Below are 144,179 nucleotides of genomic sequence, written 5' to 3' on the forward strand. Positions count from 1 at the left end.
CAGGGAAACTCCCATGGAAGAGCATCTCGAAGCCTGGGGCAGATAGAGGCCAGAGCTCCTTCACCATAAATAACCAAGGACCGCTGAGGAAGTCTGTTTGGTGGTCCGAATGTCTGCTCTGCTGGAAGGATGGAACATAGGACTCTCTCTCTCTTTTTCGCCTGCTCCCTCTTTTTGTCTCAGCAGTCTATCTGGCATCTTGGTTGGAGAGAGATAAAACAGCGGGAACGGCGGGGAGATTGGGCTAAGACGAGACGCAGCTCAGAGCGGATTGTAGACTTCCTTTGGCCTGCGGGCCCAAACTAAACAGACTGGGCAGCGGTGAGGGAAACCACACTGATCTGACACATGGGATTCTCAGTACAGGTTAATAAGGCTTGGAATTTGTGTTTTAATATCCAATAAAAAGTAAGCTTTTCACTATATACAGTAATGCAGAGCTAATGCAGAATTTGATATAATGTAAGGATCACTGCAGCCACCAAGTTCAAACCTTTTACAAAAAAGTCCCTGAACCTCGACTCTTTAGTTTTATAGATCACCAGTGTCAATGGATTGTATTTATAAACTGGATTGTATTGACATAGAGGCTTGTAATTACTTGTTTCAAAGTTCTTTACAATGTAAGAGGGGGGAACTCATCTCATCCACCAACAATACTACTTACCAAGAGACTTTATCTATATTTTTGGGTAGCTGTTTAGTCACAACCACAAACCAATGCTGGCACTAAGAACGCACTCAACGAGCTGTGTAAGTCCATAAACAAACAAGAAAATTCTCACCCAGCAGGGCGCTCCTAGTGGCCAGGGATTTTAATACAGGGAAATTGAAATCCGTATTATCTCATTTCTACCAGCATGTCACCAGTGCAACTAGAGGCTAAAAAAACTACATCACCTTTACTCCACACACAGAAACACATACAAAGCTCTACCTCACCCTCAATTTGACAAATCTGATCATAACTCTATCCTCCTGATTCCTGCTTACAAGAAAAAACTAAAACAGGAAGTACCAGTGATGCGCCCAAAACAGAAGTGGTCCAATGAAGTGGATGCTAAGCTACAGGACTGTTTCGCACAGATTGTAATATGTTCCAGTATTCCTCTGATGGCATTGAGGAGTTGACCACATGCATCGACGACGTCGTCCTCACAGTGACTGTACATACAGTTGAAGTCGGAAGTTTACGTACACCTAAGCCAAATACATTTAAACTCAGTTTTTCACAATTCCTGACATTTAATCCCAGTAACAAATCCCTGTTTTAGGTCAGTTAGGATCACCACTTGATTTTAAGAATGTGAAATGTCAAAATAATAGTAGAGAGAATGATTTATTTCAGCTTTTATTTCTTTCATCACATTCCCAGTGGGTCATAAGTTTACATACACTCAATTAGTAATTGGTAGAATTGCCTTTAAATTGTTTAACTTGGGTCAAACGTTTCGGGTAGCCTTCCACAAGCTTCCCACAGTAAGTTGAGTGCATTTTGTCCCATTCCTCCTGACAGAGCTGGTGTAATTGATTCAGGTTTGTAGGCCTCCTTGCTCGCACACACTTTTTCAGTTCTGCCCATAAATGTTCTATAGGATTGAGGTCAGGGCTTTGTGACGGCCACTCCAATACCTTGACTTTGTTGTCCTTAAGCCATTTTGCCACAACTTTGGAAGTATGCTTGGGGTCATTGTCCATTTGGAAGACCCATTTCCGACAAAGCTTTAACTTCCTGACTGATGTCTTGAGATGTTGCTTCAATATATCCACATATTTTTCCTACCTCATGATACCATCTATTTTGTGAAGAGCACCAGTCCCTCCTGCAGCAAAGCACATTTACATTTACATTTAAGTCATTTAGCAGACGCTCTTATCCAGAGCGACTTACAAATTGGAACGTTCATACATATTCATCCTGGTCCCCCCGTGGGGAATGAACCCACAACCCTGGCGTTGCAAGCGCCATGCTCTACCAACTGAGCCACACGGGACCAGCACCCCCACAACATGATGCTGCTACTCCCGTGCTTCATGGTTGGGATGGTGTTCTTTGGCTTGCAAGCCTCCCCTTTCTTCCTCCAAACATAACGATGGTCATTATGGCCAAATAGTTCTATTTTTGTTTCATCAGACCAGAGGACATTTATCCAAAAAGTACGATCTTTGTCCCCATGTGCAGCTGCAAACCGTAGGTTTTGGAGCAGTGGCTTCTTCCTCGCTGGGCAGCTTTTCAGGTTATGTTGATATAGGACTCGTTTTACTGTGGATATAGATACTTTTGTACCTGTTTCCTCCAGCATCTTCACAAGGTCCTTTGCTTCTGCACTTTTCACACCAAAGTACGTTCATCTCTAGGAGACAGAACGCGTCTCCTTCCTGAGCGGCACGACAGCTGCGTGGTCGCATGGTGTTTATACTTGCGTACTATTGTTTGTACAGATGAACGTGGTACCTTCAGGCGTTTAGAAATTGGCTCCCAAGGATGAACCAGACTTGTGGAGGCCTACAATTCTTTTTCTGAGGTCTTGGCTGATTTCTTTTGATTTTCCCATGTGTCAAGCAAAGAGCACTGAGTTTGAAGGTAGGCCTTGAAATACATCCACAGGTACACCTCCAATTGACTCAATTATGTCAATTAGCCTATCAGAAGCTTCTAACGCATGATATCATTTTCTGGAATTTTCCAAGCTGTTTAAAGGCACAGTCAACTTAGTGTACGTAAACTTCTGACCCACTGGAATTGTGATAGAGTGAATTATAAGTGAAATAATCTGTCTGTAAACAATTGTTGGAAAAATTACTTGTGTCATGCACACAGTAGATGTCCTAACCAACTTGCCAAAACTATTGTTTGTTAACAAGACATTTGTGGGGTGGTTGAAAAACAAGTTTTAATGACTCCAACCTTAGTGTATGTAAACTTCCGACTTCAATTGTACATATCCCAACCAGAAGCCATGGATTACAGGAAACATCCGCACCGAGCTAAAGGCTAGAGCTGCCGCTTTCAAGGAGTGGGACACTAATCCGTCCTCTTATAAGAAATCCTGCTGCGACCTCCGACAAGCCATCAATCAGGCAAAGCGTCAATACAGGACGAAGATCGAATCCTACTACACCAACTCTGACACTCGTCGGATGTGGCAGGGCTTGTAAACAATCGCGGATTACAAAAGGAAACCCAAAGGGAACCATGAATGAGAGCACCAGCTGTTCCGGACGACTGTGTACCCACGCTTTCCATAGCCGATGTGAGTAAGACCTTTAAACAAGTTAACATTCACAAGGCCGCAGGTCCAGACGGATTACCAGGATGCATACACAGAGCATGTGCTGACCAGGTGGGAAGTGTCTTCTCTCACATTTTCAACCTCTCCCTGACCCAGTCTGTAATTCCTATATGTTTCAAGCTCACAGAACGGGACCACCGAGTGCTGAAGCGCATAAAAATCATCTGCCCTTGTTTGCAACACTCACTACCGAGTTCCAAACTGCCTCTGGAAGCAACATCAGCACAAGAACTGTTCATTGGGAGCTTCATGAAATGGGTTTCCATGGCCGAGCAGCCGTACACAAGCCTAAGATCAACATGCCCAATGCCAAGCGTCGGCTGGAGGGTTGTAAAGCTCGCCGTCATTTGAGTCTGGAGCAGTGGAAACGCGTTCTCTGGAGTGATGAATCACGCATCACCATCTGGAAGTCCGACTGAAAAATCTGGGTTTGGTGGTTGACAGGAGAATACTACCTGCCCGAATGCATAGTGCCAACTGTAAAGTTTGGTGGAGGAGGAATAATGGTCTGGGGCTGTTTTTCATGGTTTGGGCTAGGCCCCTGACATCAACCACATCAAATACCTTTGGGATGAATTGGAACGCCGACTGCGAGCCAGGCCTAATCGCCAAACATCAGTGCCCGATCTCACTAATGCTCTTGTGGCTGAATGGAAGTAAGCCCTCCAAGCTCATCACTAGGCTAAGGACCCTGGCACTGAGCACTTCCCTCTGAAACTGAATCCTGGACTTCCTGATGGGCTGTCCCTAGGTGGTGAGGGTAGGCAACAATACATCCGCCACCCTGACCCTCAACAAGGGGGCCCCTCAGGGCTGCGTGCTTAGTCCCCTCCTGTACTCCCTGTTTACCCACAACTGCGTGGCCACACACGACTCAAACACCATTATTACGTTTGCTTATGACACAGCTGTGGTAGGCCTGATCACTGACAATGATGAGGCAGCCTATAGAACCCCACAGCGGAGGTTCCATAATACCCATGAAACCTAGCGGTCAAACGGGGAAATGGTTCCAATAATTTTTCCCATAGGTGATTTTGTAAACGCTTAAAATAAGGACTGTATTTCATGTAGGCTTACCCTGGGGTGATGTTCTGATAACCAAGTGAATCTCTCTCGGACAAGGTGACTTTTATCAATATCGCCCGGGCTGTAGTGGAGCAGGTTGAGAGCTTCAAGTTTCTCGGTGTCCACTTCATTAAGGATCTATCATGGTCCACACACAACAAAGCCTCTTCCCCCTCAGGAGGCTGAAAAGATTTGGCATGGGCCCTCAGATCCTCAAAAATTTCTACTGCTGCACCATTGAGAGCATCTTGACTGGCTGCATCACCGCTTGGTATGGCAACTGCTTGGAATCTGACCTCAAGGAGCTACAGAGGGTAGTGCATATGGCCCAGTACATCACTGGGGCCGAGCTCCCTGCCATCCAGGACCTCTATACCAGGCGGTGCCCTAAAAATTACCAAAGACTCCAGCCACCCAAGTCATACACTGTTCTCTCTGCTACCGCACAGAAAGAGGTACCGATGCACCAAGTATGGAAACAACAGGAGCCTGAACAGCTTCTACCCCCAAGCCATAAGACTGCTAAATAGTTAGTTAAATAGTTAACCAAATAGCTACCCGGACTATCTGCATTGACCCTTTTTGCACAAATATTTTTTGACTCATCACATATGCTGCTGCTACTGTTTCTTATCTATCTTGTTGCCTAGTCACTTTATTCCTAGTTATAATAGATATGTAAATAGTATTTACTGTACATATCTACAGTGCCTTCAGAAAGTATTCACACCCCCTGACTTTTTCCACATGAGTAAATTGAGATTGTGTGTCACTGGCCTACACACAGTACCCCATAATGTCAAAGTGGAATTGTTTTAGGACATTTTTTGAAATTTATGAAAAGCTGAAATGTTTTCAGTCAATAAGTATTCAACTCCTTTGTTATGGCAAGCCTAAATAAGTTCAGGAGTATACATTTGCTTAACAAGTAAAATAATAAGTTGCATGGACTCGCTCTGTGTTCATTAATAGAGTTTAACATGATTTTTGAATGACTACCTAATCTATGTACCCCACACATACAGATAATTCTAAGGTCCCTCAGTCGAGCAGTGAATTTTAAACACAGATTCAACCACAAAGACCAGGAAGGCTTTTCAATGTCTCGCAAAGGGCACCTATTGTTAGATGAGTAAAACACTTTAAAAGCAGACATTGAATATCCCTTTGAGCATGGTGAAGTTATTAATTACACTGGATGATGTATCAATACACCCAGTCACTACAAAGATACAGACGTCCTTCCTAACTCAGTCGCCGGACAGGAAGGAAACCGCACAGGGTTTTTAATCGAGGCCAATGGCGACTTTAAAACAGTTACATAGTTTAATGGTTGTGATAGGAGAAAACTGAGTATGAATCAACAACATTGTAGTTACTCCACAATACTAACCTAAATGACAGAGTGAAAAGGAAGCCTGTACAGAATAAAAATATTCCAAAACATTCCTCTTGTTTGCAACAAGGCACTTAAGTAATACTGCAAATAATGTGGCAAAGAAACAAACTTTTTGTCCTGAAAACAAAACTTTATTTTGGGGGCAAATCCAACACAACACATCACTGAGTACCACTGTTCATATTTTCAAGCATGGTGGTTGCTGCATCATGTTATGGGTATACTTGTCATCGGCAAGTACTAAGGTTTTTTAAGATAAAAAGAAACGGAATACAGCTAAGTACAGGCAAAATTGTAGAGGAAAACCATGTTCAGTCTGCTTTCCAACAGATACTGGGAGACAAATTGACCTTTCACTAGGACAATAATCTAAAACACAAGGCCAAATATTGCTTACCAAGACGACGTTGAAGGTTCCGGAATGGCCTAGTTGCAGTTTTGACTTAAATCAGCTTGAACATCTATGCAATGACCAACAAATAACTTGACAAGAATAAAAATAATATGCAAATATTGTACAATCCAGGTGTACAAAGCTCTTAGAGACTTACCCAGAAAAACTCACAGCTATAATCGCTGCCAAAGGGGATTTGAACATGTATTGACTCAGGAGGTTGAATACTTATGTAATGAAGATGTATTAGTGCTTTATTTTCAGGATTTATTTTTATTTTTACAAATGTTAGAATTCTTCTTCCACTTTGACATTAGAGTACTTTTTGTAGATCATTGACAAAAAATGACAATTAAATCCATTTTAATCCCACCTTGTAACAACTAAAAGTGGAAAAAGTCAAGGGTGTGAATACTTTCTGAAGACACTGTCCTCAGTTACCTCGTACTCCTGTACATGAACTCGGTACTGGTACCCTGCGTACATAGCCAAGTTATCCTTACTCGTGTATTTATTATTATGTGTTATTACTTTTCTATAATTTCTCCATTTTCTTTCTCTCTGCATTGTTGGGAAAGGCTCATAAGTAAGCATTTCACTGTTAGTCTACACATGTTGTTTACAAAGCATGTGACAAATAAATTTTGATTTGAACAAGACAGTTCTCGCTCCTCCATCCAGGCTTATAGAATGGAGCCAGGTGGTGTGATTCTCTGTTTCTCCAGGTTATCTGAGAACCAGGCTCACATTACCAACAGAGCAGAGCACAGGGAGTCCTGGTCCCCCTTGGCCCCAGGAAGCCCTCCACTCCAGACCATCCATATTTGGGGAGGTTTCACTGTCCCATTGTTGTGACAAGAACAATGAATCTAAAAAGAGACAGCAGTCAAGGAAAACACAAAATAAAGAATTGAACTTTCACAAAATCACCTGATGGAACCTTCTTCTAAATTTGCACTCACATCATGGAAATCTCTCTGGGTCGACCCAGAGCCTTAGAAGCAAGTTTAAAAAAAGCCCTATTTGGTTTAGCATTGTGTGCAAAAACAAATTTATTGGGGTTGACCCCGGCTCCCCTTTTGTGTGACAGCCATCTTGGAAAACAATGGCAGGAAGGCTTGAAACCTGAGAGGAACTGAATCTGCCATTTAAAAAAAAAAATATATAAATATATTACTATTCTTTGCTCGCTGAAATGTTCCCTCCTCTGTTTAGAAAAACCTTGTTTTTGTGTCCGAGAGAAGCCGTAAAGTGATGTCTAAGCATTCCACGGCCCCGGCAATAAGGCTGTGTTTAACTGGACACTTGGGGACAGTTGTTTTGTACCGGGGCTGGAGCAGGGGGCTTGCTGCAGGGGGCTGGGGGCCTGACTGAGGAAGCCATGGCCGCCCAGCAAAACAGCCACGAACCTCCCGGCCTCCTCATGGCGGGACCTAGCCCTAAATGGAAGCCGGCTAAAGGTTAGACGTTTAAGGCTAACAAATCATGCAACACTTTACTGGTATTTAAGCCCCCCCCCTCCTCCCCCTCCCCCCCTCCACACACATAGATGGATACACAGACATACACTATACTACCATGCTGTAGCCCCTGCAAGGCTATGTACGAGCATGCACACATACAAGTATAGGAGTACAGGAGTGGGTACACTGCCCCACTGCTATACTGGGTGTGTGTATGTGTGCATAGTATAGTATATGTGCATGGTGCTTCTACATCTGCATTGCTTGCTGTTTGGGGTTTTAGGCTGGGTTTCTATATAGCACTTTGTGTCATCGGCTGATGTAAAAAGGGCTTTATAAATACATTGGATTGAAATTTGATTGATATCTGTGTCGAGGATGTCCCCTAGTACTCTTCCCGAGTGGTTTGTGGTGTTTGTCTGTCAGAGCAGTGACCAATTTTTCAGAGGGTGTTGTTGAGGGTGGACAGTATATAGTGGGTATCAGGTCAGGACTGGTCTGGGGGTGATTAGAAGGGGAGAAGAGAAAGAGAGCTTGATCTCAAGCTTACCCTGCTCCTCTGGGGCCTCATCTATAACCATTGTGTAGATTTTACACAACATATCTGCTTGTGCCATTTCTGAAAAGACTGTGCACACACAAAAATAGAGATTTATAAACTTGGCGCACACCATACATACGCATATTTCCAGCTATAAATCAGACCTGTCGTAAAACTGTGCGTGCGTGAACAAGCAACCGCCTGAAAAACATCCACCATTCACCGTTAATGGTGACAGTAACGCCCTTATTTGCTGTATACTATGGAAGTATTGGAATTAGGCCAAGACAGTAGGCTGTCTAAAGGAAATAGCATTGGCGAACTTGATCAAATGTCTTTGGAGGTGTTGGCAGAATGTTTTCTTTTGCAGTGACATTTGCTGTACTCTATCTGACCGTTTCTGAAAGACAAAAACAATAGCAAGTTGTTGTGGACCTGCACTGTAAACAGATTGAATTCATTTTGCATTTACTTTTTTCCTAACCTAAATATCCTGCACCGCCTGCGAATTCTACTCAGATTTTTTTTTTTTACTACAGTAGGCTATACTTACAGTGGTAGCTTACACACATCCATGTAAAATATCTGTCTGTTCACCTGTTAAATTCTACTGTATGTTATAAACCGCGTTTCCTTTCAGAGAGCGAAAGTTTGAAATTATAATAGCATATCTAATAGGCCCAATTAATGAGAGATGAGCATGGTAATTTCTTGTATGGCTACTTAGGGAATCTTTTCTCACCATGGCCATAAAAAGTGAAGAATTTATGATATATGAATTATGTTTCTAAATGAAATATTGTCTTCTTGAGAAATTTGACATTGACAATATACAGATGTAGCCTACAAACGTCAATGGAAAAGGTGAACCGTCTGTTCTACCTTTAAACTACGCTTCGGACCGGATAGGGCAAAATACTTGAAATAGCTTATCCATTTACTAGGCTGCTGTGAATTGGGTCCAGTTAAATGAGCGATGGGACAAATGGTAGCCTATCCTAACAGTGTCACCGCCTAAGGAGCTTCTACAAAGTATTGACTCAGGGGTGTGAATACTTACGTAAATGAGATATTTATTTGATTTTTAATACATTTGCAAAAAAATTTTTTAAACCTTTTCACTTTGCCATTTATGAGTATTTTGTGTAGATGGGTGGGAAAAAAACAATTAATACATTTTTCATTCAGGCTGTAACAACAAAATGTGGAATAAGTCAAGGGGTATAAATGCTTTCTGAAAGCACTGTATATGCCTTTAAAAACATCATTCAACTTCACGCTGCTCACGCCACTGCTCCAGGCTCAGCTGTGTTTCTTCCATTAAGAGCTGCTCATAAAAGGATCTATCTAAGGATGGAAAGATGAGCAACAGACGACTGCTGGGGAGACCACATGGACATCAGGTATGTACATAGAAGTCTACACTACGCTGCTGTGGCTCTAAGACCATCTGTGAACTTGTACTTGTGTCTCGCACAGGACATATCGTACTGTGCTTTGTGCGAGTGCCTGTTCGTAAACTTGGATAATAACATTTCATAATTCATCTTAAATAATTACAGTGATGAGTGCATTCCATATGGTTGCAATTACAAACAGGACTGAACCTAAAGTCCATAAGTCAATAGCTAAATATTTAAGACAGATAGACATAAAAGACACAGATACAAATGTTTAGATTTATAAACCTGTTTGACCAGGACAATGTTTTCCTATTAACGTGACATATCATAACAAAGACAACATCCTCAATACCAGAGGGCATGAGGTCAGAGAAAAGTCCCAAGCCAATCAGAAGGGATCTGTTTGCCCCCTACAGAGTGAGAGGGCAGTGAGTGACGTAGAAGGTAGATAGACATCCTCCCTCACCCCCATTTCCACCAAACCCCACCTCCCTTATCTGCCTATGGAGAGCAGAGGAACGAGTGACGAGGGCCAGGGCCCACTGTGTGATAAGGGCATGTCCTGTTCTCTTCCAGGGGCCTCCGGGGCCACGGTGGGGGCCACAGGCTGACCAGCACCAGGACAAACTCCCAGCCTTGTTTTCGCACCAAGGTATGAGCCTGACCCTGGCTGGCTGGCTGACAAAGAGAGAGAATGGGAGAGGAGGGGATGGAGGGAGGTTCATCTAGAGTTCAGAGCAGATATTTGCCAGTAGTCTCGCGCTGCAGGAAAGCTAAATTGCTTCCGGATCCACGTATCCACCTCTGCGATACCCTTCCTTAACCCCACCACTCCCCCTGCCCTCTCCTCTCCCTCCCCTTGCTCAGGCCAGTGTCAGCCAGTCAGTGAGTCAGTCGTGGCGGGGCTGGTCCCGTGGCAGAGGGTCACAATGTCAGACGGGAAGCAGTCTTTGAGCAGTATGCCTCTGTCTCTCTGGCTGTCCAGCTCACCAATGAAACCATGCCAGTAGATGACCAGTCCTGGACCAAACCTATGGAGTGGGAGAAGACAGAAAGACATTAACGTTGATGTCATCAAACTGTCGAGCAAGGCATTCATCAACAGAACAGAGACAACATAGTGAGATACTGAAGAAGCTTCCAGATAGTTTCCCACATGCTTATGGCTGTTTACTTAAGATTTTGGGAGGATGACAGTGACAGTGAATTAGAGAGTGAGCGAGAGAGAAGGAGAGAAAGAAAGATTGATTGAGATATACAGAGGAGATAAGCTCTTTGAGGTGCACTCCTTTGATCCCTGTCCAGGAAACTTGTGCTGAATCAAACAAAAAGCTGCCGGTGCGATAAGATCCCACTGACACAGTGATATACACACCGGATCACCTTACAATGGCACTGAAATAACAATAATCATAGTAGCAACAAAGCCCCAGCCAGCCCTAGAAACCTCTCTGTCATCAGAAGGCTCCTATACGGTGCACAGTGCCCAGAGAGAGGCTAAGTGAACTGCCCCACTAAAACAGTGCATCGGTCTGTGATAGCTAGGCTAACTAGCTAAGCTAGTCCAGCAGCGTCCAGCTGTTTCATTCACATGCTTCACTCTCCAGGCCGACAGACAGACAGCCACTTTGCCTAGGCTCACAGTGCTGTTCCAAAGCACAACGAATAATGACTCGCCAAGCAGCCGAGGAAAAGTCAAGTTCAGACAATATTCAAATGTACATTCCCCCCAACCCACCTCTTTCTGTCTAGCTCTCGTCGCAGCTTTGTGTTTTATTGGCCCCATCACATATCCTGAGCCCCATTGAAAAGGCTCGGAAGCAATTAAAATGGCAGTGTGGCTGGAGAAGCATTGCACTATTTCACTGCTTCTCCCTGACATGTGATAAATCATCTTCCAAGCTATTTATTACACCCCAAAGATCTGCCAGTGGCCTCCTATGTGTAGTGCAGATCATACCTATTCTTTGAACTCTAGCTGCCATGCATAAAGTCATGTCACAGTTGAACTTTCAGGTTCGGGAGAGCAGCCCCCTTTGCGCACTTAAACAGATTGGGAGCGAACAGTGAAGTAAGGCAATCTGGTTCCTGACACTTTATCCTCAGACAGTAAAGGGTGTTTTGGGGTCTCTGAAGACGTCTCTGAAGAGCCAGACAGGAAGCTGCCCAAAGGGGCTGCAGAGAGTGAACCAGGAAGTTCAGCCCAAAGGCAGAGTTCATAAAACCTTCATAACCTTGGAAGGTTCCACGATCAATCATCAAATCACAGCCTATTAAAAGTAACAACCAACCAACACCACAGAAGGATAGGAACACTAATGCTCAGAATAGTAACGACTAAGTTATGTGCTTGGTGATACTGCATAGGTGTGATTATAAATAATCGTCTCGTTGACCTCTGACCTGTGTGTGACAAGACATCGTCGCGATGTAAATAACCACAACAGAGCTCTCCAGTGTGAACATTTTACACGCACACGTGCCTAAATATTTTTGCCGTGCGATCTGGACTTCACATTTTCATTGTGGTCCTAAATTTCTTTACGTGCTCCTACATTTTTCAACTTAGGCACACACGTGCTCCTAGTAAAAAAGGTCAGCGTAAAGCCCTGCACAACCTGCAGAGGTAGTCAGGTGTCATGACACTATAGTTACATTTACACTTTCAAGGAATGCATGTAAGATGTATTCCTGGTCAATCAACTGACACACATAAAGCATGTACACACATGTACATAGACACATACATGTACACACATGTAGGCCTACACACCCCCTCTTCCTGTACCAGACCCTAAAAGCAGTACACTCCTGCACCCCCGTCCTGCATTCCCTGTTTTACAGTGTGTGATTTACGGCCCTGTATCTGTGAGCAAACCAACGGGCCAAAGCTAACAGCCCCAGAGAAAGCCCACAGATGTAAACGGCAAGTTCACCGCAAAGTCACACACATAGCTCAGCCTATTCACTCTACACTCTGTCTGCACAGGGCAGGCTCAGACCTCCTTTCCCCTCATATTCCAACCAGCCACGGCACGGGCAGCACCACAACTCTCTTTATGGAATTGTTATGGAATCAAAACCTAAACATTTACATTAGATTACTCTGAAGAAGGGGTTACGCTCCTCTTTCCTGTACTGTATGTACTCATCACTTGGGGAGGGGGCCAGGGAGAAGAGGAGAGGGGGGAACGGTTCATAGAGAGGGGAGAGGCAACCTTCTGAAAAGGTTAAAACTGTACGTCAACAGATAACGCGTACAGCGGTGTACGATATATCACAGCCATGGTTTGTCAGGGGAGGCCAGGCACAAATTGAAACAAGCTAAATTATAAGCACAGGGGAACAAAATGGGTTTTTGACTCCTACTCGGAATTAATAAGAGTCAATACTAGTGGAGGACGTTAAAGTAAAATCCCAGAGCAAGGCCTAGCTCTAGAACAATAATACTGGTGCTGACGGAGGATAGGTGGTGAGGTAAGCAAAGGGTCAAGGGTCGTAACATGGGGTCGAGGTTAAGCAAGTAAGGTTGGAGACCACAAACGATGGGGCCCAGGTATTTTCAATGGACAAAGTAAAAAGAAACAGAAACTCTTATAAAACTCAACGTATAAACTTCCTCTAAAAGGAGCATGGTAATGAATTATAAACCTCCTCTAAAGGAGCATGGTAATGAATTATAAACCTCCTCTAAAGGAGCATGGTAATGAATTATAAACCTCCTTGAAGGAGCATGGTAATGAATTATAAGCCTCCTCTAAAGGAGCATGGTAATGAATTATAAACCTCCTCTAAAGGAGCATGGTAATGAATTATAAACCTCCTCTGAAGGAGCATGGTAATGAATTATAAACCTCCTCTAAAGGAGCATGGTAATGATTTATAAACCCTCCTCTAAAGAGTATGGTAATGAATTATAAACCCCCTCTAAAGGAGCATGGTAATGAATTATAAACCCTCCTCTAAAGGAGCATGGTAATGAATTATAAACCTCCTCTGAAGGAGCATGGTAATGAATTATAAGCCTCCTCTAAAGGAGCATGGTAATGAATTATAAACCTCCTCTAAGGAGCATGGTAATGAATTATAAACTCCTCTGAAGGAGCATGGTAATGAATTATAACCTCCTCTAAAGGAGCATGGTAATGAATTATAAACCTCCTCTAAAGGAGCATGGTAATGAATTATAAGCCTCCTCTAAAGGAGTATGGTAATGAATTATAAGCCTCCTCTAAAGGAGTATGGTATGAATTATAAGCCTCCTCTAAAGGAGTATGGTAATGAATTATAAGCCTCCTCTAAAGGAGTATGGTATGAATTATAAACCTCCTCTATAGGAGCATGGTAATGAATTATAAACCTCTCTAAAGGAGTATGGTAATGAATTATAAACCGATTCGAGGCTCCAGTTTCTGTAATTGTGGCTTATTATGGGGCTGCCTCTCTCCTTAACCTAGCGGGTGCGTATTATCCGCCGCTCAGGGGAAAGTCGGCGATCTACCAATAAACACCTAACTGCATAACGAGTTTGTGAAATTGTTTGTGAAATGTAGCTAATTTCAGCGAGTGGGGACACTTGGCTTGACAAGTCAGGATGGGCGGAGATTGGGACTGCCAGGCGCACTGTCTGTCGTTAGCGCTAACGAGCGGTGGCGTTGGTTCTCTCTGAAGCAGGTGCCATGCTGCTTAGAACGGCAGCTTAATGAGAGCACAGCACTTAGGAACAAAAAGATGCAAATAGAGGTGTACAGAGAGTAGTATTAGTGCTGCTGCTGCTACACACACACACACACACACACACACACACACACACACACACACACACACACACACACACACACACACACACACACACACACACACACACACACACACACACACACACACACACACACACACACACACACACACACACGCATATACAATTGTAGCGTAATTAATTGACTAATTGCAGTCCTCCACATGTCAGTTTCAACCTCTCCACAGTAGTTCTAATGGAAAGTTATAAAAATATTTTATTTTATTTCTTAGTAGCACCACAGTACACTCTGTGAATGTCCCTGGATGTCAGAGAGCAAGGCCTATATTTCAGCCTTTAACATTCCAAAAAGAAACAAAGATCAAGGTTCATTTGACGTGTCAAGAATAGTGAGGCGGTTCTCTGATAAATCTGCACAAGAAAACACGTTTATTCGACACTATTTGGCTTATAAATTACCACCGCAATGTAACTGAAGACAAAATTACCCCCGACTTTACCATACTTTCCCCTCATTCTACATTACCAACCAAACCGTTTCAACAAATGGCCCTGAAATGATTCAGATAGCATAAGTCCCTACATGACGGTGAACCTTACAGGTTTGAGGTCTCCACACAAAGACGTCTTTGTTGGCCGGTCCATACATCAGGTCGCAAGGTAAACTGGTAAAGGCCCAGCCAAACATGAGCTAAGTCAGGGGATTCTTCTCTTTTTCTCTCTCCCTTGAAATACAGGTCTGGAACCTGCTCAACCCCTTTAGGGAAGAAGTTGGAGAGTGACTAAGTAAAAGACAGAGAGAATGGGATGAATAGAGGTAGAGAAAGAGGGGGGGAAAGAGAAGGGATGGGAGACAGACCGAGAGAGAGAGAGAGAGAGAGAGAGACAGAGAGAGAGTGTATGTGTGAGAGATGACCAAACCAGCTTTTACAGCCATGGTCAGTTGTTGCTGTGGGTGGCTGATTAATAGGTGTTTATTTATAGGGCTTGAATTGGGCGGTGGTGGTGGAGGGGGAACTCTAGGTCTGTAACCCAGCCGATATGGCCTCATTGAGAACCCTGCATTTGTCTGTACATACTGCCTGCACATTTCAATAGCCCAGTCCGGAGGCCTGCCTGCGTCCGTCAGCCCAATGATAACAGCACAGTGCTGATAATAAAGGCTCTTTCGCCAGCCTATCCACAAACAGGATATTTAAATGGCTGATTCGGCCCAAAGAGGTGGCCTCCAACGAAGCAGCCAGTAAATAAGCAACCCCCCCCATGTGTTGCTGCCCGACTGTTCATAAATAACACAAGGTGAACAGAACAGTCAGCCAACCAACAGAACCCACATCACCACCTCTTCTCTCCTCCTTCATGGTTCTGGAAACATTCAATTCTGCTCAGGTATGTCAAATAAAAATATCAGAGGGCCAGAGCCAACGATCAGCCTCCAAATCTCCGTAATTAAGGTGGAATAGAGGGCAATACACAGTTTTTATGCCTTTCTCCCCTCCTGTCGATGGGGTTTGGAAATGGGACGTGACGACAGGGATTTTTGTTGTTGTTGGGATGCTTAAGTACAAACTGTAAAAAATGAATACAAAAAAACTCATATAAAGTATGTGAAATGATAATGGACCTATATCTTTATTTATAATATTATCTTGATAACTAACAATCACCAAAATAAAAGCTAGACAGTCAGTGGAATTGAAAACAATCAATTTAATATGATTTATTTTGTTATTAAGTTTGAGCAAAAGAACACAGCATTAGAATTGCATAGAATTGCAGGAAATTATCTTTAAAACAGCAACAGTTTCTCTCAGCTCCATGGCTAAATGTATAGAATTGCAGTACATTTACTTTAAAACTGCAAAAATGTATAATCTCGGCTCCATGGAGAACATCTGAGAATTGCAAAAAATTGGCCTGAAAATGCTCAAATTATTATATATTTAAAAAATGCAAACACACCAAGACTGGGGCGCCACACCCACCACCTAAGCCTCTTTTTGGTTCTTATTCCTCTATAACTGTTCGTGGTGGAGAGGGGGATGGAGGGAAGGGGAGTTTATGCCCACCGGCGTAGGATGCCAATAGGAGCGAGGGAGATTAGAGGCGATTATGGAGTTTTATCAGGAAACCTCTGTGACCCTGAGAGTAGGACTTGCCCTGGGCCCTCTGACCTTGCCGGTCATTGGTCAAGGCTCTGCTCATGTTGTATAGCCTGAAACACAAGAAACTGGCCAAGAAACAGTCGACCCAACCCCATAAGCAACCATGTACTGTTAAGCATGCTAATCATATGACCTTAGAACCCCAAATCCCTTCCCATAATCCCATGCTCCGACAGCAAGGATCCCACTTCTGACAGCAAAAACAGTCATGACCTAATATTGCCCTACACAAATCTAGACCCACTATCTGCTTCAACTTTAGAACCCTTCTTTATCCTCTCACACCTCTACCACACTATCACCCTTCACAACCCTAACACCTTCCAAAAACTACCACTTACCAGCCCCCATATACCCTCACAACCCTAACGCCTTCAAAAACTACCACTTACAGCCCCCAGATCACCCTTCACAACCCTAACACCGTTCCAAAAACTACCACTTACACCCCCATATCACCCTTCACAACCCTAACGCCTTCCAAAACGACCACTTACAGCCCCCATATCACCCTTCACAACCCTAACGCCTTCCCAAAAACTACCACTTACAGCCCCCATATCACCCTCACAACCCCACACCTTCCAAAAACTACCACTTACAGCCCCCCATAGACCCCCTCACAACCCTAAACGCCTTCCAAAAACTACCACTTACCAGCCCCATATCACCCTTCACAACCCTAACACCTTCCAAAAACTACCACTTACAGCCCCCATATCACCCTTCACAACCCTAACGCCTTCCAAAAACACCACTTACAGCCCCATATCACCCTTCCACAACCCTAACGCCTTCCAAAAACTACCACTTACAGCCCCCATATCACCCTTCACAACCCAACACCTTCCAAAAACTACCACTTACAGCCCCCATATCACCCTTCACAAACCCTAACGCCTTCCAAAAACTACCACTTACAGCCCCCATATCACCTTCACAACCCTAAAGCCTTCCAAAAACTACCACTTACAGCCCCCATATCACCACTCACAACCCTAACGCCTTCCAAAAACTACCACTTACAGCCCCCATATCACCCCTTCACAACCCTAACACCTTCCAAAAACTACCACTTACAGCCCCATATCACCCTTCACAACCCTAACACCTTCCAAAAACTACCACTTACAGCCCCCATATCACCCTTCAACAACCCTACGCCTTCCAAAAACTACCACTTACAGCCCCCATATCACCCTTCACAACCCTAACACCTTCCAAAAACTACCACTTACAGCCCCCATATCACCCTTTACAACCCTAACGCCTTCCAAAAACTACCACTTACAGCCCCCATATCACCCCCTCACCAACCCCTAACGCCTTCCAAAAACTACCACTTACAGCCCCCATATCACCCTTCACAACCCTAACGCCTTCCAAAAACTACCACTTACAGCCCCCCATATTCACCCTTCACAACCCTAACGCCTTCCAAAAAACTACCACTTACAGCCCCCATATCACCCTCACAACCCTAACACCTTCAAAAACTAACCACTTACAAGCCCTCCATATCACCCTTCACAACCCTAACCCTTCCAAAAACTACCACTTACAGCCCCCATATCCACCCTTCACAACCCTAACGCACTCTTCCAAAAACTACCACTTACAGCCCCATATCACCCCTCCACAACCCTAACACCTTCCAAAAAACTACCACTTACAGCCCCCATATCACCCTTCACAACCCTAACGCCTTCCAAAAACTACCACTTACAGCCCCCATATCACCCCTCACAACCCTAACGCCTTCCTAAAAGGATCCCACTTCTGACACCAACTAGCGTCTTTTAATCTTATCACCCTCTACAACCCTATAAAGCCTATCAAGCAGCTGTACTGATAACCTGGTTAATACATGGAGGGTAGCGAGGCTCGTCTCCAGCCGAATCTGGATGTTATAATTGTATCAAACTACTAAAGCTCATTACCCTGCTCTGGTGTACTAATCACTTGGCCTCTATGGGTGAGAGTGGGACTGAGACATGTAATAAGCAGCAGGCCTGGCCTGTCTGTGATAACTGAGATGGAGGGCCAGATTTAGACTCATCTAATAAGGCTGACACGGTGCTAGCTGGGGAGAAGTGGACGATCATAATGATGATGATTCTATCAGGTTCATTAATGGATACAACAGGATATACGTCTGCCTGTGGATGAGAGCTTGAATGAACACTGTATGAAATATGTGCAAAACGAACACATATACAGTTGAAGTCGGAAGCTTACATACACTTAGGTCGGAGTCATTAAAACTCATTTTCAACCACTCCACAAATGTCTTGTTAACAAACAATAGTTTTGGCAAGTCGGTTAGGACATCTACTGTGTACGTAATCTTTCCAACAATTGTTTACAGACAGATTATTTCACTGTATCACAATTCCAGTGGGTCAGAAGTTTACATACACTAAGTTGACTGTGCCTTTAAACAGCTTGGAAAATTCCAGAAAATTATGTCATGGCTTTAGAAGCTTCGGAAAGTCAAATTTACATAATTTGAGTCAATTGGAGGTGTACCTGTGGATGTATTTCAAGGCCTACCTCCAAACTCAGTGTCTCTTTGCTTGACATCACAGGAAAATCAAAATAAATCAGCCAAGACCCTAGAAAAATAATTGTAGACCTCCACAAGTCTGGTTCATCCTTTGGAGCAATTTCCAAACGCCTGAAGGTACCACGTTCATCTGTACAAACACCATGTGACCACGTAGCCGTCATACCGCTCAGGAAGGAGATGCGTTCTGTCTCCTAGAGATGAACATACTTTGGTGCGTTAAGTGCAAATCAATCCCAGAACAACAGCAAAGGACCTTGTGAAGATGCTGGAGGAAACAGGTACAAATGTATCTATATCCACAGTAAAACGAGTCCTATATCAACATAACCTGAAAGGCCGCTCAGCAAGGACGAAGCCACTGCTCCAAAACCACCATAAAAAACGCACACTACGGTTTGCAACTGCACATGGGGACAAAGATCCTACTTTTTGGAGAAATGTCCTCTGGTCTGATGAAACAAAAAGATAACTGTTTTGTCATAATGACCATCGTTATGTTTGGAGGAAAAAGGGGGAGGCTTGCAAGCCAAAGAACACCATCCCAACCGTGAAGCACGAGGGTGGCAGCATCATGTTGTGGGGGTGCTTTGTTGCAGGAGGGACTGGTGCACTTCACAAAATAGATGGCATCATGAGGATGGAAAAATATGTGGATATATTGAAGCAACTCAAGACATCAGTCAGGAAGTTAACCTCTTTAAGCTATGGGGCACTATTTTTATGTTTGGAAAAATAAAGTTCCCAAGGTAAACAGACTATTTCTCAGGCCCAGATGCTAGAATATGCATATAATTGACAGATTAGGATAGAAAACACTCTAAAGTTTCCAAAACTGTCCAAATATTGTCTGTGAGTATAACAGAACTGATTTTGCAGGCGAAAACCTGAGGAAATCCAACCCGGAAGTGCCTTTTATTTGGAAAAATCCCTGTTCCATTGCCTGCCCATCCTCCATTTAAAGGGGTATCAACCAGATTCCTTTTCCAATGGCTTCCTCAGGATGTGACCAGGCTTTAGACATAGTTTCAAGCTTTTATTTTGAAAACTATGCGAGATTTATCAAAACGCATCAGGTGTCCTTTGATTAGTTCATACGCACGAGAGTTGTAGCTCGACATTTTCTTTCTCTGTAGTATTGAATAGTTTACCGTCCGGTTGAAATATTATCGATTATGTATGTTAAAAACAACCTGAGGATTGAGTATAAAAAACGTTTGACATGTTTCTACGAACATTACGGATACTTTTTGGAATTTTCGTCTGCCCTTCAGGACCGGCACGAGCCTATGGTTTTCTGAACATAACACGCAAACCAAATGGAGGTTTTTGGTTATAAAAATTATCTTTATCGAACAAAAATAACATTTCTTGTGTAACTGGGAGTCTCGTGAGTGCAAACATCCGAAGATCATCAAAGGTAAGCGATTAATTTTATTGCTTTTCTGACTTTCGTGACCAAGCTAATTTTGCGGCTAGCTGTTCTTACTGTTTTGTCTAGTGATTGATAAACTCACAAACGCTTGGATTGCTTTCGCTGTAAAGCATATTTTCAAAATCTGACACGATAGGTGGATTAACAACAAGCTAAGCTGTGTTTTGGTATATTTCACTTGTGATTTCATGAAAATAAATATTTTTCGTTTTTATTTATTTATTTGGCGCTCTGCAATTCAGCGGTTGTTTACAAAAATGATCGCGTAAAAGGGATCCGTGCGCCAAGAGGTTAAAGCTTGGTTGCAAATGGGTCTTCCAAATGGACAATGACCCCAAGCATACTTCCAAAGTTGTGGCAAAATGGCTTAAGGACAACAAAGTGGTCATCACAAAGCCCTGACCTCAATCGCATAGAAAATTTGTGGGCAGAACTGAAAAAGCGTGTGCGAGCAAGGAGGCCTACAAACCTGAAATCAATTACACCAGCTCTGTCAGGAGGAATGGGACAAAATTCACCCAACTTATTGTGGGAAGCTTGTGGAACGCTACCCGAAACATTTGACCCAAGTTAAACAATTTAAAGGCAATGACACCAAATACTATTTTGAGTGTATGTGACAAAATAAATAAAAGCTGAAATAAATCACTCTACTATTATTCTGACATTTCACATTCTTAAAATAAAGTGGTGATCCTAACTAACCTAAGACAGGGAATTTTTACTAGGATTAAATATCAGGAATTGTGAAAAACTGAGTTTAAATGTATTTGGCTAAGGTGTATGTAAACTTACGACTTCAACTGTACCTACAGACACATATTCCGCAGTGGAAAACCACGCTACACTGTAGATTCACTTTCCGGCCATTTGGTCTTTGTTAGGCACCAAACACAGTCAACCCTGAGAAGAAGAAGTCTCAATGCATTGTTACTGCTTAGTGAGACCACTAACTCATCTTGTACCCAAGCAGAATCGCATATCAGGGTGACCTGTGTGTGTCGGGTTCCTTTCAGATCTGCTGCGTTATGGTCTGACGTGCTCTGACACACACTCCCCTGTTTTTGCTGCGGAGAAAAACCAAACAACCGGCGGTCTGGCCTTGGTCCGGTCTGCTTTGTGTTCGGAGCAGAGGGGCCGGCCCTAAAAACACTGTCATACAACAAGCTAACCTACCATGATGTCCTCATCAGAACATACCAGAGAGCGCACAGTACACAAGCTGGTGGTCTATGGCTACAGCACAGATCTTCATCCATCCACTGCGGACGCATTGAACTCTTCTTTCTCTTTCCATCTCTCTCTATTTCTCTCTCTCACCCTCCATCTTTCAAGCTCCTCTTTCTCTCTGTCCCTCTCTTGCCCTTTCCAACTCTCTCACTTTTTATCTCGCTCTCTCCCCCTCTACCTCACTGGATCAAGTGTCATGTTATGGGGAGTTCACCTGATCTTTCCCAGAGATGTGTTCCCCGTCACCCCGGAATGGCACTCTACATCACCAGAATGGACCAACCCCTTCCATTATGATATGCTGAGTAGGAATGTATGAGGAGATGATGCCTTTAGATTGCATTTAGTCTCTCATGTAACAAAGGAATAAAGAGTAGCACTTCCAACAACCAGGGATAGTTTTATCTTGTAACTCTGAGTCGTGTCGGAGTTGTTTTACTGAACACACACTTAAATCTTGTGTTGAGTGAAAGATCAGTATTTTACTAATTCACTAATTCTTCAAATCAAAGTTTATTGGTCGCGTACACAGTTTAGCAGATGTAGGGGGGTGCAGCAAAATGCTTACGTTACTAGCACCTAACAACGCAGTAAAATGTCAAATAGGAAATATAGTCAAGATGTTGACAAGGATATAAATACTGGTTTTTAATTGAAATAATAATTGTGTCTTTCAAACTTTGCTTTCGTCAAATAATCTTCCATTTGCAGCAATTACAGCCTTGCAGAACTTTGACATTCTAGTTGTCAATCTGTTGATGTAATCTGAAGAGATTTCACCCCATGCTTCCTGAAGCACCTCCCACAAGTTAGAATGGCTTGATGGGCCCTTCTTACGTACCATACGGTCAAGCTGCTCCCACAACACCTCAATAGGGTTGAGATCCGGTGACTATAATGGAGTGGCCAGCACAGACAGAATTCCAGCTGACTGCTTCTTCCCTAAACAGTTATTGCATAGTTTGGAGCTGTGCTTTGGGTCATTGTCCTGTTGTAGGAGGAAATTGGCTCCAATTAAGCGCCATCCACAGGGTATGGCATGGCGTTGCAAAATGGAGTGACAGCCTTCCTTCTTCAAGATCCCTTTTACCCTGTACAAATCTCCCACTTTACCACCACCAAAGCACCCCCAGACCATCACATTGCCTCCACCATGCTTGACAGATGGCATCAAGCACTCCTCCAGCATCTTTTCATTTTTTCTGCCTCTCACAAATGTTCTTCTTTGTGATCCGAACACCTCAAACTTAGATTCGTCTGTCCATAACACTTTCTCCAATCTTCCTCTGTCGAGTGTCGGGGTTATTTTGCCCATCTTAATTTTTCTTTTTATTGGCCAGTCTGAGATATGGCTTTTTTTTGCAACTCTGCCTAGAAGGCCACCATCCCAGAGTCACCTCTTCACTGTTGACGTTGAGACTGGTGTTTTGCGGGTACTATTTAATGAAGCTGCCAGTTGAGGACTTGTGAGGCATCTGTTTCTCAAACTAGACACAAATATACTTGTCCTCTTGCTCAGTTGTGCACCGGGGCCTCCCACTCCTCTTTCTTTTCTGGTTAGAGCCAGTTTGCGCTGTTCTGTGAAGGGAGTAGTACACAGCGTTGTACGAGATCGTCAATTTCTTGGCAATTTCTCACATGGAATAGCCTTCACTTCTCAGAACAAGAATAGACAGACGAGTTTCAGAAGAAAGTTATTTGTTTCTGGACATTTTGAGCCTGTAAATCAAGCCCACAAATGCTGAAGCTCAACTAGTCTAAAGAAGTCCAGTTTTATTGCTTCTTTAAGCAGGACAACAGTTTTCAGCTGTGCTAACATAATTGCAAAAGTGCATTCTAATGATCAATCAGCCTTTTAAATTATAAACTTGGATTAAGTAACACAACGTGCCATTGGAACACAGGAGTGATGATTGCTGATAAATGGGCCTATGTACGCCTAGGTAGATATTCCATTAAAATCAGACGTTTCCAGCTACAATAGTCATTTACAACATTAACAATGTCTACCCTGTATTTCTGATCAATTTGATGTTATGCTAATAGACAGAAAATTTGCTTAACTTTCACAAACAAGGACATTTCTAAGTGACCACAAACTTTTTTATGGTAGTGTGTGTGTATAATATATATATATACATATACACAGTGGGGCAAAAAAGTATTTAGTCAGCCACCAATTGTGCAAGTTCTCCCAATTAAAAAAGATGAGAGAGGCCTGTAATTTTCATCATAGGTACACTTCAACTATGACAGACAAAATGAGAAAAAAAATCCAGAAAATCACATTGTAGGATTTTTAATGAATTTATTTGCAAATTATGGTGGAAAATAAGTATAAAATAAGTAATAAGTAGTTCAAGTAACAGAAATCTCAACATCAACAGTTCAGAGGAGACTTCGTGAATCAGGCCTTCATGGTCGAATTGATGCAAAGAAACCACTACTAAAATGACGCCGAAGAAGATGGCAGACGTTTTACGTGCCCCCAGCCGATTGCGTAAAAAAAAAACGTATTTTGTACATAATGTTGCCGCTACCGTCTCACGTCCGAAAATAACTTATAGAAATCAGGACTGCAATTGCTCACCACGGACTAGCAGAATCCTCTTCTTCCTTTCACGACTCTGACGAGCCCAATGCAAAGGATACGCTGCTTCCTCGGGAACAGGCCCTGATCCCCGTGATCTGCATGAAGAGGAGGCGGAGAAAGAGGGGCCGAAGGTCCGGATGCCTTCTGAGAATTCGCAGGCGATCAAATAAACCCCTACTTCCCTCCATTCTGCTAGCAAACGTACCATCTTTGGACAATAAAATCGACAAGTTACGCAGAAGATTAAAAACTACCAACGGGACATTAAAAACTTTAACATCTTATGCTTCACGGAGTCATGGCTGAACGACGACAACATCAACATACAGCTGGCTGGTTAGACGATGTACCGGCAGGATAGAACAGTGGTGTCTGGTAAGACAAGGGGCGGTGGTCTATATATTTTTGTAAACAACAGCTGGTGCATGCTGTTCTATGCATGATATCTAAGGAAGTCTCGAGCTATTGCTCGCCTGAGGTAGAGTTTCTCATGATATGCTGTAGACCACACTACCTACCAAGAGAGTTTTCATCTGTATTCTTTGTAGCTGTTTACATACCACCACAGTCAGAGGCTGGCACTAAGACAGCATTGAATGAGCTCTATTCCTTGATAAGCAAACAAGAAAACACTCACCCAGAGGCAGTGCTCATAGTAGCCGGGGACTTTAATGCAGGGAAACTTAAATCCGTTTTACTAAATTTCTATCAGTATGTTAAATGTGCAACCAGAGGAAAAATAACTCTGGACCACCTATACTCATTTAACATTTACATTTAAGTCATTTAGCAGACGCTCTTATCCAGAGCGACTTACAAATACTCCACACACAGAGACGCATACAAAGCTCTCCCTCGCCCTCCATTTGGCAGATCTGACCATAATTCTATCCTCCTGATTCCTGCTTACAAGTAAATATTAAAGCAGGAAGCACCAGTGACTAGATCAATAAAAAAAAGTGGTCAGATGAAGCAGATGCTAAACTACAGGACTGTAGTCAGACAGACTGGAATATATTCCGGGATTCCTCAGATGGCATTGAGGACTACACCACATCAGTCATCGGCTTCATCATTAAGTGCATAGATGACATTGTCCCCACAGTGACCATATGTACATACCCCAACCAGAAGCCATGGATTACAGGCAGCATCCGCACTGAGCTAAAGCTGCCGCTTTCAAGGAGCGGGAACCCGGAAGCATATAAGAAATCCCGCTATGCCCTCCGACGAACCATCAAACAGGCAAAGCGTCAATACAGGACTAAGATCGAATCGTACTACACCGGCTCTGACGCTCGTCGGATGTGGCAGGGCTTGCAAACCATTACAGACTACAAAGGGAAGCACAGCCGAGAGCTGCCCGGTGACACGAGCCTACCAGACAAGCTAAACTATGTTCGCGTCGAGGCAAATAACACTGAAACATGCATGAGAACACTAGCTGTTCCGTAAGACTGTGTGATCACACTCTCCGTAGCTGATGTGAGTAAGACCTTTAAACATGTCAACACTCAAGGCCGCAGGGCCAGACAGATTACCAGGATGTGTACTGCGAGCATGCGCAGACCAACTGGCAAGTGTCTTCACTGACATTTTCAACCTCTCCCTGTCCGAGTCTGTAATACCAACATATTTTAAGCAGACCACCATAGTCCCTGTGTCCAAGAACACTAAGGTAACCTGCCTAAATGACTACCGACCAGTAGCACTCACGTCTGTAGTCATGAAGTGCCTTGAAAGGCGGTCATGGCTCACATCAACACCATCATCCCAGAAACCCTAGACCCACTCCAATTTGCATATCGCCCCAACAGATCCACAGAAGATACAATCTCCATTGCACTCCACACTGCCCTTTCCCACCTGGACAAAACGAACACCTACGTGAGAATGCTATTCATTGACTACAGCTCAGCGTTCAACACCATAGTGCCCTCAAAGCTCATCAATAGGCTAAGGACCCTGGGACTAAACACCTCACTCTGCAACTGGATCCTGGACTTCCAGACGGGCCACCCCCCAGGTGGTAAGGGTAGGTAACAACACATCCGCCACGCTAATCCTCAACACAGGGGCCCCTCAGGGGTGCGTGCTCAGTCCCGTCTACTCCCTGTTCACTCATGACTGCACGGCCAGGCACGACTCCAACACCATCATTACATTTTCTGACGACACAACATTGACACAACAGCCTGATCACCGACAATTACGAAACAGCCTATAGGGAGGTCAGAGACCTGGCCGTGTGGTGCCAGGACAACAACCTCTCCCTCAACGTGATCAAGACAAAGGAGATGATTGTGGACTACAGGAAAAAGAGGACCGAGCACGCCCTCATTCTCATCGACGGGGCTGCAGTGGAGCTGGTTGAGAGCTTCAAGTTCCTTGGTGTCCACATCACCAACAAACTAACATGGTCCAAGCACACAAAGACAGTCGTGAAGAGGGCACAACAAAACCCATTCCTCCTCGGGAGACTGACAAGATTTGGCATGGGTCCCGAGATCCTCAAAAGGTTCTACAGCTGCACCATCGAGAGCATCCTGACTGGTTGCATCACTGCCTGGTATGGCAACTGCTCGGCCTCCGACCGCAAGGCATTACATAGGGTAGTGCGTACGGCCCAGTACATCACTGGGGCCAGGCTTTCTGCCATCCAGGACCTCTATACCAGATGGTGTCAGAGGAAGGCCCTAAAAATTGTCAAAGACTCCAGCCACCGTAGTCATAGACTGTTCTCTCTGCTACCACACGGCAAGCGGTACCGGAGCCCCAAGTCTAGGTCCAAGAGGCTTCTAAACAGCTTCTACCCCCAAGCCATAAGACTCCTGAACATCTAGTCAAATGGCTACCCAGACTATTTGTAGTGSCCCCCCCCCCCCCCTCTTTACGCCACTGCTACTCTCTGTTGTCATCTATGCATAATAACTTGAATAACTCTACCTACATGTACATACTACCTCATATAACCGGTGCCCCCGCACATTGACTATGTATCGGTACCCCCCTGTATATAGTCTCGCTATTGTTATTTCACTGCTGCTCTTTAATTAATTGTTACTTTTATCTCTTATTCTTATCTGTATTTTTTTTAAACTGCATTGTTGGTTAGTGGCTCGTAAGTAAGCATTTCACTGTAAGGTCTACAACTGTTGTATTCGGCGCATGTGACTAATAAAATTTGATTTGATTTGATTTAAAGGACACCAATAATAAGAAGAGACTTTTTTGGGCCAAGATACACGAGCAATGGACATTAGACCGGTGGAAATCTGTCCTTTGGTCTGATGAGTCCAAATTTTAGATTTTTGGTTCCAACCGCCGTGTCTTTGTGAGACGCAGAGTAGGTAAACAGATGATCTCTGCATGTGTGGTTCCCACTGTGAAGCATTGAGGAGGTGGTGTGATGGTGTGGTGGTGCTTTGCTGGTGACACCGTCTGTGATTTATTTAGAATTCAAGGCACACTTAACCAGCATGGCTTCCACAGCATTCTGCAGCAATACGTCATCCCATCTGGTTTGCGCTTAGTGGGACTATCATTTGTTTTCAACAGGACAATAACCCAATACACCTTCAGGCTGTGTAAGGGCTATTTGACCAAGAAGGAGAGTGATGGAAGGCAGCATCAGATGATCTGGCCTCCACAATCACCCGACCTCAAACTAATTGAGATGGTTTGGGATGAGTTGGCTGCTTTTCCTTCACTCTGCGGTCCAACAACTGTTCAGCATGTGGGAACTCCTTCAAGACTGTTGGAAAAGCATTCCAGGTGAAGCTGGTTGAGAGAATGCCAAGAGTTTACAAAGCTGTCATCAAGGCAAAGGGTGGCTACTTTGAAGAATCTCAAATATAAAATATGTTTTGATTTGTTTAACACTTTTTTGGTTTCTACATGATTCCATGTGTTAATTCATAGTTTTGATGTCTTCATTATTATTCTACAATGTAGAAAATAGTAAAAATACTGAAAAACCCTTGAAATGAGTAGGTGTGTCCAAACGTTTGACTGGTACTGTATATATATATATACACACACACACATCAAGAAATGTCAGAATGAATCCAATAAAAAATAAATAATAATAATTCATTGTGTTCATACAAGGCCTATTAAGCGGCAAAACCAAACACTGGCCCTTGTGCTAATTGTGAGATGTATACAGTCCCCCCTCGGCTCTTTAATGAATCCCCATGTCTCTAAATCCTGCTCAGAGACAGGAAGTGTCCCGTGGTGCTGGGGGGGGGGGGTGCAGACGACAGTGTCAGGGGGATACACGTTCCTTTAACCAGTTATTGTNTACACGTTCCTTTAACCAGTTATTGTGAACTCCCAGAAGCCCCGGCTAATAATTACCACCAGTCTCTGGGGAAACCCAGTCAAAGGGCGTCCATTTTGTGTCCGCACTGCTCCGGCAGGGCACCAGGCCCAGGCCCTAATCCTGCCCTTAACCCTGCCTGCTAATGTGTTTTCAATTTGGGATGAGCCCCCTCTACAGCCACGGCCCTAATCAACAACAGTTTGGACTGTAACCCAATCTGGCCCTGCTGGGGCAGCCAGGCCACGCTGTGTGGGGTGCAAGGAGTATATACAAGTGTGTTTCAGAGGGTGTACAGGTCGTGTGTGTCTGAGGTCATATGACTGTGTGCGAACTTGCATGTGTGTGTGTCCTCTACCTCCCACTAATCTGCAGAGATAAACATCCAGCACACACACATAGCCTCCATGGTCTAGCCCTGGTCTGGTCTCAGAAGGCCTGACCTGACCTTATGTTGCTGATAGGCTTGTAGCACACTTTAGGAACTCAAAGACAAATCACACACATGGAATGGATCTATCCGACTCAGCCTCACCACGCCACTCACTCAGCTTACTCAGTTTGCTTTGGACGTTTGCATTTCCTGCCGGTGAAACAATATGCACAATACACAGAGCTTAAGCCCTCTGTCAGAGCAGGATCAAGGTAAGCGTGACACATATTCAATCCCCCTCTACTGCTTTAATGAAGGCTGAATCAATAGCAGGGCATACAGGGAGGTGTGAATGTTTGTTGTCTGGAGGCCCCGAGGCCTTTCCATCTCAGAGAAGGCCAACCCAAATTTAGAGTGCAGCCCTCCTAGATTCTCCCTGGGAGAAACCAGGCCTGGCTTTTGTCCAAGTCAGCACCTTTGGAAGTGCACAGTCGCGTTACCACTACTAAATCAACATGTCAGCACTCAGCCATCTGAACTTCTCCTTCCAGCCCCTATTGCTTCCAGCTACACACACACCTAATGAGCTGGTGCTGCGAGCAAGCCCCTTTCTACGACAAAAAAGAGAAGATAGAGAGAAAATAAAAAGTTGACTTTCTCTTCGACTGTTTCTTCGACAGATGTAGACTAGAGTGGTATCATCCCTCCACTGCTTGACAGTAAGCTTTGGAACGTGGTCTAGTCTGGAGTTAGCGGTTAGTATGGCGGCTCTGTGCAGAATCTGGGACAAGCTCGGGTTGGGGTGCCTGGGTATTTAGAGCGGACGATGCAGGGCGAAATGTCCACAGAAAGTGGTCTGCTCAGCACTTTGTTTACATTCCTGTAAGGTACTTGTAGCCCCAGGGAGAGGAGGCCAAGAAGGCTACACGTCGCTGGGTCTCTCCAGCGGCAGCACCTGGACATGTGGTTGGCGCACGCACACACACACACACACACACACACAACACAAAAAGTACTCCGATATCAGTGGCTTAGCTAAATCAACTATTTACCTTGAATGATAACATGATCCATATTATCTACAGTAACAAAAGTTGAAATATTACAAAGACGACATACTCCTAGAGTACATAACTTAATTACACTGAAGAAGAAAAGTAATAACGCAACATGAGCTGAGATAAAAGATCCCAGAAAATTTCCATACACACAAAAATATTATTTCTCTAAACTTTTGTGCACACATTTGTTTACATTTTTGTTAGTGAGCATTTCTACTTTTCCAAGATAATCCATCCACCTGACAGGTGTGGCATATCAATAAACTGATTAAACAGCATGATCATTACAATCAAAAGGCCTAAAATGTGCAGTTTTGTTACACAACACAATGCCACAGATGTCTCAAGTTGAGGGAGCTTGCAATTGGCATGCTGACTGCAGGAATGTACACCAGAGCTCTTGCCAGAAAAGTGGTTGTTCATTTCTCTATCATAAGCCGCCTCCAACGTCATTTTAGAAAATTTAGCAGTACCTCCAACCGGCCTCACAACCACAGACTACATGTACGGCATCGTATGGGCGAGCGGCTTGCTGATGTCAACATTGTAAACAGAGTGCCCCATGGTGGTGGTGGGGTTATGGTATGGGCAGGCATAACCTACAGACAACAAACACAATTGCATTTTATCAATGGCAATTTGAATGCACAGAGATACTGTGACAACACCCTGAGGCCCATTTATTTTAAGGTATCTGTGACCAACAGATGCATATCTGTATTCCCAGTCATGTGAAATCCATAGATTAGGACCTGAATGTATGTATTCTAATTGACTGATTTCCTTACACGTATGAACTGTAACTTAGTTAAATCTTTCATGTTGCATGTTGCGTTCATAGTTTTGTTCAGTATAAATACATATATGTTCATGTCCACTTTGTAACCGGATGGTGGTCACTCCATGTGGGTTAACTTTGAGCCAGTTGGATTTGAGGTCATCAGTAGAGCAAGGAACTGCCAGGGACCTCACTATATGATATTATCACGATACTTAGGTACCAATACGATATGTATTGCATTTCTCACGATTCTATATGTATTAAGATATGATACTGTGATTTTACTACGATTTCATGTTCTAAACATATCGCTCACCATATGTCTTCTGCAGAGGGACAAGAGAGAGACATGAGAAAACGCGCTTTGAACGGTCATTTTAACAAGTCTCGAAAACAAATTTGCTCCCCATTTAAAAAGCAGATGGAGAACAAGCTATGAAGGAAAAATACTGCCGTTTTGGTGCAGGTACAGCAAACTAGCACAAAAATAATATTGCGATATTATCATCATCAAAAATAATATCTCGATAAGATTGACTTTACCCCATCACTTGTCATCAGTAGTGGTCATCAGTAGGCCTCCCAAAATGCAACACTATCCCAGAAGAGAGAGCAGGCCTGGGACTAGTCCAAGCACAACTCTCCATTAGCGATGGGCTACATGGGATACCGCCAGTGTTTTCTCTGATGATCTGGGGTGCAAATCAAATTTCATTGTAGTTTTAAACAATTTGCTAAGAAAACAAAACAAAGATCCCTGCTCAAGCCACTCCTGGGGTTTCTGTCTGTGCATCAGTGAGTGTGTGTGCGTCTGTCAGTGTGTGTGTGTGTGTGTGTGTGGGGATTTGCCCTTTTTATTATTCCCAGGCCCGTGTCCCTTCAAAGCGCCACAGAGAGAGACAGAGAGAGAGAGAGAGGAAAGGAGAGAAAGAGACTCCTCGACCTGGACCCAGCGAAACTAATTAGGCGAGGGATCAGGCTGGAAGTTAAACACACCACTATATGTAATGAAAGAACTGGAGAGAGAAAGAGGGGGGGGACATCCAGGGGTCAGGCAGACGCCAAAACAGTGGTCCTCGGGCAATCTGGTATTGATTTTCACTGGTTTGGGGATGAAGGGGGACAGGTGGAGGGAGGGACAGAGGAGGGCAGTGGAGAGTCTAGCGAGTTGTCAACCTGACAGTTTAACCCCTTTTGGAAAGAAGGAAAAACAAACAGGGGGATCTCCGGGGATGAGAGCGTTGATCTGTCGTAGCGATGACACCGCAAAGCAAATCCCCCCCACACACACATATAACGCTCACAGAGGGGGGCTAGTAGAGATATAGAGCAGCACATTCCCTGACAGGAAGAATAGAAAGCTCTCTGGCTAAGACCTGGCAACCCAAGCCTGCTGACAGTGGTGCATGTGTGGAAAGTCCCCCATTTCTATGTCAAAAAGACTAACATACCAATGCAGACCAACAAGCAGTGGTATGGGCCAAAGTTGTCATCTTGAGGAAGTATCTACAGATATAGAGCTAAATACAGGCCTTGCATTGGAGCAGTGTTTAGACATTGACATATGTTGACGATAACTTACTAGCTGCAGCAAATTACAATTGTCAGTCCTGAGACAAAGATATTGCATCCTACATACTGCTCGGTGGTCACTGTATGCTATCACACACAGACCCACACCCATCTCCCTCCTCCGTCTGTCTCTTACCCTGTTAAGGCCACTGCCCCCGAATGGCTTCTCTCTCATGTCCCTAAACACTTGAAAACACTGGAGCCCCTTTGACTTTTCCCTTCAAATTGCCTCATCGGTCTGTCAGGATGCCAAAGGGGACTCCATTAGGCCAAACTAGCCCACAGACCCCACCCCTTCCACCGGCCTCAACGCGTGGTAGAGGCTGTCCACATCAAATTAGAGTGGCCCCTATTGTCCCCATTACCGCTTGGAAAGGCGCCATCATGACGGATGCTACGGGGTCCCTCACTTGTCACTAGTTGTCAGACGGACGGGGAGTTTGGATATACAAGGCTGACAGGTAATCTTAATGTCTTCAATTAGCCCAATTAAGCCTGTCATAAACAATTCAATAAGTGCTCAACCAACACAGATAAACGCAGAGCAGCACGTGCAAGTGTGTGTGCGCGCGCCATACACACACACACACACACAGAGATCTGGGTGGTATTAATGACAAGCTTAATGCGTATATCAGCGAGAGAGAGGACTAATGGTTAGCTTGTCTTTTGTCTCACTGCCAGTGTGTCTGTATGCCCTATCCTTTTCCTGGTTCAGCTGTGCACTGCTGGCTCCTACCTGGTCACTTCAAATTGTACCATCTCCTTTCATTAGCACATAGCCGGGTGAGAATCTGAAGGGTCGTGACAACATTCATTTAAGAGGAGTGGGAGCAGATTGCCTGAAGCAGGTGCTATGAGGGAGATAAAACAAAAGCGGGGTGTGTGTGTGTGTGTCGTGGGCTCGTGTATGCACAAGGGAGGCTTTTCTCATGGTCTTCACATACTGGGATTTCCTTAGCTGAGCTAAATGAGTAATGACAAAAAGGTGTTTTGTGAAAATAGAAAGAGAGAGAAACCCGCCCAGTGCACACTTGGAGCATTTACGAGGCTCGGGCAAAATCTAAATATTGTTTCTAGCATGACTAACCAGGCCAACACCTTTAGCCGTGGAGGACGTGCGATAGCTGACCCTGTTTATTTGGCCTGTCCTTCCTCCAGTACAGTATCTTATCACGACAACGTCAACACCATGTTTTTCCCTTCTAACTGTTTATCAATCATTTATTTGCACTTCGTATCAAGTCTTTCCTATCTGTCACGTGACGTGTGGTGCACATTTAGTGAAGTGAGCAACAACGTTAGGTTTAGGACAATCAGCAGAGCCCACACAGTCCCAAGGTAAGGCCAACCTCACTATCTGAACAAGAAATCAGCAAAGACTGTGGTGAAGAAATGCACCAAATCAAACAAGAAATGGAAAATTCCTATACATTCCTTATACTCGTTAAAGGATGACTTTAATCGCCGTATAATTAAACGGGGCAGAAAATACAGTATTAGTACTGGAGAATAAGAAGGAAGCTCAACCTAAAACGTGAAAATGAAAGCAGGTGAATAAATGTCTTTCCTTTCTTTAAGATCAGTGATGGACGTCCGTCTCAACCTTACTGACCTCTCACCTCCAGTGACGGTTGAAACGGCAGCACAAAAAGAGAGAGAGAGAGAGAGAGAGAGAGAGAGAGAAGAGGACCCGTCACCAGGAAGTTGTAATAGGAAATTGCTCTTGGCAACTATTTGTTCAAGAGCACCAGAATTATTTTTTTATGGCAACACAGTGAGCCCCCATTGGAAAACAGGGCAGGTCCCCCTAATGAGTAATCTATTTCAAAGCAGTCGTGTCTGGGCATGACAGTTTACTGAGAGGCTTGAAGAACTGGTAATTACCAGTGTTACGGGGCAATTAATGCATATTACACTGCGGCACTCATGGATGCGACTGTCAGCTCCCCAATAAAAATGAGCACTCTTCAGCTAAAGGGTGACATTAATTGGGCCTTTAATGACTATGCACAGGAACCAAGCCAAAGAGGAACAAAACAGGGGACTCGCTCTGACTTCAGGAGCGGGGTGGAAATTGGACAAAAAAATGAGATTAATTGCTGTTTAGAAAAGAAAAAAAAGAGGAGAGGGGAAGAGGGGGAGAAAAGGTTGGAATTATAGGGTGCGGAGTGCAACGGCTGGTCGTGGAGATGACAATTCAATTCATTATTTTATATCTTCTGTACATTGAGGAGGACGCTGTAGGCTCATTTAGTGCTTTGTGTGTCTTGGGTTTGGTCTGTGGTGAAGGGCAAGAACAGGCAATAAAGACATGAATATGGGTATCTCTGCTTTTAGAATCCTGCAGACACTATAGCAAAGGAGGTGCACACTCCCAGAACCTATACGGAACTGATCTCTTTAAATCCATAAAAAACATGGAATAACAGGAAAAGGAGACCAGGGGGTTGGAATCTTTCTTAAATCTTGTCTGAATAAATAGATCAGGTGTGACCAGAGATATCAATGGCATTCTGAGTGAACCAAGGTGATGAGCATATATCCCAAAAGCAACAGTTATCTTCTTCTCAATATAGGCCTAATGTATAGCCTAAAGTGTGGCTTTCCACTTAAAGCAGGCCATAAAAACATGAACCAACCCTTTCATCAAAAGTAAATCTACCAAATTCTGGGCCCCCTCTCGAGAAATGTTTGTTTAGAAAGAGATCAAGCACACACAAATCACATTAACTAAATTAACGTTGTTGAAGCTTTGCACGTATTGTACACCACCTGAATATGCAAGCCTCCAAATCACCAAAATATCAGCATGCAAAACATGCAGTCATTTGCATGCATTTTAGATTTTGTATTTCCTTGCCATTTAAATATGCGGTTAGAAATAGTATGGCTCTGCCTCTCGCGCTGTCAGGCTGCACACTCACACTGTCATTGGGCCTGATAGAACTTCCCTGCATCAAAGGGGCTCAGCGCTGGAGAGGAGAATGAGCAAATATTTGAATTGCAAAAACACATCATCTTCCGAAAGGGAGAAAATTCAAGACAACTTCCCAGAGTTAAAGACCTACATTTCCCCCCAGCCAACAAGCGAACCCTCAGCAAACTGGAGAAAAAAAGTATCCAGAAGATATTCAGCATAAGAACCCTCCTCGATAATTTAGCATATCCAAATTTGTGTAATGGGATGTGACACATTTTAGAGGGGCTTGAGGAGAGAATATAATATGAGTAGAGAACCATAAAACATTTTTAAGCTGCCCTTGTATTGAACGGAAATCCACCGTATAAATCCAGGGGTTTTCAAACTACTGGACACGGTTTTGATTAGACTGAAGTGTAATTACTTAAGGCATCTTCTGAAGGGAGAGAGTGAGTAGAGCAGCACCATAACATGTTGACTACAAAGACATTTTCCACAAAACCAACAAAGCCATTACCTTCTGCCTGGAGTACCATTCTCTAAAGCACTCAATACAGCTATTTCAAAACCTTCTAAAATCACTAAAAGTACCAAAGAAATACAATCACACTCCAGGACAGTCTTTGACAGCTTTACAACTTGTGCAGCAGTTGTGGAAAATAAAAGTGCAATAAATAACTTTCATGACAAATCAATATTACGAATCATAGCATATTTGAAAGTATGATTTCCTAAATCAACGCCAGAGTAAATACAACATTTAAGCCAAAAGTTACAAGTCTGGCCATGAACGACACTAACAGCAATAAATACCCATCTTGAGACGAGTGGGGGAAAATACCCCTGCTAAGAGAAAATACTGTTCTACAGAGTTTAAGAATAAGATTATTTATCATTGGGTACAAAATTATCATTTGCATTTAAATAGTGGAAAATCTGAACCTCTCAAATAGCAAATATCTATATGGGATAGCCTACAGCTTTGGAGCCTTGGGGAAATGGTGTGGAAAAAGCATTAGAATTTACAATTATGTCACATATCTGATAAAGAAATGCATTAGATGTAGCTTGTTGTGAGGTATGAATGATTAAGGTAATATTGGTCCACATCTGACAGGCCATTGTAGGGTGAGATAAATAGCCTATGGATCAGCCCAGTGTTTTAAATCCAACTAAACAAACAGGGCCTTCTCATGTTCAAATCACTCTTAATCACCCATTTAAAATACACAAGTCAACCGATAACCACATGCTCCTTTAAGTGATCACTACTTGTATGTCTTAAAACAGGCTGTTTGCGTAAACTCCACATTGCGCCACCCTCCCAACCCAACCCTCCGCCCTCGTGTCAAGCAGACTGTCTACATGTAGACAACCTGGAGACAGGCCTGAACAGAAATCAAACCTGGATGATGGATAGCTTTAGTGCACAGCGACCTCTGTCACAGGGGGCTTGCCCTAAATCAATGGGAGTGATAAGGCCCTGCTCCTACAATGGTCACCTTGGTATGTTCAGCATCAGGCCTTATCTGTGGAAGTCTGACTAATAACTAAAGACAAGCCACGACAAAACCACTAAACCCACATTGTCAAACACAATTTACAATGTATATTCCCTCTCCTCTTGTGCTGTTAAAACAGTAATTATGAGAGCCAAAGCGATAGGGGCCGCTGTGTAGTTAAAGGCTGAGCCGAGCCCGCTGGAGGGCATAGCAGGGAGTGCTCCCTCCGTGTTTAGCTATGGTGTGGAGCGAGACCAGGGGTGATGTGGTGGCGAGCCAGCCAGGAGACTGACACGGACTGAGGACCGAGCCCTGAGGGACATCGTTGGTCCCCCTCCCACTCCAGTCCTGTCAGAGCAGTGTGGGAAGGGTGATACATGCAGGGAAGAGTTGGAGGTTGAAGTTGAGAAGAGGGCCGACAGGAAATAGCAGCATACACTTGGAGAAGATTACAGCGTTGAGCATGTTAAGACCTTTCAGTAGTTTTCCATTTGCTTGGCGTGTGTGTGTGTATATAAGAAAGTGTGTGTGTGTGTGTGTGTGTGTATATAAGAAATAGTGTGTGTGTGTGTGTATAAGAAATAGTGTGTGTGTGTGTGTGTGTGTGTGTGTATAAGAAATAGTGTGTGTGTGGTGTGTGTGTGTGTGTGTATGTGTGTGTGTGAGGAGGGGCGAGAGTATAACTTTCCACGCAGTGGCATCAAAATGGGGAGGGAGACCAAACATGACATCAAACGATGCAATTAGCTGACCCCTTTCTGCCGGAGTCAACGGTTTAAAAAGCCCCGCTTCAAAAACGTTGATTAAAATATGTTTGCTTTCTCATTCAAAATGACATTTGACAAGGTTAGTAATATTTCAACTAACTACAAAAACATTCTCGTGGCCATGACAATTTTTTTCCCATCACTTTGCAAGGCCGCAGGTAACCTCGGGGCGAGTTTCCCATGAACTCTGCGCTACAATAGAAAAACGGAAGAGAGAAAATAAGAGCTGCTTAAAAGTTTTACACCAGCGTGTTTAGTTTCACCCAGGCAGCTGAGGCAAAATGTTTTGCGATCATTATTCAGAGAATTTTCCCCCTTTTCTAATTCAAACCACAACGATTACTCAAAACAGAGCTGGTAGTCTTTTCTCTGACCGCGACACCCTGCTTAGTGGGGACTCAGGAGGCTGTGGACTGTCAGCAACTCAGAGGATAGAGTTCCCCAAGCTGCTAAACCCCCTCATCACCAAATTAGGAGAGGTGTAGTGGACTGCCCTTTCCTATGCCAATGCAATCAAGAAACCTATTTTTCAAATGTGATTCAAATTAACAGTACAAGACAGTAAGAATTGAATAATACTCTCTGTGAAGTCAATGTTGACATGGTTGACCTATGGTTTGTTCTTCATAACGAGATTATGACATTTTTGTCGACCCACACAGAAGGAAGAAAGTATTGAGCCGGTGAACTAAAAGCTAAACTATAAGTTTCTGAAACAGTATCTGAAAATTGAGTTCATGACAAAACTACATTATGATAAAACTCACATTGACTGAGTGAGTGGGAGTTGCTGCTGGGATCAGAAATGGACGGGCCCAACTCTGTCTGAAGTTAATAGTTTTCACATTCATTCCAGTCTGAGGAGAAGAGAACGTGAACGGCCGGGCTGGACAGCGAGCCAGCCTTGGCTTAGCCGCAGCTGCGCTCAAATTGAAGTGGCACTTTTGATCAGAGTCCTTTCACCAGACAACTCTATTCTGCCCCCTCATTTCTAACCTCCCTGACACACAGACGGCCATAATAAAAATAAGACTGGTCACCTTAAAACATACAGCCGTCATTGAAGAGACAGACCCTGGGTTTAACATGGACCAAGATTCGTAGCCTACACGCCAGCTGATAGAGATATCCCTCAAAATGAGAAATGGATTTCTTTGACGTCTCCGCAGCCGCCATTCAAAGGGAGTGGCTCAAAGCCCCAAACTCGGACAGCGTTTGTGTTTCACTTGTGTAAAAAAATTAAAAATGTCTGCCTCTGTTCTCGGCATCGGTCCAAAGGAGAGGATGGGATATCTGCCTTGTCCGTTTCAACCTCCCGCATCTGATGAAACATTACAGTGGATCATACCATTCTGTTAACCCCTTCAAGCCCCGGCCACAAAGGTCTGCACTCTGGGCCTCATTTATGGCCCACAAAAAATAAAGAACATTACCAGGACATATCTGCAGTCAAGGACTTCTGGTTGGAGGGACCCATTTATCATAGGAGATTTAGATTAGTGCCCGACTGCCTTTCACCTAATCGTTTATATAATGTGCGAGGCTTCGGAGAGGCTAATCTGTTGACCTGATAGATATTGTACATTAGCCCTCCAGAATTGATGAGTGAAATCAGAATGTCAAAGCTTGGACGCTAGCTCCTCATGTGTCTTTGATTACACGCCCCTCCCACCGATGGCTATGAGGGCAGGGATGTTAAAACTATCAGGCAATCAGGCCGGCGAGAGACGTGAAACTCAAACCAGAGACGGGAGAGGAGAGTGCTGGGAGCAGGGTCGGGGGGGAAAACGTCAAGCCAGCGTAGAAATAAAGACAAGTACTAACGTGTATTACACGGGTTTATGTATTTATCTAAAAGCCCTGTTAATATCACTTTTAAGAAATAATACAGTAATATAACACAACCGCTTTTTATCAGTTTCTGAATATATTGCGTTATGGTACACCCATCAAACAATGTCAGGGTTACCGTTTAGATGTATTACTCAAGTGCAGAAAAGCTAAAAGAGCCTACGGTAGGGAAAGGAGGCAAAATAATGAAAAACTGCTCATCTTAACTGTATATTGACTCATTTTTTGAAAAGCTTTACATTTGAACACTATTCTGATTAAAGGATACTGAACAATGGAGACAATATAACATGAACTTTTAAAAAATGATTGCAAAAATCTGAAATACATTTATTCTCCTGACATTGTTGATTAGGTTGGAAATGAGGAGCGACTGGTGTTTGGTGACATTTATTTTCTCAGAGTTTTGTTTATAACCCTCCTATTAGTCAGAGAGGCTTCGCTAATTGTGATTTATTCAAGAACACCTCTCGGCAACCATGGGTTCCGTAAAAAAAAAAAAAAAAAAAATACCTTTTGGTTGACCCCGACTCGCCCTTTGAGTCTCAAAAGACTCTTTTCAGGTACAAATCAGCCAAGGACCTTCATGTGTGTTACTCTCTGAGGTCAGTACACACAGAGGTCACTGTAACAGAAAAGAGATCTAGGAAAACATCACAAGCTGAATTATTACACACTGTAGTGTGTGGGCGCACACGGCAGAGTGGTACGTACGACATTGTTTCACTTTGTACTAAATTTGTTCCAGATTAGGAAAAAACTGTCTACAGCTTAATTTATCTGGTCCTTGATTACAACATCAAGATGTGGAACTGGGAAAACGTACGGCACGGGTGCCCAGAAAACCCAGAGAGGGATGAAGGGAAATACACAGCAGAAAAAGTACAGGGTTGAGCAAGGTACAGTGGGTCTAGAAAGAGGAAGCAGTTATGTGGGTTATCTATAAAGAACTAATCACCAGCTCACAGCACCACACCACACGATGAGTGATGGGTCTAGGAAGACCATGAGTGACAACTGTGTTAGAGAGTTGCTATTTTAAAACAACAAAAAAGGAAAAACATCTATGTTCTCTAGATTATCACATTTATTCAACACATGCATTTTTTGGGGACTCAAACTACTGTAAATACTTGCATTTAGTAGTCTGTCCTTATCAGATTAATATATAAATATAAGACCAAAGATGAATATATCAACAAATTATGTGAAAATTATGAACTTAACCATCACCACTTTTTTACTATACTTTATACTGTAAAATCAGACTTACATGCAAGTGGCTATGAATATCAAAAATACCAGGGGGAAAAGTAATCCTCCCCAAAAAGATGTTAAACACTTGAAATGTCTTGAAGCTAGCACAACCAGAACTAAAATATGCATTCCTCTTCTCTCCATTTCAACCGGAGAGAGAAAGAGAAGGGGGAACACCTCTCCCTCTACACCTAATGCAATTCCTCAAATGTCACGGGAATGTTTCTAGATAGAAAAACAAAAGCCCAGATTGTTTCCGTTCAATTGGGCACATTTTAGCTGTAAAGCCATGCCGTGGCAGAGAACGTGGAGCAGGCAGGGTATGGATCCCCTTCTTTCCGCCTCCATTTCCTCTTGACAGCCATGAGGCTCATGGTCCAGTGCTCTCCTTAGCCCTCTGTGTACAATAGAGGGATATAGCTGATGGGCCTTTTCTGCCCTCCTCTGCACCCTTAGCCCCACAATTAAGCCGTTTCAAAGTTTCGGACTTTGGGCTGCTATTAAAGCCCACTGTGGAGCTACATAAAATAAAACACTTATAGGGGTTTTATCTGAGGGCCCTTAGAAATACATTACATTATAACAACCCTCTCCTAACAGTATATGTGTGTATATAAAAATGTATTCAAGCCACCCTTGCCATTCCCTACAATGGCTTGAGTCAGCATGCTAGAATAGCACAGCCTTCATATGACAACACCCAGCCCACACACCCATAATTATCCTACTATCTTCAGCCATCTCTTTGTAGCTTTCTATACATGCAGACATTTCCGACAGCAACGTGTGCAATGTGTGTGTGGTGTGATATACAGTGGATTGAGTGGTCGTTCTGCTCGGCGTGCACACACCATTTTTCACAAGGCAATCTTTGTGTCAGGAAAATAACAGTGCACGTCTCCCGTCACGTCGGTTCTAACACGACCGGGCCCCAATGTCTTTGGGGGGTCAGGGGCCCGCGTCTGCTCAAAACCATTCCAGCCATCAGAATTCTCCTGTATAATTGGGTTTTACAAAAAGCCATTCTAATCCAGGCCCACTCCTCTCTGTGCTGCGCGCCCTAGACAGGATCTCACAGGGATGACAAATGTTGCTGACTTCTGCCTGGAATGAAACCCGGAAGGTCAACCATAGAAGAAAAAAAATATATATACACTTTTTTTGTTTGTTAAATAACACACGTGGCTCTACAAGTCTTGATGACATAAATCTTGAAGGCTGACAAAACATTTTTTTGTTCATTTTCAGAGAGAGAGAGAAGCTCCGCAACCAAACAGAAATCTGTTGGTGAGGCATGAGGCTCATTGCTCATGTTGCCTCTTCCATTTACTGAAGGCTTTCTTTTCCGTCTTAAACTAACTGTCACACGGCAAGGCTGGGGATATCCCCCTAACGCTGGGGTGCCTCTTTGTGTCCCGCTCCTCGTTTCTACACACCGCCCGCCGTGTCAAAGACACTCGCAGCCGCCCTCAACGTTAAACGACAAATTTGGATAATGCGCAGGCAGCCAGAGACAAACCCAGTCAAATAAATAGGTGACATGGAGGCTTAATGCCGAGCGGTTAAATCCCGAGGCTGCTGGAGACCTGAAGTGTTGAGGATTACACCCCAGACGCCTTAAACAATGCACCCAAATGTGCATCCTTAAAAGCATGAAATCCTTAAAGCATCAAGCCTACTTGTCATTTGCCATTAGTATTTCGGAGTTGCTCGTGTTATACAGGAGTCGATGTAGCTTTCCAGCTCGGTGTGATGTGTTACAGCTGTGGCCCGAAAGACACTCTCTCTGGAAGCCCCGGGGGACCTCCATTGTGGACTTGTTTTTCTAGCTGTGGTATATTCTCCAAGAGGATGTTGTAACAAAGGAAACAATAAAATGGAGCACGTTCCAACTCCACATGGGGTATCCACAACATTATGAATGGGAGGATAAGACGATGTCGGGAGGACTACGGACACTTCTACCCAGAAAAGCTGATGTCAACACTTTCACAGTGAATGGGTCAAATTAACTCATCCACACCTGGACTTTGTATAAAAACATTGTCCTTAAAGAAGTAACACAATCACTTCCGTATGTCCTCTTAATTTAGGACTATCGTCGCTGAAAATTACAGGAGTCCTTGTCAGAAAGGAACCACTACACTGTGAATCAACATCACTATCGCACAGTCTTGGAATGGCCCAACGATGCCTATTGTTCTCTTTGCACATGTTTCTCATGGCGAGGTGAGGTGGTGAGGTGGCGAGGTGCGGTGTGGCACGACACAGGTCTTGTCCCTGTCACACTGTCACCCCAGAGGCACTGGGCCCTGTTCCTGAGGACGGCCCTGTAATGTCTGGCCTCATCGGATCAGCGCTGGCTGCTGTGGCTGCGGCCCCCACTCAGGTGACAACCTCTATCTGCTCTGGCTCTATGATGGCCCCGCTTTGCTTCTGCCACTGGGCCAAAAGCACACTCCCATTTAACCATAAACTGCCTACACACACACACACAACATCGTGCACCATACACAGCATTACACACATGTACACACTCACACGGTACAATGTGTATTGTACACAGAAATGCACAAAGGATACTCTCCAAACCAAACATACCTTATACTGTATCTAATTCAGTGTCCAACCATAACACTTTCCTATAGAGACAAATACATAATCAACTGAACGCAACAAGGCTTGTCCACAAGAGAGCAAGTCATTACAATTTATTAATTAGACATTCCTGGCCTTGCTGCTTGAGGATGTACCACAAAATGATGGACATATCCATTAAAAATGAATACATTATAGCAATATCTTACATTAAAATTTTAATTTGATGTCAGAGCTATCAGATTGACCATGCTAAGACTATAACAGAATTACCATGCAATGTCTGCTGTAAAAACGGTAGCACACAGTTGTGTCTGAAATAATTGGAAAAAGTTCTGAAGTTAATCAAGATGTCCGATTGCAGCTGTGTCAACTAATATAAAATATAACATAAAACAGCTCTCTATCTGTTCGTTAGTCAAGGTGTCACGGAGCAGATTTACCACATTCTGTTCATTTATGGGCGAAAGATCTGTCATTCACAGTGAAAGCAAATCTAAGAAGCAGTAGGTCTGTTCTGTGTGTGCTATTTCTATGCTTTCCATTTTTAAGTTTCATTTTTTACACCAGCTTCAAAACAGCTGAAAATACTATATTTGTGGTGATGGAAAATATATTTCTCAGTGGTTTAGATGATACAATGATTCTCTACACTATACTTGCTTGTTTTGTCAAATCAATTTAAATTAGGTGAACTATTAGAATTTTAGCAACCAGGAAACGGTGGAGACATTTCTGCATAGTGGATCTTTAAGAATGAGCATTGACATGTGCTTTGAAAATGTGGAAACTATGCGTAATCTGTAGACATGTTATGGCAATAACAATATCATAATATGAAACAGTATCACATCATTAGAACACAGAGGACAGAAGAAAATATTACTGGGAGAGAGTGCGTTTCATCTACGTCAACAACATGCAAGTGGTCAACGTGATGATGTATATGGCAAACCCAAAAGTCTTAACCCCTGTTTCATATGAGGGAGAAATGAGCCATATTGTCCCATTATAATGCCATAAATCATTTTTTGTGGAAGTCTGACAGCTTTTTATCAGATGTAACCTTTTCAAGCCTCCATTAGGAGCGATAACATTTTCAACTCTGACACATTTGCAGTTTACGAACTGCACAGCTGATTAACTTTGGGTAGAAGCGAGAGTGGGCCGGCGATCACGCTCATTTCCACAAAGGCCGTTCATCGTGCTGTATGGTGTGGTGGTGGTGGTGGGGGGGATGAAGCCAGAATCTAATTATTTAGTTCTACACTTGCCCTTTTAATCTGTACCAATATCATATCACAATGACTGAAAAAGGCTTTTGTTGTGGAAAATTAGATTTTGGGGGTTTGTTTAGCCGATGCATTATCATTTAGAGATAAAGTGAGATGTGTTGGTAAAACCAAGGCTACATTATGATTTACTTCAGTGTCTGGGAAATTATTGAAAAATGTGAACTTGGCGATCATGATTTCATTGTGGTCATTAAACAGACAGGCCTAAAGAATAATTGAACATCAAGCATCAGATAGATGGAGAGAGAACGTGTATCAGCACTTTGTATCCCCCCTGTCAGAAATGCTGCTTTTAAGTAACACCAATGGCCAGATCAGAGGAGAGACTCTGGCATCCCAGACGGACATTCACCACTCAGCCCAGTCCCATGTCCCCTCTCAAAGACACGATACACACATCATTCATTCAGAAGAGACCCAACAAGATGGCACAAGCCTAAATCAATGAGTCAAACAAAACCATTACAACCCGTATCATACAGCATTGTAAATCATGACAAACCGCCAGAGCACATTCAGATACACAAACAAAGGCTAATTGCCAACCAACGTCTGCATAATAAATGACTATACGTCTAGAACAAACACATTGACTACACAACAGAGACATCCCCACCACCCAGCATTTATTAGAATACCTTTGCCAACAATTGATTTACATTATCATCGAGGAACGACGGGGACAGTTCCTTGGGAAACCTTACCCACTTCTCCTAAAACACACAGGAGGCTCATTATTTGTGTAATATTCAATGGCAGGTGAATAATTTTTATGCAACTCTGATAGTTGGGGGAGATTGATAACTCAATTACTTGCCCATTCAGTAGGCTGCCTCTGTCTCTCTCTGCCTGGCTCGGAGTCTGGAACGCCAGTAGCAAAAGATTGATGGGTAGAGGAGACCAATGGCTGCCGTGACGATGCCGTGCCATCTCATCCAGGCACTGGGCCTGAACACGCTAGTGCTTTTTTTATTCGCAGGCAGTTTCTTCCTTCATTCGTCTCGCGGAGCCTCATAGCGAGGCTCAGCGTCATTACCCTTCACTCCGCTGAAGAGGGGTTTATTATGAGGTTAGTGTGTTGGCAACACTATTGTTTGGATGATGAATGCTGTTGGTGAGGGCTTTGGAGGGAAAATTAGTTATGTTGTGTTTTCGTTTCGAGGAAATACACAGCCGTTGCTCACTTTTTAAGGCTGGAGGGCAAACAAAGAACAATTAAAGCGAGCCCTGTGTGCTGAAGTTCGGTTAAAAGGCAGGGAGGGAAATACATGAAAAAATAAGCAAATCACTGGAAACGTCAGTCAGGAGTAGTGAAGTCATTCCACAATGTGGCGGTGGTATTACAAGGTCATGTAGAAGGGAAACCAAAGGGCTGGGACTGCCTCCACTGGAACCTGTCTTTGAAGAATGGGTGAATGAAGGAATGGACAAACACAAAGGCCCTCAGCCCTCTAGGACCCGTCACATGAAATGATACCGTTAATGAGAAGAGAAGGGAGGATGATGTCACCCCATCATTCTCTCTCCCTCCCTCGCTCCCCTTCTCTTGTTCGCTCTCTCGCTCTCTGGCTTGACATGGTTGTGACTGCAAACAATGCAGTGACCCAAAATTCATTGCCTTCCTCCCTTCGACACACACACACTAAGTGCAGGGGCAGCTCATGCCTCTCAGACTCTGCCATGCAGGCCTAACAACACGAGGGAACGCATTCAAAATGTCAGCAGTAAATGTCAATTAAAAATTACAAGGGTGCTGGGAAAGGTGGGGTCTGAAGAAACTGACATTTTTTTGACACGGCAGCGTTTATCTGACCAGGCTGTTGGCTGACATGATGGGATCTACACTGTCAGTTCCTTAACGCACCCCGACAAGGCCACTGCACTGAATACCAATGAAGACAGGAATGGACAGATATCTTAGGTTCTTAGGCTTAGAGATGCCATCTTCCAATCAGTTTATCCGTTTGTATTCCATAACTCTAGTTTAATACCAAGAGCTTCTGTTGAAGCAGGTAGACATATCACAACCGGCCGTGATTGGGAGTCCCATAGGGCGACGCACAATTGGCCCAGCGTCGTCCGGGTTAGGGTTTGGCCCGGGGTAGGCCGTCATTGTAATAAAGGTTAAATAAAAAATAAATAAAAAAAGATGGATAAGTGCTATTGTCCTCTCAATATAACAGACTAGACTACATGTGCTTGGGCTGGGCACAGAGGCAAAGTCTCAGTCGTCTGCTGTTACTGCTGCCGTGTCGTGCTGCCTGTGGTACTAATCATAGGACCTAATAGGAATAAAAGACCAGTCTCTCAAACTTTGACTCGTATATCATGTCAGATTTGATTGACTGAGACAGTTTTCATTCAAGTGTTTTCTCATTAAAACGCCATTCATCCCCTCATGGTCTAGGAATGTTCTGGAACCCGGGCCAAACTTTTTTCCTGGTCAACAACTTTCTTAAAGGGGCTTTAATGAGGCCCACTAAAAATGGCAGCCATCAAAGATGGTCCTTCGAGTGTCACACTCCAGTGACATTGGGTTCTTGGGGTCGCCAACATTATCAAATGCCAGAGCTCAGAACATTTCTATCCCCCTGCCTTTGGGAAGCATGCCATTTCCAAATAAAACTATATTAGACTGAGAAAATAAAACACATTGTTGATTATGACCTTGGCATCCTGCTAGTCGCTTTCATTTCACTGCTCAGTATATTGTTGAAACATCCTCCCTGGAAGGCAGATGTTTGGTTAGATGGCATCTGTTAAGTCAATCAGGAAGTCATTTGTCTATAAACATGCTTAACGCTCTCCTGTTGTAAAACTATTCCATCTCAGTTTCCTAATTTACCTTTTAATATAAATATCTGTAATATCATCAAAAGAATCCAAGTAATTATATTTGTGACATACGAGACTGACAAATTGCTGTCAATTATAACTGTCATTATCGCACTGCTGGAAAACGGATTAAATCATATTACTTCGCCATTATGACCTTTTAGACAAAGTGACAACTATCAGTTAACCAAACAAACTAAGGCTGTTCTCTCTGCTGCAGCCTCTTCACACAGCCTGGCTCTGCCTGGTCTCTGGACACAGCATGGGGTGGCTGGAACCTTCCGGCACTGGCCGTCATATCACTGTGTGTCAGCGGGCCGTCACAGCTGAGTGGGGCCAGGTTGGGGCTGTAGTGGCCAAGTTGTGAGGGGGGGGGGGGGGGGGGGGGGGGGGTAGGAGCGCTGGGTGTGACCTTTCAGGCCGGTTGCATTTGGAAGCCATGGTTGAGGCAAGGAGGAATAGGCCACGCGCGAGCGCTTTCGCCCCTCAATTCTATTCCGCCATGCCCTGACACAAAACACACTTGGGTTGTTGTGTCGGTCACTTGGTTACTAAACCTGTAAGGTGAGGTCTCCATGGCGCCTGGCACTATGGAAGCCGTCAACACGGTGAGTGAGTAAGAGAAGCCCTACTGGCCAGGCAGGCGGGCGGTCTGGGTGCTCAAAGGGACGATATGGGTTTATTTGAGCCACAACGGTGTGAATGATGCTCTGGTACACATCATAGATCATTTCACCAGTACAACCCAAGGACTACGGATTTCTGCTTGAGCACTATTTGTACATTTGCTGTACAGAATAAAAAATATATACTTATCTTCTGAGAAAGCAGAATTCACAAACAGCTGCTTACAACCCCTCATTCCTCACTTCCCCTCCACTGTCGCTAAAGTTTGTTTTAAAACGAAACTTTGTTAACTCCTCAAGGGAGACGTCGTGGGCCTGGCTTCCCTCTCTGAGACTCCCTGGCAGATGCCTGGAGTGTGAGTACTACTCGGAGACAATGACAAGAGGTCCTGTGTTGTATGAATGGACCTCTACACGAGGCCGGCAGCACGCCTCCGTTCCTCCCCCGGGGTGGGACTCTCCAGCCCCCCCTCCCTCGTTCCTGTCCAGGGGTTCTCATGACAACAGAATCGAAGGGATTAATCACCCTTCCGTTTCACCGCGTTTCCCTTAAAACAATGTGTTGTGTAGTCTGGAAAACAATCTAGCACCAGAGAGATTTGATAATGGAAGTGAGTCGTGTTGTAATTTAGTCCTACTACACGTACGTCCATGCAGTGACCCTCTTCGGGAGGAAGTGGGTCATGTTACACGGTGGGGATGTTTGGAGTGGATATGACCTGCATTTGAAGGAAGTTGTTTTACACACAGCTATATGACCTACGCGTGACCTACCTTCAACAGACAAAGAAAAGGTGGGAGCGGCTAATGATGTGATAAGGGGTTTGATTGGGAGATGTTAGAAAGTGTACTGCAAGCGTAGTATACTGCAGGTCTGGGTGGTTTTGCCATGCAGTGTGGAAATCAACGAGAAGACGTACCTGTTCCAGTAGCTCCAGAACTGCTCGTTCAGGTAGGTGCGATGGCTGTGGTCGTCCCCAAACGAGGCCTTGCTCTCAATCCAGTGGACAATATGGCCTTCCACAGCTGAACCAAGAAAACACAAAGGTGATAGATCTGTTCATTTACCCTGGTCTAACCCTGCATTTACATTCAGGCCTAAGATGTTTTCCAAATGAGAACAGTCCTTTAGAATTCCTATCTACCCACTATAATAAAAAAAACACAAGTGGATTGTTTAAACTATAATCATATTATATGCAGCTATAGTCAGCCAGTATAATCAAGCAAGCCATAGAACTAGCATTTGGATGGGGACATGTGACATTTTCTTGCTAAATAGACCTTGAAGCTTTTCAGTGACATCAACTAGAATGGAAGGGGAATGTGTATTGTTATTACAAAGGCTTGACACTTGTAATCATATCCAAAAGAGCTGTAAAGGCTAGCTATTTTAGCTAACTGACCATAGCAGTTACAAGTGAAAATGAAATAAAACCGCTGACATTTATCGTGTAAATAAATACGTACCGATTGGCACCTCCAGAATAATGTCAGGCGTCTTGTCATAACCTTTGGTTCGCAGTTGGTTTTCATCTGCAGAAATCACAGTAATTTTAGCATTTTGACATTTCCCCATATTATAGTCCTGAAAGACCTAAAGAAAAGCTGACACTTATTTGGTGACAGCATGCAGTGATACAGTGCAACATTCATAATGTTGTATCCACTCAAAAGCATTGGCTTGGTTTCTATCTTCCCTAGATTGACCTTTCACAAATCCAGTAGGTCTTTCACACCAACCAGCATATTTTACCCAAGATGCCTTTCTTTACCACCGCAGCACACTGATAACAAAAGCTCAGTGTTGGAAAAGCACCGAGACACAGCCGAGGACAGCAGAAAACAGGGAAACCATTAGCTACATCTGACACTTGTACTGCCACTGCACAAAATGTATAAAGCCTGGTAGTTACTCCACTCTCCACAGCTCCACTAGCAGCAGCAGTAGATGGGATGGTGGAGCGTCATAAAGCATAAAGAAAGGGACAGAGACTTGGCATTATAGCCGCTGTGAGCCTGACCCCTTCCTGCACGGGCCGCAGCCATTGTCCTTGACTCCTGGCGCGCTTCGCCCATTATCCGCCCAACACCTGATTTAAAACTCAGTCTGACCAGGTCATTCAATTCCGGGGGCCTGCCTCTTCGTCACCAGCCAAGCTCGACTAATGGGCCAGAAAGGGGGACAGAGCGGAGAGTGGTGTCGAGGTGGAGGGTTGAGAGAGGAGAGGCGAAGGTCTGTGGCAGGCAGCCTACTGCCAGAGGCCCATAGTGGTGGTGGAGGGGCGGTGTGGTCTCTCTCCTAACACCTACAGGGCTGTTGACATTGTCATGCAGCGCCAATCCCCTTTTTGCATCACCTTTGATTAAAATGAATGGCCCGTCCCTACTGTAGGGGAGCTTATTTCCAATCCATTTATCAGGCTAGGTGTCGTGAGGCAGAACTGCCTCTGTGGCCCCTAACGCCATGCTGAGGCCCCTAAACTCGTGACAGTTTTAGAACAGTCATCCACGCAGGCCTGGAGGAAGGTCAACACTCCAGGCCCAAATAAATGATATCGTCTTAATGACAGAGGGAATTACTTTTTTCCCCTTCATCACTCATCTGACCGAGGGGAGTGGATGGGGGAAATTTCCCTCTAACAATTTCACACCTGGACACTCACTAACCTAGACTCTCTGGACAAGACAATAGTGGATGGGAGGGAAGGCCACAATAAAGTAGAAAACACATTTGAAAAGCGTTGCTTGAGGGGAAATTACCAATTGTTATGGTCAACCGTGGGATTATGGCTAAATACGGACTAAGCTTGATAGCTATTACAACATTAAAACCAGGGCATTTGTTTGGTTACTTGCATTACATGAGTATTTCGTCCGGACTCAGAAACATGTTACTCAACATGAATTCAGCTATGTGGGTTGTGTTGTATAAGCAAAACACTTTCCTAGAATAATCTATTCATGAGACTACAACACTGAAGATGAACACTTAAACAGCATTAATATTAAAGGAACAGATACTACTTCATGTCTCTCCACCACATTCAGGAGGAGGTGTAAAATAAATCTGGGCAGAAACGGACCATTTTGTAAAATGTTCTAAATGAAACCATTTGAGTGGGGAAACCTGAGTATCAAACATTAGGTCAGTATCTTTGAAGCTCTTATTTCATCAAATATTCATACTGGGCTAGCGCATGAATTAAACATACAGGGTATTAGATAACACAGCTCCTGGTTGTTAGTAAATCAATGGGAGATAACACCCACTACATCAATCATGTCCACGTTTCCTTTTTTAACTCTCCTCCTGTGAAAAAACAGAACGCATGGCCAGATTACTTTAGCTAACTGTTGTGGTGTGTGAGAGAGAGCTGTAGTCTTACCTAAGAAGGACAGGTTTCTCTCCTTCAGTTTGTCACGTAGGAGCACCTCGGCCTCCTGGCCAATAGCACTAGGGATGAATGGTTAAGGACATACACCCACCGGTCACTTTCTCACTTTTCAAAGGATAAACACTGATGTCTCTCGAGAGTCTAGATCAAATCTAGCACATACTGGTTGTGACTCATAGCCTGAAAACACATTGTAATGGCACAGCATTTACCACTCATTAATGATAAGTCCAACTGCATTCGAGAGTGAATAACAGTTTCCCTACAAATCCATCAAATTAAATTCCACTGCAAAAAAATACTTATTTTTCCCCCTGGGAGGTGGGTTGCCATGGAAATGGCAAGCCTCCCTTAAAAGGGTTGCTGTGGCAACAACGTGAGAGTGTGCGTGAATTAAGAGTATGTAAGGGTGTGCGTATGTGTTAGTACAGGGACTGAAGTTACCCATCAACCTGACATCAGATGAGACAGCTACTAAGCTCTCATGCTAAGCTATGTGCTGTATATGCGTATCATATGCCCCTACCCAACATAATCTGAGCAGGGGCTTTATGGCCATCCTTCAAAATTCAACTTGAACAACAAATCTGCAGATTACAAAAACTCACTTTTCTGAGGAAACAAAATGTTGAGCAAGTGCCAATTTGACCGTACTGCTAATAAAAAATAAATAATCAAAAACAAACAATAAATGTGCCTTTAGAATAAATGCCATTGTGAATGAAGGGAAACTGTGCATTCTGCATTCATGAAGGGGCAGATATATGCATAATTAGCTTTTTTGGCAAAATGCTAAAACTCCTTCAGGCATTACACCGCCCCACACACACACACACATCACTCAGACACTGGCGATTAATACATGCATGCCCTGAGTGACACACGCAGCAGAGCCAATCTTCTGATGTCCACATGGAGCCGTTCCAAAAGCACATAGGAGTGGGGCGGTTATCATGAACTGGCCATGGAGGGTGAATGGAAGGTGAAGAGGGGGGATGAGGACAGAGGGCAGGATGGGACAGGGTTGACCGCCCCTGAACAGAGAACAATCCCCCGCCACACCGCACCCAGATCCTTGCCCCACGCAAACATAGCAGTCCCCAGCTGCTTGCCCCTAAATATTCAAATAGACCCCCCCATTGCGCCCTCTTGCTGCCCCAACCCACGCCTTCCTATCTGGGAGAGGGAAAGAGAGAGGAGGTAGTGGTGGTGGTGACCTGGCATTGACAGCCCATGACTGCCCATCTCCCACTCTCTGATCACTGGGCCTGCACTGCTGCACTGATAGGGAGGGAGGGAGAGACAATGATCAAGTGAGAAAAAGACAGAGACAGAGACAGAGACAGAGACAGAGACAAGAGACAAGAGAGAGAGAGAGAGAGAGAGAGAGAGAGAGAGAGAGAGAGAGAGAGGTAGTAACTAGGAGGGCTATATTTCATGTGGCAGTGACATGCCAAGAACTCTCCATGGTGCTGATAACTCGGACTGCTCTCTTTACTGAGCAGGCAGGTGAACAGGCAAACAGGGAAAAGGTCAATGTAGCATAACGGCAGTAGAAGAAAGTCATATTTGCCTAAACCACATTCAATGTACTCTATTGCTGATAAGTCATACAATTATTTTCAGGGGCCCAAAATAACTTAATTTCTTGACTTGACAGTATCCCCCTTCCTGGTCCATTTGTTCTACTGGACTTGTCACATTTCAAGAGCCACTTCACCCACAGGAAGTAAATAGAAAATGGCTGTGAATACGCATGCCTACCTCCTTCCTGTGGCATAGAACATTGGGCCTGATTCACTCTGTGAACAAGAGAGATGCATTTACATCAGCCGCCTCCTCCTCTCCTCCACCTCTCCTCCACCCCTGCAACGGGGACGGTGGGGAGTCAGGATGAAACACTTCCCCTCTGAAGCAGAACTTTTATGTCAGGTGAAGCCAGACACATCTCACCCCCTTCAATAGCTCCTCGTCAATTTCAGGCTTAACATTTATGGGTAAGGATACTGTTTGATGCAGTCTACCAGTGGTCCATAACAGCAGTCATTTATTGTGCACTGAAAAGAGGGGGAAGAAATATTACAGCATCCAGGCAGGGGGAAGGAAGAAAGAGCCAATACACCCGTTAAAAAGGCTTGGGAATCATGTTTAATATTTCTCCATTTTTAGTCACACACGCAAGACTTGCTACAGGAAATTAAACATGAGGTAGATACAGTACGGATTCATTTAGAACAAATAACACACATTCACTATTAAATTACGGTGTGATATTATGTTATTTGCTACAGTATAAAAGTATAATTCAAATACCTGGTAGACGTGATTGGCTAAAGCCTGATCTGGAATCAAAGATGGCTCCCGTAGCATGTTGTTGACGACTTGCTTGGAGGCTGCGAGTAGGACAGAGAGAAAGTCAGCACACAAACTATCGTTAGTCATCCCAGTCCCAACAATGCCCCAATCCAAATATCACAAACCTTTTAGAAATGTAACAGTGACTGAGGAGAAACAAAGGTGGAGGATCAACAGAGTATATCAACACCAAGGTCAGGTTTACCATAATGTACCCTGCTGCTGCCAGTGTTACTGCACTATTTCTAGCCTAGTCCATCGACCTGCCTGGCTGCTTGGAGCCTATTGAGATTTTCTATAGATAAAAGTTTCACTCCAGAGCACAGGAGCCCCATGTAGTTTATCTACGTTATGAATGATGACTATTTTGCCTCTCTCATCCCCATTCAAGCTCTACTAACATTATAAATCAGTGCGCTGCAAGCCGTTGGATTGATTCCCTATTACTGCAACAGCAAAAATTCCTTAAATCATTTTTTAAAAGATTGGGATTAAATGGATTGTATCATTGTGTGACGAAATGGTTGAGGCGCGCCATTCTAATGATATATACATATGGTCGTGACAGACTCACTGCATTACTGACAATATCAGGAATGTTTCTATTCATATTTCAGACGTGAATGGTTCCTGTCCAAAAACACAGCTAGCTAGGGAATCTCTACCTGAGATGTGTAGGTAGATAGGGCTGAAGACAGGAAGGCTAATTTGAGGGCTTTATAGAAAGGGGAGGAAGAGGAGTGAACAGCATCCAGTGAAATAAAATCGACTTAAAAGGACTATATAAGCCTCTATTAAACCAGAACCTTCATTATGACGAGATCTTGGCTAGAACACATAAAACGCTCAGAACCTCACTTCTCCTCCTCTCTCTCTTTCCTTCATAGATGCTAGTCTTCTTGTGTACTAGCACACCCCCGGCAGAGGAAGAACAAATATGATCCCTCGTCTGCTCTTCCCAGCTGAAAGAGAAACGAGTGGAGGGAGAACAAAGCCCAGTCAGCACTCCCCTCTCTCTTTCCCTCCCGCTCTCTCTCAGGGCTGTGCTTTATTTCTCTGCTCATTTTTCTCAGAGATTGGTACCTTCACACGCAGATCCATACCATGCTCCTGCGCAGGCAGCGCCGGCAATGAAGAAAGAGGGTTATATTTTCCCCTCGAGTTAGGACACCTCATGACAAATGATAATGGATAATCAATACAGTGGGAAATATGAGGCAGCAAACTTTATGAAGCCGAGAGACATATTACTCGCCAGCAACACTCGTTTCTCTTAACAAAGTCACTACTCGACTGTGCCTAATAATCTGAAGGAAAATCAAAGGACCCACAACCACATCAGCAATATTGGCAACTTATTCCACTTTAATGGCATTTTGATTGATCCCCCCCCCGCTAATGGTAGTTTTATAGATTTGACGCTGCTTCTGCGAAACAGTCATGTGTAATAAACGTTCCCGAAGGCAAACAGCCAACAGCTCTTCTTACTAGCACTCATAATAGGAGGTTGACCATCACCACATTCTAGTCTCTCACATACAGTAATACGACACTAACACGTATACAGTTTAGCAATGCGCTAACATGCTCCCTTTCCCTCCATCTTGTTATTCATTCGCTATTTTTTCGAGTAGCCATGATAAGTGTTTGTTTCTTTTCGTGGTCTTTTGGTTGTTGTTGAGAGATAGGGTTATAAATAGCCATAAAGAGGGTGACCTTGGAGCTGACATTGTGGAGTTTCAAGCCAAGCAATGACCTGATGAAAATGGAAGACCAGGCCGCTAATAAATCAGGCTGCCTTTAAAATGACTTTACCCTAATGCTCATTCATCACAGGCCGGCCTTAATGCCATTTGCAGGCCGGGAATCGCCCGCCATGCGCAAACACGGCAGTAAATAACAACAGGGCCCAGCCCAGCATCCCCGTCTCCCTCGCATCGCTGCAGCCTCCGTCGAATATCAGCATACATTTATTCAAAGACACCCCCGCCTCGCACAGCACTGCACACCACGCTGCCGTGAGCTGCACCACCACACACAGAAAGAGACACATACACAAAGAGAGAGACGCACAGACATGCACACATAAATACATACACTAGATCATCACAAACAACACACACACAAAATGTTCCAGCCACACATGCAGAGAACAAAGCCTGCAGCATGACTTTACACCTTGTAAATATACACAGAATTTATTGTAATTGTCCCATGTTGGCATCAATTCTGACTGAGGTATCATATCATAAACATCTAAGGAGCAGGAGTGGGGAGGAGAACATTAGAAAGAACCACTTCACCTCCCAGTGGGGTTTGCTAAAGAAAACAGCTAGCGTAAAAGAAACACACCACAACATCCCGTTTAGTAGAGCTTCCAACGCACAAAACAAAAAGCTCAATGCTACAAGGTAGGTAGCTCAGTACTGTAACCACAAGAACGTAACTAGTAACCTTGCTTGATTTCTCTTTCCTTACTCATTTAATTTGTATCATCTCTCCCCCTTGTTTCCAGTAGGGTGAAAAAGTCATTATGCGAATGAAAAAAAAAAAAAAAAAGCTCATTAGAAGGCAACATTTGTTGAGGGAGGACCGTTATAAACAATAATGGATGGCGGTCGTTATTGCCCTCGACACTGATGAGCTCCTCGGCAAGTTTGTTTATTAATTAAAAAACAGAGTTCTTTTTTTTTCCCTCATAGGGGACCAAGCCCTGCATATCCCCCCACCCGAACCCAACCACCCCCTCATCGTTCCCATGCACAAGCCATTGAGCTGCGGAAGGACACTCGTTCATCAAACGTCTCGGAGCAGGAAAGAGACGGCTCCTGATAATGCGCGCTGTTAAAGCTGATTTTCCATGATGAATCTCGGAGCATATAAATTGGCTAATATCTGAAAACATTTACAGATACTGGAGGAATTGACTACTTGTGGGACATGATAGATGAACCCCAGACACCGGCGGACAGCTCGGAAAATCTCCACGGCTACCTAAAGCCCTCATTTGATTTTCCAATTTACTCCTTTTAAATGTATCCTCCCGCTTTAAAAAAAAGAAGACGAGAGAGAAAAAGTGCGTTGTTCCTCCTGCTATGTGTATGATGGTGCTGGGTGGTATCGACAGCGCAGGAGGAGCACCAGAAGGGGTTGCTGGGGCAGAACTGATCTACTTCCACCTGATTTTCCCTGATAGCACTGAAATGAAAGCGTGKGTGGGGTTGGGCTGGGGTGGCTCTACCATACAGAGCTCTTCCTGGGTCAGGCCATAAGACTGCAGCAGGGGCTGACTTCAGTTCCTCTGATGAAAAGGAGTAATTAGTATACTTGTCAAGTGAGGTGCCACACGCCTGCTTACCTTGCCCACAACCCCCTCCTCCTTTCCCTCCTACTCTTTTTCTTGCTTCCTCCTTGCTAATGAAGTGCCCTGGCTCTCATTATTCAAAACAAAACGGATGTATGAATGATTCTTGCTCCAGCACCAATCTTGGTCCTATCTTGTGCAAACAGGAGGGAGAGAGAAGCCCTTAGTGACAAATAGGGGAGAAACCATAAAAGTCATAACAGTGGGTCTAAAGCTACATCCATTTTGTGATCAACAAATTAAATCAATGAAACATGAAATATGTTGAAAACCATGGACATTTTTCAGAAATGTTAACATCTAATGTAGGCGACATAACCTTGCCTACATGGTTCTCTGGTACATGGTTATCTGGTGAGCGAACATGACAATAAATCTTGCAGCGGTCCAATTGCATAGTTAGAAAACATGGAGCAGGAATTTAATCTGCTGGAAGGCCTTGGGAAAAAGGAAAAGGTCAAATAGCTAGCAAAATTGCCTCCTCAAAAAAGTGTATCTAAATCTAGAGGCAGTTCAACTCACGTCAGTGGGGAGAATGGAGAGAGGGATGGAGGGAGAGAAGGGATGACAAGATGGAGGGGGGGTGAGATCCCTCAGTGTCCCTCTCTAATCTCCTAGTTAGTGACTGCTAAGAGTATCATCATCATCATTATCCATTGGCAAGCCTCAATACATTTAAGTCATGAGGTCAACTAAGAGGCGGCAGGTAGCCTAGTGGTTAGAGCGTTGGGACAGTACCAGAAAGGTTGCTGGTTCGAATCCCTGAGCTGACAAGGTAAAAATCTGTCGTTCTGCCCCTGAACAAGGCAGTTAACCCACTGTTCCCCGGTAGGCCGTCATTGAAAATAAGAATTGACTTGCCTAACTAAAGACAAAAAATAAGACAATTTTAAAAAGTGACCATTTAACTTCATACACTGTCTAGTCTTCATCATATAAGGGATTAGAGTGCATGGGTTTATATATGTAGGTTTATATATTCTACCTAAATACACAAAGCATCCCGATAGTATGAAGAAAATTCTTGAGAACAATTGTACGTGGACCTAGAATGGCAATAGTGTCCTCTCTGTATAGTGCCGTTGTCTCTCTAGGAGTAAAGGAGAGTTTTCCTCAGTACTACCTGCCCCTCCCCTCTAGCCAGTCTGTCTTCATGAGACGAGGAACATTATGGATGTTGATATCATATTCAATACGTGACGAAACTGCTTTGAATCTATTGATTTATTTACATGCGCCACCAAATAGCCGCGCTATCGTCCTGCCTGAGTGATGCTCCCTTTAATCCTTTAGCAGGAAGAGGAGGAGGAGAGAGGGGAGACAAACCACCAGCAAAACAAAACAAGGAAAAGACAGAAAACAATTTAAAAGTCTGTATTGATCTGGCTGTAGTGATTGTACATATATTCCACAGTCCCAAAGGCCCCATTTCTGTGTCTCTTAAATGCAAAGGAAAGAGGAGAATAAAAAAAGGATGGCGCTAGTCCAAGGAGTCGCTCACCCAGTTGGGGGTAGATCCCTTATATAGGAGAAGTCTATTGATCTTTGCAGACTGCTCGCTCTCCTGCGACACACACACCACACAGTGTGTCCGGCGGGGGGGGAGGGGGCAAATGATTGATACGCCTGCCAATAGCCCTGAACAAACCTGTTAGCTAATTGCCAGCAAATACAATTATCCTAGCATTGTTTCATAATGGAAACACATTACATAAGTCTAATATACACACAGGGAGGTTCCAGATTTGACCGTGGAGCCTGTGTGTGCAGCGCTTCATTGTCAAAGGCCAGGCAGGTCACCACTGCGAGGGGAGGCGATAGAGAGAGGCTGTGTCAATTTCTAAGTCACACTCACACAGGCTGGCTAGCAGCAGAGAGCCAGCTCTCCGCATGGGGAAGCTGCATGGATGACACAGACTGACTATGTCATGTTTGAAGACAGGCTATATTTGTATTCATGAATGTATCTATTTTGTACAGCCTATACATCATTTGGCATTTTATTGTCAAGAGATTGAGAATATAGACATTTTTCATTTTCAAATGATTTGTCTTAGTCATTACAATTTGGATGCTTGTCGTCACCACAAAGCTACATGTTGCATTACAGAAACCTCACTAATAAGTATGCAAGCACATACGTGTGCAAATAAATATTGAAAGTCTGTTTTTACATCAAATGCATATCCCTCGTCGCAAAGGTTCCTTTCACCTTCGTGTGTGATCCCAACATCTATACTGTACTGTAGGGATGGGCACTCTTATTTAAACAGTCCAATATCCCATCACTTGTCTGAGTATAGAACTTGGACTATGCGGATATCTGAAAAAAAAATGTCATGATACTATTTGAATAGAGAAATCATTTCAAATGCCCATCCCTACCGCACAGCCTTCAAGAAGCTAATCTCACCTAGTTCCAGTGTTTGGGTTCTGTGTGGGCTGCAGGTTGACTCTCCCAGGCAGCGTCTCAGACAGAGAATGCCTCGGTCTGCCTTGTTCTACACACTACTCCGACTACTATTTTGACAGGCAGTGGATAACGGTGGTCCAAAGCAATCACAGACTTGACTTTGACAAATGGCTGTGCTGTGGAGAAGTTGAAAATAACACACATCCACTTTAATCTCTTTCTTGATTAAATCGAAGGCGCTGTGTTTTGACACTATGTGAGTCACTCATAAAGCACCCACTGGCACACACTTTCCAGGATGTGTCTGTTGAAATGATGTGGGATCTTTGTGTGTGTGTGTGGGATGTGTATGAGTGACAGAGAGGAAGAGAGCGACAGTGAATGAGAGGAATTAGAAGGAAATGAACACAGAACACTCATCTGAATGAATTAGGTGAGGTAAAGGATCACAGAATCAAATGGTGACGACGTGAAGTCTCAGGGCTGAAAAATACCAACAAACCACACAAGAAAGTAGAGATACTTAAGAAAAAGAACCCTGCCAAACAAGCAGGCTACAGTATGTCCTCCTGAATGTTTTGCATATCAGGTCGTGTTTTCCACTGCATCAACGAAGGGGAGAATTTATGCTGCAACCGAGAATAGTCCAGAGACCTAGACTGTCAGCCAGCAAAGGCAAACATTACACAGGGGGTGAAGTGGTGAAGGACTATGAAATACCAAAAGCCAATATTCTGTCCTTTCCCCTCCTCTCTTCTCCTCAGAATAAGCAACAAGACAAATATACAGAGGCGCGACCGGTTGGGTTGATGTGCTGCGCTTGGTGGAGCAGAGATGGACAGAGAGCAATTACCCTGGTGTTCACGGCTCACTTTGAATATGGCGGTGAATATTACTCATAAACCTTTTACAGGCAAGTCCCCCGAGCTCACTTAACAGCCCGTTTTAATCATCCAGTTGACACTTGGAAAATAACTAAATGTTTTTTCTTCACCCAGTGGCAAATTAACTCCTGGTTCACCATCCTGTTGCTCTTTGTAATGTTAGCATGTTATTGTGGGTTTACAAGGTATGTGGTAACTGTGACTGTATGGATGGGCGAAGGAGGAGTATTGTTGACTGTGATAATCAAAATAATCACAGTTTGCTATTATGTATATTGGTGTGATGATTTGTGCAACATTTCATAGAATATTTGTTTAATTGGTATATATACACTTTAGTAATAATAATATATTTTCTTGAAGTCTTCAAGACTATCAAAAGGTTTAAAGGTGTTGGATATTTCATGAATATTAAGGTTTTAAATATGAATAACATTAGATATCAAAAAGACATGAACGGTTTAAAAAATAAAAAATCTATACACATTCCATGACTCCAGTAATGTCAAGCCATGAAAGAAAACAGACTAACCAGGATGCACCGTGACTGGTTTTCAAACGGTCTATCTTTGGGACACTTTCAAGAAAGATAGTGTCTGGATTTTCACTCTCGCCTCATGTGTCCATCAGCGCAATGTAGCAACCGTTTGCTTTTTCTGCCACACTTTCCCCTCAATTCCATTTCCTTAGTGGAGCCCAATTGGGATGGAGGGAGGAAGAAAAGGAGGGAGGGTGGGGGGAGTAGGAGGGGGAGATCAGGGGGGTTATAAATAACACTGATGAAATGAACTAGCATTGATCTAAACAGCAGTTAAGTGGTGGGTGGTCTTCCGAGTGCTTAATTGTCAGTCATCTGCCCAGGTAGTAGCAGTGCCTGTCTCTCTAGTAAGACGTGTGGGCCTGAACAGCAGCACTGCTGCTACAGCTTCCCTTTGGAAGGAATTAAGACAGAGAGAACCAATGAAAGAACCAGAGAGAGAAGCAGAGAGAGAGAGAAGCGAGAGAGAAGAAGCAGAGAGAAAACGAGAGAGAGAGAGAAGCAGAAGAGAGAAAGGAGAAGAAACGAGAGAGAGAGAGAGAAGCAGAGAGAGAACGAGAGAGAGAAGAGAACGAAGAGAAGCAGAGAGAAGAGAACGAAGAGAGAAGCAGAGAGAGAGACGAAGCAGAGAGAACGAGAAGAGAGAGAGAGAAAAACAGAGAAAGAGAGAACGAGAGTGAACCGAGAGAGTGAACCAGAGAGAGTGAACCAGAGGGAGAGAGAGGAACCCAGAGGAGAGAGAACCAGAGGGAGAGAGAAACCAGAGGAGAGAGCGAGAGAGAAGAGGGGAAAAAGAAACCAGAGAGAGGAGAGGAACCGAGGAGAGGAGAGAGAGAGAGGGAGAACCAGAGAGAGGAGACGAGAGAGGGAGAACCAGAAGAGGAGAACCAGAGAGAGAAGAAACCAGGAGGAGAGAAAACCAGAGAGAGAGGGAGAACCAGAAGAGAGGGAGAACCAGAGAGAGAGGGAAAGGGAGAGAGAGAACCAGCGAGAGAGAGAGAACTAAAGAGAAAGAGAGAGAGAGAACCAGAGAGAGAGAAAGAACCAGAGAGAAAACTAAAGAGAGAGAACTAGAGAGAGAGAGAGAGAAAGACCCTACTCACACACACCGCCCTCCTGATCCTGAAGGAACCTGTCCACAATGACGCGAGCCATGAGCGCAGGGGAGAGGTCCACCTGTGATGGGGTTAAAACAACAACGGGGAAGAGTGGGTGAGTATTATGTTGTTAAGGGATCTAGATAGTTCAAATCAAAACAGAGCAGGGGAGGGGACTTTGCTTTTCTCCCTCCACAGAGAATGGCACAATTGTGAGACATTCAAGGACATTCCCACAATTTTGGATCATTTGGGTGCGATTTTTTTTTAAAGAAGTAAGAATGACTCCATTGGAAAAACATTGGCTGTCCGTGTTGGGTTGACATCACAGACATAATGACATTTCTAATGGGGCCAAATTACAGTAGGCCTATATTGTGCTGTTTTACAACCTTGACCCAACTGTCGACAGCAGCCCTAACTTAAATTTCGTTTTTGGGAGTCTTCCTTCGCACTAATGTTTCCTTCTGGAACAAAAGGGCTCTTAATATAGCCAAGCTACCAGCTTGAAATGCCTTCACCTCTATCGAGAGACATGGAAGGTGCAAGTCACATCATCTGAAATGAAAAGGGCAACAACAAACCCATCCAACCTAGAGACACAATCAGAGCTTTAACCATATGAAGATTACTAAGGCAGAAACACAGGACAGACCAGAGGGACGGGAGCTGGTAACTACAGTACAATGCCTAATATCACAGGCCCTGGAAGAGGAAGAGGAGAGGACCTATGGCAGAGCCCGTCTTTGAAGGGAAGGGAGGCAAGACACCTTGAGAAGTGAGAGGGCTGCAGTCAGATGGAGATCAAGGCCTGACAGGTAGAGGAACACTAATGACTGATTTGGGGGCCTGATTAGCAGTGTGAATCTGACAACAAGGTATCTGGTATACAACCTCCCAGCCCACTCCCATTTCATTTCTCTACTCATTCTGCACTGTTGCCCCATATACTGTACAGCTCAGAGTGTCAAGACAGGCAAGACATAATGATATGTACACCAATTGTGGAGGCTAAAAACAAAACATCTATAAACAAGAACTCTGAAGAGCAACAATTTGAGCAAAAAAGTTGTATTTTCTTATTTCTTTGGAAACAAATTTGCTAGCTTCCGAAATGTAACAAACCATTTGGGAAATAACACAAAAACATGCAATTTGGACAGAGTTAATATAGCACAATATAAAAATGGAAAACACATGAAATGACAAATGACCTAATAACACCATTGCCTTAGTAATACACAAGCGTGACTAGTAAAATGTGTGCAATTTCCAGCGACTTTAAGAAACCGACTGTTCTAACAGCCAGGGAACATTTTTCTCTTGTTAGCATAATTGGGCCCCAAAGTGAATTTGCTCTTAGCTTGTTTAGAGATTGTAGTGTTTCATCTCCTCTGTGATCCTTCCTGCTGGTGCTGGAAGCAGATTGGCTCTCCACTCCACACAAAGACTTTAAGACAACGCCGGTAGTATTTGTTAACCATCTCCATAATTCTGAATACAGAAGGCAGCTAGCTAAAGACCAAACATGTCTATAATTATTACAGAGGTTAGTAGACAATCTTCATCTTCATTAGGGAGGGAGCTCAGACAGCGTCTGTGTAGCCTACAGGGCTCTACCTCTCTCCATCTCTCCCCCTCATCCAAGACGCATCTCCCACTTCTATTCACATCAACCCTTTAGATAACGAGAGAGCATCCCATCCCGAGTAACCCACATCAGCTCTGACACATGAGAAATGGCGACATTACCCACGCTGGCCCAGCCTGCATAAGGACCACCTGATTAGTTCAGGTACTTGCGTCTCCCTAATTTTCATATTAATCATCAGTCCATCTCATAGCTTCTCAAATCGCAGCACTTCATGAGTTTAACATGTGACTAAGATTCACAGGCCCTTGAATGCCTGCTGAAAAGAATTACCGTTAAAAAGAAAGCCTCTGCAGCTTTGGTTTTATCAGCCCCTGATGCTAAAAGGTGTCACACTCACGGACAGTCTAATGCCGTCTAATGCCTGTTGCCTTAAGCATATGTGTTTAACTGACCTTCACGAAGCACCATAAAAAGGTAAGAAAATCAAAAACTTTTATATAAAAACATATAAGCATAGCAGAATATTTCAGGGGGAAGAAAGATGATTAACATTGATGAAAACTATTTCCCCCTGTTGGAGAGAGTGTATATTGTCACATAAAGGGCTGAAACTAGATCAATTAGCTGTCTGCGAGAGCGTGAGTGCTTGGTTTAAATGTTAAGTAGCGTATTAAAATGACAGTTAAATGGTTCATAGACAGTTATCTCCGACCTGAGTTTAATCCTTTGAAAAAAAATCATATGTCTATTAAATGGAGAATGAATAATGACAGTTAGCTTTGAGGTGCCACTGATGCATGTGAACTATTCAGATTTAGAAAGGGAAGCATGGAATCTCATTGCTTGGTTTGAAGCATCTGCAATAAAAATGTTGATTGCCATTTAAAAGAAGGTTTAAGGGGACAGACAAATATGCTTTGAAATTGCAAGTCATGAACTGAGCAACATTGTTGCTGTTTTTTGATCGAGAGGTGACTACATTTCATGTTTTTCTCCATTACCTAGATACCTGTGGCAGAAGCAACACATGTGAACAAACATGATCATTATTGGAAGGGGATATTAAATCCTCATCTCTGCTATTATCTGGGTTAACATCTAATTCCAGGCTTCTTGTTTCATCAAGCCTTCCGCTACATTTTCCCATGGTACTGAGGATGTGGCGGGTGTGAGAAGAGCTACCATAATAGCATGGCATCTTAGGGCTCCTGTACCAAACACCTTCTCACTACCCATTAAACCGTGAGACTAACGCAATGTTAATTGTTCATTTGCTGACTGGCTGCAATGCACAGGAGACACCAGATAGCGCAGAGCACATTCATTCTTGTGATATGTTGGAGCTTGGCCGTGTGTAACCCTTTAATACTCACAGCACCAAGACTGTTTTTAAAACAAACACCAAGCGCTTTCACACACCATTTCTGAAGTGAATAAATCCCTCATTGTAACCTATGATCGCCCAAAACATAATTCATACTCTGACGTTCGACCTAACTGGTACATGTTCAATTAGCATTACATATTTTGAGTTGTAAGAAAATGTATATTATTGCAAACCCCAAACATGTAGGCTTAAGTGGGGTTGTATCTTTCTTGGGTATCTTTCTTTCTTTGGTGCGATTGGAAAATGTGCTGCCCGAATAAAACAATATTGTGATGACGGTGACCTGCCTGCACCTCACCTGTCTGCAGTTTGAAGCAACTGTGGCAGTTTTGAATGTCAATTATAAAAATGACATAATAAAGCACAAACTATTTTCACATCTGCGTTAAAGGGGATAAAGGACTAATTACATTAAATAATTGGTTAATAGACCGGACCATTTGTCCAATTTTCATAATCGCTAACAGACAGGGAAAAACGATTATTTGAAACGCATTCAGGGGTATTCAGGGGATAATTATGTTTGTACCAAGATTTGCTTGTGTGCACTTCAAATGGAAAATAAAATAGTAGAACATCAAGTGTGATGGGGGGAGGGGGGAGACATATAGGTTATATGACATTACCTCATTGGCCAGCTCCAAAAGGACAGGGACAGAGGGACGTGCCTTGGCTTCGCTCAGGTACCTTCATTATAAAAAAGAGACAACAGACAGCGGTGAAAAGAATAACAGCCCACAAAGGCAGACAGAAGGGGAGAGGTGACGAGACCAGGCCAACCAAAACATGTCAATGTCCCTGATGACTCCGGCCTCAGTGGCATTTGGCAGGCTTGCTGTGGTTAAAACGGCAGTGCTTAGAAGACTCAGACTTCCTTTAAGCCGGCCAAGCGTGATAGTTAGTTAGTCAACTCCCCTCTCAAAACTGCTTTTTCCCCCCCTCGCTAACTGAAACCACCAAAGCTCCCTCAGATCTTTCCCAGATCATCTCTGAGGTTTGTTGTTATATAAGTGGATTAGAAGTGCATTATCCAGGCCTCGTTTCCAACAGAACAATGGCTTAATAAGCTAGAAAAAAGGCTGATTGTGATATGCGAAGACGCTTTCTCAGACTTCCCCTTTAGCCTGTACAAAAAACCAACGGATTTATTAGTTTAACAGTTAACAGAATTAGGGATAATCAGCCCATCACAAGCCTGTGTAAGCCAAATGTCCAACTGCTGTTCTCTCTTTTCAGCAGGTGCATGTGGAGGTCTGGAATGAATCCTAAAGGTGGTGATTTGTTTGGAGGAGATTATATCTGTCATGGAGGCCCACCTACTCTCAGCCCTGTCCACTTCCTATCATGCAACATGAATGATTCCCTTCCTGGGCGGGGGTGGGGGGGGAGACCGTACCTTTGGTAGTAGCTTTCAATGCAATCTGGGGCTTGAAGCCTTGACATGGTTCTTTTGGTCCTTTTCTGGAACAAAGAGTACATATAGTGTTACTAAAACGAAACGCATTTAATTTTAACACAAAATACAACATATTATAATGGTGTAATTATTAATAGCAAATTATAAATAAATACGCTTGCTAGACATTATACACATGCTATAGCTGATATCCATATGGTAAACTTGCTATCCATGCAATACAGTACAAAGACAAAGCTTTTCTTTCCCCTGAATCACTCCGCCTTGGGTGCTCTATGGTATCGTGTATGAACAGGCTGTGAGAGAGGGGTCATAGTAATTGAATCTCAATAAGTTTGCCCAGGGTCTCACAGCGAGTCAAGGCAACCTTGTTCAACCCCCTACTCAAAACCTTGTATTTATTTCCCGCCTCGCTCAAACAGCGACCTATTCCGCCGCCTGCCACCCCAACGTAACGTATTTCCATCATGCAATTCAATTTGAACCCATCTTAACCAGAGGGATAGGAGAGAAAGAGCATTGCTTAAAAAACGACTTATTTAAAAACTACTACACAAAAAAATGTAATTCCGTGGAGACGGCGGCGTGACTGACACCTGTCAGGGGGATGATAAATGACTCCATTTTCTGCCTGTGCTGCCTTCTGCCACTCGCGGCAGCGGTCATTTATCATCATCCGCTGTCAGACGTGGAAAGCGGCAGTGACAGTGCGAGTCAGCAAACATTTAGCACACGCAGCCGCACTACACGGGGAAATGATTATTGTCAGAATAATAATGGTTTAGCATAATTTATTACAGGTCCACCAAATAAGCAGCGGCTAGATGTTATTAGACAGATGGATGGGAAGGCTTGGCAGACATCCACATCTAGATGTGTATAAGAGACAGCTCCAAACCAATCAGAGAGCTGGCAGTTCAATTACAAAGAAATAAAAGGACATTCATCATTCAATTAGGCACCTGTCAGGGATTACAAAGGAAGAAAAATTCTAACCTGGTACTCCAGGGAGAAGATGCTCAGAAGAGTGGACTGCGAGTGACTGGAACAAATAAAAGAAGGACAAAGTTAATTACCAGAGTGCATTGCACAGAGACAAAGGGAGAGAGAGAACCGCTTCAAAGCCAGGGCCAGCTCAGCTGCCCTGTAATCTAAAAGAACATGAAAACAAGTGTGGCAAAGTTGTTCCAGATGAACACCTCGGACAAAGGATTCCTGCCGCGATGGTCCGGCAGCAGGGGGAGTGGAGAAGGGGGAGGTTGGTGTGAGTGCTATGAGAATAGAGAACATATAGTCTAGCTGGAGATTTCTTTCTTCTCTTGCTCACACCAAATACCCCCCCCCCCAAACACAGTAGAACAGAACATCGTCAATTCATTGTCGTTATTTTGAGTGCATCCTGGTGTAGAAAACCACAGAGACGATATCGTTACCTTGTAGCCGGGCTAAAAGGAACAAACATGAGGGAGAAACAAAGCAAATCCATGTAAATAATTGATGGGGTTCATTTCCATTAGCAGTACAGGGAACACAGTGCTCAGTGGCAACATATTGAAATACATTTTGTTAGCGATGAGTGAGCCTAGAAAGAAGGCTCACTCATCACTAACAAAATGTATTTCTAGGAGTGTGTGTATGTGAGGGGGGGGGTTGCCTCACTATCATTGCTGGCCTATGGGACGCTCTAGAACATTCCCAGTGCATCTGATGGGCTTTGAAAATATTAACTTTCACGGCAGGAAGCTGAGACTCCCAGGAGTCGGTCAATTCCACTGGTTGCCATAAGCTACATTCATCTCCAGCTCTAGTCAATGTTAAACACCTGGCAGTGGGGGGAAACCTGGGAAACAGGCAGCTCCGTCAGGGATTCTCCCCCCCCCCCCCCCACCCACCCACCCACCCACCTAAATCTCCCTCCTTTCAATCAAAAATATTTAAAGCAGTGACAGATTTTTTTCTCTCTAATTGGACAGTACAAACATTCGCCCACACATCAACACATCATGCACGTATAGTACAAAAAACACACACACACACACACACACACACAGAGAGAACGATGGTCTCCTGTGGTTTTGTGTCTCCATATACCACTCTCAGTACATTTGATTGTTAAATTTAATAGACTTTTCTTTACAAGTCACCTGAGAATGGTATGTAAATACTGACTAGAAGCCCTAGCTTCCTATAAGCATTGAAATATTGAGTCCATATTGGCCATCACTGCAAACCATGAAATGACCATGTGACATGTAAACAACGCCAGAGGAATCTGAAGCATTGACTTGTGTCTATATCTTAATAAAAAAGGACTACAGCACTGGAATAGTTTAGTAGTTTATAATGACTATAGGCCTAAACCCCGCAAAAACCTCAATGTAAACTTCTCCAGATGTCAGTGGTAAACAGTTTTACTGCTGTGACTGTGGAAGGACTAGGAGCAATGCTCAACAATGCAAGTCTCTAGCGCTGGTCCCCGTCATGTGGACAACCATCAAAACCACAAACTACTACTTTTCAAAAAGTTAAGACAAGGAGAATTTCTTTTTTACATATGACAAAATTAAAAAGGGTCTCAGAGAACGAAAACATGGAGGCTGCCCCAGCCTTAATTTACAACGATATGTAGGGACCACTGCAAATAAATGAGCCATTAAAATCAGTCAACATATGGACACTTAGGGGAGATTTTTTTTTAAATATATATATATATATATATATATATATAAAATCTTCACCACTTCAACCTTGCACCTGAGCATTTGAACAACATTACAGCACTATTCTCTGAGTGGGACCACCTCCTTCCCTCTGCTGAAACAGACATCTGTTAGGTTTTAAATGGATTACTCTTTATAATGAGTGTGATTACTGCCTAATTGCTACATTTTTACCCTGTTAAGTTTAAAGGGACACAAACTGCTTTTAATATCTGTGAAAACATATCGGTTTCAAACAGCACGGTTACCATTTTTTTGGAAACAGGGTTATGTTTTTCTTTTTCGCTTCTGTCTGCGATGCTTTTCTCCCACCTGGAAACCGAGTGAAAACACTGAATCGAACGAATGAAAACATCTTGTTCCAACTTCCAAGTTTACAAAAGATAGACATGGAGAGCCAAATTACGAGACAAGGGAGGTGGAAGGGCAGGGCTCTCGATAACTGGACACAAACCAAGGCTTGTCCTGAGTTTATAGAATCTGCCAAGGTGTTACAATGAGGCAATATTCTATGTTGCCTTTCCACATGAATAATAAAGTTATTGCAGGCTTTACATTAATGTTTAGGCCTATTCAACCTGTGCTCTCCTGGTGAACTACGCTCACTTCATGGTAAAGAAATGGAGCCACGTGCAGAGCCTTACAATAGTGGTCTGATCTCCCAGCCCGCTCAACAGCAGAATTACATTTACCCACACTCACCGCTCGCTCTGCTTCATAAGAGGATTTTTGACCCTTCGGTGGCAGCGATAACACACACATTGATGTAAAAACAGAGGCATTTCACGACAAAGGAGGAGCTCAACCAGATTCTATTACCTTGTCGTTAGCTATGACTCCAAAATGTGTGTGTACCCATTCAATGTATCCTAACAAGAAGGACCCTATTGCAGAGAAGGGGTGTATGGCGACGGGAGATAACAGTAACAAGGCACATTGGTTTATTATACTATCTAATTTCATGCATCAGTATGTATCTAGTAAACAAACCAACAAAAGCCAACAAACAGGATAAGGTAAATAAGAGGAGGAGGAGGAGGGGGCGAGCAGCTTCATTACTGGCACCATCTTTCTTTCTGAGTTTCTTTCCCATGGAAAGCTGGGGTCAATAACAATGTCCAGTGTCTAGGCTGACCTACAAAACCCGACCCCTGATTACATCTGTAAATACGCAGGCTGATGAAGCCGTGTTTCTTAATAGAGATGGAAGCGGACTCGCCATTGCCTCTTCTCAGTTGACCATGTCATGATGAACCTCTGGAGTGAATACAGCGACGGTTTTGACATCACCAACACAGTCTGCCTAACAGATACTATGGACTGGGATATCACCCTGATGCTGATGATATGTCAATCTGAAGAGGTAACGATTGCATTGTGTGAGGTGAGGGAGGCAGTGACCCAGACACTGACCCACTGGGAGTCAACATTTGGTCAGACTAGCTGCAGCTATATTATGACTGTAGTGTTGTTTAGCCAATAGGATAACACTCATTAAATAGATCATGCATAGTGTATATATTAAGGCGTGGCTGTAATTGGATGAGTTATATGGTATAGTTGGCCTATTCAGAACCATCTAAATCATCATCAGCAACTTGAGTGTCGAAGAAAAACATTTAATTAAGAAGTTGCAAGGGTCAAAAACATAATTGGAGACTGACACAATGACCTCTCCGGAAAAATAGGAAAACAGAATCCATCCCAGCGGCCTTGAATTGTGAACATAGAAAGACAGAAGGTTAGGAAACAGAAGAGTGGTTAGGGAATCATTGTCTCTCTGTGTAATTACCCTTCCCCAGCCCCACAACCCTAGACAGCCACATTAATATGCACAGAGCCCAAAATAGTAGGGCTCCGGATTTGATTAAAACAATTAGGACGTTCACTTTGTTACTACGCTGCTAGGACTGTCTGTTCACGTCTAGAATTCACCATGGGATATATATTATTCATCCCCATGTGTTGAACACTTAAGGCCTATACGTTGTAGGACACTGAAGAGTGTATTAGATTGTAAATAACAAAATTGGGTCTGCGTATGCTGGTTGGGATATGTTGTCAATGCTTCAGGGTCCCCCAACGCCCTCGAGGATGAAACTAGTCTGGGATTCCTTTTTTTACGCCATTATTTTTCTCTAGTATGACATCACATATAGTTCTGAAAAAAATGCACCATCATAATACAACCATTGAAGAGGCAAACTGCTTTTAATCAAAAACAATCAAAAACGTTTAACAAAAAAAAACAGCGGTGAAGAGATTACCACCAGATTGCCTCGCTAGCTAATTAATTGAGGGCATATACTACAAGCTATCAATTATTTTCAGAATCTTCCTATTTACAAATAATTAATTATAAACGATAGCAGTCATTCCCCTAATGAAAGCCACCTGGCTAATGGCGTGGGTATCATATGCTGTGACAGTACTTAGCATTTGGAGCATCTAGCCTATATGTAGAGAGCGGTGCGTGTCGTGACTCTTCAGGGCATGAAGCTCACCGAGGCAGGGCACATTTTTTACTAATGACTCCAAGGACATNGGGGGGGGGTGATAATGAAAAGGAAAGTCTGTATGAGTGTCGGTGTCAGCGTTTCAATGGTTGACAGTATATCCAAGTCTGATTAAGCAACTGTACCTTCATGGTGTTGATATTATGACCTATTCTCAGTGACATGGTCGACAGTGGAATGGCTAGAAACAATTAAAGATGCATTATCCGATACATGGATATTATATTTTGTTATGATCTCTGTGAAAAGATATCTCACACATCTCACAAACACATTCTCTTTCCCTTAAATTATACATTGTGTAGTGAAAGAAATATAGCTGGATGTGCTTTTTGTTAAATACTCTGCATATGCAAATCCCTCTAATTACACATGCTGATAAGAGGGGCCAACATCTGTTTGTCACCAAAGTCTACCATCATCAGCAAGACGGAATCAAGAGGGAAAATCCTTAACGTACAACTGTGATACATTTCCACAAACCACATAAACAAACAGGCATCTCAGAGTCATGGCGTTCCAAACAAATACTTGTTTATGAACAAAAATGTTTACCATTAAAGTTGTTTTCCTTCATTACAATTGCCTATCTAGAATGGAAAATGTTCATGTCAAAACTCATGACATCAAATTTAGCAAAATGTCATCTTGATGTTAAACAGAAATGTTTTCATTTTCTTGTGAAGATATCTTTAAATGTTACCACATACAAACATAAATCACCACTGTGGTTACATTATGACAAATGCTCCTTAAAAGAAATGAAGAGATGTGATGAACACCAACCAGACGCATATTGAAAACCAACCTAGAGACAAGTCAAATATTTCATTGACAGGAGAACAATCCAATTCTACTCTGTGGCTTCAGAGTGATTGGAACCCCCAGGAATGAACCACAACTCCCATCAGCACCAGGGAGCATCAATACTACAGACAGGATGGGAACTCTCCTTCTCACTCAGAGGAAGCCCTAGCCTACTGGAGCTCCCTGTGGGGGAGTTTCACTGTGTGGACAGAGCCAGAGACTGATTTAACAGAAGCTCACAAACATGGTGTCTCGCTAGAGCTGTCCCGAGTGTCCAGGATCTCAGGACTTTCATGTAAATGTGGTTAAAATATTGTGGCCCATAATACCATCACAGACCTAATTATGATTTGTCATGAAAGGTAGTGGCCTCTCCATATGTGATTCGTGACAAACTAATTTCTAGCTATTAAAAAAGGCACGTTACTATTGTTATAGCGCAACTATTGTCATCATGGCAGTCTCTGCAAACTCTTGTGGAAAATTGAAAATGAGGCCTTGGTTATCCATCATGCAGCAAGTCTGGTCTGGCAAGAAAACACATAACGCTGACCAACAGCCTGCCTACTCTCTCAAGCACAACTACACCACTTGTACCATTCTGGGCAATTTGTTCCATTCTTCTCTTTGCAATTGATCCCAGTATGCAAACAGATCCCGGGGCTACAGTCTCCAGCATAGCTGCGTGTGTGTGTGTTGTTTATCATTTTTGAAAAGGCACACTTTTTATTGGAGTAGTTTGTCAGTCTGCTATGGAAAACCGTAAATGTTGTCCACTTTCATTTAGTTTTCCTCTCCTGATGTTGCCGTCAAAAAAGTTACTTATGCACTAAATTACGGAAAATGAAGTAGCCTCCTGCCATCATTGACAACACTGTCTTGCGATTGGCAGCAGTTTATTGGAGTACTTTTTAGCACAATGAGCCAATGCATTACAATTTGGGAAGATTCCCGAGGCCAGAGCAACACATCCCAGAGAGGAAGCATATTACTTCTCCGCTTCCTAATCAACTAATTGATCACATCTATTATTCATGAGTTCCTCAACCTGACATCAAACTGTAAACTCAGCATAGTCTCACTCCTCCTCTCTCTCTCTCTATCCCCTCTCTTCCTCTAATCTCAGCAGTCTCACTATTTCCTCATCTCTCCCCTCCCTCCATTCTTCCTGACCACATAAACCCGTTCAGTTCTGTGATTAGTCTCCCCGGCCAGCGGCCGCATCCCAGCCTGCTCCAGACAGCACTCCTATTGGCTAGGGGGTTTTCACCCACAAGCCCCAGCTGCCAGCTTGTGTTTTGGTCTGAGCCGAGAGCCAGAGGCGTGTGCTGTGGTCATCCAGACCAGGGGAGGCGGAGGCTGCTGCTGAAGCGCTAGGTGGGCTGCTAGGCTAGACCTCACTACTGGCCCATCTGGCAGCCTCAGAGACAGACCCAGACCAAGCCCTGGCTAATGTCATCACCACATCCAGGTTGAGACACCCTCAGTTAAAATGGCCATGCTAGGACACATTCTTAGGATAGAATGAAAAGACTATACAGAGAAACAAAATAATGGAACAATGAAATCAATGAAGCCAAAATATACTATATTTTACAGTAAAAAATGTAAAGTTATTATGTGATTCTACACTGAGCAGAAATATAAAAACGCAACACGTAAAGTGTTGGTCCCATGTTTCATGAGCTGAAATAAAAGATCACCGAATTTTCCCCTACGCACAAAAAGCTTATTTCTCTCAAATTTTGTGCACAAATTAGTTTACATCCCTTTTAGTGAGCATTTCTCCTTTGCCTAGATAATCCATCCACCTGACAGGTGTGGCAAATCAAAAAGCTGATTAAACAGCATGATCATTACACAGGTGCATCTTGTGCTGGGGACAATAAAGGGCCACTAAAATGTGCAGTTTTGTCACACAACACAATGCCACAAATATCTCAAGTTTTAAGGGAGCATGCAAATGGCCTGCTGACTGCAGGAAGTTCCACCAGAGCTGTTGCCAAAGAATTTAAGGTTAATTTCTCTACCATTGAAGGTGCCTCCAACGTCATTTTATAGAATTTGGCAGTAGGTTCAACCAGCCTCACAACCACATGTAACCACGCCAGCCCCTCCACATACAGCTTCTTCACCTGCGGGATCATCTGAGACCAGCCACCCAGACAACTGATGAAACTGAGGAGTATTTGTCTGTAATACTGCCCTTTTGTGGGGAAAAACTAATTCTGATTGCCTGGCACTGGCTCCGAAGTGGGTGGGCCTATGCCCTCCCAGGGCCAACCATAGCTGTGCCCCTGCCCAGTCATGCGAAATCAATAGATCAGGGCCTAAAGAATTTATTTCAATTGACTGATTTCCTTATATGAACTGTAACTCAGTAAAATCCTTGCATGTTGCGTTTATATTTTTGTTCAGTATACGATCACCCAAGTGTTAGAGTTTTCAGAGCTATTTAGCAAGGAATGTTTTCATTGTGTGTTGCCATGTGTGAACAATCCTCTTCCAAGATATGCAGTAGTTTAATTAGCTAGCCTCGTCTCAAGAGTCTCAAAGTTTGAAGTAAAAATCTCCCACAGAGCTCTCAAACAATGGCTTCAAAAACAGTATAAGGACAAAGTATTTATTTAGCAAAATATGTGCCAACTGAAAATAGGGCAAAACACAGAAACTAGAAATAAAGAGGACAGCGTTTGTCAACAATGTGACCAAAATCAACATGATTTTCTATCCTCTTTGTGTAAAGCTGAGCATGTTAAAGCAGAGCGAGCGCAGAAGTTAATTAATGAATAATACCACATCCTTTATTAACTGGCATGTAATAGAGAAACCATAGACCTAATAAATAATCAATGAGCAAAGTCCTCCCCAGCCTGAATACTACCATCAAAAACAAAGTGACTCTAGCCAAGAAATCACCATATCAATGACACATGCCACAACAACGCTGGCCTCTGATTCCTCCCCAGATCACGCTAGATAAACCCCAAATAACAGAGAAATTAACAAATGCTTGACATTTGCTCAACATCCATTATTCTGACACGTTTTCAGAATTTCAAAAGGCTGAACGCATGTTTAATCAACATTCATATTCCCCCAGCGAGCCCCCGGCACCATATTGCAGCCCGCCTCACTGCTGATGAAAACGGCACATTAGGGCCCGATTCGAAAACGTTCAGGGACTCCACACTAGGGAACTGCTGTGTGTGTGTGTGTGTTAGTCCCATTATTTTTCCCCACTTCCACACCCTTTCTCTCTAACTCAGAAGAGCCATATGCAGAATAAGCTGAAAGGTGTTTTAAAGAGGGGAGTAACATTAAATCCAAATTCATTCATAAAGTAGTGCAGAAGGCCAGAAAAGTCTCTCTCTCGACAAAGAGAGCGGAGGGACTGTGGTCCCCTCTGGACCGGGGGAAGCCAGGCGAGGCCTCAGAGCAGCAGCCCATCATTTCCAATTCTAATACGTGGTCGAAAGAAAGGCCTGATGGGACTGTTGTCACATTGGCTGTGTTGAGCAATTTCCCGCCCCCACGCTGCTGCTACACTGCCTCCCTGGTTCTCATTGTAGCCGGGGCCCAGGCAGCCAGACACTAGGCAGGAACAGGGACATCCCCGGCCGGGCAGGAGGAGGGGGGGAAGGGGGGGGGGACTATTTGCATGTCCCTCCATTGTGAGCGGGGGTAAGAAGTGACAGCACCGTGTCCAATTCTTTTCCCCTCAGAACAGCCCGGGCTCGGTAGGAGAGGCCAGGCTGACAGATGACTCCCAACATCTGTGTTATGCAGGCGACACAGCCGAGGGACCACGGCCGGCACATCCCTCCCTTTCTCCATCTTTTCTCCCTCCCCCTTTTCTCCCGCTATCCCTACTCATATCCCAGCAGAAAGACTGACAGACACCCCGTGGAAATGACCTATCACAATCATTATCGTTTGGGATTTTGATCCTCTTCCTATCAAAAGCAGTGAATGCTAAATGCTATTGTGAAATATAATTTCCAATTAGTTGATGTATTACAACTCAAATTCAGGGCAAACAACGTGCATATTCTGCATTTATTTTTGTGACATAGGCCTACATCACCAGTTCCATATTAAGAGTAAAGAACAGGCCTATAAGAATTCACAGTCAACAGTTCCTGCATCTAGCTTGTCATCCATCTGCAGTGAGACAGTTGTTATTAACATGACAGTCATGAAAGCACTGACTAGAAAGTAGCCAGGTCATTATACTACTTCTATCTCCATAGTGACCAGAACCGTGCAGTATTGTGATACGGGTTTGACAGTGATACCTCTCCCTGCCTGCCTGTCCCCTCTCCCTGGCACACCCCCATGTGGGTCAGTCCACTCCTTTACCCCCCTGCCCACAGTCAGGCTGGCCAGTATTTACACAGTGGCAGGGCTCCCACACAGTCAGACTGGGGGGGGGGGGGGGGGGGGGGTTGCCTGCCTGCCTGCCGTGCCTGAGCGCATGCTAAGAGATGATGGATGGCCTAGTCGATATGTTATGTCTTAAGAGCCTGATTTCCTGCCAGTCCAATCACTAACCCTCCAGAGCCCGGCTCAGCTGATTGGACAAGCAGAATAATTTTGCAGGCTGTGAAAACACTGCTGCCGTGCCTGTCTGTCAGGCCCGATGACAAGACTCAGGGTTTTTAAAGAGCAGGGGCCTCTCCGAGAAAGAAATAATAACAATACCGGCTAAGACTAAACAAAAGAGTCGGCACCGCTGAGAGGAGCGCTATACAGTTATCACCCCCGTAAAACAGTTCTTACTGGAAGGATAGTGGTAGTTAGAGGTTTTGGTTGAGAAACAGAAACACTGTGGGGTAAAAGATCACATTCAGAACCTAAACAAACATTACAATGATGTATACTAATATGGACAAAAAGGTGGTACATATGTAGCTGAAACACACTTTTCACATAACACATTCTGTAAAATGCTGACACTAAGAACAAAGGCCTGCTCAAAGTAGGCTGTGTCCCCCTTGGGGACCCCAGTGCCTTCTTCTATCGGTGATTAGGGCACAATGCTAGTAGGAAGCTCCAAATCCATTCGACTTTGTAAGTGACCTCGGCAGGATCTAGCGGTGTCCTGGTGGCCTTGGGGGATTACACGTGTTACATTCAATAAAGAGCGGCCCCTCAGTGTCATGGAGAAACGCAACACAGCCATTAACCCCCGCTTATATTTCTGAACATGCAGCCAGCTACATAGTGGACCAGAGGAGAGGCTGGCTCGCTAATGTAATGAAATTCAACGCAGAGACATTGAAAAGTACTGTCTATGGATTATTTCTTAATGAGGCTGAATTTAGTAGGACATTATGAACAAAGTATATTGAAATAAATGCACACATTTTTGCCCTTAATATAACAGCCTACATAACTGAAGATGTATCTATTGCTAATTAATTACAACAACCAGTGCAATAAATATTAATTTAAACTTACTGACACGTAACACAATGAATGCATGAAAATGTGCAGTTTTCATTGTATTGATATTTTCTTTAATAAAATATTGGCTATTGACCTTGACTGGACAGACAGTACGCTGCCTACTGGTGTGGGAGTCAACAGCATGCTATGTTGCAGAGGCAGAACCTCTACTGTAATTTAAAGGCCCAGTGCAGTCAAAAACGTAATTCCCTATGTTTTCTATTGCCACACTATGAAGTTGGAATAATACTGTGAAATTGTACAAATTATTCCCTTTTAGTGTAAGAGCTGTTTGAAAAGACCGCCTGAAATTTCAGCCTGTTTTGGTGGGAGGAGTTTTGGCCTGCCTGGTGACAGCACCAGGTGTTAAATTAGTTAATAGACCAATAAAAAATTTTTTTGAAGAGAGTTACAAACCTCTCTGCCAATAACAGCTAGTTCAGGTTTCCCCTTCCCACTCAGACAGGGCTCCAGACTAACATTTTCCCCTGGTGGCACTAGTGCCACAACGTTTTTCAGTTCGTGGCACCAGCCCATGATTTGGTCGCACAATTTTTGTTTCTCTCGCTGCGTCACGCAACATAAAAATGTTGTATTGTCTTAAGTAATTTAATAAAGTGCTTTATTAAAAAGTATAATAGACTACTGAGATGGTATTCAACAAATAAGTTGTTTTATCTTTTGATATTGTGATTAAAAATGTTTTTATTTGCAACCTAATACAGTGATTTCGTGCATTTTCAGTTGACAATCAGCCTGTGTTTATTATTATTATTATTTTTAATGTCTCCAGAATGGTCTGATTTAATTCAATAGAGATTAATTTGCCCACATCTTTATGTGCACTAATATCATAGGCTAATTTATTAGGGGCTAATTAACCACCTAAGTGAAAACTCAAAACCCATTAACTAGATTACTAACATAAAAAAAATATATATATATATATTATTTTATTTTTTTCTCACAAATTTCTAAAAAGCTATTTTTGCTTTGTCATTATGGGGTATTGTGTGTGGATTGATGTCACTCAGATTTTTTTTACCAGCCTAAATATTTACACCAAAAACCCAGATGGGCATGCTTTGTAATGTTTCTAAAACCATAAATGTATTACTACACTGAACAAAAATATAAACGCAACATGTAAAGTGTTGGTCCCATGTTTCATGAGCTGAAATAAAAGATCCCAGAAATGTTCCATACGCACAAAAAGCTTATTTCTCTCAAATTTTGGGCACACATTTGTTTACATACCTGTTAGTGAGCATTTCTCCTTTGCCTAGATAATCCATCCTCCTGACAGGTGTGGTAAAACAAGAAGCTGATTAAACAGCATGATCGTTACACAGGTGCACCTTATGCTGGGAACATTAAAAGGCCACTCTAAAATGTGCAGTTGTCACAACACAATGCCACAAATGTAACAAGTTGAGGGAGCGTGCAATTGACATGCTGACTGCAGGAATGTACACCAGAGCTGTTGCAAGAGCGTTGAATATTCAATTCCCTACCATAAGCTGCCTCAAATGTTGTTTTAGAGAATTTGGCAGTACATCCAACCAGCCTCACCACCACAGACCACATGTATGGCGTTGTGTGGGCGAGCGGTTTGCTGATGTCAACATTGTTAACAGAGTGCCCCATGGTGGCGGTGGGGTTATGGTATGGGCAGGCATAAGCTATGGACAACAAACACAATTTCATTTTTTCAATGGCAATTTGGATGCACAGAGATACCGTGAACGAGATCCTGAGGCCCATTGTCGTGCCATTTATCCGCCGCCATCACTTCATGTTTCAGCATGATAATGCACAGCCCCATGTCACAAGGATATGTACACAATTCCTGGAAGCTGGAAATGTCCCAGTTCTTCCATGGCCTGCATACTCAACAGACATGTCACCTACTGAGCATGTTTGGGATCCTCTGGATCAACATGTACGACAGCATGTTCCAGTTCCCGCCCATATTCAGGAACTTCACACAGTCATTGAAGAGGAGTGGGACAACATTCTACAGGCCACAATCAACAGCCTGATCAACTCTATGTGAAGGAGATGTGTCACGCTGCATGAGGCAAATGGTGGTCACACTAGATACTAACTGGTTTTCTGATTCATGCCCCCACCTTTTTAAGGTATCTGTGACCAACAGATGCATATCTATATTTCAAGTCCTGTGAAATCCATAGATTAGGCCCAAAGAATTTATTTCAATTCACTGATTTCCTTATTTGAACTTTAACTCAGTAAAATATTTAAAATTGTTGCATTTATATTTTTGTTCAGTGTAGTAAGGTATGTTACATTTTGTATAGTATGTATTAACTGTTGGATGTCCAGCATCCATTTCATATGATATGTTAATTACAATTTGTTTTAATGTTATGAATTTCCAAAATGTATGATATGTTACAAATTCCGATTTATTGTGGGCAATGTTAGCTAGGTGGCTAACGTTAGCTACCACTAGGGGTTAAGGTTAGGGTGCAGGCCTGGGCAACTCCAGTCCTCAGGGGCCTGATAGGTGTCCCACTTTCCCCAGCCCCAACTAACACACCTGACTCCAATAATCAACTAATCATGATCTTCAGTTAAAAATGCAATTAGTTTAAATCAGGTGTATTTGCTAGGGATGGGGGGAAAATGTGACACCAATCAGGCCCCCAATCAGGCCCCCAAGGACTAGAATTGTCCAGGCCTGGTTAACTAAAACGGTTAAGGTTAGGGGAAGGGTTAGTTAACATGCTACTGTAAGTAGTTGCAATGTAGCAAGTAGTTGCTAATTAACTATAATTGTAAAGTTATCAGTGATGGGATTTGAACACACAACCTTTGGGGTGGCTAGACGTTCGCGTTATACGCTCACCCAAACACCCTCTTACTTTTGTCTTAAGTAACTCCTCTTATGTAAACATACCAAACGTAACATATAATTAATTTGAGGTTCCTGGTTTACTATGTTACGTCCAGTCTATGAGACCCGCCTGTAGCACTACCTAGCCTGCTTGCTAACACTCACATGAGGGCGAAGCTAGCATGGCTATCCGAATTATCGTGTTATGTGGAAATCCCGTTAGCTATGGAATGTGCCGAAAAGCTCGTAACAGCTTCGAGCTACACAATTATGCAGGGATAGGCTCATACAGCAGGACAACAAGCATCAAGGACATAGCAAGAGTTTATGACAATATCAATAGGGTAAACTATATTGAAACATGCATCACTTACTTTGGAAATCTTTGCCTCAGTATCGTCATACACTGACGCGTGGGTCTCAAATGTTCGGTGCATTTCACTATCTCCTTGTATTCAGCTCGAGACAGCTTCATTTTTAATCATCTGCGTGGCTAAACAAATAGAAGACAAGACAACAATCAAAAACGTGCAAGTTCTGATATCAGCTCGCATTGGCAAAATCAGCTATGAAATTGCTTGCTAACTAACGTTAGCTGTTTAGCTACCAATGTTGTTCAGTGTATCAAACTCTTTCAAATCGGTCACATAAACGATAGTAAATAGTCCGCTAGTTTAATAATAGCTACTGCATGCAATGCTAAGTCAATATAATACAGGAAAAAACAATGCTATTTTCCAGTAAAACAATGTTATTACAATAAATGCAAGGAGCACAATACACTTCCTGGTTTCTTACCGCGAGAAAGTTAAAACATACACGTCAGTATGAAAAGCCCTCCTATTGGTCTATATTGCAGGAGCTGAGTATACCGGCAAGGGATACGCTCGCTACGGTCTTCGCTTCAGTGATTCAATACCAACAACAGCACTATCAAACCTAAAAGACCTGGTTAACTTTCTTTGACAGATTTGGAAAATATCACCTGTAATATCCTAGCAATACATTCGCATAGGTAGGAAATGCATACAGTGGGACAAATTATGCTCCATTCAAGACCAATGCATGGTACTCTTTCATTATAATGAATTATATATAGTAGTAGCCTAAACAATAAATGGAACCCTACAGCAAAATAAAAAACAAATTTTTATAATTCTGATAGCCTAAAATAGCTGAATTGAAAGGGAAAGCATACTTAAAAAAAAAAAAATGGGAATAAAATACATTCACTTGGAACGTTTTTCACAATGACAACCTGAATATTTTTTATATTTTTATGATTATCTGGAAATTAAACTATCGATTACAAAACTGCCTATTATAAACTGATGTCCTCTAAATAGTAGAGTTGTACACCCACCTCAAGCATAGCCATGTATCAACACCTTCCAAAACCCTGTAATCCTCTTTTTCTGCCAAAGGGTGATTTAAAGGGATTTGGAATTAAAGACAGGAGATCTGGATTTTTAGACATGAATACAAAGTGGATTCCTTTTAACTCCAAAACCCCAGCGACATCTCAAGCTGTCCTTCCCCACTGACTCCAGATCAGGTTCCATATGGAGTAGTTTAGAAAACTTTAGTCTTTAAAAGTAGTCTTTGGTTGGGGCACACTTTGGCTCTTATGAAGTCTGGAGGGAAAGTGTAACAAGTTAGAGTAGGTGCTGTGGGGCAGGCAGGCATCATTTATTGATGTGTTATATCTACTTTCATTTGAGCTCTTCATAGTTTATACTCTGAGTGTCCGTGACAGGAACACTTAGCTGGGATTGTGAATAATGATATACTAGACAACACTAAGAAGATTTGTAAAAGCAGGGTATTGAGCTTAGTGCAGAAGTGTGTGCCTGAAGTGAATTGCCCTCTTTATTTTGGGACACAAGCCTACACAAATAATAAAGTATTCAGCCTATTATTATACTGCAAATATCATTCTCAAAATGTAATATCATATGAGTACAGACATGATCTATGGCTAAAATATAATATAAGTATTTAAAACCAGTGGTACTCTGGTTTTAGGGAAGTTGTGGGTAGGCCTAATTGTATTTGACTATGTTATATAATGCAGGTATTGAGTGCTCTCTTTTTAAGGTCTACTTTGTCAGATCAATATCTTATTTTTTTTTTTACAATGGTCTTATTGTGTAATTAATCTCTGAGCAGTGCTAAATCATAGTCTGGCCTAATATAATCTCTCTCACACATACACACACACACTTAATTTACAGGTACCTGATAGAAGGAAAGCTGGCTACAGCAATATAACCGAGTCATTTCTATGGTGACTATTTATTACATTTTGTACAATAGGCAAACGGTAGATTTCTTTTGTTACCCTAGAATGGTCTGGAGCTTAAATTATTATAAAACATTTCATAACTTGAATTACATCTCTAAATCACAACAAATGATAAAAGAAAAACAAATTGATCCACCTATTTTTCTTTCAAATTTGATTGTGTCCCGAATCATAGGATTATATCAATACTTTTGTCATGATATGTCACATTTTATCATAACATCACTACACCTCCAGCACATGGCATTAGTACATTGTATGAATGAACGTGGTTTTCCCTTTATGGCGAACACAAAGGTGTCACGGGCCAGCCAGACTCACTCTGACCTGACCTGTGGTGTATCAAAATAAAGCTGTATTGTTGTGGGGCAGTGTAGTATGATGGCTGTGATGAGCCCCGTTCTGGGGGTTGTGTGAACCAGCCTGGACTCGGGGACAAAAAGGGCTCAGTGCACCGTAATGTGCTACAAAAGGGAGCAGTGTACTGGGATTAGTATGAGGAGATAAAATCAGGGCCTCTGAGGCAGTCTCGTCTGATTGCCATAAAAGGCTGAGGTCAGGGGCGGCTGGAGCAGTTTACCCGTCTAGGTATCAAAGGATCAGGGGGTTTTGGTGGGGAGCAGCATGTGTAATAGGTAGTATAAAAGAGCAATGTAATGTGATGGTATAAAAAGATCCAAATCTGGAAGAGGTTGGGAAGGCAGTGTACTGTAATGGCTCCAAAGGCTGGGATCAGAGCAGTTCTGTGTTCTTGGATGTACCGTATGTACAGTGTGTGTGTGTGCGTGTGTTAGTTTGTGTGCTCGTGTGTGTGTATGTCTCACACAGTGAGAGCCACAGCAGGCTGTGACGGGAGCTAGAAGTGGAGCAAGATAGAGGAGCGAGGGATAGAGAGAAGAGCGAGGGGATGCAGGGAAGAGAGGAGAGGGGTGCTTTGGAGGCAGTGTGTAAACAGGGCAGCGGTACACACAGTGCCGTTAACCAGCTGTGAAGCCTGCTCACAGTGGGAGATGAATTTATAAAGGATGTTTCCCTCTGATATCCAGGAGGACGTCCTGCACTGATCTCTGCTCCACGGCTCTCGGCACACCATTGTAGTGCTAGTAATGGCAATTAGCTATACACCGTAATGCCTGGGAAACATTTACATTCTGCTAGCAGCGAACAGAGAGCTTGTGGCTCGTGTGTGTGTGTGTGTGTGTGTGTGTGTGTGTGTGTGTGTGTGTGTGTGTGTGTGTGTGTGTGTGTGTGTGTGTGTGTGTGTGTGTGTGTGTGTGAGATAAAGATCATGCTTCTTTATTGATTTTATCAATGCATAACTGTTTAATGCTGAGGAGGATTTGTGAGCTTCTTTAATTTCCCTTACACATCATGCTATGTTTAAGGAAATTGCACTCTCCCCCTGTCTCCTCACACATTGGACCTTACCATCTTCAATGATATTATATCATTCGCCATACGAGGTACAATTTCGTAATAGAACACCAGCAGCCATATTGTTATAATCTTTCATTTTTTCCCACTGTTTGCAGTCAGTGACTTCACCTCTCCACCACAGAAATTCTCTCCAATCATCAGGAAGTCTAGGTTTCTTAGCTCTAAAAAAATCACAGTTTAAACGTGAGGCAAGCCATAACCAGGAAATGCCTGTAGTATTAGCAAGGTATCATATTCGTGCGTTTGGAAAAAACATCCCCCCTAACAGCATGACTGCCCCTGAAAATCCCATATCCATATTTTACATCAAGGAAGACAAGACATGTGTTTTGCTGGTGCTTTCAAAACTGTTTCTTTCATTTGTTTTATTATCCTTTAATGAATTTAATTAGGGTGCAAGTAATTAAATGCAATTGTGCTCACAACACTCTCCCCCTCAGTCTCCTTGTAAATTGCTCTAAACAACATGTGCGGTTTGAACACATTTAGTGCATTAATAGGGGATAGATAATATTTGGGGATTGTATTTCACACTAAACGGCTGCACTAGGACACAAAGGTTCTTGTAGCCCAGGCTCATTAATCATAGTCAACGGGCTGCCCGGGTGCAATTTGCATGACGGAGGTGGCGGCACATGCTGCAGTTGCGCCCAGGTTGCTGGATCTGCCTTGATTTGGCCAAACCGTTAAAGTCACGTCAATCACGGATAACCCAGTAATACCCTGTCTGAGGAAAGGGAGAGTGGACCCTGAAACAAACACACACAAACACACACAAGCACACACACAACATACACAAACACACACACAACATACACACCCCGGCCCCCCAACTACTGATTTCAGCTAAACTCTAATTAAACTGACACCGATAAGTTTAGAGATGAAAGCAAGTATGGATTTATTATCAGCTGAGAAACCAAAATATATATGGCTACTGAGTCTTTTTATATAAGGAATAATGGTCTCTGTTCTAGACGTCAACTAACAGCACAGTGAGATTTTAAGTATATTGAAATGGGAGTTTATTTGTACAAATATCTACGCCGATTTGTGGGTGTATTGTGTTCAATAGATACCATCCTGTATGTATAGTCAGCTCAGTAAAATATGAATACAACTCAAGCCTGTAGCCATACATATACCATAGAAAAATAAGAAATATTATGTTTTTTACTCTGGGAAAATAAATCTTATTCTTTACTCTTTTGTCAATAAAAACTTCCTATTTTATCTACCTTGGATTTTTGTCAGTGTGAGTTTTATTGTTCTGGCCCTCACAAAGCCATTTTAACTGCAGATAATTGGGTTCAATTGTGATGCAGTGAGGTTCAAAATGAAGCACATTTCCACAAAGCTCTAATCTCACCACTGGCTCCACTCGCTGAATTCTAATTATCTCGTCATGAACTTAAAAAAAGAGACAATGTTTTAATGGCTTTTTAACTCCATGAGAATCGTAGGTGTGTGTGTGTGCTTTTTGTCCCCGCTTAGAGAAAGTGTGTGTGGGGTGGGTGGGGTGGGAGTGGGGGGTGTGATGGGCTTGCGAATGCGGCTTGTGTCTGTGTGGCTGGTGTGCCTCTCTACCTCTGCAGCTGAGCGAGGCTCATGCTGTGTTCTCTCTCCCCCATTCCTAATATCCTGGAGGCATTTTTCTCATTATCAAGTATTGTTTGATGTCTTTGTTTCTTGATGATTAACCGTGGTCACCACACTGGTCTGGATTGTTTAAAATGCAATTTTCGGCTCTGAAGTGTCCGCAGAGCGGCTGACTAGTGGGGACACCTATATTTTATGGAGGCTATTTTTCATTGCTAAAATGCAAAAGGACACATTTTAAACACTGTGATTTCTCCTGTGGTGCTAATAGGTTTTTACTAGCGGCATTACTATGTAGAGTTGCATGGTGGTGGTGTGGTAAATGAGTATATCACTGTGTTGTATACCATTAAAGATAGATGCAGGACGATTCTTCAACGCTAATTATTTTTTCTCATAAAAGGTTTTCTACTGCATACAATGCCATGCAAATGTTATTCATACTACCGATGGACTATAAAAATATACAATTATTCCTTGTAGTTTGATTATGTCCCCTGTTTTGGGACACTATGTAGAGTTGCATGGTGGTGGTGTGGTAAATGAGTATATCACTGTGTTGTATACCATTAAAGATAGATGCAGGACGATTCTTCAACGCTAATTATTTTTTCTCATAAAAGGTTTTCTACTGCATACAATGCCATGCAAATGTTATTCATACTACCGATGGACTATAAAAATATACAATTATTCCTTGTAGTTTGATTATGTCCCCTGTTTTGTGTCAAAATATGCTATTAGACCTTGAACATGTCCACAGTAGAATTTGAATGAATACATACACATACAGTGGTAATTTGAAAATGCGAGGGGGACAGATAGCTTGCTTAAAGGAATATACGATTTATGATATTGTTTACATTGTAACCAAACAAATAGGGAAACAACACTCTGCTCTAATGTCAGCATGTCAAAACTATATTGAATAGTTGAAATATCTCTGTATCCGGGGCTGAATAGCGGCTATTGTATCTGTCTAATGACATTAGCCTCTGAAATTTGGAATGAAAGAGAAATGGCAGAAATGAACAGTAGCATTGTCTGCCATCTTATTTAAACAAATCGCAAGAGCAAGAAGAGAGAAGAGAGAAAAGAGAGAGAGACAGAGAGAAGGAGGAGAGAGGCAGAGAGAGAGAGAGAAAGAGAGGGCTCTGTAAATTAAAGGTTATGCTTTGCCCCGTGTGTTTGTATTGTCAATAACTGAAGAAGGCTGTCAAGAAAGTGGAGAGATAAAGGTCAATAACTCTGACAAATGTGTTTGTATTTGTACACTCCCGCTGATAGCACGCTAGGCAAACGTCTGGGGCCGCTGCTGACACTCCACAACAATAACACAAATACTCCGTCTAACACAAGAATAGTCATTATTCCTGCTGAAAAGGAGAGGGAATGAGAGGGAACCCGAGCACATGGTTCAAACACCAGCCACAATGTCAGTCAAACTTGTCACATGAAAATTAAACACCATAGGAGGATATTTGAAAAGGCGACAATGAAGTGCAAGCAGCAGAAGTATTATGCTGCTGGATGATTCTCATATTTGTATTTCCATCCTTGAATAAATATGGTTGTTAATGTGTTCCTCTGAGAGGAAATGTAAATGTTCTGATGGTTTTTAAACTCTCATTTAGGTAGAAATGATGGACTAAATCTATACACTTTTTTTCATGGACTGTTTTCTCTGTATTTTCATGCGTACACAGTAGTTGAATGCTATATTTCCTGTAGCCGAAGTTTCCTATTTATGAGTCTAATAACAAATACGTTAAATGGTCAGGTGGGGGGAGATGATACTTTCTTGGTGCTAAGAAGTGAAAGTACACACTGTATAAAGCATATTTATTAGCTTAATTTTTGCTTTGCCAAAGGTTAAGTTCAAATGTGTTAATTTATTCATAACTCTCTTATTGGAGTTAAAGGTTTTTTTCTTCTCAGCCATTTAGTGCATCTCTCCGTGGTCTTGAGTGCAATAAATGTGCAATTAACAGACGTTACTAATTCATGAGGAGCGTTGTGGAAGTAACGAAGGCTATAACTATGGACGTCACCGGTGAATATTGCTCTGTGTTTAATTGTTGGAGGAGGAGGTATGTTTAGAGTATGTGCTTGGTTGCCATAGCAAAGGCGAAACACTGGCCCTTTCTTGACAGTTTTATCTGGTGATGGAGGTAAACGGAGGTGTTAACGCTCGTAGTTAACCCAGTTACAAACAGGACAACTTTCCCTTTTTAAGACACACAAAAAATGGAGAACACAGACAGTGTGTTTTCTGCCTGTAGCTTGTCTGCCTGTGAGACTGTGTGTACAGTATAAATGTGGAGGATTGTATGGGGTGCATTTATAATAGTCCATTTATATAGTGCAGGAGTATGTATTTCAGTGTCACGTTCACTTTCCTTCCTATGCCAGTCACGAGTTTGCACCATAAGTTAGAAGGATACTTTTTTACATTATAGAATTAAATGGAAATCTTTGTGGGATATGTGTATTACATCAAGATGGATCTGTTTCTAGAGGAAGTTGTATTAATTAAAGTTATAAATCATTCCTGTAGCAAGTTTCTCATCTACACTACAGTGTAACATAAGGCTTGTATAGAGTATTCATTACAGCAAGCTAAGAAGCTGTTTTCTGGGGAATAACAGACAGAGCAAATGTTTTCCCTATTGTTGTGAGCAGGTACATAATGTAAAAATGTACTTTTAGTGGGTATATTAATTCCACGGGGGAAAGTGGATCATTTTCCCTCTCTCTCGTCTGTTTGTTTGTTGGCCATAGTGCTGTGGTTTACATTTCATGTGATTATGCAAATGTGGAGCTGTTCCTGTGCATTACGGGCCAACGCATTGTCAAGATCTTTTGTAAAGCAGTCAAGTAGCTATTTCTGAATTCTTTTATTATCTGAGAGTGCAACAAAGAAAGTCTTTTGTTCACGGTGTTGCCTGCTGCACACCACTCCTCCCGTTCGTGACTTACTAGTGTCCCCTAGTGGTGGTGGACTCCTTCTCTCCTTCTTCCTCTCCCTCTCCCTCTCCCTCTCTCCTTCTTCCTCTCCCTCTCTCGCCCTCCAGTTCTTTTAGCCCTCCACTCTCTGTTCACCTGCTTCTCTCTCTCCCTGTGTGTGTATTCTGCATGGCTTATCATACTCAAACATTTAAAGCGCTTACTTGTTGTATTGTATGACAGAGGGCTCCAATTATGCATGGCTGTGTCCACAATGGTTTGGTTTTCAATGGCAGGCTTAAACAGTGTCAACAAAAACAGGAACCTGATGTTTTGTGGCCATTGTGAGGCTGGAACTCGTGTCAATAAGGCATTGTTTCCCCTGAGTGCCACACCGAAACTGCGGTGAGAATGTTATCAGACCTGTAGAATAGGGTGTGCTGATAGTTGTGCTAAAATGTATGTATGATTGTTTGGACAAGCCCAGTGCAAATGTATACATGGGGAACGGCCCAAGAAACCACCTCGCTCACCTCCTTAGGTGGAAACATACAAGAGTTTAAAAAAGAATGAATCAATTGCGCAATGTTATTGCAGTTGTATAGTGTTTGCTTTAGTAAGGCTTCTCTGATTATTGTGATTATTTGGAAAATCCAAGATAGCCATTTCTTTATTAAGTATATGTGTGGTTGTACTCTATTCTCCCTATCAGAAATGTCGGCTAACATACCACCACTGTCTACACTAATAGTATGCATTATTATACTCTTTGTTTTGTTTCTTTGATCACTGTTATTTTACCCTTAATTGGAGTGATTACCTGGGATTGGTGTAGTAAATGGTGGGGTTAAAGGGTCAATCTCCACTGTCAGGACGGCATGGCCACGGTCCCACAGAGTGAAGTCGCTCATGTCAAATGACCAATTATACAGGTTATAGTGGATGGCATCCTTGTCTCCAGTGCCCCGTGCCTCCAGGGACGGCCCTCCAACCAGAGGCCTATCACTCAAACCCCAACCACATTCATTCATTAGCTAGCTAAGACGCCGTTCAATTATTCATTACGGTGGGCGCTGGATTATTTCTCTTAGTATTTTGGATTTATGTACCAAAGTGTAATTATGTTCTCTGTGATCTGGTGTGTTTTATTGATAAAGTGTAAATTGTGGCGCAGGTAAACAAAAACGATTTATAGCTGAAAATATTAGGATATTTTATTTGTATTTACAGTACTTGACTTGGATTTAATTAAATTAGTAAGGAAGATATTAGTAGTGTTATTACTCAAAGTATATTAGCTAGATTTTAATAGAAACAATTTCAAGAGGATACTTTTTGAAAAGTGTTTTTGCTCACCCTCTATTTCTAAACCACATCTGAAGTACAGTAGAGCATCAGGGATTTATGGGTAAAATATGCTCATCACCTTTACTGTATTTTCCCTGCTACTCATTCACACTCAGGCCTGTGTTTGTAACAATGTTGTACTCACCTCTTTTCTCTCGCCTGGCCAGCAACACCTCCGAAATCCACACACACCACTCTGTAAAATCCTTTTATTGGAATGTTAAAAATCCCTCAAGGGATTTTTTGAGAAACTTTTTGTATCACGGCTAAACGGAGGGACTGGCTGGCTACCCTTTGCTGAGGTAGTGAACACAAACCCATACCAAGCTGGTGGTAGCTACACAAACCCATACCAACCTGGTGGTAGCTACACAAACCCATACAAACGGTGGTACTTACAACAAACCCTACCAACCTGGTGGTAAGCTACACAAACCCATACCAACCTGGTGGTAGCAACACAAACCCATACCAACCTGGTGGTAGCTACACAAACCCATACCAACCTGGTGGTAGCTACACAAACCCATACCAACCTGGTGGTAGCTACACAAACCATACAACTGGTGGTAGCTACACAAACCCATACAAACCTGGTGGTAGCTACACAAACCCATACCAACCTGGTGGTAGCTACACAAACCCATACCAACCTGGTGGTAGCTACACAAACCCATACCAAGCTGGTGGTAGTTACACAACCCATACCAACCTGGTGGGTACTACAAACCATACCAAGCTGGTGGTAGCAACACAAACCCATACCAGGCTGGTGGTAGTTACACAAACCCATACCAACCTGGTGGTAGCTACACAAACCCATACCACCTGGTGGTAGCTACCACAAACCCATACCAACCTGGTGGTAGCTACACAAACCCATACCAAGCTGGTGGTAGTTACACAAACCATACCAACTGGTGGTAGCTACACAACCCATACCAAGCTGGTGGTAGCAACACAAACCATACCAGGCTGGTGGTAGTTACACAAACCCATACCAAGCTGTTATTTTTCTCACCTATTGGATCTCTACACACGCAATTTTTCTAGAATTTTAGGCAATTAACACCTGCTACACCTTTGTGATGCCTTTGATTGATAAACTTGATGTAATGATGTAATTGTATTCCTGTTTTCTGAATTTGTGGAGCTTTCAGGGTCATATGTGCATTGGGTTTACCTAGCTAAACTCTTGTCATTATTCAGATTAAATAAAAAGATTGTGTGTAGTGTCCAGGACTTGTCATCTGGCAGACACCATAATATCTGACGACAGCTACTAGGAAAGAAACAAAAAGTATATAATTGAATTTGTGTGAAGCTCAGAAATGTAGATATAAGCCCTATTGTCATGAATAGCTGGAGGTGATGGTACTGACCTATTTATATGTTGATAGGCTCTCTTATAGAAAGAGGATATCCAGCAATTATATAAATATGTTACTACATAATGCATCAGATCTGACCCCCGTGTCAGTCACCTGTTACTGTCTGAAGGGCTGGGGAGTCTGAGAGGACTAAGGCTATGCATTAGCAAATACAGATTGATTGTTGTTAAGGAGATTAGCACTCTATTTCAACGCACACCCAGACACACATACACGGAGAGAGAGCTCACCTTCAACCTCAAAGTGCTGTTCAAGCCACATGTATCATTCAGCCACGGAGATAGGCTGCGTAAATACCTCCAGAAACAAGAACATTTGAAGTACTTTAAAATGCATAAAAGTGTGTGTGTGTGTGTGTGTGTGTGTGTGTGTGTGTGTGTGTGTGTGTGTGTGTGTGTGTGTGTGTGTGTGTGTGTGTGTGTGTGTGTGTGTGTGTGTGTGTGTGTGTGTGTGTGTGTGTGTGTGTGTGTGTGTGTGTGTGTGGTGTGGTGTGTGGTGTGTGTGTGCTCGTGTGGGTGTGTGTGTGTGTGTGCACGTGCATGCATTTATCACAGGACCCCTTATTTTATACTTCTATTTACATGTATTTTTATTTCCATCATACAAGCCTCTGCAAGATGTTTTTTACATCTATATATTCTATAGCTCTGCTGTGTTTAAAACGCTGCCCTTGACAAGGAAGTATCACACATCCCTATAGGATGCACATAACACAGTAATCAGAGATCTGATTGGCGCAAACCTTAACATCTCCCTCTTTATGTAAACCAACACCTGCAGGTGTAAGAGCAATATGCAAGTGTCGCCAAGTGTTGTCACACATCGTCACCCGTTCGCAGGTTATAGAGTTTCATTGAAAATATTGACACGCCCATAACTTTTTTTCTCCAAAGTCATATTGAAGGATAAATATTATGACGGGTTGGCAGAAACCAGGCCTTAGTCAAGCACTTCACCTTTGAGTCAAAGCAGGCAGTCACACATGATGCAATGACAGCTTTCAGAGATGCTGAGGGGAAAATGTATAAATTCAACATGTGAAGGGTCTATTCATTCGGTAACATGTTTGTATTGGAAAATCCTCACATATTTGTTTTGGATCAAAGTAACCTACGTCTAGTCAAATCCTCCAATAGTAATTCATGGAAACAGTCTGTACTCTTCATTTCACAATTCTGCACACACCTTGTTAATTCTAACAGATTACATTTATTTTGTGAATCCCTCTTTTTTTCCCTCGGGTGTATGATGCATTTGCAGAGCAAACTCTACCAAGAATGTGCCTAATTTATTAGAGTAAGGAGGAGATTCATATCTGTGCTAGTTATGGAGATGTCGGGTCCTTTGGGAGGCCAAAATTACTGTTTATGGTCGGCCTGAGAATGCCTGAGCAGATGATGAAGCACCTGCCCCAATGTTTCCCCCTGTCTGTTACATTCTGTTCTGTCTGTCTGCTCTCCTCCCTTTGTTCTCTCTCTCTCTCTCTCTCTCCTTTCTCCCTCTCCTCTCTCTGCTCCCTCTCACCAGTGTCACATCTCCAGTCACCGTGATGCTCAGCGTTTAACAACCATTCCAACTCCTCTCCCCCGAGTGTATCTATCTACTTATTCTATCTACCACTGAGCGCCATGGTTTTTCTGCAGGCCGGATAGACGAGCATACGGTGCACTGGAGAACAGAACTGTGGTCAGGTTTTGTTTATGATCGGGAAAGGCAATATCGAGATTGTTTCGGAGTAGTGTTATCACATGAAATGTATTGCTGTCACTGGAATGTTTTATGTCTGGGCCCTGAGCTGAAGCCATATTAGGAAACAGAAAATATCATATCGTATGACCTCTACTGATATAAAAGTAAACTATGGGTTGTAAATCCAATGCACAGCCACATCTCAGTGTACTGCTGGGAGATAGAAGACACCATCAGGCAGGAATCGAGCAGCAGGACCAGTAAAATACAGAAACACTGATTCTTACACTTTAGTCGTTACTGTCTGACACTGCTTTTAGAAAATATAAATGCAGTGTAGGCCATAATGCAAGAGTTCTTGTAATTAGTTGTGATCCTACATTTTTGTGTGAAAATTAAGGCAAATTACTAAACATGAAATGTTGGTAGAGCAACATCTAATGTATCTGATATGCGTTATCATATACTGTCTATATTAATGTCAGCAGCTGATCCTGTTTTCAGATGCTGGCATTATGAGATAGTTCCCAACATGGCTGACCTGGAAAAAGGAAGGCACCTGTGCTGGCACCTGGCACCTGGCACCTGGCACCTGGCACCTGGCACCTTTCACCTGGCACCTGGCACCTGGCACCTGGCACCTGGCACCTGGCACCTGACTGAAAAAGATATTAGAGAGGACAACCTAAGCATCGTCTAAAAAATATGTGAACTTAGTCTAACTTTACTTTGAACAAAACCCTTTTAACCATATTCTCTTCTGCATAGTGTGTGTATTTTAGTGTAGGTGTAAGGCAAACTACAAATATTTCATTGTATTTCTTAAGGTAGTTGGGCTACAAGTTAAGAACAAGTCCACCACTGAGAGCTGGTGCGTATGGAAAGAAAGGAGCAGCTACTACTAACTTCAGCCAGTTCCTGTATTTCAACTTTCAAAGGCTAGAATTTCATTTATCTGCGCAACAGGAAGCACATCTAAATTTGGGGGGGACTTGTGATTTATTTTTCCGACTATAAAACATTGCAAAAAAAGTTAGATAAATCTCCTGTGACACTGGTTATTATTTGTTATGACGTTTGATATTTAAATCAAATGCTGACTGATCCTTCGTCCCATGCACTATTTCCACTCCACAATCTCTCATATTACTAACAGAGCTGATGTGCTCTCTAGTCAATGGGACGCAGGTCCTATCATTTTGAATCTCCCATGATTCTGCACCTGTTACTAAATGTCAGTTGATAAACACACAAACACTAATAACACCAAGAGCAGAGTTTTTCCGGGTGAGCCTAGTCGTGGCACCACCTAATCCATCAATGTTCCTAATGAGAGTTAGCACTGACAAGTCAGCTGAGGTATCCTGGCTGGCATTGTCTTATTTCTCATGCTCACCATGCTAACCAAGAACAGTGGTCTCAGCTAAAGTGGGAGGGACATTAGTGTGTGTGTGCTCGTGTGTGTGTGTGTGTGAGGGGTCCCGTTCAATGTCCCCATTAGCCTAACGGAACATGCATAGCATTACTGTCATTTTAGTGTTGGAGGCGTTAATCAAAACCAACACCATTAAGTGGAGGGTTGGTTAATCTGTGTGCTGTTTTCAATGTCCTCATTAATAATGTGACGAACAGACCAGGGAAAGTTGACAAACTAATGAGGTGTCACAGGTCATTTAGACCAATCAGACTCCACCACAGGACATTAACCAAACAATGACTGCACAGCCACTACACTAGAGCACCATTGCTTCAGCATGTGTCAGACAACAACAACGGCAACGACAACACTTACATGAACTAAACACCAGGCACTGACAGTAACAGTAACAGGGAGGTCCTGCTCTTTAGGATCCCTCTCCATAGCCCTCGGAGCACATGTTTATTTACTCTCTTAACCAAGTAACAATCCCAGCTGAAATCCTCTGTGTCTTGAAAATAACTTAATCCTCCTGTTTATTTGAATTATAGATGATTCCCCCTCTCTCTCTCTCTCTCTCTCTCTCTCTCTCTCTCTCTCTCTCTCTCTCTCTCTCTCTTTCTCTTTCGCTCTCTCAAACAGTTGCAGACTCTCTGTTGGTCTAGTCTCTTTTGGACTGGAGTACTAACAGAGAGAGTGAGAGAGAGAGAGAGAGTAAAAAGAGAAACAGTGGATGTGTTTAGCTGACAGATAGATCTACAGTTTCAGAAGCCGGGGCCTCTGCGCTGTGGGACAGATTTCATGCTCCGGACCGACGTCCCGCTATTCCCGCCAGGGATGAGCCAGAGTTTGGATTGGGCCCGGGAATCCCGGGGTGCCTGAGGGGATTTTTCAACACAGCATTAATGATGTCATCGGAATTTCTGCCGACATGTTTGAGGGATTTATGAAGGCATAAGCCAGCCTCCCTGGTGACAGAGAGACAAAAGAGAGAGAGCTGCTCTGTGACTGTATATCTCTCTGGCTGGGCCTGGGGGCTGGTGGCTGGGCCTGGTGGCTGGGCCTGGTGTCTGGGCCGGGTGTCTGGGCCTGGGCTCTGTGTAAGCCTTGTTTGGGTGTCTATGGTGTGGGTAGTGGATGGACCAGCCCTGGGCTTATTCAGTGGGGTGCAATATTTTGAGCTTTGTAGATAGAAATGCAAAGAACAGAACCGATATTATTCCTTATTCTGTCCATTCTACGCAGAAAATACACATCTGAATGTTCTGTGTGATATTTTTGGAATAATCTTTCAGTCACTGAATACAATACCATTTATGTGATTTACGTGTAGGTCTAAGTTTACCTTGTGTGAATGAACTGTGTATTGCTCTCATAGACTGTACTGGGTTAGGAAAAGTATTGTTTTCACATAAGGAGAACACAGATGACCCAACTCTAATAATATCTGGGGTTATGAAGTCATCATCCATTTGACAGACAAGATGAATGATCTCAGAATATTGCAGATAACCATCTGTTTTCCCTCTGTGTGGGTATTATGTTGTGGTGATAGCACAGATACTAGACCTCCTGGGACACGGTCTTCATTTATTCATTTGTTATCCTATTTGAGATGTACACTTACTGACTTGGTACAGAGACCGGGTGGCAGTTTTAGAACTCATGTCTGTGTTTTCCGATGTGTCAAAAATCAGAGAGACAAGCATTGGTGGATAATGACACAGGATTTGACTCTGTGACATCGGTGGCCTGGTGCTTTATAGAGCAGAGCAGAAGGGGTGGGGACCATGTCTCAACTATCACAGGAAAGGTGAAAATGGCCATCTCACTCCTGTCAGTGTGTTACATTTTAAACACAGACAGTTGTTGCCTCTCTCTCAGAGCTATAATTCCATGGCATTAAAAGTACTGGGAGAAGGAGGTGTCTGTGGGCTCTGAGGCAGTTGGCGTTTTTCTACCTCTTGTTGCCCAGGCCCTAATACTCCCCCACCCACCCCACACCCCCACCACACACATACTTTTCACAGGAAACTTTTGGCATGGGTTGAAAGCATAACGACTAGTTGCGGCTCTAAAACGATCATAAAGTCAATCATGTGCCGGGAATTACCCAGCAATCTTCCTCAGTCGCTCCTTATTGCACTTCCATGACAGAGGTTCTGTATGTGTGTGTGTACCCACTTACACACCCATACTGTATTAAGGCCCCCCAAAAAAGGAAGACAGAACAGAACGATGACTTAAAAACAGGTTGTGAGGCCAAATTAGGTAATGTAGTACGAATCCAAGTACTTTTGACACTTCTTTGTGAATAGCACAAGCCTTTTTCATCTCAAAGAATACAAGACCCCACAAGGCCTTTAGATTACAGTACGTGCAAACATTTGCAATTATGATGAACTCTATACTGCTTATCTCTAAAGGAACAGGTTCTTACTGACGGACAAGTAGACGTTTTAATGAAATAAACTGCTCTGAGCTGATGAAATAAAGATTGCTCCACCCCGGGGCACACTCAAATTAAATGATCAAGATGACTGCGTGCATGCTGCTTCCATTAGCTCAGGTATGGTAATGGTTGGCCTAATCACACTGCACACATTTCATCTGCCTACCGCTCAAAAGATGACAATATGAAGGGCCCATGGGTAAAAACAATAGTATTACATCATAATGGAGCCCCAGATCTCTAAAATGCTACTGATTTATCAGAGCCTGGTCCGTGGAGTTTCTGTCTTTCTGGTCTGAGGTCTGAGGAGATTGGAATGATGTGAAAACCATGTGCTCTCCCTAGGGACTAGGGGAGTAGACGGTGCAATGCTACGCAGTTTTATGCATCCAGATAAACATGGTGCTCTGCTCGGCTCGTTGGCCAGGCTGTCAGGAGCTTCTGGAAGGAGCCCAGAGTCATTTGCCTTAAAACAATGTTGGTCTTGGGCAAGAGGGGACTGGGACTGGCAATGGGAAACACCTGTGTCGGGGTGAGGAGGCGGGAACGGCGCGGCGGGGGAGAATTCCCAGTGTTCCATAGAAAGGGGCTGGCTGGCGGGCGACGGGAGGTAGAAGTAGCCGGAGGGGCCATTGGGTGTTGAAAGGTGGAAGTGTGAGGAATTTGGTCACAGTTCTGTCTCATTTGTTGCCCTGTAAACACACTGGGGTTGGAGCCACGAGCCAACGTTTTAGTCATTTCCCTGGCCTGGAAGGATGTGCACAGTCAAGAATATGATGGGGGTGAGGAATGGGAATGTCATGGAAAGAAATGTAGTTCACCGCCAGACTAGACTGCCTCCCTCTTTCCCTGTGTGTTGGTCTTCCTTAAGCAGAGCATGTATAACTTTTAAGGCAGTTAGGCTGAGTTGTTCAGTACTGTACCTCATCCAATATGACGATCATCATTTTTAAAATGTAATCTATCTGGATTTTTCCTATCTGATGGGATTTAATGCATAGAAATAGAATGAATAGAATGGAGGTCCATTCTATTCTATTCATTCTATGTCTATGCATGTAATCCTATCCGATAGGCAAAATCCAGATACACAGATTTTGAAACTGGGCCATAATGATCTGAGTGAGAGCTTGGCTCTGAAATGACAATAATGGACCAGAATGAGTCTATATCTGCATGTGGGGATCACTTTATTCAAGTCAGCTCAGCCAAGAAGACAAGTTACAATGCTCTGGTTTTCATATTATGATACTGTAGCTGTATTTCACTGCTATTTTAAGTACTGCTCTGAGGAAAAGGGCACTTTTTTATCTCCGGCTGATTTGTATTCTGAGATTTGGAAGAAGGGCTGTGTGGCTCAAAGATATTTTGATTCGAAACATTTGACGTGATAGCGAGCCCCTAGCTTCAAAAGCTGCAGCATTTGATGTGAAAGTTAAACGAACATAAAAAAATTAAAAAAAAGTTGTATCTTTCTTGGAAAACGTATCTTTCATTTGAAATGGTGAGATGGAAGGGATTGAGGCTTTACCCCTGCACTAAAAATCTGCTGAATACCATCCATGTATTACAGTCTAACTGTACACTAAGTATATTGATATGTCCTCTGTTGATATGTCCGCTTGGGAAACAGATGCAATACAGTTGTTTTGAAAACAGAAATAAATAACCTAACAATTCTTCTTCTATATTAATCTGATGATATACTGTCACTACATTGACGTATCACACATCTCCTCTAAATATTTGTCACGAAAAGTAGCTCAGAATGACTACCAGCACATATTCATCCATCTCCACCACCACCCAGCCCAGCCTCCCACCTCTTCATTCATGTGTCAGCACTATCCTGTCTGCTGTTCCTATATCCTCAGGTACCTCCTGTCAATTACCCTGACACTGGCTTTTAATTCCACCATTTTCTACAGTGTAAGCATCCATCTCCACTGTCTCCAGCACAGTTAGACTGTACAGTGTTGGCCCACAACTGTAATATGAGAATAGAAGGCTCTACTGAACCAGATGCTGTTTATTTTCAGTAATGTAGTGTAGCCAAAATAATGCTTTACATTAATCTGATTTCTTCATTATATTTAGTACAATTCCAACTCTTTGAATTCACATCAAAATCAGCCATTAAAATGTTGCTTTATTTCCATAGCGTAGTGCACGCTAGTGGTCTTCTCGGGTCCGGACCCAAACAGACCCAAGGACAATCAGACCCAGACCTGAATGAACCCAATAAAAAAATTTAAAGGCGGAGCCGGAGCCGGAGCCGAAATGACCCAAGAACAATCACACCCAAACCCGAATGGACCCGACAACAACCTAGAGCCGACCCGTACCCTAACAGGTCTGTGTCTACACCAGACCTGATTCGACCCGAGTGACAAAACAACTCCTATTTATCAGCTACGTTGCTCTTCTGGCTAGCAAATAGATATTTATATGTTGGATAGGCCTTCTATAAGTCAATAAATTCACCTTATTAGCATAAATAAATATGCTGTAGGCTATGTAGACCCAAGGGAAAAGTTAGAATTTTGTACCTGGACACGCTCGTGTACCAGGCCTCCCGTGAAGTCCTCTAGTGAACACAAAATTTATCAATTCACGCAAAAGCACGCTAATTCTATATTTTTCTGATAAGATTACATAATACTCAATATTTTCTTTAGATAGATATGCAGAGTACTGGGGAATCTACATATGCAATATATTAAGTGCCACTGAATGGCAACTAAGCTAATCTATGTGGGACCATAGCAGAGGATACCCAGTCAGGAGCATAAATTGAACACTGTGGTTGTTATGTTTTTTTCTTCATCGTGAAACGGTGACATCTCCAGATAGGCCTATCTTTTTGGCGTGTGTCTGTGCTATCAGTGTGCTATTGAGGAATACAGCTGTTGGCCACATATTAAATCTCATCTCCCTATCTGTGGATCAAGTCTGTGTAGAACTGCTATTGCTTTACAATACTTCTCTTCTTGGACTCATTTGTCATTTGGAAATCATTTTGGGATCAGATGTCGGTTCTGCAGATAACATGCCCAAACTTTTTGGACAGAGTAATAATTATATTTTATATTTTTTTCTTCCAATGCATTCCAACCATCTTCCTACCTGTCTCCCTTTCTCTCTCTCCTCCTCACCTTCTCTCCTCTCCCACGTTGTCTCTCTCTGTGTCTAACTAAATTAATTACTGTATGTTTTAGTTTATGAACATGTCAGGCTGAGATGATGAATGGCTTGTAATATCAGAGGATTATAGATGTGGTGGAAGACAGTATGAGGACCGCATTGACGCGCGTGCGCACACGCACACACACACACACACAACACACACACACACACACACACACACACACACACACACACACACACACACACACACCACACACACACACACACACACACACACACACACACACACACACAGGAGAAACACACACCAGCCACTGGAGACATTAATCTATGGTTTCATATTTGATATTAACTTACTGGAGAAACGATCGTAGCCACAATGTCATTACTAGCGGTCCAGGGCCATAATGGAAGTGAACTTTACAAAGGTCTTTATAATTGCAGCATGGCTCAGCCTCCTCTGATAAGATGACATATTGGTTTGTACACTGGTCCCCTCATTACGCTGGCAGATGAAAAAGTAGCATTCAGCGTAGTTAATGAGCAGCATTGGAGTGAAGGTCATCTTAATAGGATTCAAGTCTGTGGCAGAGCAGAGCCAGAGGTAACATTCTAATGAGAAAGTAGCCTGATGCTGCCTGACCAACACTCTGTCTCTCTCTTCTCTCTCTCTCTCCCTCGTAGCCCGATGCTGCCTGACCAACACTCTCCCTCTCTCTCTCCCGCCTCATCTCTCTCTAGTAGCCTGACGCTGCCTGACCAACTCTCTTTCTGGTGATTCAGTAATTTAGCCCTGGTGCCATTTTATTGTTGTCACAGATTAAAGTCTCATTGTTGCTATTTGTAATGTTGCTGTTCTCTTCGAGGTCTAGACGTGCATTCTCTGTGCTGTGTTGTTGTTATTGCTCTGCCTCTGTGGCCTGGGCACACACACACACACACACACACACACACACACACACACACACACAACACACACACACACACACAACAACACAACACACACACACACACACACACACACACACACACACACACACACCACACACACACACACACACACACACACACACACACACACACATACACACAACACACAAAACATGTAGGGGTGGGGGAATCAGCCATGTAATATTTCAGCTCTACTTCTCAGGCTAGAGAGTATTTATTGAAAGCTACAGTTTATTCATTGCTTACTTATGGGTGGAGGGACATCAGAACCAGCAAGCAAAAATAATGAATGTTAAGTATCACACACACCAGCATAGCAGCATAGCAAGGACAGTGTGCGTGTCCACAAGCTCCATCTACCTTGGGCTGTAGCCCCGGCATGTAGGTCCTTACACATCCCTGACCATATATAACCACTCTATGGTCTGCTATTTGAACTGAGCTATATTGATGGACAGTGTTCAGTATCTAACTTTGCCCTGGAGTTGACTATTTTCTATTAAAATAACCCTTAACAATAATAACACAATTACAGTACGTACCATGGTTCAGTGTAGAAAAACAACTTATATGACCAACTGTTTCTTTTCCAGTCTGACCATGGAGTCCAGTCTCGCTGTGACCCTCCCATTGGGCCATGTTGACAAGATGGATTGACGGACGACACGTGGCAGCCATCTGTGTGTGGTGGGTAGGTGGCCTGAGCACCGAGCAGCAACACTCGCTTTAAACATTAGTTGTGACTGTGATGAGAAACAGAGCTGCCTACTAACCTCTATCACCACCCATCTGTATCCATACACCACCAAACCACTGGTTACAGGACTAATGGCTAATCAGTTTAGTAGTGTTCATAGAAGAGTTAAGTGTTTTCTGATTGGTCGATATAGGAATCACCATGTGAATGTGATGTTTATGCATCACACCTGGCATATCTTAGCATGTTAATGTTGTGAGATACAGCATAGTGGAACTTATGACACATTTTGTTGCTGTTTGGGAGATTCTAAAGGAGGGTGAATGAGACTGTAATTTATGTTAGACAACCCCAAAGCCTACAAATCATACTGCTTTGTCTGGGTCTGTGTAGAACAATGTGGTCAGCCAAGCTAACTGACTGACATTTTGATTGGGCAACGAAAACATTGGCTAAAAACAAAACGTTTTTTACTTTTCTGCCTGTTTTTCTCAGAATGTTCCTCAGTAAAGCCTGTGTTAGTGTGTTGGGATCAAATGGTCATATATCTATCTGTGAAATGACAGAATGGATTCTATGGAAATGAGGAATGTGAGGGGAGTTAAGCTCAGTGCAGAGTAGGCTCAGAGATCAACGGAAAGGCCTCCTTCCTCCCTGACTCTCTCTCTCTTTCTCCCTCTCTCCCTCGCTCCCTTGCTCCCTCGCACTCTCTCGCCAGCGCAGTAGTGCCATATTTCCTCAACTGGAGGTCATGTCAGCTTTCACAGGATCCTCCAAAATATTTTCACCATGACTCTGCGTCACATGGGAGCTGCACCGCAGAACATAGGTCAAAGGTTGCGTAGAAGAAAAAAAATCCAGATTCATCAACATTTATCTCCCCGCGGGTCTTTAACAACAACAGTATAGTTTGTGATGTGAGAAATGAAAGAAAAGCATGAGAACTACATGTAAGATAATGACAAGTAGAAGCGAAACAGAAGACCTCTGGGAGAGGAGTAGCATCCTATGGTTCGAGTCGCTATTCATGTCATAAACAAGTACAGCGGCCACCGTGGGGAGAACAAATGCTGTTCGTCATCTGCGCACATTCGATTTAGCCTAGATTTACGGAGTTATTACTTTTTAAACAAAAACACTTTTGGGGAGTTTCATATGCTTAAAATTATGTTTTGATTATTTCTTGAATGGTAGCTAAGATTGTATTTGGTTGCGATTGTTGCAAAATACCTATTTTCAATGCAGAAGTTGTTAGCTAGAATGCGAACACTCATTGACATAGACCAGTGGTCACCAACCAGTTGATCACCAAAAATTCCTGTAGAAAAGCCAACGATAGGCCTCCCGAATGGTGCAACGGTCTAAGGCACAGCATCGCAGTGTTGCGGGGTCACTACAGCCTGGGGTTCGATCCCAGGCTGTGTCACAACCGACCGTGACCGGGAGTCGCATAGGGTGGGGCACAATTGGCATCGTCCAGGTTAGAGGAGGGTTTGGCTGGGGGGGATTTGCTTGGCTCATCGTGCTCTAGCGACTCCTTGTGGCGAGCCGGGCGCCTGCAGGCTGACCTCAGTCGTCAGTCGAACGGTGTTTCCTCCGAAACATTCGTGCAGCTGCCTTTCGGCTTAAGCGAGCAGGTGTTAAGAAGTGCAGCTTGGCGGGTAATGTTTCTGTGGATCTGTGGCTAAATCAAGAGCGCCTACTGGCCAGTCGGATAGCTCAAATCACTGTGCCTACAGCTCTTCCACAACCCGGCCACAGCAAAGTTTGATACTAGCCTATGTAAGATGCAATCCCTTTTAAAACCATGACCACAGAGAGACCGTGAAAGAATACAGAAAGAGCTGCTGTTTTTATAAATTAGTTCACGTGACATTTTCTATTCAGCACAGTCAACACTGTTTTTATTCAACACTATTACAAAACATAAAACGTGCTTCTCCCTACTTCCACTGGCGCTGCAGCTGCAATGAATGAGTAGCCAACTGTATCGATAGGCCTGCGTTTCTATTATTATCAGCAGCTCATCGTGTTTATTTTAATATCGAGGAATATTTCACTTTCTCTGGTCATAGGAACAACATGAATTTGTGCATGAGGCAGATGTGGTGAGATTCGCCATCAGGTGGAAGACGGTGTCCCCTCTCTGGTCAGCCTCACCGGAGGAAAGGAAGTAGAGAGCAGGGACCGTGAGAGTCAGACCCTCTGCTGCTCACTCCCTCCCTCCGCTGAGACTAATGGTGCTGACCATCAGATGCACCATGACCATCAGATGCAGGTACCTTCATTCCAGTAAAATAAAAAAGCTAAACAGTGACTCGCAAGTGCTACACCAACTGATCTATTTTGTTATCAAAGCTTGAGTTTTGAAGAACAGTATTGGCAGGCCAGGCATATAGCCAATATGCTGTGATAATGTATTCGGCCTGCTGCACAAACCTTATTCCTACAGACCTGTTTTTGTTAGGTTAATGTTATATTTTACGTATTGTTTAAAAAAAAATCAGAGTGATAGATCTCGGCTTGCTTTTTGACTGTGAAAGTGATCTTGACTCAGAAAAGGTTGGTGACTACTGACATAGACTGTAGCAAAGCTAGCCAAAGAGCTATTTTACTGGTTGAAGTTGAAGTGTTTTTTAAGTATAATGCAGTTGATTTGCGACGATGACAGAAACATTATATTAAGCAGGATTCAAACGAGCTTTTACAATCCAATTAAAATCCAAAAGTAGTGTGAAATGCACTCATAAGCAACATATAAATGGTGGCTTTTTTTACAGGCAGTCTATAAGAACTCCCCCATTTCTTCCCCCAACATGGGGAAATTGTGACTACCGACTCAGAGTATTGGGAAATTAGAAGAATGAGGTAAAGAACACCTACATTTGTCCAAATGTATCAAATACACAGTCTTCAGAAATTGGGTGAATTTCACACTGACAACTCACACACCGCACAAAACACAGTCCATCTCCTGCTTTGACTGACTGAAATAGGAAACTGAGGAAGAGAGAGAACCAGCTCCATAAGAGTAAGCCAGGTGCTTTAAAGTACGAGAGGGTTTTAAAGGTGATAAAAAGGGCTAGGCAGAGAATATCATTATGTTGATAAGACAGTGGGCCAATTTTTCCACAGGCTACATACCTTTTATTGCATCCGGCATCAAATTAAGGCACATATGAAAATAAAAAACCTGGTGAGAATGAAACCGTGGCCTAATAATAATAATAATAATAATAATAATAATAATAATAATAATAATAATAATAATAATAATAGATTCAGCCTGACTGACTAGCTTCTTCCTCAATGCTGACATTAGTCTGTCTCAGATGAGCTCCTCTGATGTTGACGATAAACCTTAAAAAAATGATATAGTTCCGTAAAAGCAGAAAAAGGCATATGTTCACAAAGGGGACCTGGGAGGACCGTGTTAAGTTTGGTCCATGGTGGTTGGATTTTAGAGTTTTCAATTTCAAGTTTTAATGTCACGTGCACAAGTACAGTGAAATGCCTTTCTTGCAATGATGATTAACATTAACATCGTTTTTTATGGAGGAAACTATTTGATTTGGTGAATGTGGTGTATGGACGTCTGCATGGGTGGGTTGAAGTTTTGCCTGGGCCTAGTTCGGTGGTAGTGCTTTGCCACATCGAGTGAGAGAGATCCCAAGCTAGATCCATCTGTTGTTGCATGTACTATTCATGGACGCTGGTAACTCGGAGAATCCAATCCAGTTGTCATGGACCATGTGTGGCTAGACACAGCAGATAACAGTGGAAAAATATGGTGGCACATTATAGGTTACAGGGTAGGAAAACCAATCAGTATTGACCACATTGATCACTGAGACAAATTAGATGATTGCTTGAGTTCTGGTCACCTTGACGATCTGTCTTTGAGGTCAATTCAATCAAACTCCAAAACATACAAAATGATTCCACCTTCATCCATCATCGTAGGGGATCGCTAATACATTGAGTTGAATCTCAATAGTACACACAACTCTCCTCTCCATGCTGTCATGTGAATGGGCTCAGAAGAGCAGGAGGAGCAGGCACCAGTACATGCCAGCCCCAGCACTCCAGGCAGCGTGTGTGATGTGACATGAGCTGTGTGATCTCCACCAGAGAAAACCCTGATGCATACAGGAACTAATCAGGGCAACACCAGCAACGTTCAGAGGAATGCAAATATTTTCAGAGTGCTTAAAAAACAATATGCCACACACACATACAAGGACACACACACACATGCTTGCACACACGAACACACACACGCACACACAAGTGTGTACACGCACATATGCACGAACATGCATACACACACACATGAGGACCCCAACATCACACAAATCCTCTTTCACACCACACACACACACCACACACACACACACACACACACACACACACACCACCACACACACACAACCACACACCACAACACACACAACACACACACCCACACCACACACACACACACACACAACACACACACACAAACACACACACACACACACACACACACACACACACACACACACACAACACACACATATTCACACAACAACAAAAAACAACCCCCTGACAGACTCTCCCTGAGTGCATTTGCATTAAACATTAAGCCGAACAAAATGATTACACCTGACAAGTTGAGTTGGAAGGAGAACAACGCCAGTGGCAGGCAGTTACTTGCAGATCATGCAATCATTCTCTCGTCAAGCAACTGTTTCACGGCTGCCTTTGTAGACTCTGTCATAGTTGAATCCTCCCTTTTGTTTTTCTTTTCTCCCCCTCCACCCCTCTCCGTCCCTCCCATAAATCCAATAAGTTGCCCTTAATCAAGTTACCCTGCACCTTGCAGATAGGGGCATTGTGATGGATATATCAGAATGGATGCCAGGTGCTGTGTTTTTGTGTGGAAGCGCTATGAAATTGTACTGCTGTGATTCTACATTATGCTGTTAAATGTTTGTCTTGTAATGCAATTAAACGTTCATGTAAGCCACCCCCGCGAGCCCCCACACTATTGTGTGTAGCTTTTAATCATTTTATTTACGCTCTTTTGTGACATTGCCATTCAACCTGGGGTAAAACAGAATCATTTTCAGGAATATTAAAAGAATAACTTAAGTGTGTTTGTCATCAAGAACACAAGCCGGTTTCATATTCCAGAAAGCTGCGAATGGAAACATTAATATCCTTCTCTCTCATATAAGTGACTGCTGAAGAATTCCTAATGTCGAGCACTTCGCTGAAGGATAGCTCGCAGATAAAGTCAAAAGAGAGAGAGAGATTATTGCCTTCTTTCATTTCTCCCCCCCTGGCATGAAGCTACTGTAGCGGTATGCTAATATAGATTTGGAATATTTGCATGCAGAAACTTAAGGAATGAGGGGTGATAAGACTTGACAGCAACAGAGGCTGGAGTGATCTCCAGCATGACAGGCCGTGTCACAAACCCCAGTGACGCTGTCACAGCGACAAACTTTTGAAAAGAACAATGCACCGACATACAGTTATTGAAGTGAGCTGCAAGCCCCACCGCACCGCCGACAACGTTGTCCCTGCAGTTATGAGATGGAAGCGGAACTTAATTATGCATACCACACATCCTTTGCATACTTATCCCAACAAAATTTCAACATATGTCAATATAATACTGTTTGAATGTACAGTGAGTGGGAAAGAAGTGAAATGTTTTGCTTTGACAGAATCACAAGGCTACTTTTTGACATCTAGATGTTAATTTGTATCATATATTAATTTGACATTACAATAACTAATGTATCCTTGGATTTCGACTGATAAAACAAGGGCATGACATTGAACAGTTTTATTGATGAAGCTCTGAAAGCTTATTGTTCTTTCAAATATAACAGCAAAGGTTCAAAACATATCATTCATTGTAAATTTGAGGACACGTCACTTGTTATAAAAAAATATATACACATTCAATATTTAAAGTACATGATTAAATCAAACTTATAAAACAGGTATACAACGTTAGTGGTAAAAACAAAAACAATCGTCAAGGACAATCTTTTCTTGTCAATGCATTGCCCTAAATAGCGATGCTGTCCTAAGCCATATTCTGAATATAGCCTACCCTCACACATGACCCTGAGCAGCAGAGTTTGTGCCCTGAAACGCCAACTTAACCTCTGTGAAAGCAGGTGTCGGTTTGACCGTGGTCAGCCTCAGTCTGTTATTGACTTCTCCCCCTCTCTCTTTTAATCTGGTCTGTACTTTTATTACAGCACTAAGTCCACTGACCTCTTCGGTCGTTCACGTCTGCTCTGCGGGTCTGAGGATCATTACTTCCACTAAGAACCAGCTGGGCCATTGTTTGGGCTCTGCCAGCTGTGTCTATTTTCATAACCCATTTTCCTTTTGTTCCACTGCACCTCCCTATAAAAGTACAGAGAGAGGAAGAAAGAGTTATATTCCACCATCTCGTGAACTCGCTCTCCCCCCTTCGTCTATGGCCTGATGGTTGACTTTGTGGCTGGCAGGGATGGGTGGAGGATGGCGGTGGGGAGGGTCAGGGTGGAGGGGTGGAGGGGGGGGGGGTTGTAGAGGGGTCTGTAATCACCTAATTCAAACATACACTGGGGGAATCTCATTATTGGACCTAACAGTTCCATTTTAGCCTTATCTGGTTTCAATCAGACCGCCTCTCATTTGGAACAGGGAGCGAGGAGGGAAACTTGATTCCTTTTGTCTAGATGTCTCTGGCGTCTCTGCAGCAGCAGCTATCAAGGGTTCGCTGTTTGTCTTGTCCGTCACCCGCTCTGAAAAGCACCAAGGTTTTTGAAGCGTCGGTCAACAGTGGAGAGAGAGAGGAACTTCAGTGGCAGTCACTTAGAATGCTGCTTCCCATCAACAATGACAGACGAGAGAGAGAGGTTTGGGTGTGTGATATCAGAGTGAGTTGCATGTCTGTTAAAATGGACGGCTGCCATGGGGGAAATCCCCTAACCCCCCCCGCCCCCCCGTTCTCCCCCCATGCACCCCCCACCCACATGTAAACGGACATTAAGACGAAACCCGACCTTGGCCCTGGAATCTGTAAGGTGTAATTTATTTTTTGTTCCAAAAGGAGAGAGTGGGAGGGGGGTAGTATGGGGGGGTTAAATACAGGGGGGTCAGGGAAAGGTGAGCAGAAAGCAGCAGCGGCAGCCGCCTTGGCTGAACCGTACTCAGGAATCCCTTTCAGATTAAAAAACTCCAGAAGTTGGAGTTGGAGATAATCACAGGATCTGGAATTCACAATAACAAACTGGCCATATATCTACCTGTCTCCGGCCTTCCTCCCAGGGAGGGCCAGGGGGTCAAACCAATGGCTGCATTCCATCAACAGCTCTTTTTTCCCTCCGCAAGAGCTCCCAATGAGGTGCCTGGAAGGATCAAATATGGGCCCTCAAAAGCAAACCATCATGGGGCTTATTTTAACTATTTTTCGACCTGCCAGCTTCTCAAACGTTTTTTCTCTGAGACGAGACGAGGTTTGATTTGGAGTGTGTTTATTTTTTCCTTTCACATGGCGACAGTGGATGTTCAAATGGTCTCTGTCGCCCGTCTCTGCTCCATTTCCTGACTGGGGCTGAGGACTGGGACTGCATGGGGCTGGGGCTGAGTGCCTGCTGGGTTGAATTAAGGGTTGAGGAGCAGGGGAGCAGGGGAGCAGGGCAGGGGAGCTGGGGGTCTTGAGGAGGTCTGGTGTGGCGGGGCAGACGGGGCATGCAGGTATGATTTACATAGCACTGAGAAAGGCTGAGGATTTCACTGAGGACTTCAGACTCCTCTCTAGGGAGCCATGTTGGAGGAGGCGCTGCTTTGTGATACTGGCTCTGATTTATGTGTTACCGTCAGACACTCCTCTCCCCATCCACAGCCTGACTAAAGAGCTTCACTCTTTATTTCTGTTGTGATTATTTGCTTTCGCGCGGCTAGGTATGCTAGACTTTGTGCAAACCTTAGCTGCTGCCAGAGACTTAGCTGTACCTGGTTGTTATTCATCCGATGCTTGCTCTGTGGAGGGTAAGGCAGGGAACTATTTGTTGTCCTTACTTGTCTTTGGCTCTGAGAGTAATTAGTCCCTTTGGTTCAACTGTTTGTAGCTGGGTTCTCAGCATGGGAAATAATCTCACAAAGGGGGCAGGCAGGGGTTGCCAATTGGAAGTAAGTTATTTCGTCAGTCTTAAGTGTTGCAAATAGCCCGACGTTAGACAAGAATAATGATATTCAGGGATGTCCAGAGAGAGACTCATGTTGAAGACACAAGAAGCAAGTGCATAAAGAACCGTCATAAACACTTAAACTGGATGTATTTCATCACATAAGTTGACTATAACAGATAGTGGATTTTAACAGAAAGCACTGTATGTTTATAACCTATTGCTGCTTTTCTAAGTACAGTGTTTCATGCATTGTGTATCCCCCTCTCTTCCAGAGTACACTATATAGTGCTAAGAACTGTAGAACAGTAGGACATGTCTCTATTTCCTTATTGATTAACTCCTGCAGCAAAAAGAGAGAAAATGTAAAGACACCAGTGTGTGCAGCCACACTGACGACTTTCTAATTCCCCCCCACGACCACATTCAAATGATTTGCTTGCCCAGTCGAAAATCGAAGGGCCGTAAAAATGGACTTCCTGTAGCGGTGGGAGAAATACATTTCATTCGTATTGACAGCAGCCAAACAGAAAAGCTATCGGGCAGCATTTAATTATTGAAGACATTGATCTGCAAAGTGATTTATTCACAGCCGCTCCGCTTAGGGGTCTAATTGAGTCCCACTATGGTACAGTAAAGGCCTCTTATTGGTCCGTTTTGTCTGACTCAAGGTACATGAATATAATATTTACCAGTATATTCACCATACTGTACACAGCCAGTTATGGTGCTGACTGATGTCAACCAGTCCATTGTTTAATCAAGTGATAGACCTCTTGTTACCCATGGCATACAGTAAATCATAGGAGTGATCCAAAAGACTCATCCTTAGATGTCCTCTGTTATGTCTCAATGGTTGAATTGTGTAGCATTTCACGTAGCAATTAAACTATACTGTATCTAAGTGAGTGTTGGTGTACCAAGGTCAACCCAATAGCTAACTGAAATGATTGGATTGATACATTGATAATCACCTCGGGTGTATAGAGCTCCTCAGTATGAGAGAGCAGTGCAGAGCTACACTGATGAAGACATCAGGCTGAGGACATTTACAGTCCCCAAGCACATCTCCACAGCCTAGACTGCCCATATCTCCCTCCAATGAATCTGTGTACAATCACCCTTCCCCAGAAAATCATTCTCATCTGTCCTCCAGACCAGGAATGACGACAGCGGAGCAAATTTGGAATTCCATTTTAACAGCAAGAATGAGCTTAAGAGTAAATCTCCAGCTATTGAACTGCAACAACCCCCCAATCTCATTAATAACCAGTGAGCCTGACCTGACATTCACATGTGCTACGTTATGCCCTCTCTCTGGCTGTGTGAATCCAAGTAATCTCGCTGTCAGTCGTTCCACTATTTGGCCCAGACAGACAGTACACCCCTCCCATTCCCTCTTTCTCTCTCTAGTCTCTCTAGTCCCTACTCCCCAGCCTTTTTGTATTCAAGCCTCAGATGATGAGGAAACTGTGATATTGTCTTTGACTCTGACACTAGCAGCCCACTCACAGTAAGCTGATCTGAGGCCTAGACTGCTTTTTCCCTATGTTGACGCAATTCCCTAAGCAGTAGATTTGAGCTTTGCTTCGGGGAGGTATTCAGACTAAACATTATGTTCACTGTAGTTGTGATGCGCCAAATACTGCAACTAATATCCCCAGTGAGAGTTTGTACTACGAATGCAACTCAGATTTACAGCATTTCTGTCCAGAATTCTCAGGGAGAGCCCTTTTGTTTAAGAACAAATCACTGTACAGCCGCTATCATGTTGCTGCATGATGCAATGAGGCTGAGAGTCATGCCAAAAAAGAATAACGTCAGTGAAAACTCAACGCTCTTTACTTTACTCTCACCTTTCACAGGATTATGGAAAAAAGACAAGCTGAGTTTGGCAAAGCCACCTTCCCTCCATCGCTCTCCCCAACCCCTCTATCATTCATACAGAGGGAGGTGGAAGAACGAGGGGAAATATGGAGAGTAGGGGGGGAATCTCATCAGAATAAGTATCCTTATACTCTGCAGGCCAACTAGCCAGCCAACCAGTGATCTGATGATGCTGAGATGAATGGCGTTCCGACGGGAAGGCTGAGGCTCCAGGTTGTGTCCCCGGCACAGTTTGAGACTGGAGGGAAGAGACAGACACCAGGAGTGGAAGGAAGTATATGATAGAGAGAGAGGGCAAGAGCATAGATTCCCCCACCAGCGTCAGATAGAGGGAGAGAGATGGGACAGGGTGAAAGAGAGAGAAGGAGATCAGGATGCCACAGGAAAAAGGGGGGACTCATTTTCTGGGTAGATAAATCTGATGGAATGAACAATGTGTGAAGAAAAAAAGCCATTCCTGAAAAGGCCATATTAAGCACACGCACGCACGCACGCACGCACGCACGCACGCACGCACATACAACACACCCACACACACACCACACACACACACACACACACACACACACACACACACACACACACACACACACACACACACACACACACACACACAACACACACACACACACCACACACACACACACCAACACACATCCACACACATGCACACACTATGCCACACTGCGACACAGGAAGCTGTGGATCTCGGTGGGCAGGCGAGGGTTAGGCCTGGTATTAACCTGTGTCGCGGGCCTGGCTGAGTTCACTGGTAGTTTCTCCTTCATTCTGCTCTCCTGGGCCTGATACAGGGGAGGGTGTTTAGCAGGGCTCTAGGCACAGTGCTGTTTTAACAGAGACCTGGCTTGCCTCCAGATTACCTGCCACTTTCCAGCCAAGGGTAGGAGAGACTGGGATCTGTATGTGTGGAAAGGGAGTTGAGTAAAAAATTATATTATTGTTTTCTCTGAAATCCACAATCGAGATTAAAGTCTGGTAAGATTCTATGATTATAATCCTCGTTATGTGGTTTATCTAGGCCTATGGGTACGTTTGGTAATGTACCCTGCATACAAGCACCATGCTGGAAATGGCTCATGCAACTGCACATTAAATCACTGTCATTATTTCTCCCGAAATGAAAACGATGGAATAATTAAGTGTTTTAGTGAAAACCCAACTATTGTAGGATCTTTATTGTGTTAAGACGCACACACATTTATCATAAAGTCATCAATCATACTGAGCGAAGGTTGTTAATGACATACAGAGACAATGGTGGAAGTGCTCCAGTAAGTCCAGGAGTGGCTGTTCCGCAGCTCTGGCTGGGATAGTACTTTACGTGGGCCTGGCCTCCCCTGAGCTCTCTATAATGGTATGGTCTACAGACCTGGGCCTGGCGTCCCCTGGGCTTTCTATAATGGTATGGTCTACAGGCCTGGGCCTGGCCTCCCCTGAGCTCTCTATAATGGTATGGTCTACAGACCTGGGCCTGGCCTCCCCTGGGCTCTCTATAATGGTACGGTCTACAGACCTGGAGCTCAGGCCTCACGCTGGGCCTGTCTGCATCCAGCAGTTTATGGAGACACAGCGGATGGACTTACGCGCCCTCTTGATGTCTGCAGACAACAGTTTTTCTTTTCTCTCTCTCTTTAGCCTGGACTCTCTCTCGTTCTCTCTCTCGCTCTCCCTCTCTTTCTCTGTCTCTTTCTGTCTCTCGTTCTCTCTCTCTCTCTCTCTTACTGTGTGTATGGTTTGAAGATGCATGCATGAGGACTGTGGTTGGCTTTCCTTCTGAACGCTGCTCTGGGACTAGCAGGGTTAGGAAAGGAAAGCGGTCCAAAAATCAGCTCGAAATCTTGATGTGTTGTGGGGCTTTTTTTCCCCGCTCCCTAAATTTAGGCATGAGGGAAATGTCCCTCTCGTGGGATCCTGACCCCGTAGGAGCCATTTATATATCAGACAGAACTCAAACAATGACGTTTTGTGCGGATGGGGGAGTATTTTTAGTGCCGGGCCACTTCTAAAGCACAGGCAGTATTTCAGGGGCCACAGGCCCTAGTCCATTTATAGTGAAGAGGGCAGCGAAAATAAGCATCGCCTTCAATTTGTCTTTTTCCAGCCTTGCACCATTTCCTTTGCCCCTTGATCCCCCCATCCACCTCCCTCCGTTCACCAGCCCCTCTCACCGCACCACCCCTCCATCTTTCCTTTGGCCCTGTAGCCCTAACGACTCTTTCAGCTGAACGATGATAGATGTATATTTATTATCTAGGCCGATAGGCTTTTGGCGTGTTACTCCACAGAGTGTACCATATATGCATTACACATCACAAGTCCATGGGGCCAGGCATATGCCAGTGACACGTCAGCCCCAGGCAGTTACTGGAGGGTGGTAAACCTACAAAACCTACGCATACAGTACCAGTCAAAAGTTTGGACACACCTAGTCATTCAAGGGTTTTTCTTTATTTTTACTATGTTCTACCTTTTAAAATAATATTGAAGACATCAAAACTATGAAATAACACATCATGTAGTACACAAAAAAGGGTTAAACAAATCCAAATATATTTGAGATTTGAGATTCTTCAAAAAGCCACCCTTTGCCTTGATGACAGCACACTCTTGGCATTCTCTCAACCAGCTTCACTTGGAATGCATTTCCAACAGTCTTGAAGGAGTTCCCACATAAGCTGAGCACTTGTTGTCTGCTTTTCTTTCACTCTGCAGTCCAACTCATCCTAAACCATGTCAATTGGGTTGAGGTCGGGTGATTGTGGAGGCCAGGTCATCTGATGCAGCACTCCATCACTCTCCTTCTTGGTCAAATAGCCCTTACACAGCCTGGAGGTGTGTTGGGTCATTGTACTGTTGAAAAACAAATGATAGTCCCAAACCAGATGGAATGGCATATCACTGCTGAATGCTGTGGTAGCCATGCTGGTTAAGTGTGCCTTGAATTCTAAATAAATCATGACAGTGTCACCAGCAAAACAGCCCCACACCATCACACCTCCTCCTCCATGCTTTCCGGTGGGAACCGTGAAGACACGACAGTTGGAAACAAAAATCGCAAATTTGGACTCATCAGGCCAAAGGACAGATTCACACCAGTCTAATGTTCATTTCTTGTGTTTCTTGGCCCAAGCAAGTCTCTTCTTCTTATTGGTGTCCTTTAGTAGGGGTTTCTTTTCAGACCATGAAGTCCTGATTCACGCAGTCTCCTCTGAATAGTTGATGCTGAGATGTGTCTGTTACTAGAACTCTGTGAAGCATTTATTTGGGCAGCAATTTCTGAGGCTGGTAACTCTAAAAAACTTATCAAATCAAATTGTATTTGTCACATGAGCCGAATACAACAGGTGTAGTAGACCTTACAGTGAAATGCTTACTTACTTACAAGCCGTTAACCAAAAATGCTTTAGGAAGTTTTAAGATAAAAAAAAATGTTTAAGTAAAAAATAGATAAAGAAACAAATAATTCAACAGCAGAAGTAAAATAACAGTAGCGAGGCTATATACAGGGGGTACCGGTACAGAGTCAATGTGCGGGGGCACCGGTTAGTCGAGGTAATTGAGGTAATATGTGCATGTAGGTAGAGTTAAAGTGACTATGCATAGATAATAAACAGAGAGTAGCAGCAGCGTAAAAGAGGGGTCTGGGTAGCCCTTTGATTAGCTGTTCATAAGTCTTATGGCTTGGGGGTAGAAGCTGTTAAGAAGCTTTTTGGACCTAGACTTGGTACTCCGGTACCACTTGCCGTGCTGTAACAGAGAGAAAATTCTATGACTAGGATGGCTGGAGTCTGACAGTTTTTAGGGCCTTCCTCTGACACCGCATGATATAGAGGTCCTAGATGGCAGGAATCTTGGGCCCAGTGATGTACTGGTCCGAACGCATTACCCTCTGTAGTGCCTTGTGGTCAGAGGCCGAGCAGTTGCCATACCAGGCAGTGATGCAACCAGTCAGGATGCTCTCGATGGTGCAGCTGTAGAACCTTTTGGGGATCTGAGGACCCATGCCAAATCTTTTCAGTCTCCTGAAAGGGAATAGGTTTTATCGTGCCCTCTTCACAACTGCCTTAGTGTGTTTGGACCATGATAGTTTGTTGGTGATGTGGACACCAAGGAACTTGAAGCTCTCAACCTGCTCCACTGCAGCCCCATCGATGAGAATGGGGGCGTGCTCGGTCCTCCTTTTCCTGTAGTCCACAATCATCTCTTTTGTCTTGATCACGTTGAGGGAGAGGTTGTTGTCCTGGCATCACATGGCCAAGTCTCTGACCTCCTCCCTATAGGCTGTCTCATCGTTGTTGGTGATCAGGCCTACCACTGTTGTGTCATCGGCAAACTTGATGATGGTGTTGGAGTCATGCCTGGCCATGCAGTCATGAGTGAACAGGGGGTACAGGAGGACACTGAGCATGCACCCCTGAGGGGCCCCCGTGTTGAGGATCAGCGTGGCGGATGTGTTGTTAACCTGTCTAGGACTGGGGTTCCGCCAACAGCCAATGAAATTGCAGGGCGCCAAATTCAATCAACAGAAATCTCATAATTAAATTTTCTCAAACATACAAGTATTAGACACCATTTTAAAGATAAAATTCTCGTTAATCCAACCACAGTGTCCGATTTCAAAAAACTTTTCGGCGAAAGCAGAACGTATCATTATGTTAGGTCAGCAACTAGTCACAGAAAGCATACAGCGATTTTCCAACCAAAGAGAAGAGTCACAAAAAGCAGAAATATTGATAAAATTAATCACTAACCTTTGATATTCTTCATCAGATGACACTCCCGGGTCAACATGTTACACAATACATGTATGTTTTGTTCGATCAAGTTCATATTTATATCCAAAAACCTCAGTTTACATTTGGCTTTGCCTCTAAAACATCCCGTGAATTTGCACAGAGCCACATCAAATCACAGAAATACTCATAATAAACATTGATAAAAGATACAAGTGTTATTCACAGATATAAAGATATACTTCTCCTTAATGCAACCGCTTTGTCAGATTTCAAAAAAACTTTACGGAAAAAGCAAACCATGCAATAATCTGAGTACGGCGCTCAGACGACAAATCAACCCAAAGAGATATCCGCCATGTTCGAGTCAACAAAAGTCAGAAATAGCATTATAAATATTCACTTACCTTTGATGATCTTCATCAGAATGCACTCCCAGGAACCCCAGTTCCACAATAAATGTTTGATTTGTTCCATAAAGTCCATAATTTATGTCCAAATTACTCCTTTTGGTTTGCGCGTTCATTGCACAATCTAAACTCACGACGCGCGGGCAGGTCCAGGCAAATGTTCAGACGAAAAGTCATATTACAGCCCGTAGAAACATGTCAAACGAAGTATAGAATCAATCTTTAGGATGTTTTTAACATAAATCTTCAATAATGTTCCAACCGGAGAATTCCTTTGTCTTCAGAAAAGCAATGGAACAGAGCTCGCTCTCACGTGAGCGAGCGTCACGAGCTCCTGGCACTCTGCCAGAGTCCTGACTCATTCCCCTCTCATTCGGCCCCACTTCACAGTAGAAGCATCAAACAAGGTTCTAAAGACTGTTGACATCTAGTGGAAGCCGTAGGAAGTGCAACATGACCAATATCCCACTGTATCTTCAATAGGGAATGAGTTGAAAAACAACCAACCTCAGATTTCCCACTTCCTGGTTGGATTTTTCTCAGGTTTTTGCCTGCCATATGAGTTCTGTTATACACACAGACATCATTCAAACAGTTTTAGAAACTTCAGAGTGGTTTCTATCCAAATCCACTAATAATATGCATATATTAGCAACTGGGACTGAGTAGCAGGCAGTTTACTCTGGACACGCTTTTCATCCAAACGTGAAAATGCTGCCCCCTATCCATAACAAGTTAACTACCCTTACAACTTGGGGGCGGCCCGTCAGGAAATCCAGGATCCAGTTGCAGAAGGAGGTGTTTAGTCCCAGGGTCCTTAGCTTAGGGATGAACTATGAGGGCACTATGGTGTTGAACGCTGAGCTGTAGTCAATGAATAGCATTCTCACATAGGTGTTCCTTTTGTCCAGGTGGGAAAGGGCAGTGTTGAGTGCAATAGAGATTGCATCATCTGTGGATCTTTTGGGGCGGTATGCAAATTGGAGTGGGTCTAGGGTTTCTGGGATAATGGTGTTGATGTGATCCATTACCAGCCTTTCAAAGCACTTCATGGCTACAGATGTGAGTGCTACGGGTCGGTAGTCATTTAGGTAGGTTACCTTAGTGTTCTCGGGCACAGGGACTATGGAGTTAACTCTGGATCTTTCTTTCCTGTGGCGGTCCTCATGAGAGCCAGTTTCATCATAGCGCTTGATGGTTTTTGCGACTGCACTTGAAGAAACTTAGAAAGTTCTTGAAATTTTCAGGATTGACTGACCTTCATGTCTTAAAGTAATGATGGACTGTCATTTCTCTTTGCTTATTTGAGCTAATCTTGCCATAATATGGACTTTGTCTTTTACCAAATAGGGCTATCTCTGTATTCCAAGTGACTACCTCATGAAGCTGGTTGAAAGAATGCCAAGAGTGTGCAAAGCTGTCATCAAGGCAAAGGGTGGCTACTTTAAAGAATCTACATGATTCCATATGTTATTTCATACTTTTGTTATCTTCACTATTATTCTACAATGTAGAGAATAGCAAAAATAAAGAAAATCCCTTGAATGAGTAGGTGTGTCCAAACTTTTGACTGGTACTGTATACACACATGCATGTGTTTAGATACACACAAAGACAAGCAGCACACACACACACACACACACACACACACACACACACACACACACACACACACACACACACACACACACACACACACACACACACACACACACACACACACACACACAACACACACACACACACATACACACACACACACACACACACACACACACACACACACACTTTGGAGGGTGAAACTGCTCATTAGGTCAGGCCTGGACTCCTTCCATACATCACAAAGTCTGTCTTCAACTTTAGCCTGGATTCTATCCACTGGTTGTTGTATTGTGACATTGTCCTTGAAACTGTCACAAAATAAAACAACTCAATCTCTACGCATTCATCTAACCCTGTTAGGAAGAAACATGATGATGGTGGACTAAACCCAGCCCAGAAGCTAGAGGCCATCCCTCACACACTCCAAGCTTAAAACCAAGAAGAAACATGATGATGGTGGACTAAACCCAGCCCAGAGCTAGAGGCCATCCCTCACACACTCCAAGCTTAGAAAACCAAGAAGAAACATGATGATGGTGGACTAAACCCAGCCCAGAGTTTAGAGGCCATCCCTCACACACTCCAAGCTTAGAAAACCAAGAAGAAACATGATGATGGTGGACTAAACCCAGCCCAGAGCTAGAGGCCATCCCTCACACACTCCAAGCTTAGAAACCAAGAAGAAACACAAAAAACAACATTGTTTAAATGTTTCCAACTGTGATGGAGTCAGGTTCAAGTGGCTGCGCAGTCGTTTGCTTTTCCAAATTAACTTCAAAGTTAGCTTCTCACAGTGCTGCAATGCGGCGGGCAGGGGGTGGGGGGGTCGGGGGGGCTCAGGGCCACGCAGCTTAGTGAGATAAATCTATCACGCCGTGCATGAGGTCATCAATTCAACATTTCCTCCCATTCCGATATGCAGAGGAGGGCCTAACCAAACACACTCACTCCCTCTGCAGCAGGGGCCCAGGGCTTAGACACCCCTCTCTCTGCCTTTACGCTGGGCCGTGTTTGGGCTTGTGCCATAATGCCTTGACACAGTGAGAGAAGCGCATTAGGACATGTATTTAAGAAGTGAAACAGTGGGCTATTGTGAGTCTCGGCACAGCAGGTAACGATAGGGTTGTTCTTGATCATTTCCTCAGCTAAAAGATGTATATGGTTTAGATGTGTTATGAGAGGATGATTCATCCTAAGTCATACTGTCGTTTTTCCATTGCATCCTCCCATTTGTATTAGAGGTTTTATGAGTTGAGTATAACCCTGTGTCGGCTAAAACAACTCAAATACATCCATCTTTGGAGGAAAAATCAGGCGAATACCCAGGGATATGTTTGTTAATGGAAACAATTTCCCATATCTCAGAGCATACCTCAGACATTTCTGAAATGTAGCGTTTGGCAGCCGTTTGTTGACAGCGAAAATGGGTGAAATTCTTTTTGGGAGAAATCAAAGAAAACACAACCCCTCCTCCAATTTAAACAACCCTTCTCTGCCCCTTTCTCCACCCCTTTCCACTGACTCAATACCTTGGATTTTGCTAGCACTCAGAAACAGCCTGTTTGTGTTGACATAAGATCCACAGGCTCATTGTCTCCCGGGGCAGATGGTCTTGCCATCGTCAGGGATGGGAGTGGAGTGTAGAGGGTGATTCCCTGGATGCCTGGATTGGTGCCGGAACATGCAGTACTAATCAAAGCACCTGGGTTCTTTTTGACATAGCTCTGCTCATCACATCACATGATCTGATGCGGGGCTCAGGGGCGCGGCACAGTCCAATCAACACCTCCCCTTTGACCCCACGGTGACCCAGGAAGAGAACCATCCATCTCTGTCTGCCTAGAACCCTCTGCTCCCAAGTGACATCACAGGTTGGGAGATTTTTTTAAAGGGTCACGGATCAGAACATTCACATAAGACAAGATGAACATGTCACAGAGCATGGCCCAGAATGCTCTGTAATTATTTAAGACTGTCATACAAGAAGCTAGTATGGCCTGATCGCTGAGGGTTAATGATATCAGCCAAGCTGCACGGCCCAACTGAGAACGAAACCACTTGCTGGGGTCTGGGAAATATTATTTTGAGGCGAGAGCTCATGTACCCTCCAAAGCAGGACCATACCACCCCAAAGAGGAATATAATGTGGAACAGAAGGGCAGGGTTTCGCTCATTGTCCGGTGCATTAACCCCAATCAGCTTAGGGACGGCATCCTGGAGAGAAAGGGGGGTGAGAGAGAGAGATATGGGTAGGAGAGAGAGAGAGATGAAGAGGAGAAAGAGAGTGAAAGCAGTGGTGTAAAGTACTTAAGTAAAAGTACTTTAAAGTACTATTAAGTCTTTTTTGGAGTACCTGTACTTTACGTTATTATTTCAATTTTTGTACAACTTTTACTTTTACTTCACTAAATTCCTTAAGAAACATTTTTACTTTTTACTCCATACATTTTCCCTGACACCCAAAAGTACTTGTTACATTTTGAATGCTTAGCAGGACAGGAAAATGCTTAGCAGGACAGGAAAATCAAATTCACGCACGCAAGAGAACATCCCTGGTCATCTCTACTGCCTCTGATCTGGCGCTCGCTAAACACATATGCTTTGTTTATAAATGATGTCTGAGTGTTGGAGTGTGCCCCTGGCTATCCGTAAATCAAAATAAAACAAATAAATTGTGCCTTCTATTTTGCTTAATATAAAGAATTTGAAATTATTTATACTTTTACTTTTTATACTTAAGTATATTTTAGAAATTACATTTACTTTTGATACTTAAGTATATTTAAAACCAAATACTTTTAGACTTTTACTCAAGCAGAATTTATAAGGTGACTTTCACTTTTACCTGAGTCATTTTCTATGAAGATATCTTTACTTTTACTCAAGTATGACAAGTGGGTACTTTTTCCACCACTGAGTGAAAGTAAAGGTTAAATAAAGAGAAAGAGAACAGGGGAAGATTAAGAGTGGTAGGGAGACAGCGAGGGGGTTAAAGAGAGAAAGAGAGAGAATGAGGGAGGAGAAGACCAAGTAGCAGGGGAGAACACTCCCTGAATTCTCAGGTTACCCACATGAAACAAATACTATAGTGTATAGGATTCTCTGTAGTATTTTTGCTGACTTTACTATAGTATAAATACTGTAGTAAAAAGAGAGTAGTATATACTATAGTAATTACTGTAGTGTTCTTGCGGACTGAAGTATACTGTAGTATTTATTGTAGTGTTTTTGCAGACTGTCGTATACTGTAGTATTTACTGTGGTGTCTTAGGGACACTCCTGTAATATTTTCTAAAGTGTTTTTGTTTTATAATCTTTGACATAGAAGTGGAGGGCTTTCTCCTTGAGGAAATATACTGGAGAAATACTAAGAGGACATTTTTCACAACCTGTAGGCAGGCAGGTAGTACCAGGTTCTGAATGGAGAGTTCAGGGCTTCTGCTCTTTTTTGTAACCATATGGAACACAATATGTGGTCTATAATTTGCATGTAGGTTTGTCACTTATGGGTGGCACAAATTGGGATATGGAGGAGGGGAATGTGCATGGTACATGCAAATTAAATACTGTAGTTGTAACGGCGTTCCTCCTCCTCTTCATCCGAAGAGGAGGAGCAGGGATTGAACCAAGGCGCAGCGTTGTGATAATACATGATTTATTTAAACAAGGAACGGAAACATGAAGAAACTTGATAACTAACAAAATAACAAAACGAATGTAGACAGACCTGGACGTAAGAACTTACATGTAACACGAAGAACGCACGAACAGGGAAATGACTACATAAAAACCGAACAAACAAAATGAACAAACAAACCGAAACAGTCCCGTATGGTGCAACATAGACAGACACTAACACAGGAGACAACCACCCACACTCAAACAATGTGACCCCACCTACCTTAATATGATTCTCAATCAGAGGAGATGAAAACCACCTGCCTCTAATTGAGAACCATATTAGGTACCCAAACCAACATAGAAACAGAAAACATAGACTGCCCACCCAAACTCACGTCCTGACCAGATAACACATACAAAAACTAACAGAAAACAGGTCAGGAACGTGACAGTAGTATTTACTATAGTTACAAAAATGTTGTCTTTGTGGACTGTAGTGGTTTTGCTGACATTTCTATAGAATTTACTACATTGTTTTATTTTTATGGATAATACTGTAGTATTTATTATAGTATTCTACAGTATACTACACAATTCTATACTAAGTACTACACAAGGTTGAGGGATACTACAGTGTATATTATAGTATTCTACAGTTTATTACAGAATGCAATAGTAGGTACTGTAGTATTCTATAGTAAACTGTAGTATTTTTTTGTGTGTAGGGACGGCATCTTGGAGAGAAAGGGGGGAGATAGAAAGACATGGGGGAGAGAGAGAGGGAGAGAGAGACATGGAGAGAGAGAGAAAGAGAGGGAAAGTAAAGGTGAATTAAAGAGAAAAAGAGAAGAGAAAGAGTGGTAGGGTGACGGAGAGAGGGGGTTAAGGAGAGAACGAGAGAGAGTGAGAAAGGAGAGGACAGAGTAGCAGGGGGAAGACAGTCCTCCACATACTCTGAATTCTTGCCACTCTCTGATGATTTACTTCTGATTGGTCACTTTTTACGATATGTACTCTGATACTCCTGGGCCCAGAATTATAAATGCTTGAAGGAGTAATTTCTTCCCTCTATCCCTCTATCCCTCTATTCTTCTTTCTGGTTTCCTGTCTGCCTCGTGACCTCTCTGTGGTCACCACATCTGAAACCTCTAACATGCTCCTGAAGCACACTTTACCAGGAGAATCCCCAGAGGGAGAGCAGGCTCTATTGGAGGGAGAAGGTAAAGCTTGTTAATGGTCCCATGCTTTAATGACACATGCATTTCACATTCAGAGTATTTTGTATGTGTGTGTGTGTGTGTGTGGCGTGTGGTGTGTGTGTGTGTGTGTGTGTGTGTGTGTGTGGAAAGATACGTATGTGCTGTGTGGAGTGGTGGTGCCTGTGTGTGTGTGTGTGTGTGTGTGTGTGTATTATGACAGTGTGTGAAAGGAAAGGTAAGGCCGTTCTTGCACCACTTCAGAGTTTGTTATTGTTCCATGCAAAAATGTAAGATAGGGTTTAATTAAACATTCAACAGGTTAATACATGTCCTCAGCCATAAGTGGATAGCCTACATGTGGACCCTGTGTAATTCACTATGTTAAATACATTGCTTGATGTCAATGAAATTAAACTGCATAAACATATCAGCCCTAAAGCTATTACGAGGCCCTAAAGGCATCCATCCACTAGACATGCTGTCTGCTTGTCCTTTCACCGTCTGGCCGTGTCCCCTACTGTCCCCTACTGTCCGCTACTGTCACACTGCATGACAGGTAAGTAGCCCTAAAAAGTGAAAAACCCTGTCACTTCTCTGATGTAAATAAATGCCCTGAATAGTATAGAGCAGCATGCATATTTATGATATCACAGAAGCATTGGCCGTACGTCAGGCCGCTGGGCGTCTGTATTCCTAATAACGCCACTCATCTCATGCCCTCCGAGACCCCCATGGCACTGAAGAGAATGAAGGAGTGTCACACAGAATGCCAGGCCTTGTCATTTCTGGCATAGTATTGCACTTTATGACTGGAGCCAGCAGAACGTCTGAGGATATGTCTGATAGGTTGAAACGTAAGCCTATTTGTTTTCCCTGAATAAACCTGAAGATCAATGCAGACATCTGAATGCTCGTCTTTCTTTTCTGGGATAGTCATCTTGTGAAGTGTCCTGGGATAAGTCATTTTTTTCTGGACCAGCAGAACTTCATTTACTTCAATTATTTCCCTAATCTCGTCAGTATACCAGGGTAGTAATTTTGTCCTGTTTGTATGAGATAATCTCTTGATGGGAATCTGACTGCATGTTCAGACAGACACACTGTGATGGTGAGCTGTGTGGTATCAGTCATTCTAAACTGTCAGGGGATTGACTTCTATAAACTCTGATGATTACTGAATGATGTGTCTGGGCATGCCTTTGACTGACAGTCTGGAAGCCCTGCCAAACCCTAATCCAACAGGAATGGTGTGGAGAGAGGCTTGAATAATCCTGTTAGCCCAACGATAACAGATCCTTTGTTGTTGTAGAGTCGTTCTTCTGCTCTTACACTCCTAATGTGGAGTTTGGCTGAGGTAAACTAGTGTTCAATGCTTGGTTAATGCTAAATGACCCACACAACCTAAGTCCCTCAGTTGAGCACCTTTTCCCTTTTTACTCTGGGCTGAAGTGCGTCTGAGTACGAATCAAACTCATATTCTATTGACCCTCACAACCTATGTGATATCCTCTTTGCTCCCTGGTGGGATGTACTAACCGCTATGCCACACCTTAGCCCACCTTTTCCTCTTAGTAGGGTGCCCTCTTAGTGTTCCGAGGGCAGGCCTGCCCAGAAGACACAGTTTGTTTCCAATATTGCGGTTCAGCCCTCATAAGGCCCCTGGTTTCCCCTGGCATGGCATTCAGGCTTCCTGCCCTCCAGGTCATGAGAACTCACACCTACTGACACCTTATGTCCTCTAGAAAGCCTGGGAAAATTGCACTGCACATGCTAGCTGAATGGTCTTGCCAGATTTCCCAAAAGTCAGCAGAAAAATCGGACACACTAAAGAGAAGCATTAGATTCCATGCTGTTTGTCATTGAATACTCAAGCTTATGTTGTTCACAGTCACATCAAATTGAGCAATTTTGTGCAACTACTGTTTCGGTGCACATGGCTACCTGATATTTGTCTCTTCCCCTTTTTCCCTTTAATCTATCTATCAATCTCTCAATCTCTCCATCTATCTGTTTAAGCCTTGCCACATTAGACTGCGAAATCAAATATTTAAAACCCTTTTACTGCAGTGCAGTAGTTCTCTCACAAACACACACTGCAGCCACAGCGTAAGTGGCATGGCACGAGAGTATAATGAAAGTCAAAGTGTTATGAAAAGGCTGTGCACCCTGACCCACGGCCTTCCTAAGTACCCTAACCCTACCTTGAACGTTTGGTGAAAGTCAATTGACCCCTTCCCTGAGGTTAACTAATAACGGAGACATTTGTGAAAGATGCTTCCCGAAATTGTATGTATTGAAAAATGTGTTTCCTGGCTTTCTCATATTTCACATAACCTCTCTGGTTCACTTGTTAATGGCGCTTTTAGCAGGAGAAAGAGAAGAAAAAAACAAATACGTTTTTGCCCAGTTTTTGCTCTTTGCACAGACAGAGACAGGCAGATAGACAGACCATGAAAACAGCCCCTGAAGAGCCTGAGGATCCACCTGCACTGCGCTGGTCTTAATGAGCAGAGAGTAAAAACAGACGGTCTCGTGGTGAGGACAGGGCCTGCCAAGCAACATCCTCTGCAGCTGGAGATGGAGTTTGGACACGGCTCTCACTCAAGGTCTTCTCTGAGGAGGTGAGGGAGCAGAACTGTGAGACACACAGAGCATTTCATATTTTTCCACAACACTGTACCTGTTATTACTCACTACAGTACCTTACCCTAAACCAGTCCCTAAAGACTGTTACGTTAGCATCATTCTGACAAACTTGTCAGCCATGTTGAGTTGTTGTATGTACACCATGTCAGTAATAATGCTGAACCTAAAATGGAACATATGACACGCTCCCCAAAGCATAACTTGGTATAAGTAAAAAAACGAACAAAAAAACACAGTATTGGTTCTTTCCAACACCACACCTTGGTAACACTGATAGTTATCTAGAACGATGTGACCTGATTGACAGCTCCTTTGGAATGTTCCATGAAACCGTTTCACAGTTCAGTGTCAAGGTTGTGGAGCATCACACAAATCCGACCTAATCGTAGCCGCTAGAAAGCCCTACCTGACAGTTAGGAACTCTGGAGGGGATGGATTGTTGACATGTTTCCGAAACCGGCATGCCCGATACATTTATTTTCCTTGAAGCCTATTCACGGGAACAGGGAGTGCTGAAAGGATTTCGATTGTCTGGCTAAAATATTTAATGCACAGCAAATATTTATGACACTGTCCATTGAGCGGAAACAATACATACATTTCCAGCATTCTTGGCTAATCAAGCGGAACAAAACAAATGAAGGAAAAAATAGGTTGCATTTTTGGCGTGTGGTCGACCTGAAAAAAAGGTTGTCCTTATTTTACGTTCCCAGAGATTAGTGCTGGAACACCCTAGTTGACCATTGTGTCATTGTACCATTTAATTCAAAACATTTCATCACCCTCTCTGCATGTACAGTATAGGGGTGATATCATCAGAACATTTATGTTTTTAATGTAACATAACAGTTGCATTACGGTTATGACCAGAACAAACTCCAAGCCTTTGCCCTGCAGTGTTCAAAAGGATTACTGGAAAAATACAATATCTTCTTTGTCAGCACTTAAGGTCTATATCATTCTGCCTCGGGATATCCCTTTCCTGATTGGAAGTATTGTCCATAATGTTTTCGAACTCTCACGCTGCTCATCACATTAACACCTTAAGGAGCAAGCCTTTACTCATTTAGTGGGATGGTTCAGAGCAATTTTCTTCTGTAAAATAAAAATCTCAAACATTTTTTCTGGACATCCCGTTATGGAATCATATTCACACCATGTATCGCCAATAGTGCATGCAGAACGATAATGTACAGAAACCAAAAATATTCTACCACAAAGACAGAAGTATTTCCAGGTTTTTGGGCATCCCAGGTTCCAGTATTTCCCCTTAAGAAGCCTGTGGTTTCACATGAAGTCAGAACCCCCTCTTTTCCATGTCAGGTGATTTCCTATGGTGGAAGCCTGTGAGAGGCATGTGATCCGTACATTATGCGGCCTTTGCCCCAAGGACACTGCTCCTGTATCAACTGACATTGAAGGCCCATCACACACATTCTGTGTGATGTGATGTGTGATGTTGTGTGCTGTGTGTGTGTGTGTGTGTGTGTGTGTGTGTGTGTGTGTGTGTGTGTGTGTGTGTGTGTGTGTGTGTGTGTGTGTGTGTGTGCGTGCGTGCATGTGTACATGCGTTCTACCCTTCCTCTTTGTCCCATCCACATGTCTGTCCTCCTCTTCCATCTGCCATTGCCTCCATTCCCCCCACCATGTAAAATCAATAACAGGTCCATTTGCCGTAGAGTATCATGGCTTCATCCCAAACTCCGAATGATAATGATGCTATGATAACCCATGGGTGAGACACATAAGGGAGATGATTTTTAGACTGATCAATATCACTGGTGTGTATTATGGGTTGGATCCTAACAGGATCTTTACTTCACTCAATCCACTTGCTCTGTATAACGTGATGCCGTGTTGAAGGTGGGGTGCTCTCAAGTTCTTTCTGAGCTGCCATGAGTTTGTAGAATCTTTGTACACTACCATCATTACAGAACAGGTTAGCCTTTGGCACAATTGTTATTTTAGCGCTGCCCAGCCTAAATTGATTCATGAATTTCAAACTGATATGATATGAACTGATTTGAGATCAGTCTCGGCGGTCTGTCCCAGAGTGATATCACATGAGCCTCCATGACATCACTCCATTACCGTCCTGGCTGGGCCAGAAGGAGTGCCCTGACCTTGGGGAGGTTTTAGCAGGGGTCTTTGGCGTTATGAGTTACTCTGGCAAAACCCACTTAAGCCCAGTCTTGTGCTTCCTAAACAAGGATATAACCCCCTCATTAATTATATATGAAAGGGGAGATCAATGAGGACTTGGGGGTTAGGGCCCTGTGTGCCTTTAATGGCTACATGCTGCTGAACATCGCCGAGCTCTGTCTGCATCTGGTTACTTTACACCTCAATGGAGAGTGGCTTGGGATAACTTGGTAGAGTTGGTTGGTTACTGTTAAGGCGTCTATTGCCATTGCTAACACATAGGATGCCTATACAATCAAAGAGTGCACACACACACAACACAGGCCTCCCGGGTGGCGCAGTGGTCTAGGGCACAGCATCGCAGCGCTAGCTGTGCCACCAGAGACTCTGGGTTTGCGCCCAGGCTCTGTCGCAGCCGGCCGCAACCGGGAGGTCCGTGGAGCGACGCACAATTGGCCTAGCGTCATCCGGGTTAGGGAGGGTTTGGCCGGTAGGGATATCCTTGTCTCATCGCGCACCAGCAACTCCTGTGGCGGGCCGGGCGCAGTGCGCGCTAACCAAGGAAGCCAGGTGCGCGGTGTTTCCTCCGACACATTGGTGCGGCTGGCTTCCGGGTTGGAAGCGCGCTGTGTTAAGAAGCAGTGAGGCTTGGTTGAGTTGTGTTTCGGAGGACGCATGGCTTTCGACCTTCATCTCTCCCGAGCCCGTACGGGAGTTGTAGCGATGAGACAAGATAGTAATTACTAACAATTGGATACCACGAAATTGGGGAGAAAAGGGGGTAAAATGTAAAAAAGTTAAAAAAATATATATATATACAGTGGGGAGAACAAGTATTTGATACACTGCCGATTTTGCAGGTTTTCCTACTGTACAAGCATGTAGAGGTCTGTAATTTTTATCATAGGTACACTTCAACTTTGAGAGACGGAATCTAAAACAAAAATCCAGAAAATCACATTGTATGATTTTTAAATAATTAATTTGCATTTTATTGCATGACATAAGTATTTGATCACCTACCAACCAGTAAGAATTCCGGCTCTCACAGACCTGTTAGTTTTTCTTTAAGAAGCCCTCCTGTTCTCCACTCATTACCTGTATTAACTGCACCTGTTTGAAACTCTGTTACCTGTATAAAAGACACCTGTCCACACACTCAATCAAACAGATTCCAACTCTCCCACAATGGCCAAGACCAGAGAGCTGTGTAAGGACATCAGGATGAAAATTGTGAACCTGCACAAGGCTGGGATGGGCTACAGGACAATAGGCAAGCAGCTTGGTGAAGAGCAACAACTGTTGGCGCGTAATTAGAAAATGGAAGAAGTTCAAGATGACGGTCAATCACCCTCGTCTGGGGCTCCATGCAAGATTTCACCTCGTGGGGCATCAAATGATCATGAGGAAGGTGAGGGATCAGCCCAGAACTACACGGCAGGACCTGGCAATGACCTGAAAAGAGAGCTGGGACCACAGTCTCAAAGAAAACCATTAGTAACACACTACGCCTTCATGGATTAAAATCCTGCAGCGCGCACGCAAGGTCCCCTGCTTAAGCCAGTGCATGTGTAGGCCTGTCTGAGAGTTTGCCAATGACTCATCTGGATGATCCAGAGGAGGAATGGGAGAAGGTCATGTGGTCTGATGAGACAAAAATAGAGCTTTTTGGTCTAACTCCACTCGCCGTGTTTGGAGGAAGAAGAAGTATGAGTACAACCCCAAGAACACCTCCCAACCGTGAAGCATGGAGGTGGAAAAATCATTCTTTGGGGATGCTTTTCTGCAAAGGGGACAGGGCACTGCACCGTATTGAGGAGGGGAGGATGGATGGGCCATGTATCGCGAGATCTTGGCCAAAACCTCCTTCCCTCAGTAAGAGCATTGAAGATGGGTCGTGGCTGGTCTTCCAGCATGACAACGACACGAACACACAGCCCATGGCAACTAAGGAGTGGCTCCGTAAGAAGCATCTCAAGGTCCTGGAGTGGCCTAGCCAGTCTCCAGACCTGAACCCAATAGAAAATCTTGGAGGGAGCTGAAAGTCCGTATTGCCCAGCGACAGCCCCGAAACCTGAAGGATCTGGAGAAGATTTGTAGGGAGGAGTGGGCACAAAATCCTGCTGCGTGTGTGCAAACCTAGTCAAGAACTACAGGAACGCTATGATCTCTGTAATTGGAAACAAAGGTTTGCTGTACCAAATATTAAGTTCTGCTTTTCTGATGTATCAACATTTATGTCATGCAATAAAATGCAAATTAATTACTTAAAAATTCATACAATGTGATTTTCTGGAATTTTTTGTTGATCCGTCTCTCATAGTTGAAGTGTACCTATGATAAAAATTACAGACCTCTACATGCTTTGTAAGTAGGAAAACCTGCAAAATCGGCAGTGTATCAAATACTTGTTCTCCCCACTGTATATAAAAAAAGAAGAGTGCAACATTGACATTGGTGGTTGTGCCAATGACACTGCAGATGTTCCACATGCATCGAAATCAGTGATTACAGAAGAGTTTTAAGATTTAAAGGTAACAGCAGAATCACCCCTCACTTGACCCTATAACACTCTATTCCAGCTCCCCCAGCTCCACGTGATAGCATGTAATAAAAGCTCAAGATCAAAGTTTGGATTTGATTCCAGACAATGTGGTCCAAACATGACCCTCTACAAGCCCGTCCAACGACCATGGCAACCGTTCAACACTTTATTTTTCTTATTAAATCGCTCTCCCAGAATTCCATGTTTTTATCCCCATAGATCTGGCCAGTGAATCACCATTAAAGGCCCCATCAAGCTGTCAGGGTGTGTGGAGTGCAGGTGCAGCTTGGGTCCGCTCTGCTCCACTGTAAACAAGCAGCTATCCCCTCGCACTGCAGCCAGCCCGGTGAATAATGGAAGCCCACTTTGTTTTATGTGGTTCAGAGGGACTTAAAGGGATTCATCCCGTGCTGCTTTTCGCCAAAGTTGATTCTTAACTCCAGGCAGGACCCAGGCTAACACTATAGCTAGTCCCGTCTGAGGATGGGAAGGGGCTGGGATAGGTGGCGTTTGGAAATGGATAGGATGAGGCAAGAGGGAGGGGAGGTAAGGGAGGGAGGGGGTTGTGCGGGATGGAAATGGAAAGCTTTCCCGATGTTCCCTCAGACAGTCATTACCTGGGAAGATGGGATGGAAGCCTTTGTTTCTGAAAGAAGAGTCTAAATGGTGCATTTTATGCTCTGCTGAGCACTGACACTAAAGAGGCTAGACTGCTTCAGATTTGACAGATTTTTTGTTCATTCTTTTATCCTGTAATTTCTTCAGTAGTTAAAAGGGTTGTGGTGGTTCTTTTGGAACAGTAAAATGTCTGACTTAACTAGTTGAGACACCAGCCAATTGCCCAGTGGTCCTTGTTCCCCAAGGTCAGAGAGAAAATGGAGGTACCCAAGAAAAACAATTGCAGACCATAGTGTAGTTGTTACACACTCCACTAGGCTTTTAACTGAGCTTTCTAAAAACACATCTGAAAGCTGGCTCCTCTTTCATACAGAAATAAATTGCTCTAAAGAAATACTCACATATAGATGTGGACCATATACACTGAAGTAAGAGGTCCATTTTTCATCATTTGGGAAAATGGACTCCAGAGTTTTCTTTATGTTAATGATATTGGGTTTGAGTGACGTTCCCACTTGTTTCAATTATTGTACGTCTTCTCAGAATCACAGTAATGTATGGAATTTGGAACGCAACCTCGAAGACGATATAAACGTATTTGAGGGGATCATTTGCACCTGAAGAAAATCTAAGTTAAGGGCTACAGTTTACAATGCATGCATATAGAAAATATATATTTTCTTCAAATGCAAGAATAACAGGATGCTGTGTGCCAACTAGCTAAATGATCAGAGAAAAGTCACCTTGATGAATCATGCTACAATCGAAAAATCTAAGCTAGCCACAACTCTGTGGGGTAGTTAGCAACTATATGCCCTGTTTTGGGTGGTGTCTGGTTGTGACTAGGGGCAATTGGCTGCAGAGAAGGCAGGTGGAGTTCCACCTCCTCTAGTTCCTCCAAAGTGTATTTCATTTTTTATTTTACCTTTATTTAACTACGCAAGTCAGTTAAGAACAAATTCTTATTTTCAATGAGATCCTAGGAACAGTGGGTTAACTGCCTTGTTCAGGGGCAGAACGACAGATTTTTACCTTGTCAGCTCAGGGATTTGATCTTGCAAACTTTCAGTTACAATTCCAACGCTCTAACCACTCGGCTACCTGTCGCCAAAAGTCTGCTGACAGTTTTGTAAAACTGTAAAAGATATTATCCGAGGGGAATGAAAACAGCACTCTGCAGGTCTGTCAGGGAAGATGGACAAGTTAAAACAGATGACACCAGCCGCAGCATGGCGGTTGCCCCATCGCTAGCTCCCACTACCTGGCCTCGCATTGTGTGCAGCTGCAAGCTGAGGATCCTGGGTCACCACATCTGGCCATTCTCACCTGGAGGCTGACGGCAGAGCCTGAGGGACAGGTGAGACAAAAGAAGACCTGTCAGACCTGACCAGACAAAGGCCTTACCTAGCCACCGGCAGGTAAACACACGTGGAGAGAGAAAACCTTTCTGGTAATACTGAATCCATCATCATGGCCAAGAGCAGGGCCTTTCAGAATGACAGCTCACAAAGTATAGATCTCAATGTGACCGGCTTCTGTATATGGTGCAGTTGCAATGCATCCAAGACACCATGGGAAAGAAATGTACTATTTTGAAATATGTCATATTTTGAAATATTTCAAAGGAACTGACTTCTTAGAATAATGATTATGTTAGCGACTCAAACTTTGTCAGTGATGTCTCATCTTTCTGTACGTGTGCAAGGGTACCCAAGTCCTACTTTATTTTAACTCTAGGCTTTACTGTACTTGACAGCGTAGAAACATCTTAAACACATTTAAAATAATCTTTGAACTCGATCAGCTCACTTCCAGCCAGAGCACTCACTGCCTATTCAAAAAGAAAGTCCTACTGTACTACTGGGTTTCACAAATCATTGAGTTTACATAAACAATGAACGTGGTGAAAGGTGATGTTTCCAGTCCATCAAGCCCAGTGGATTCACATCCTGGGGCGATGCTGCTTCACAGGCCTGGGCCGAGGCCCTGCGGGTTCTGGGTCTCTGGTGGAGGAAAGGGGAGCGGCCTGGGGAGGAGATGAGGAGGACAGGGGGCAGCTCTGGGGTGACAGAGGGATGTAGTGTGGGGTCATGCTGGGGCTCTTCCTGGTCTGCAGCGGCAGCCCTCTGAGTTCCAGAGGCCAGGGCCTGATTACCGCGCTGGGACCCAGCCGCAGAGCGTTTGCATTAGGGGAGGGCCAAGATCATCCAGGAAGGTTCCGGCCCATTAGTACATTTGAAACGGCAAATGAAAGGAGGGTGGGAGCGGGGGAAGGAGGGGGGTGGGGTATTTTGAAAGAGGAGAATCCTGCTGAACGCTGCGGAACGGACAATGAATAAATAACCCAGTATCATTGTAGCCTCATTCCGTTTTTTCCCCCTTCTCTCTTCTCTAAGATCTGCAGCCAATTTTACTGCAATTTACAATAAATTGTTTGTGAAATCCTTGTCGATCCTGCCACTGGGAATCCATTCCCAAAACTGAGAGGGCATGGAGGGTGTGCAGAATGGGGGGAGTTGCGGGCAGGTACAGTGTAAGGGTTTGGTTTGGGGGGGGGGGGGGGGGGGGGGGGGGAGCAACGTATGGAGAATTAGGTTAGCTACGTCATCTGCATCCTGTTATAGAGACGTTATACTTTTTATACATCAAAGGATGAATCATGAAGACCAATAGGATCCTATTGTGCATTTACACTTATTATTAGCTCGGAGTGATCAAAGCAACTACATCCATATGATACTGTACGATATGACACTGACAGATGTTTGCACAAGGCTGGGATACAGCAGAGATGTTTTTGAGGTCTACAGGCCTGGATTCAATATAAACATAAATTCCCATGCAAATACATACTTTGTACTTCCCATAGATTTCCATTATACAAAATAGTGTACTTTGAAAAAGCTCCACCTGCAAGAATTGGTTTGGGACATTACAGGTCAGCCATATTATATTTCAAGGTTAACTGCTAATCTACCCTTTTGTAAATATGATTTTCCCCTGTTTGTTGCAGCACTGAAGGTGTTCATTACCAATAACCATATTAGGCGAAAGACAGTGTAGGAGAGAAGAATCATTTTCAGGTCAGTTTCCAGACTAGTTAATATTTCATCTTGCATATAATGACTGCTATTGATTTCTCATCTCTTATTAATGCAGTCTGGTGCCAGAGCAAAATGCTAATTACACATTACATCCATCCCGCTATATTTTTCATGTTAACTTCTTCATTTACTCTAACGAGGTGAGAGCATGTCTCAATTCCAGAGTTTGTTAATTGAGGATGCAGTATTTCACATTTATCTCTGAACAGTGTTTTAAAATGTACCATAATTTTGTGAATCAAACTAAATAACTGATTTCAGGGTGTTTGTTACCAACAGATACTGCCTGGCCTGTGATAGGTGGACTGCAAGAAACCAAACTTGACCCTCTCCATTGGATGACCCAGCAATATACACACGAGTGACAGCTCAGTAAGTGTAAAATAAGATGTGATGTGTTGCTACGTGTTTCATCGCTGTAGTGTGGCAGAGAGGAGTGCTGGTGGTAAGTGCTGAGCAGTATTCAGGGAGCAGGAAAGGAAAGACGCTGTGCTATCTGCTCTGAGACTTGGCAGACAGGATGGCAGGCCCTGCCAACACAGCTGTCCGGCTGGCCAGTCACTCAGTGAATGACGCTCCCAGCTCGCCCACGTCACGGCGCGGGCCAATCTATCACCATGGCAGCCGGGCACACCAGGACACAAAGGTGTAAACGAACCCTGGAAACACGGGCTCTGGCTCAGCGGTGTGCTGGAGAAGTGTGAGGGCTTTACACATCACTGTCCGTGAGAGGATGAGATGTGTAAAATTACCCTTTATTTTAATTGCTCTGGCATTTCTTTGTCGATGCCTCGACTGAGTCAGGACTGTACACTTTGATGAAGTCTTACAGACCCATTTCATTGTTAAACTCTGATCTGAAGATTTAATCTAAAGTTATGGCATTCAGATGAGGGCACTGTCCTTCAAGCTTGTATTTATGAGAAAACTTGCAATGAAAGGATTTTGTACACGAAAAGTAGGCAAAATCCCTAGTCCACCCTATTCTGACATGCCACATTTACTCACACTCTAAGACATTTGGGAAGAAAAAAAAGCTAATCCATTGAAGTTTTGGACTGTGTAATTCAGTCAACTGTTAATAACTTGCAGGGCGCCAGGCTTGTGAAATCTCTTTTGTGAGGAAGACAGTAGAGAGACTTTATGAGCAGCCGTTTCTCTTGCGCCAGGTTTTTGTTTACACTTTCATTATACCTCTACTACATTATCTGATGCCTCCATCCCATTTTCAATCTCACAACTGGGTTTTAATCTCCTGACGCACTCAGCAGCCTGTGCCACGGCGGGGGAATCGGAGAGGGGTTATATTACAGCACATGAATCAAGGCAAAATGAAATGCACTCCAGACGCTTTCAGATGGTTTTAATTTATGGTAGAAGGCTGCGGATACAAAAAATGCATTTAATGTAATCTGATCACTTGGTTCGATGCCGAATTTATGAGCAATCCGACTCTAGCTGGCTGAATGACTGGTTTTAAAAATAGACCCTGTGACCTGAAGTTGTTTAGATTATGTTTTGAGACCTATAAACCTGTATTAATATTACTAATAATCATAAGAAGAATAATCATAATATCATATCAATGCTATTAATAATACAAAATTAATGAAATAATGAAATATATAAAATTAATGAAGTATTACCTTTTGATGAAGTATAAAGGTTAGTCGTTAAAGACTAATATACACGTGTTAATTAATTGCAATCTTGTAAGATGAAATATGGAAGGAATAAGGAAGAGTATCTCTATTAGCGAAGACTTTAATAAATCCTACAGGGGACACTAATAAATAATCACTTCCACAAATGAGACAAACTATTATTGAGATTTCCTTTCATATGTCAATTTGTCTGTTGTTTCAAGGGGGATTGACTTTCTCAATGTCTCACTGTTGTGGTCCGTGTCCCATTGATGTCTCAATTGTAAATATCGTCTCTTTCTGTCTTTTCAGAGATGAAATCAATTTACGAGTGTTGGGTATCTGTTGTTGGACCCAATCCATTACGGTCAATCCAGTCCAGCCCAACAGGGCATTTGGTTAACACATTAAGGAGTCCACAGGCATTTACAGGGAAGGGGAGAAGAGCATCGAGTTTTAATGCTCCAAGCCACAGACACCAATGAAGGATTAGTCCAACTCATTACTTGATCCAAATCTCTTATGGCAATATATATACAAATAATATAAAAACACTTTTTAATCTTATGCTCTGTTGAGCAGATTATGTATTGCCAACAGCCATGGGATTAGCATACGACCACACAGCATTTGTTCCAGCATGTTGTGAAGCTAGGACACAAGAATGCATTTCTGCAATTTCTTCAAGGCTCTTCTTCTTTTGCTGAATACTGGTATGGGCATTTCTTCCCTCAGTTTAACTTTGACCTCAGTCCGTGAATTGCATGTATGCAGTGTAAATATTATTGTATTTACAGTAAGTATATGTAGATGTTAGTATTTTACATAGCTACGCTTACCTTGCTGTTATCACATATTTATTAAGACAAAAGGCCAGAGTTCCATTATGTGTTTGGATGGCTGCATACTGAAAGGCAGTGTGTCTTACTGTAGGTTCTGGTTCATCCTAATCTAAACCTCTGGTCAGCCCCTCGAAGTGAGACTGCCTGTGTTTGTCCTTTCTGAAGAGGATTCCATGAACCCATGGCATTCTCCTGGAGCAGCAGCAGCTTGTGAACATCTGTGTGAGGGGAGCTTGCCCTGTCTTCTGCCCCTGAAATCAAGTGCAATATGAGCCCTGGACGGGATCCCTCTGTCGTAGCCCATCTGCCTGCTCTCCTGCTCCCCTCAATGGACGCATTCCTGCTCTCCTCTCCACAGACAGAGGCCAACAGCAGGTCCTTTAACTCTCTTCCTTAATCTACTGTCATTTTCTCCTTACCTTCATGACCACTGGTTTTAAAGCAGTTGAAAGGTCATGGCAATCAGGTGGCAACCTAGCCATGCTTTTTACTCATCAGTGATAATGCAGAGAACAGGGATATTGGGACACAGGCAGATGCTTTTAGACCTAGCTAAGAGAAGGGCAGAGAAAAAGCCATAGAGATTTAGCAATAAATCCATTCTTTTGTTGCCATTTTACCAGCAGCATCCATCCATCTGTGAGTAATTGTCACAATAACCATTTAAAACTGGGATAACAAAACCCGTTAGAACGTAAACACAACCTCAAGCGTATGGTGGAATAGTGGCTATCAAACAGAGTCAGGCGCAACAGTGTTTTAGCATGTACGTGATGAGTGTCCATGCACTCGTGTTCTTGTCTACAATTAACTGAGTTCACTTCTACCCATGATTCCTGTCCCCGCCTCTCTGTATCTGCGTCGGTCTGCTCCGTTTCATATCAAGTTCCTAGACGCAGTTTTGCAAAACTTTCTCAGTTGACACAATTCAGTTAAACAAAGAAGAGACATTTTTTGTCTCTCTTTACTTTTTCCACTGCGTGTGTTGAAATAGTTGCAAGGACTTTGGGTCGGTTGGTTCTTGCAAAGCAACAGAAAGCAAAAGAAAGGCTTTTTGGATCTTTAAGAAATTATTCCCGGCTCCAGTTCAGAGGAGTGCTCATGTGATGGGCTGTGACAAGTGTGCTGCTCTTAGCGAGTCCCTGCCAGCGGGTACGCCTTGGCTCTGCCTTCTCTGAGACACCATTAGTGCTCAGAACTACTGGGGAACCAACCGCTCCGCCTCGTCAGAGTCATCACACTCTGAGAGGAACAGAGGAACCGCTAACGTTTCTGAGATTTTGAAGGAGCCAAGTTCGTTTTGAAGACTCGCCGAAGTACTCTGCTGTAGATGATCTGAAATCTGAAGCTTGGTTTTGACTAGATCATGTCTAGAGCTTCGAAAAAAGCTCCCATTTGTAGTTGAAGTGGTAAAATAAACACTTCTCATGTTGGTTGTGTTGCTGCAGGATTCCATTAGGTGGTGGCCAGCCTATGTCCTGTTTTCTGATTGGCTAGGAATTCCATGAATCTGGCTGGAGACAAAAACACAGAGAAAGGCATTTATTTCAATAGGGAGGGAGGACGTCAATGCTTTTAAACTGTGAGCATAAAGAGGGTTCAATTGCATGCAAATAAGCATAGGAATTTTAAAGACCCATTGCTTTCATTACAATAATTGAAATCATGATGACAGTGATTTGTCAAAGTTTCATCAAGCTACAAAAAATATATATAATAATAAACTGGGTTGCTTCTATAGTACATGGTTGATACAGAAAGTCTTAAGAAAAAGGATTGTAAAAAGGGCTTGATTATTGTTGTGAGGTTATTGACTGTAATGGCTTCATCCTTGGTTGTGTGGTCCAGACAGATGAATGAGTGCTGCTTATATATTCAGAGAGGATGACAGGGAGCTCCTTCCTTGTTTTAGGTCAAACATGAGGACAATGACATTTTGCTCCTTTACCCCCACATCAGAGGAGATTTTGGGACAGGCATACCCGGGCTACCCTTAATGACCCTGCACTTTGCTCTCATGCATGTATTGAGATCCATGTGCCTTTGTACCTTTTGCCTATTATCTATCCCCGACTAGGCCTCAAGCTATCCAGATGAGCCTGGGTGTTGTAGTTGTGTGCAGCCCCAGACCGAGGCACTCTGATGGGGAGAGGGTTCAAACGAAGCATGTAAATTATTGAGCAAAGCTTGCTTGGAGGGTTGTGTAAATTACCACAGTTACATATGCACAGACTTTCCAACTCCTTCAGCCTGGAGCAGGGTCTGTACCAAAAGCAAGAGCAATGGTGACATCAATCAGACATTCGCTATGAGTGAACTGTTTACGTCTGGACAACAATGTTTACGTCTGGACAACAATGTTTACGTCTGGACAACAATGTTTACGTCTGGACAACAATGTTTACGTCTGGACAACAATGTTTACGTCTGGACAACAGACTCCTCACATCCATAAGACTAGGATTTCTTCTTTCTTTTTCAACTCTTTGCACTTTTATGAGAAAACCCTCAACACAATCACAATGGGGTGGAAATAGCATCCGGTAAATCATTTCCCAATTCACAAGTCTCACCTTCACTTACCAGTTCTGGCCTCACTTTGTTGGTGTCCCTCGACAGGTGATTATTGATCCCTTTTAACGTGCTGTTGTAGTCTGCCCAGCGGCATTCTGGGTAGGCCATGGCGTGTGGTGCAACCACTATTCTGGGGATAGTGGGAGGCAGTTTACTAGCTGACCACTCACACGTTACTCCCATGCAGGGTTTCAAATCTGACAGCATTTGAAAATGGGAAGGCACAGTCAGGGTCAAAAACAGGACTACGAGCCAGCTGTGGAGTGAGCCTGCCTGCTCCTGTCTACAACGGATTGGCCTTTCAATAACCTTAGCCCTGATATTATACCCCTGTAACACAAGGGTTTGGACTATTTTCTGTCCAAAAATGTATTTTGTGTGTAATGGATGTACATTTTTGAATGTAAGCAGCCTTCCTTGACAGATTACATGTTTTACACACACTGTTTGAGACACACTACCTTGTTATTGTTGGGGTATTTCAATCAGAGTGGATGGCAATTATCCAAGATGACAGATACCCGTATTTACGGTCTCTTGTAGCTGCAATATGCTTTGCCTCATGGCTTACCGAGACCAGCAGGCCTAACAGGGCCAATTGTGCCATCATGCTGATAGGACCGGTGACCAACAAATGCCCATCAAATCCTCTGGGGATCAGACGCAGGCTGGGATAAAAGACAATTCCATTCCTCCACCCTCCCCTCCATTCCTCCACCCTCCCCTCCGTTCCCTCCACCCTCCCCTCCGTTCCTCATCCCTACCCTCCGTTCCTCCCCCCTCCCCTCCGTTCCTTCCCCCTCCCCTCCGTTCCTCCACCCTCCCCTCCGTTCCTCCACCCTCCCCTCCGTTCCTCCACCCTCCCCTCCATCCTCCACCCTCCCCTCCATTCCTCCACCCTCCCCTCCGTTCCTTCCCACTTTCCCCTCCATTTCAGTTCAAACCCTCACATCAGAGGCCTCACATAAGATACTGTGTTCTAATGACCCCCCCCCCCCCAACCTACACATACAACCTTTCTCCATTTTTTTGTCCATCACTTTCCAGCCAGCAGTTTCATCAAAGAGGATCTAGTATCACATTGTTCTTTTACTAAAAATATATGTATTTCGATAAATCTAGTTAAGATTTACAAGCAATTATTATCCTAATAAACATGCTGTTATACAAAATATAAGTAGTCAAAAAAATACTACCAAATCTCTTTAAAGAACAACAACAAAACCCAAACATTGGTGAAATAAATACATAAATAAACATGACAGTGATAATGCTGTGTTTTATAGAATTTTTTGTATTTGTACATAGCCCATTGTCTATCTAGATGGGATGATCAACAGAGGTGGGGATGGTTCTTCTCTACTCCTCTGTTGTCCAAGCAGAACCTGGTGATCCCAACCGGTGAACCTGCAGACCTTGAAATGTAGATCTGAAAGGTGCTAAGGACTGGTGACAGCTGTCATACCTCTCGTTGCCATAAAGAAGTGAAACAAAAAATGGACGGATGGAGAAAAAAGCGGCAACTTGAATACTTTTGTGCTGAAGACACCAGGATTTATTTGGGCAGGGGGTATAGTGAAGAATTCTGCTACTCAACATAAAAAGTGACGGATGAAGAAGAAATAAATAAGGCTGGTGATTGACCACTTGAAACGCTCCTCCTGGGCTGCAGGGTATACTGCCTCCTTTGTTTAGATGCTAATATGCTGCTGTGATAGCAACACCCAATGTAAGGGTCCTCCAGAGCCTTTGATACAGATTATCCCTCCCTGCATATTTTTCCTTGGCTGGCAAAACAAGGCAGAATCCCTCAGAGAGTCAACCAGGCCCTTTTGTTGCATGCTGACCTGCAGGCACTGAGCTGAGGGCCATTAACATAAGAATATGGCTGATATGTACCATCGCTGGGGCATGTTTTTGTGCACAAGAAATGATGATGATGCTATAATCTGCCCTAACTACACAGACGCTATAGAAGGCCTCTTAAAGGGACGGTAGCATGCCCTTTAGATATGCCTGTATGCAGAAAATAAAGAAATATGGTGCCACTTCAAATGAATGCACCATTTCTTGTCTACTGAGGGGTAAACTATTAAAGTCGTACTATATAATTTATGCAACATTTCACCCTACATGTAGATCTACCAAACAAACTTTTCATTGGTGCCACTCCTTTGTGTTCCTTATGAAAACCAGTAGGTGTGAATAGTCTACAGTCCTGCCAGCCGTTCCTTTTCTCCTCATTCTTCTAGGTGGGCTGGTCGGGCCCCTCAGGGCCCCTGAGTAGATGAGAGTGTGTGACTTCACAGCGTCAGGGTAAAGGGTGGCTTTGTGGTCCAGGTTATCGGGGTGCATAGGAGAACTTCAGGGAGACTCCAGGCAGGAAATGGACAGGAGGGGATCAAAATGAGTGATGAGGAGGGGGAGGTCAAGAGAAAAAAAACGTCTCGGGTTTCATTTTAATAGCTTAGGGTGATTTTCCTCCCTTTGCGCTAAGCACTGGCCCGGCCATTAGGGCCTCTCTGTAGAATGTGTAAACCTCCTGCTATTAAAACCACAATTTGCACTGTCAGCTCCTATAAGCCAAATCTATGGCCTCACCACCACCCCCCCTCCTTCAATTCGTGACCTTTTTTCTTATTTTGTAGCAACTTTCAGGCCACAATAACCATCATCAGTTAGTGGCGGCAGCTCCATTACACTTCCCCTGCTCTGCTCTCCGCAGCCCAGTCCTGCATTAAGCTAATATTATATATTCCCAGAGTGGCTTGGCCCCTCGCAACACCCCATCAATTATTAATCTCCCATGCAGCTCACAGCTAATGTTTGCTTTGAATTATTTAAACACATCTTCATTTATCAATAAACATACATGTTAAACAAAGAATGCTGATGAGGAGCATGAATTATACTGTTAAAAGTTTATGTGATTATTTGGAAAGCGTTGCTTTGATTCATCGATGTGATATTTGCCGGTAATGTTTTAGAAGGAAGGACGAAAGACGACACAGAGGAGAGAGCAGGAGCGAGGAGCATCGTTTGGCTCGGTCTCTGGCCATTCCTTGTGTTTATGGTCAATACTGTCCGTCGGCACTTTAACAGTCGATGATGAGGACATACATTTCTCCGCCAAATATTAAAATCAACCATAGTTTTCAGCTTTCCTGTGTAAGTGAATTGATTACTACCATAACTTCTAGATAAATAAATTACAATCCTCTCCCAGACAAGCACTGAAGCAGTGTTGTTGAAAGCCCCAACATATCAGTCCAGTCCCCTAGGGTGCCATTACTGGTCAATCCACCCGCAGTGAGAGAGAGCAAAATGAACTGTTGCCTCTGAGATGTCCAACCTGTTAAAAGGAGAAATGAACAGAAATGAACAGACCACTCCATTGGGCCCTGTACTGAAAGACCCTGCTGAAAGAAAATACATAGTCCAGCACAGGCTGGTGACCAGCCTTTGTTGTGTTTTCACTGGTGACCAGCCTTCGATGCGTTTTCTCTGGTGACCAGCCTTCGATGTGTTTTCGCTGGTGACCAGCCTTCGATGTGCTTTCGCTGGTGACCGGCCTTCGTTGTGCTTTCGCTGGTGACCGGCCTTCGTTGTGCTTTCGCTGGTGACCGGCCTTCGATGTGCTTTCGCTGGTGACCGGCCTTCGTAGTGCTTTCGCTGGTGACCGGCCTTCGACGTGCTTTCGCTGGTGACCGGCCTTCGACGTGCTTTCGCTGGTGACCGGCCTTCGACGTGCTTTCGCTGTTGACTTTCGCTGGTGACCGGCCTTCGACGTGTTTTCGCTTGTGACCGGCCTTCGACGTGTTTTCGCTGGTGACCGGCTTCGACGTGTTTTCGCTGGTGACCGGCCTTCGACGTGTTTTCGCTGGGTGACCGGCCTTCGACGTGTTTCGCTTGGTGACCGCCTTCGACGTGTTTTCGCTGGTGACCGGCCTTCGACGTGTTTTCGCTTGGTGACCGGCCTTCGGCTGGTGACCGGCCTTCGACGTGTTTTCGTTGGTGACCGGCCTTCGACGTGTTTTCGCTGGTGACCGGCCTTCGACGTGTTTTCGCTGGTGACCGGCCTTCGACGTGCTTTCGCTGGTGACCGGCCTTCGACGTGTTTTCGCTGGTGACCGGCCTTCGACGTGTTTTCGCTGGTGACCGG

The 144,179-nt window shown here is 43.5% G+C and overlaps 1 protein-coding gene across 3 annotated transcripts; it reads right to left on the reverse strand.

Annotated features, from left to right (window-relative positions):
• Positions 1 to 10,309: 10,309 nt before the first annotated feature.
• cdin1 (CDAN1 interacting nuclease 1) lies at positions 10,310 to 81,731 on the reverse strand. 3 transcript variants are annotated; one of them, XM_023994252.2, is made up of 12 exons: positions 81,671 to 81,731; positions 81,247 to 81,365; positions 67,515 to 67,560; positions 66,498 to 66,562; positions 65,728 to 65,788; positions 62,127 to 62,199; positions 53,783 to 53,862; positions 53,477 to 53,526; positions 51,461 to 51,528; positions 49,542 to 49,607; positions 48,992 to 49,097; positions 10,310 to 10,592 (listed from the first exon to the last, which is right to left on the reverse strand). In XM_023994252.2, exons 2-12 carry the CDS (start codon positions 81,345 to 81,347, stop codon positions 10,436 to 10,438), a joined length of 873 nt encoding a protein of 290 aa, XP_023850020.1. In that variant the 5' UTR covers positions 81,348 to 81,365; positions 81,671 to 81,731; the 3' UTR covers positions 10,310 to 10,435. The 3 variants fall into 3 exon arrangements, with proteins under 3 accessions (XP_023850020.1, XP_023850021.1, XP_023850024.1); XM_023994253.2 differs by lacking the exon at positions 81,671 to 81,731 and adding an exon at positions 81,480 to 81,561; XM_023994256.2 differs by lacking the exons at positions 62,127 to 62,199; positions 65,728 to 65,788; positions 66,498 to 66,562; ... (1 more) ...; positions 81,247 to 81,365; positions 81,671 to 81,731 and adding an exon at positions 61,018 to 61,103.
• Between the last annotated feature and the right edge of the window lie 62,448 nt (positions 81,732 to 144,179).

Source organism: Salvelinus sp. IW2-2015, linkage group LG9, assembly GCF_002910315.2.
Source record: "Salvelinus sp. IW2-2015 linkage group LG9, ASM291031v2, whole genome shotgun sequence".
In the NCBI taxonomy this organism is placed as follows: domain Eukaryota; kingdom Metazoa; phylum Chordata; class Actinopteri; order Salmoniformes; family Salmonidae; genus Salvelinus; species Salvelinus sp. IW2-2015.

What these genes read in the sequence shown, in the direction of transcription:
- cdin1 (XM_023994252.2), bottom strand. Translation starts at nt 81,347, where the DNA reads ATGAAGCTGTCTCGAGCTGAATACAAGGAGATAGTGAAATGCACCGAA. An exon ending in CTGGTAGACTGCATCAAACA is followed by an intron (nt 51,529 to 53,476) that starts GTATCCTTACCC and finishes ATTCATCCCTAG; the next exon opens with TGCTATTGGCCAGGAGGCCG. An exon ending in TATTCTGGAGGTGCCAATCG is followed by an intron (nt 49,098 to 49,541) that starts GTACGTATTTAT and finishes TTCTTGGTTCAG; the next exon opens with CTGTGGAAGGCCATATTGTC.